General features: G+C 42.8%; 1 non-coding gene and 1 pseudogene across 1 annotated transcript; one reads left to right on the top strand and one right to left on the bottom strand.

Moving 5' to 3' along the window:
* Positions 1-30,944: 30,944 nt before the first annotated feature.
* LOC142439707 (keratin, type II cytoskeletal 8 pseudogene) lies at positions 30,945-93,158 on the top strand (annotated as a pseudogene).
* A 43,964-nt stretch (positions 93,159-137,122) lies between these two features.
* On the bottom strand, positions 137,123-137,266 carry LOC142441626 (small nucleolar RNA SNORA48). Its single transcript, XR_012782989.1, has one exon. It is a non-coding gene; the product is annotated as a small nucleolar RNA SNORA48 (small nucleolar RNA).
* Positions 137,267-144,179: the final 6,913 nt, after the last annotated feature.

The raw sequence follows: 144,179 nt of genomic DNA, 5'->3' as shown, positions 1-144,179 counted from the left end.
GGCGTATCAAGGAGAGGAAATCGCCTCTTCTGTTCAATGCTTCTTATGCCACGATTTCCATGAGCAGAGCATTGAATTTGGCAAGAGATGGTTGTGGTGGGCTCTTAGGGGCTCTGTGTAAAGCCATGCCACTGGATTAGTGGGAAAATGCCTGAAATGTATTAAAGAGATATAGGGAACACTCTGGTCATAACAAATTTTGTTGTTATCTGGAACAGTGGCATGGAAAAGTAGCTAGAGAGAAATATGGGTCAAGTGAAGGTTGTTATTGTGTGAATGGATTCTGATAGATGATATTTGTTCATGGATTGGAATAATCTCGTAGAAAATGAGCAAACAGTAAAATTAAAACAAAATATTTGCACTGGAGAGAGAGAGAGATTGGAACCTAGAGCAGAATAGAAGTAGCTAGCCTTGCCTGGAGGAGAAAATAGTGCCCTCTCTAAAGACAGGGAATGATGGATTCCGAATCTGATGGAGGTAAGCCAGGGAACGGTTAGAAGTAAGAAAATGAGGCCATGCTAGTCTAACCACTTTCATTGCCTCAATACATGAAGCACACACTCCCTCAGGGTTGTCATGGGATGCCCAAGTCAGGTAGTCGGGTACTTTACTAAAGGAACATAGTTATCTTTTGTGTCTGGTATTCCCATTGTCTCACTCATCCCAAATGGTCTGCTTACATTAGACAGACTGTGGGAAAGAAAGAAAGAAAGAAAGAAAGAAAGAAAGAAAGAAAGAAAGAAAGAAAGAAAGAAAGAAAGAAAGAAAAAGACTGCAGCCAAGGTGGCTTCTCAGAGCTCAGATGGCACAGACAACAGCCCAAATAGCCTGAAGATGGGCTGACCAACCATCCAGCCAAGGAGAGGGCAACACATGGTAATTAAAGTAATTTTAAAGCCCCCTGGCTACTCTGTGACTTCCGCTCCTTTTGATCATGCTTGTTCTGAGCTCCTCCAGCAACTGATAGAAGTAGATGGAGAGGCTCATGATCCACAGCATACAAACATCATGTAGTAAGCGCACACCCCAAGCTCCTCCCTGTAAGACTGAGACAGTTTATTCCCCTACTCACAGGTCAACACTAGCAGCAGGATCCCTCTCTGGAGATTTCAATGGGGGGATAGAACTACCAGGCTAAGGTTTTGCCTCTCTGTGGGGGGCAAACCAAATCCAATGCAGGTGCACAAAATTCCTGAGACGTTGCCTTGAATCAAGACGTCTCTAAAGCAAGATTTCTCCACTTCAGCATTATTGACTTTTGAAAACAAAAAGCTTCACACCTGGACCAACGGATATCATCATGATAAACAGAGAAAAGATTAAATTTATCAAGAATTTTGTCTTGCTTAGAGTCACAATCAATGCCCATGGAAACAGAAGTCAAGAGATCAATCGGTGCATTGCCTTGGGTAAATCTGCTACACCAAATCCCTTGAAAGTGTTGGAAAGCAAGGAGGTTACTCTGAGGAGGAACGTGTGCCTGACCCAACCCATGGGATTTTCAGTCCCCTGGATGCATGTCAAAGTCTGGACACTGCATAAGGAAAACAGAAGAATGGATGCGTTTGAATTATGGTGCTAGAGAAGAATATTGAAAATACCATGGACTGCCAAAAGAGCAAATAAATCTGTCTTTGAATATGTATGACAGTGTGCTTCTTAGAGGTGGATGGTAAGACTCAGTCTCATGTACTTGGATGTGTTATGAAGAAAGATCAGTCTCTGGAACCGGGCTTCTCTGTTTGGTAGAGAGGCAGCAAAAACAAACAAAAGCCAAACAAACAAACAAAGAGGAAGAACCCTGATAAGATGAATTGACACAATGACTTCCACTATGACCTCTAACATAAGGACAATTCTGAGGATGGCACAGGATTGGGTAGTATTTCATTCTGTTATATGAGTTTAAACCAGCCAGATGTCACCCAACAACAACAGCACGTTCACAACTGTGACAACCAAATACGCCTTCGGACATTGCAATTGTACCCTAGAAAGCACGATTGCTTGCTGAACTCTACAAGCTCCTTCTTGGAGTCGGAAGTCTCAGTTTCCCATTCTTCCTAGTTCTCTTTTGCCCTGTATTCCATCAGTCTCTTAGAGGTGTTTTTCCTGAGGCCACTCCCAAAGGGACTTACCAGAGGCAAACACCCAAAGGGACTTACCAGAGGCAAACATCCTTTCTTATTTTCTGTCTGGGAAATCGAACCTGAAAGTGGTTTTGCAAGGTGGTCTTTAAAAAGGTGACTTGATTTGCATTTCCTGGATGGTGAAGGATCGGGACCATTTCTCACGTGTGTATTAGGCATTCGGGTTTCCTCTTTTGTGAATCTTCAGTTCAAGTCTTTTGCCGACCTCCTCATTGGGCTATTAGTTTTTTTCTTGTTGTAACCTTGCAGGATTCTGTAGATTTTAGTAATAAACCCTTTGTCTGATATGTCATTACTAAATATCTTTCCCCAGTTTGTGGGCTCTCTTATTACTCTCTTGGTGAAGTCTTTCAATGTACACAAGCGTTTTGTCTTTAGCATGATCCATTTGACCATTTTATCTCTCTCTGCATATGTATCTTCCTCATTTCTGATAGCTCATGTATTCCCTGTGCTAAGGTTCTTAGCTTTGTCCCAATTTTTTCATTGATGATCCTGATAACTCGGGGGCTTACCTCAAGGTCTGTGATCCACCTTGAAGTTGCTCTTGTGTATGGAGTGAGGTAAGGGTCTTGCATCATTCTTCCGCAGGTTGATATCCAGTTTTTCCAGCACCATTTGTTAAAAGGGGCATCTATTTCCCATTTGATCTGTTTTGAGGCTCTTATCCAAGATAATTGTCTGTGTGCTGCTGTTTTTATTTCTGGATATTCTGTTCTTATCCATTGGTCTAAGCATCTATCACGATACCAGTACAGTGCTCTTTTGAGAACTGCGGCTGCATAATAAGTTGTAAAGTCAGGTAATGCAAGCCCACCCACTTTACTCTTCTTCTTGGGGAGTTCTTTTCCAATTCTGGGCTTCTTCCCTTTCTTTAGGAAGTTAATAATCAGTTCTTCCCATTTCTTTGAAAAGAGGTGGTGGTATTTGTATCACGATTGTATTGAACTTATATAGTGCCTTAGGTAGGATTGACATATTTCCAATACTGAGTCTTCCAATCCACGGGCATGGGATATGCTTCCATTTGTGAAAGTCCCTTTGGTTACTTGTTTTGTAGTTTTCCTCCTACAGGTGTTTTTGTTGTTGTTAAGTATATTTATTCTTGGTTACCACTAAGTGCACCACCTTCTTTATCTCTTTTTCTGTAATCCCATCAGTTGTATACAGCAATCCAATCAACTTCTGCTTGTTGCTCTTGTGTTCTGCCACTCTACCATATTCCTCTATTGCTTCCAGCACTCCTACTGTGGTGCTTTTGGAATTCTCGATATAAAAAACCATGTCCTCTTCAAATAATGATAATTTCACTTCTTCCCACAATATATAACTTTGATATTAGCTCGGACCTCCAGGATGATGTTGAATAGGAGTGGGGAGAAGGGACATCCTTGTCTTCTCCTTTATCAGTAGGGATGTTTTTGTCTTTTCTCCAATGATGGTAATGCTAGCTATTGTTTGTCATATATAGCTTTTATTATATTGATGTAATTTCCTTCCAGTCCTGTTCTCTGGAGTGCCTTAATTAGGAATGCGTGTTGAATGTTGTCAAATACTTTTTCTGCGTCAATTGATATGATCATGTGGTTCCCGTTCTTTTTCTTGTCAGTGTGGTGGATAATGTGGATGGATTTCCAGACCTTAAACCATCCCTGCATCCCTGGTATGAATCCCACTTGGTTATGATAGATTATTTTTTTAATACACGTTTGTATTCTATTGACCAAGATTTTGTTAAGAATTTTTGCATCCGTTTTCATTAGGGATATCGGCCTATAGTTCTCTATGCTATGGGATACTTGCCTGGTTTTGGTATCCCTGTCATCCTAGCTTCATAGAATGCATTTGGGAGTTTATCATCTGTTTCTATGTTCTGGAAGAGCTTGTATAGAATTGGTGCCAGCCCTTCCCTGAATGCTTGGTAGAATTGTCCTGGAAAGCCATCTAGGTCAGGCCTTTTTCTTAGTTGGCAGTTCCTTGATAACCTTATCAATTTCTTCTTCTGCTATGGGTCTGGTCAAGTTATTGATGTCTATATGAGATCATCTGGGGAGGGTTTGTTTTTAAAAGCCTTTGTTCATGTCTTCCAAATTGTTGTATTCCTTGGTAGTACTGTGTAATTAGTCTTTGAATTTCATTGGAGTCCATTGTAATGTCCCCTGTTTCACCCCTCATCCTGGATATTGATATCTGCTTCTTCTGAGCTTGCCGTAGGCTTGCCCACGGTCTCTTGATTCTCTTCATCCTTTCAAAGAATCAGCTCTTTACTGAGTTGAAGTTTTTCATTATTTTTCCCACTTATTTATCTTCACCTTGATTTTTAATTTCTTTCCTTTTGCTATTAGAAGGATTATTCTGTTGACTCTGTTCCAACTTCTGAACGTTTTATGACAGGCTATCGAACATACGTTTCTCTTCCTTTTTCAGATGCGCATTTATCACTGTCAGGCAACATGCTCTGATAACTGCCCTTGCTGTGTCCCACAGGTTTGGGTCTGTTGTATGAACAATGGGCTGGATGCTTGCCCTTCTCATTAGAAACTGGGCTCCTGGTAAATGGCAGCATGTGGTAGCGGAGTAATTGTCCAGTGGTGCATTGGCATATGGTACAGGTAGAAGGAAATTAACTGCCTGGTGCAATACCTCAGACATGGAGAAGGTGGGATAGATCAAATGGCTGTGATTAGATGCCTTTGATGCATTAGAGGAAGACAATGAAAAGCTGAGGGAGATAATTAATTTTAGACACAGTGAGAGAATCAGGAACCTCCTTGATAAAATGTATATATTCATCTCTTTTGGTTGGAAGGCAGAAGGGCTCATTTCTTGAAGATTTTAGTGGCTGATTCATTGAAACCCTCAAGATTGACTCTTGTCAATATTCTCAGTGATTTCAGTATGTAAGCAGATAACTCTCCAAACTCCTTCCCACTCATTACAAAATCTCCTTTAGCCAATGAGCATACTATCTACCCTACCTGAGCCACTCACTCACACCAACATCTAAATTCTAGCACAGAAACCCACTATCACTTCCACTCAAGCCCTCTTCCCCGGGACTGTATCCTTTCACCATACTTATTCAATCCATGTGAGGAGCAAAGAAATCGGGAATGTGGACTGCATGGGGGCAAGCATGGCACAGTTTGGAGGAAAACTCGCCAACACCCTGCAGTATGCAGATGACACAAACCGTGTGTTCAGAAAACGAGGGCTTGGAGAACGTATCGATGAACAAAGACCACAGCGTTCAGTGTGGGTTACAATTCAATCCAAAGAGAAGAAAACGCTCAAATGGACAGACAGACAACGTCGTGATAAGCAGGAAGGATTTCATCCCACACTCAGCGCTCATGGAAGCAGCAGTTTACACAGCATTGTTGTACGCTGAAAGCCTAGGGCTGTCGGAAAATGGATGCATTGTAATTATTGTGTTGGCAAAGAATATTGGAAGGACCATGGACTGCCTGAAGAATGAACATGTTAGTCTTCACACACACACACACACACACACAAATAAGAATACAGGCGGAATGCTCCATAAAAATGAGGATGGTGAGGCTTGGCTCACAGATTCTGGATTAGTATCAGGAGAGATCAGGCCCTGAATATGGGCATCGTGCTTGGTAAGGCAAGCGGGTCCATGTAAAAGAGCAAGGTCCTTGATGAGATACAGTGACCTGATGATGCAGCAATGGGCTCAGGTATCACAGGATAAGAATGGTGTAGGACTGGGAAGTGTTTTGTCACGTTGTACCGGAGGTTGCCATGGATTTGAACGGACTCCAGGGTACCACACAACAACATTTTCCTCTCCACGTTACCATAACTCAATTGTATTTTTCTCCATTATCACACCCCTACAATGGTGTCCCCGGAGAAGGAACTCGTGCTTGGGAAAGTGGAGGGGCAGCGAGAAAAGAGGAAGGCCCTCGACCAGATGGATGGACACAGTGGCTGCGACAATGGTCTCAAGCAGAGGAACAGTTGTGATGCTGGCGCAGGACCAGGCCCTGTTTCATTCTGTTGTGCGTGGGCTGCTTTGGGTTGGAACCCACCTGGTGGATCCTAACAACAACAATAACAATATGGTTTTTTATAATGTTCACCAGCTGGTACACACCACCCAGCAAAGGCACAACCCGACACTGCCTGTCATTGCTCTCTTCATCTTCCTTTCCTCTTTACAAAGATTCGTTCCCATTATCAGAGATCATTTTGAACGTCAGTGTCCCTCACTTGTGTCATTAACTTCAAATGGCAAAACACCAACCCAGAAAAGCAGCGCCCTACTTAAACAGTGCACCGACTTCAGCTGAATGTGTCTCCGTGTTGGGGAGGGGAGGGGGTGGAATCACTGCCTTTGGATGATCATGCCTGTAGGAATTTATTCCCAAGCTCTTGGACTAATTGTCCTGCCCAGTCCAGGGTGCATCCCTGGCACTGTCTTTATGGATGACTAAATCCCTTACTTAGCATAGATGTGATAATTTGCAAAGCCAATCACTGAACTTCCTAGTTCATTTACAGTTGTGCTTGGCCCATCTGCAGAAGCTCCTAAACGCTGGCAGTTTGCCTACATGGATTCTTTAGCTAAGTATTTTTGATGACACATACAAGGAGAGCTTGATTAAATATCTCTTAATACCTTCAAATGCTTGCGAGTTCTGAGGAGTGAGCACGGCCATTGTTCTTAAACGGCAAAAAAATCACATTTTCAAATCCATCCTGTTCCCACTCATCTGACCACCATCTGCTGCTATTTGCTAACAAGAGGGGCCTGCAAAAACTTCCTGGGAACAATCCATTATCTTTTCATTCCCCTTCCCATGTGCCTTTTGCAACCCCCCTCCCCACCCCCACCCCCTCTAGATGATGCACTTAACATTTTCTTTCTGGAAACAAATTCTTCAAGTTCTCATAAATGTTCAGTGTATCCTGGCTTTGCTGCAGCAGTGTGCAGCCAGACTGTAAACTAATGAAAGGGGAACTTTGATGAACTAACCAGATATGGAAAGCAGAAATGGGAAATGGGTGCTTTGGCCAATGGACCCTTCTTGATTTGCAAAGCATTATTTTCAATCTTCTAATGGTAGCTTTATTTTATATCCTGTTATTTTTTCTCTTGAGCCCATAATACAAAGAACACAAACAAGTTACTACAGAAGGATTTGGGGGGGAAAGGAAAAATAAGTACTATCAGGAAAGAATCAGTTCTATAGGTTCCAATTTCCTCTACTAATATGGTTAGACAGGAGCCCTGGTGAAGGAGTGGTTACATGTTGGGCTGCTAACTGCAGTCAGCAGTTTCCAACCACCAGCAGATTAGTAGGAGAAAGACTGGCTCCCTACTCCCATAAAGAGTTACAGTCTTGAAAACTCACAGGGGTAGTTCTACTCTGCCCTAGAGAGTCACTGTGAGTCAGCATCAGCTCGATGGCAGTGAGTTTGGATTTGGGTGGATATGGTTAGATTAGTAAGAAGCATAGATCTCAACCTATGAAGGACTTATTTCACCCCCTGGCCTCACACCTAGCTCTTAAAAGATCCCAATGCAAATTTGGTGAAGAAAGCTGAGGATGCCAGGTTATCAAAAGCTATGGCATCTGGGGTCTTAAAGGCTTGAAGATAAACAAGCAGCCATCTAGCTCAGACACAACAAAGTCCACATGGAAGAAACATTCCAGCCTATGTGACCACGAGGTGTCAAAAGAATCAGGTATTAGGCATCAAAGAACAAAAGTCATATCATTATAAATGAGGGTGAGTGCAGAGTGGAGACCCAAAACCCATCTGTAGGCAACTGGACACCCCCTTACAGAAGGGTCATGGGGAGGAGATGAGCCAGTCAGGTTGCAGGGTAGCAACGATGAAACATACAACTTTCCTGTAGTTCTTAAATGCTTACTCCTCACCCAACTATCATGATCCCAATTCTCCCTTATCAACCTGTCAAGACCAGAGGAAATATGCTGGTACAGATAGGAACTGGGAACACAGGGAATCCAGGACAGATGATCCCTCAGGACCAGTGGTGAGAGTGGCAATACCAGGAGTGTGATGGGAGGGTAGGGTAGAAAGGGGGAACCGAATACAAGGATCTACATATAACCGCCTCCCTTGGGGATGAACAACAGAAAAGTGGGTGAAGGGAGACGTCAGACAGTGTAAGATATGACAAAACAATAATAATGTATAAATTATCAAAAGTTCATGAGGTAGTGGGGATTGGGGAAGGAGGGGAAAATGAGCTGATATCAAGGGCTCAAGTAGAAAGCAAATGTTTTGAGAATGATGATGGCAACAAAAGTACAAATGTGCTTGACACAATGGATGGATGGATGTACTGTGATAGGAGTTGTACTAGCTCCCAATAAAATGATTCAATTTAAAAAATCCAAATGAGCATACCTTTCTTTATTGGAAGACTTTCTGCTTATCTTTTAAGAAACCACTATAACATTTTCTTCATGTGGAAGACAACTTGAGCCTCTCTATCCCCTTGGAACCCAACCACTAATTTCTCTGCTCATAGTAACAGCAGCCAAGAAATCAAAGGATGCAGAAGATTCTGGCAAGATGGCGAACTGGGCAAACTTGCTACCCAGACTCTTTGTAAGAAAGACATTAGAGATCAAATGAAACAAATAAAGATGATAATTCTGGAACCCTGGACTTCAGAGAAAAGGATGCAGAAGTCAGTTAAATGTGGACTAGGAAAAGGAGCTGAACAAAAGCAGGGAAAGGGGAGATGGATGGGTGAATTGCTGGCTCGCCTGAAGTGTCCTAGCCATTATCCGCCCTGCTTGTTCAGGCCAGCACAAGTGTTCCCATTGGTGACTGCCAACCAGAACACACCCTTCTGGTGAACAACGAGGGGCCAGCCACTGACCTTACCCACCTACCCAGTAGCCAACTACACTCCCCTACCCTCTCTTGATCTACTTGTGGTTGGAGCTGGGTTCTTGTGGACTGGGTTTCTGGGGTACCAGGCCCAAGTCTGGAGGTATATGGGCTCCACCTCATCAGCACAGCATCAAGTGCAGTATCTGGGGTACCAGCACAGCATCAAGTGCAGTATCAGGCCATGTTACTGGCCACAGGGTTGTGCAAGAATTCCTTCCATAACCATTTGCCTGACCCCAGCTTCCCTCTAGGCCTGAAAAGGTTCCTTTCCAGAAACAGGCAACCTGAGTCTATAGGAATGACTTCCAGATCAGATAGCCCGAATACTCTTCTGTCACACTTCTTCCTCAATTTCCTACCATATTTACTGCCAATCCCAGGAGCCATAAGCAGACTGTCTACCTTGGATCCATTCAGCTTTACACCTGCCAGCCTACAGCCTTCTTGCTTCCTGGTTTACTGACCTCTTGCCACTACAGTGGACTTACCCACCTCTGCAACTGTGTGAGACAGTTCTTCCTCTTCTTGTTTCTCCTTTGGTCTGTCTTATTTATTTTTCACTTTTCATATGTATATGGTGTGGTTTAAAACATATGAGTCAGGTGCATCTCAGTCCTCAAGGTGACATCTTTGACTTTTCACATTTTCTTTTCGCTTTCAAACTACATTTATTTATTTTTAATTTTTCTCTATTTTTTTAAATTTAAATTTTATTTTATTTGGGGGATTTTACAGCTCTTATCACAATCCATACATCCATCTATGTGTCAAGCGTATTTGTACATATGTTTCCATCATCGTTTCGAAGCATTTTCTTTCAACTTGAGCCCTGGATTCAACTCATTTTCTCCCTCCCAGACCTTGCCTCCCTCATAAACTCTTGATAATTCATAAATTATTATTTATTTTTTCATGTCTTACACTGACCAGTGTCTCCCTTCACCCACTTTTCTGTTGTCTGTCCTCTTTGGAGAGGGTGATATTGTAATCAGCTCATTGTGATCAGTCCCCCCTTACTGCCGCCCCTGCCCCCATCTTTCCCTTCTCCTGGTATTTCTACTCTCATTATTGGTCCTGAGAGGTTTTTCTGTCCTGGATTCCTTGTATTTCCAGCTCTTCTCTGTGCCGGTGTACATGCTCTGGGCTAGCCAGATTTGTAAGGTAGAGTTGTAGACATGATAGTGGGAGGTTGTGGGAGCATTAAAGAACTATAGGAAAGTTGTATGTTTCATTGGGACTACATTTCACCTTGACTGGCTCATCTCTTCCTTGTGACCCTTCTGTAAGGGAATGTCCAATTGTCTACAGATGGCCTTGGGTCTCTACTCCACCATGCCCCTCATTCACATAGATATGATTTTTTGTTCTGGGTCTTTGATGCCTGATAGTTGATCCCATCAATACCTCATGATCACACAGGCTGGTGTGCTTCTTCTATGTGGGCTTTGTTGCTCCTCAGATGGCTGCTTGTTTATCTTTAAGCCTTTAATACCCCAGATGCTATATCTTTTGATAATTGGGCACCATCAGCTTTATTCACCACCTTTTCTTATGCACCCATTTTGTCTTCAGCAATTGTGTCACGGAAGGTGAGCATCACAGAATGATGGGTTGATATAAATATCTTTCTATGGACATACATATATAAATGGCACTGGTTTTGCTTCTCTGGAACGCCCAGTGTAACATGCTTTTTGACACATAATTATCTTAGACCCCCAAATACTCAAGGATAAAGACCAGGTTTTAGTATTTTATATTCAATGAATTAATTTATGATTGTAGTTTTGTTGGTAATCACAATGAAATGAATATAATAGATAAGGGAGAAAACAGACATACAGGAGATATGCTAGCACAATTATTCCTGGGGAAGTTTAAGAAGGAGGGAAGATCGTATAAATTTGATCCTCCTAAGAGAGAATGTGAGTAGGGAGCATTGGTAGTGCAGTGGATCCAGCATTGCGTTGGTAACTGACAGGTCATTTCTTCAAGCCCACTCCCCATGCCTATAAAGAGCTGCAGTCTTGGAAGCCCTATGGAGCACGTCTCCTTTGCCCTCAAGGGTTGCTGTAAGTCAACACGGACTTGGTGTCAGCAGGTTCTGACATGAGTCAGGATCCCTGGTAGCACAATGATTAAATGTTGGATACAAACTGAAAAGTCAGTATCTCGAACTACCAACTGCTCTCTAGGAGAAAAGACTTGGTGATCTTCTGCCAGCAAGATTGCAACCTAGAAAATTCTTGGAGTTTGTTGTATTCTGCCCTGTGGTGTTGCTCTGAATTAAAATTGCACCTGGGAGTTGAAGAAGCTGTGTCTCTGGGACAAGAAAGAACCCCCATGGAATCATTTATCTTCTTCTTAATAAGTACCATCATGTGGGGAACCAGCAAAGACTCTGGGGACATGAGAAGGGGGAAAGAGCAGTGGTGAGCCAGAACTGAGGAACTCTTACAATGGTAGAAAAACTCTGCTTTCATCTTTAAGAAAGTGAGGCGACTAGAGTCCACAAAGGCAGAAAATGGGCAGAGAAGTGAAGGTCAAGATGGCATGCTGGCCCTGATCACATGCTCGGCATTGGTGATGAGCTTTGAGAATTGATGAAAAATGAAACCTGTCCTGCTGGAGGAACGAGAAGCCTATCAATTAAAGAACAGTTGGAAGATGTTCGACCTAGAACAAAGGATCTAGGATACACAAAGACGTTAAGCCTATTAGGATCAAGAGAAGAGGAGAGGTAACAGAATGAACAGAGCTGCCACTGTTGATTCTTCAGTAAAAGCAGGAAGGTCTTCCTTGCTTGAGCTGTCCCTCATCCCAACTCAATTAGCCCCGAGTTATCCTAGGTTCTCTCTGAAATGACTCTTTGGACTCCTCAGGGGAGGTACAGACCCTAGTCACTGGGGGGAAATGTTCCTTTCGGAACACACTGACTGGATCTAGCACACTAACCTTAACGCCACTGCTTGGTCCATATCTAGAACTTAGGCACATTCTTAGCTCAACAATTTTCACTCAAGGATTTCCCAAAGTCAGTACCTTGGGATGTTACTCGCAGAGTTTGAGTGGAGAAAGTAGTCTCCGTGGTGCAGTATTTTGGGGTGGATAGGAGGTGAACCAAGGGGCTCTCGTGGCATAGTGGTTATGTTTGAGCTGCTAACTGTAGGGTCAGCAGTTCCAAACCACAAGCCTGCCAATAGGGAGAAAGACACTTTCTACTCCCATGAAGAGTTCCAGACTTGGAAACTCACAGGGGCCCTTCTACCTTGTTCTTTAAGGTTGCTATGAGTCGGCATAGATTTCAGTGGCAGTGAGTTTGGTTTTATGAGGTTAACTAGATAAAGGAAACATCATTTTTGGTGAAGGAGAAGGGCATAGAAAAAAGGAAGACCCTTGATGAGATGGATTGACACAGTGGCTGCAACAATGGGCTTAAACAACAATTTTGTAGATGGCTCAGGCCCAGGCAGTGTCTCATTCTGTTGTGCACAGGGCCACTATGATTTGGTACTGACTTGATAGTACCTATCAACAACAAGGAAAAAAAGAACAACAATATGAAGATTCGGTTCTGTGCACTTTTCTGTGTCTTTAATATTTACTTCATAGATACTTTTTACTGTCCTTCTCCAAATGCAAACCTCATCCCCATCCACACCATTGCCCAACTTGTACTCATGGCCACCAAACAGTAGTTAATTTAAATGCTCACACAGACCTTTGAAATCTCACCTGTGAAGAAGAGGTCAAAACACATCACTTTCCCTCCATCCTACAGTCACTTGAAAACATCCCTCAAGTTGGAAACTCACCATCCACTAGCAAATTACAACCAAGCTCTGGGGTTAAATCTAGCTGTTACTGTTGGAGACACACAGTATGGAGAATGCAGTTTTAATATAGCTAAACCTTCAGGGAGAATGTTTTCAGGAATGCTGGTCAATTTTTCCCTTTTGTAGACCAGCAGCATGGTTTTCTCCCGGAGGCACTGCCATTCTTGCCACAAAACATGAGAGGGCTGCCAAATCTCAACGACTTTTAAAGCCAATATTCTTAGAAATCCAGTTGTTCTTGGATCCTTAAATCATATCCTATCTGTCATACGAAGAATCCAGAAGATGTGTTTGGCTTTTTCTGGTCAGGGAAGACCAGGAGCTCCTTCCTTAATTGTCATCATTTCCCAGTCCCAAGTATTCAGATCCTGCAGCACTTGAGATGTGAGGCCAGCTCTTACATCTGTTTTACTAACTTGCTCACAGGACATTGCCATTAGGGTAAACTTGGAAACGAACTTTTATGATTGGGAGTCACTTAAGAGCTTATCATTTCCATAATTTCCTTTCTGAAAGTAAGAAAAATAATTATGACTGAAGGTAGCTTTCTCCTGGACCCCTAGCTATAAACAATATTGAAAATCACTGAACTAGATGATGCAATTTGAAGGGACAAAGCATGCAACATTTAAACCAGGGTGAAAATTTTGATCAACTTTCATTTTATGATGTCATCTCTATACCAAACAGGAAATTAAATATTAATAACTAATTTAAAGAGTTCATAATAGCCCGTAACATAAAATAGGCGCTCTCTTATAAATAGCCTAACCTCAGTTTGAAGAGCACTTTTCTACTGAAGTGTGTTTTATTTTTAAAATAGTAATTTTAAATCGAGAATCAAGAGCATTCATGCCTGACCTCATAAAAGTGGCTGATATTAACATGAAAGGAACAGTTTCAGAATTTCCTGAACCTTAAATTCATAGTGTTTGCTTCCTAAATTCATAGGCTTACTTCCACCATGTGACTTTATTATTGGTAAGAACAATATCGTCCTGGCAAAGATGATTAAAAGTACCATGGAATGCTAACAACAAAGAAAACAAATATGTCTTGGAAGAAGTACAGCCGGCATGCTCCTTAGAAGCTAGAATGGCGAAACTTTGCCTACTCTACTTTGGACACTTTATCAGGAAGGCTCTTCCCTGGAGAAGGATGCCATGCTTGGTAAATGCGAAGGGCAGCAGAACAGGAGGAAGGCGCTCAAGGAGGTGATTGACAATGGCTGCAACAATGGGCTCAAATATAGCAATTGTGAGGATGTCATAGGATGAGGTGGTGCTTTCTTCCATTACATATTGGGTGGCTCTGAGTTGGAACCGACTCGGTGGAAAGAAACAACAACAAAGAGAGTTTGAGACCGGTTCTATTGTCTCCTAAATAACTTCCAAGATCTGAGGTTTCTCTCCATTGAGGTCATTCCTTTTGAGGCAGACAGAAAGGAAGGGATCCACTAGCCCCACAATCCACCTCCTTGCATCCACAACCAGTCTGTGTTCACCTTTTTCTAAATTCCTTTTCGCTGGCTTACCTCCCAGCAGCATGTTCTAATTATAGAACAACATCATTGATATCACATGCGAGGAAACGTTTGTTGAAGATCGTACAGCAGTACATTGACTGAGATTCACTTAAGACTCAGAAGGGGTCTTGGAACCAGGGATATAATTGATGACGTCAAATGGATCTTGGCTCAAAGGAGAGAATACCAGAAAGATACTTACTTGTGTTTTGTTGTCTATGCCAAGGCATTTGACTGTGTGGATCATAACAAACTATGGATAACCTTGAGAAGAATGAGTCTTCCAGAACACTTCATTGTGCTCATGAAGAACTTGAACATGGAACAATAGGCATTTGTTTAAAATAGAACAAGAGAATAATGCATGGTTTATATTGGGGAAAATGTGCATTAGAGTTGTATCTTCTCATTATACTAGGTCAATCTGTATGCTGAGAAAGTCATCAGCAGAGTTGGACCATATGAATAAGAAATTTAGTATCAGGGTTGGAGAAAGGCTGTGTAGCAACCTGCAGATGTGCAGATGACACCACCTTACTTGCTGAAAGTGAAGAGGAGTTGAAGCGCTTGTTGATGAAGATCAAGCCTTGCAAACTCCACTGTGGATTATAATTCAAGATAAAGAAAACTTCAATCCTCACAACCATACCGATATCATGAAGGAGGGAGAAAAGATTGAAGTTGTGCGGAATTTTGTCTTTCATGGAGTCACAATCGATGTTCATGAAAGTAATCAAGAGATCAAAAGGTATTGGGTAATTCTGCTGCTCAAGAGCTCCTGAAAGTGTTGAAGAACAAAGGTGTTTCTTTGAGGACTAGAGTAATCCTAACACAAACCATGGTATTTTCAATAGTCTCATATGCATGTGAAAGTTGAATATTAATTAAGGACGACCAATGAAAAATGGATGCATTTGAGCTATGGAGTTGGTAAAGAATCATGAAAGTACCATGGACTTCCAAAATAAGGAACAGATCCGTCTTGTAAGAAATCTGGCCAGATTTCTCCTAGGAAGCAAGGATGGCAAGACTTTGTATCATGCACTTTGAACAACTCAGGAGAGACCAGTCCCTGGAGAAGGACCTCACGCTTGCTAAACTGGAGAGGGAGGGAAAGAGGAAGGACCTTGACAAGATGGATGGACACAGTGGCCGCAGCACTGGATCTGGTGGTGGGTTGTTCTGTTCTACATCAGGCTCTGAGGAGTTGGAAACAACTCAAGGGCAGTGAACAATAACAACATAAGTTGGAATTGATGGGATGGCAATGAGTGATTGAATGTGTTTGTCTGGCTCATGAATGAATTTATGGAATGTGCAGATCACCCAAACATAAATAAACACCATCGAGACTACATCCCAACGATGCTGACGCATAGGTATGTTTCTGCTCTAGGCACCAGAACCTGGGGTGAAACGGTCCTTCCTTGGAGCCTCACCTAAATCTAGCATGGGAAACTACAAGCCCCAGAGGCTTTCTTCAACTCCAGCTTCCATACAAAACAAGGAGGGAAGGGCCATAACAAATAATTTCACATCACCACGCTCTTAATGAAGTCATCATCCCAGTGTATCCTGAACCTAATCCTTTTTGAGTTTTAAAAAATGACATACAGGAGTCGACAGGTGTTATGTGAAGATGGCCAACAAGCCAGGCAACATCAAGGAACCAACGAATGCTGACTTTACAGACAAGGAAAGAAAGAGCATGGCCGAACCCCAGATTTAGAAAGCAAGATTCTTTTCTTTCAAGTCACTTGTTTACGAACTGTGACCTTGACTTGTGCCCCAAAGAGCTATTTGTTAGAATCCAAACCTCTGTATCTGTGGATGTGAGTTAGTTAGTTTATTGTGCCAACCTGGCTGATAAACACATGTGGGGTTAATTGAAGGGCAGAGGGATAAATGGCTCCATGAACCTCACCTTTCTCATTCTTGGATCTTTTGCTTTCTGATGATGAGACCAGGGTGCAACTGCCCTAGCAGTTCCCTGCTTCAGCTTGCAAGGCTACCTTCCTGCAAAACGCCCCCAAGGAGAAGCCACATGGACCTACCCGATGCAGCCCTGGGTGCTGGAGCAGCCTTGCAGAGACCCCTGCCAGCACTGGGATGCTTATACATTCACTGACTCAGCTTTCCTCCTGCAGTCAGCATCATTGCCTATGTTTTGTGACATGGAGGAGGACTTGGTGGATTGGTGTTAGACATATGGGTTAATGATGGACTTGTGGGCTTGGGCAGCATTGGGTTGGAATGTTTTCTTGATGCACATCTAGTCTTTACATAAAACTCTCTCTTATACATGAGTTGCTGTGGGTTTGTTTCTCTAAAGTACCCAGACTAATACAGGATGTAATCTAATGTAATCACTTTCCATAAGGAAATCTAACACAATTCCTTCAATCGGTTGTGGTAGCACCAGTGTAGCATGGATCCTAAATCAAATCCCATCTGAAGTATATGAAGAACAGCATTAAGACACTGTGATGTCTAGGAATTACATCAACTAGGCGTTCCTGGGTATAGGTGAGGTGTGGAGTGAGCTCAACCTATCAATTGCATCACAGCCTGATGACACCTCCTTCGAGTCTAAGCCCTTTTGTTTAAGAGAAAAAAAGCCAACAGCAGTTGGATCTTCTTTGGCTAGTTGCCTTCTGCCAGAGCTGGATCTTGCATCCGTTTCCTCCATCTCCTGTTGCATCACTTGCCAATCCCAGGAGCCCTCAGTGAACTCCCAAGAGTGGATTCATTTGTCTGACTTTGGACCTCTGCATCCACCAGCCTGTAACACCTGATGTCTCTGCTTCATCTTCCTGATTCCTGTTTCTCAGCTTCTCTGAGTCAGGAGAAGCCTGGCTTGAACTGGACGTAACCTACTTATGGTATTTCTACAACCATGTAAGCCATTTCCAGACATAAATCTTTACCTATACACAACACACACAAGTGTCACTGGTTCTGCTTCTCTAGAGTACCCAACTTATCACAGGCACAAAAGGTAGAAGGACCTTGACAAGATGGATGGACACAGTGGCTGCAACACTGGACGCAAACATAAGGAACACGTGTGAGAACGGCACGGCACCTGGTGGTGTGTTGTTCCGTTGTACATCAGGTTATCAGGTTCCACGTAGACAGAGTAAGGATCATCAATAAGCCAAGGAAACAAAGAATACCTTAGGAATGAACTCAGTCAAGAGCCTGAACTGGACATTCAGCTTCCAAAACTGTGAGAAAATAAAAGTCTGTTCTTGAAGGTCCCCCACATGTGGTATTTGTGTTTCAGCAGCAGGCAGCAGTAGCTCACACAGGGCTTTGTATTTCAGTAGCCCATAGGAATTAAGACCAAATCTAACACAAGAGCTTGATTTGGCACTGTTTGGTTTACGGATTATTTTTATTCGAGATTGGTTTCGTGTTGAACCGTACTCACCTTATCCTCTTCCATCCTGGCTCCCATACCTTTTGCTGGAGTTGATTTCCTTTTCACTGGACGGGTCACTGCATGAGAGAAGCCTGTCATTTTGTTTGTTTGGAAATCTACCTTTGGGTCACCCTTTAACACCTACATCGCAGTTGCACCAAGCGTACCTTCCCTTTGACTCCAATCGTGTCACACAAGTCTCTTAATCATTGCACTGCTTTCATGGCATGTCCTTGTCGTCAGAATGTTCATCTTGCCAACTTTCAGCTTTGGTGAAAAAGCACGTAATCCCAGTGAGAGTGTTTGTATTTGTTGTCTTCATCATTAGTAAATCTGAGAAACATGTGTTTGATCAGGGATATCCTTCCCTACTGTGTCGTTCCTTTATTCTCTCTCTGTCTCTCTCTTTTAACACGAACAACTTCTTCTGAAATTCATGGTTGTCTCTCTGAAAGCCCTCAACAAGCCAGTGTTGATTTCAAAACAGACACTCCACAGTCCTTTGCTATGCTAGGAACCCCTCTTTGGCATTTGCGCTGATAATCAATATTTGTTTGTTACTAAATCCGTTCAAAATCCCTCTGATATATGTGATCTCATTGAGCAGAGGATACCACATGCAAATCAGGGTGCTGTAGTTACAGAAAGCAGCTGTCATGACACATTGATATTCCAGCGGCAGAGAAGAAATTAATCTCACAGTGGCTTCAATTCAAATTGGTAAAATATTCTGGTAATAAATTCCCTACCCAGATGGAATCGCTTTCTTTATCATAAATATTTTAAAATACTTGATCTGTATTAATGTTGTCTAGGACTGAAACTGATTTAGATATTTTAAATATTTTAAGTCCTATCCCAAGCAGGGAGGGTGGTGAAGCGCTTTTGGTTACACAGACCAAAAGTCTCACAGCCATTGAGTGAATCACGACTCCTAGGGACCCAATAGGACAGTGTAGAATTGCCCTTGTGGGTTTCTGAGACTGCAGCTCTTTAAAGGAGTAGAAAGCATGAGGAAGGGCTGGTGTTCCAAACTGCTAACCTGTGGCCAATGGGTAGCCCAATGGGTAGCCCACTCTGCCACTAGGGTTCTTTGGCTACATAGAATAGGCTTAAAAAATAGCCTCAACGTTTGCAGGCATTTCTCTTGTTGTGCAGGTTATTTAATTGAGACCAAAGCTCATCAGATGACTCTAGGATCATCAAGAGAAAGCACAAATCTGTCATTTTTATTAATCACAATTCTTTCATATCAGAAGCAACCCTGTAGGGTGAAGGTAAATCACTCACTGCTAGGCAAGGGATTTGTGGGTAGAACCTTCTCAGCAATTCCATGGGAGAAAAACCCAGTCATCTGGTCCAGTAAAGATTACCAAAGTAAAAAAAAAAAAAGCAGACAAACTGCCATCAAGTCCATTCGGATTCCTAGAGCTTTTAAAACTGTAAATCTTTACAAGAGCAGATAGATAACCTCACGTGTGGTTTTGAACTACCAGCCTTGGGATTTAGAGCCCACTGCTTCTCAGACAGTACCACCAGGGCTCCCCTATAAAGATAAGAACCTAGAAAATCCTACAGATGACTTCTACTCTGTCATGTGGGACATTGTGGATCAGGTTTGACTGGAAACCACACAAGCACGACATAGCCAGCGTGACATCACATTAGTTAAGTTAAAAAAGCACTAGTCACCGATTTATTAGGCGCCCCGGTCAGTTAGTGCTGACATATCGGGCTGCTAACTGCAAACCAGCAGTTTGAAATCACAGTCACTCTTCATGAAAAAGACAAGGCATTCTACTCCCAATGAGGAGTTAATCTCAGAAACCCATTGAGGCCGTTCGGCTCTGTCCTCCAGGGTTGCTACGAGTTGTCATCTACACCATGAGAGTAAAAGAGACCTTATAAAAACATTCTAAAGTAATTATTTTTGGAGTTTGTGCTTGTCTGGGTTGACTAGAGAAACAAGTCTAGGGGCGCTCATATGTATATAAGAGAGAACTTTATATCAAAGAGCAATTTTACATTTAGAAAACATCCAAGCCCTGTCCAAATCAAGTCCATAAGTTCGATATTAGCCCATATATCTGATACCAGTCTATAAAATCATCTTCAGACTCGTGCAACACATGCAGTGGCACCGAATGGAGGAAGATCACAGGCCAGTGGGTGGAAAGTCTTGTGGATCCAGTGGCGGTGGAAGCATCTCAATGCTGGCGTGGGTCTCCACGTGGATCCTCTGGCTGCATTAGCGTAACTCTATCTGCCTTGTCAACAGGAATGTCTTGCAGGGAGACTCTTTGGCTCCTGCCTCCAGTGAACTATTAGCGCCTCCAAATGAGGTCATCAAGCTGTGACCTTATTGTCAGCTAAACTCCACCCCTTCACTCTTAATAGTATACAGGTGACACCAGATTATGTAACTACCCCAGACCACCTCTTGTCAACTTGACACTACACACAACTCTTTATCCATATATAATTCCCAAACAAACAATAATAAAATCATATCTGGACCTAACAGGATAAAATTGAAATGCATACAAGTTAATGTGCTAAAGCCTCACTTAAACATAATATTCTCTAAGTGAACAACACAACAATATTCTATGCCTAACAATTGCAGTTAAGTAACACCTACACCTTAATCCTATGAATATATTTCCCTACCTGTGTAAGAGTTCTTTAAGGACTACTGTATATACTAGAGTATAAGTCGACCCTAATATCAGCCAAGGTACCTAATTTTACTACAAAAACTGCATTAAAATGCACTGAAAAACTTGGCTTGTACACGTTTATACAGTAATTAGAATTATATCGCAAATTGGTTTACCGATTTGCCTTTCAACCTATTTTTTTCACAATGTTTACAAAAAGTTTTTTTGTAGTAAGGAATCTCTGTTGTCACATGCAGCAAACATCTCATTTCCCCTTTAATGATCTCAGTATGCTCAGAATCATGACCTTAAAGAAAACAGACATTGGCTTCATCAGACCAACGGGCAGAAGCCAATTCCGGAGTTGAAGTTAATCAGCTAGGAATTGCCAGTTTGCAGGAGGTAACATTCAGGACCTGTTGGCTTACATCAACCATCAAGATGACGTGTAGAGAGGCAGGCTGTCTTCAAGATTGCCAAAATTCAAATCCTGTGTGCTTTTAGAGATTACCATTGGCCCTTAAATTGGATCTGGAAGTAAACTGGAAAGTAGCCTGGTGGATTCAGGGTAAGTATTACATAACCCACCCGGCAACTCAAATCAATGAGAGTTTTCAGGCACTAGCAGATGTTTTGAACAATCTGGAAAAATAATCAATCCCATGCATAAACCAAGAGAAGTGCTCTAGTAACACCAGAGCACAACTTAGCCCTTGTTCAACGGCATGTGGACCAACTCCTGGGAGATGGAGAGGGCACGGGAGGACTAGTCCCAGCCCCTGACGCCTGACTGGAGATGCCAGGTTTCCTCAGCCGGTGCTATGAGTTGTCTCCAGGGAACTGAAGCGTACGGTGGGTTCAACAAGATGACAGTGCTTACGAAGGTGTCACAGTTTGAAGTGGTGCAGGAACTGAGGACAACCAGACCTTGCTATGCTCACCCTGGAAATAAGTGAGACCCTAAAATCTTCTAGGAAGGGCACGGGCACAACAGCCAAGAAAACCCATCTGTCCTGCAAAACAGCTGTGCTCGGTTCCCCAGAAAGAAAGTCCCAAATAGCTGTAGGATGACAAAGGAGAGTGAAGGCTACGGTTATTCCAGGGCATAAAGAAACCTCTATTTCTGTTTTCATTGAGATTAATTCAAACCCTGAGCCTGGGACTCCCAGGATGCAGGATGATTTTTTATTTGGTAATGTCTTCTGAACTGACTAGTTGTTTATTTCTTGAAATTAGCCATTGGTTTGGGGGCTACCGACACATAGCTTAACTCCAAATGCAATAAGAGCATATGGGCAGGTGAGGGAGGCACAGTAAGGGATCAGTGTTTTCTTGCCCTGTGTTACGCCAGTCTATTGCTCCTCCGTGGAAAATATAGGACACCACTTTCGCTCTGGACAGACGGATGGCTGACCTATTAGAAAAGCTCTCCAGAAGCAGGTTGGGGAACACCAAAATCATTCTCAGTAAATCTCTGGAAACATACTTCACCAAGGGGCTGGTGTGCACATTGTCTTATCTTTTTCATTCAGATAACTGGTCATGTGCATAATAATCTTCCTGTGTCAGCCGGCAAATCACGTCTCTATTTCATCCTTTACTTAATTGCAAATTCCCCCCAGCAAGCTAATGATGATGGGAAGAAAATTATAAAGCTTTTTAACTTGGGGCCTGGAACTTCAGAAAATGTACATACCAAGGAGGACCACTAGCATTATGTACATTCTAGACCAGTGGCTCTCCACCTGTGGGTCACGACACCTATGGCGGTTGAACGGCCCTTTCACAGGGGTCACCCGATTCACAAGAGTAGCAAAATGACAGTGATGAAGTAGCAACAAAAATAATGTTATGGTTGAAGGGGATCACCACCACATGAGGAACTGTATGAAAGGGTCATGGCATGAGGAAGGTTGAGAACCACTGCTCTAGGGTCAACTCATTGCCTTCTAGCATTCCGATTCATGGTGACCCCGTGCTTGATAGAGCAGAATGGATCCATAGGGAGATCTTTCCAGAAACAGATCCCCTGGCCTTTTGGCCACACTCTAGCTGGGCGGGTTCAAATCACTACCTTTAGGTGAGTAGCTGAGCTCAAATGGATTGTGCCATCTGGGTGCCTGGGTCTGCAAAGCTGCTGGCTATCTGTCTGGTTGGGGCCACCTGATCACATGCCCAAAAGCTGACTACTGTGATTAGTAACTTCCACAGAAAGGAAGCCAACATTTGTAAGTTAGATGACACCATTTCCTGGACAGGAATGGGAGGTTTTGGAACAAGGAGGGAAAGGTAATGGGTGGAGAAAAATAGCGGAGGCCTGCTGTATTATTGTCCCATTTACAGTTGACCTAGGGCACTTCCTTGTTTTTGCTTTGTGTCGTTCAGTGATTGCGTGATAGACTGTGAGAGAAAGTAGAATAACTTTCAAACGATTGGCTCAACGCTCACTCATTCTGCTAGGACTCATGGCAGGCATACTTCTCTTAAGAGCTGTGCTCGGTGTTGAAAACACACTGATGATAAACACACCACCCTTGCTTGAGGGACTTACGATGTCCGCGTTCATGGCACAAGCAGACCATCAAACATGCACCACCAGCAGACTAGAAGCTCTGTGACAGAGAGCCTAAATATCATGTGTTCATGCTCATCCGTAGTCTTCAAGAGAGTACAAGGAAAACCCACAGAATGGGAAAAATTTTGTTGGAAATGACATATCTGACCAGGGTCTACGTTTTTAAAATCTGTAAAGCTCAACAAGAACAGCACAAACAATCCATTTGTGAACAGATCGACATTTCACCAAACAACACCATTAGGTGGTCAAGAAATGCATGAAGAGATGCTCAGGACCATTGATTATTTAAGAAATGTGAAGCCAGAGCACCATAAAATCCCTCCTCACATGGATAGTAATGGCACAGGTCAACAACAAACATGGAAACAAACAAAAAAACCAAACAGACAGAGAGCCACCAATGCTGGTGGGACATGCTGGTCGCCTGATTCACAAAGGTAGCCTGATTCATAATAGTAGCAAAATGACAGTTATGAAGTAGCAACATGAGGGGGTTGGTCACCACAACATGAGGAGCTGAATGAAAGGGTGGCGGCATTGGGAAGGCTTAGAACCACTGTTCTACATGAAAGAGAAGAAGCCAGGATGGCACTGTCAAGTAAGCATTGGACTGCGAATCCCAAGGTCGCCAGATCAAACCTGTCAGCTGTGTTATGAGATAAAAAAAAATGAGGTTCTGGGTGCCAATAGAGATCCACAGCTTTAGAAAGCTGTTATCGTGTCACCTTCAGGCGAAAGCAACTCAGTACCACTGGAAAGAGAGAGATAAATGATGCTGCTTAAAGATGAGAGCCTGCTGAGTCATTTAGAAAGGGTGCGGTCGTGGTTATGCTTTAGTGTCGAAGCTCAGGCTGATCCTTGTAGATTGTCCACGATGAACTTCTGGTTAATACTTTGTGCTGCCTTTGGGTGGGGTAGGTGTACTGGTGTTTCACACTAATCTTAGCCAATGCATTTAGTTGATATCAAAGAAATATGATAAAAATTAATGAAAAACCCACGCCAACCAGAGAATAGATGTAATCAGAACAGGAACATTCCACACAGTTTGGAAGGCATTTTGGGACGAAGAGAAGGGTCTTACTAAATATAAACACCCAAAGGAACTAATCTTAGAATACAGTAAAGAAACTGAGGCAGTAGCAACCAGTCTCTTAAGCAGAGTCCATTGTACTTCTCATTTGGGATGCATCCTTCCCGCTTCCCCTACCCCCTCCCCTACCAATTTTCAGCAGTTATATATATCTTCACACGCACACAAAGCTTCATATATATATGAAGTTCTGGTGGCATAGTGAGTTAGCCTTTGGCCTGCTAACTTGAAGATCAGGAGTTCAAACCCCTGGAGAAAGATGAAGCTTTCCACTCACTCTTGCAAAGATATCATGTCTCAGAAAACCCACAGGGGTATTTCGACCCTGTCCTATGGACTCTCTGAGTTGGGATCGACTCGATGACAGTGAGTTTGAATTTTGTTTTACATATATATATATATATATATATATATATATATATATATATACACACACACATATACATGCTGTTGTTTTGTTTTATTTATATATATGCTGAATTTTGTTTTGTTTTATTTATATATATGCTGAATTTTGTTTTATTTATATATATGCTGAATTTTGTTTTGTTTTATATATATATATATGCTGAATTTTGTTATATATATATAACAACAGCATATATATATATGCTGTTGTTAGGGGCCATTGAGTCGATTCCCGTGCATAGCGACCCTGTGTAAAACAGAAGGAAACACTGCCATGTCTACACCATTGTCACAACTGTTATTTTGTTTGAGCCCATTCTTGTGGCCACTGTGTCAGTTTATCTTGTTGAGAGCCTGTCTCTTTTTCATTGCCCCGCTATCTGACCAAATATCATATCCTTCTCCAGGGGCTGGTCTTTCCTGAAAACATGTCCAAAGTATGTGAGATGAAGTCTCACCATTCTTGTGTTTAAGAGCATTCTGGTTGTACTTTTTCCAAGACGGATGATTTGTTCTTTTGGCAGTCCAAAGGCTCCCTGATGACACAGGGATTACACATTGGGCTGCTAACCACAGGTTAGCAGTTCAAAACCACCAGTCACACCAAAGGAGAAAGATGGGCTTTCTATTCCAGTAAAGAGTTACCATCATGGAAATGCATAAGGGCAATTCTATAGGGCCATTATTTATCAAAATCAACTTGATGGCAGCTAATTTGGCTTTTTGACTGTGGTAGTTCTTGGAATTTTCTTATTCAATGTCCAGTTTTCATACGCATATGAGATAATTGCTAATACCGTGGCTTGAGTAAGGCCCATTTTAGTACTCAAAATAACCTCCTTACTTTTCAATATTCTGAAGAGGTCTTGTATAAAAATTTTACCCAATACAGTGGGTCTTTTGATCTCTTGACTGCTGTTTCTATGAGATTTTTTTGTGGGTCTAAAATACTTGGCCATTTCCATTTTTTTCTCTGTTCATAAATATATTACCTATTGGTCTAGTGGTGAGAATTTTGTTTTTCTTCACATGGGGTTGTACTCCGTACTGAAAGCTGCAATCTTTGATCCTCATTGGTAAGTACGGTAAGTCCTCCTCACTTTCAGCTGGCACAGCTGGGTCCTCTGCATAACACAGATTGTTAATAAGCCTTCCTCCAATCCTCATGCCGCATTATTCTTAATATGATCCAATTTCTCTGATGATTTGCTCAGCATATAGATTGAATAAGTATCGGGAGAGACTACAACCCTGTCACACACCTTTCCTGACTTTAAACCATGAAGTCTTCGCTTGTTCTGGGCCCACAATTGCTACTTGATCCATGTACAGGTTCTGCACAAGCACAAGGAAGGGTTCAGGAGTTCTCCTTCTTCTCAAGGTCATCCATAGTTGATGGTCCACACCATTGAATGTCTTTGCATAGTCAAGGAAACACAAGGAAGCATCTTTCTCGTATTCTCTGAGCCAAGATCCGTATGACCTTATCAATGATATCCTTTGTTCTGAATCTGGCCTGATCCTCTGACAACCCCCTGTACCGTCCGGCTGCAACTATCGTTGGAATCTCTTCAGCTAAATTTTACTTGCCTATGATATTAATGATATTCTATAATTTGAGCATTCGGTTGGGCTACCTTTCTTTGGAATACATTCAGTTATGTATCTCTTCCTGTCCATTGGCCAAGTGGTTGACTTCCAAAGCTCTTGGCATAGAGGAATGGGTCTCCCACTGCTTCGTCAGTGTTTTGAGACACTGTCCTTGGTATTGCATCAATTCCTGGAGCCTTGCTTTTGGATAATGATGTCCGTAAAGCTCAGACTTCTTCCTTCAGTACCATTGGTTCTTCCTCTTATACTACCTCTTGAAATTTTGAAGTGTTGACTAGTTCCATTTAGTACAGTAGCTCTGTGTATTCTTTCCATCTTTTTTAAAAGCTCCCTGCATTATTCAATATTTTGCTCATTTTTCCTTTTCCCCCTCAGTACCATGGAGTCAATGCTGGCTCATAGTGATCTTATAGGATAAGGTAGAACTTTCCATGTAAGTTTCTGCGATTGGAACTTTTAACCAGAATAGAAAGTTTCTACTTTCTCTTTGGTAATTGCTGGTGGTTTCAAACTGCTGACCTTGTGATTAGCAGCCCAACGTATGTCACAAAGAACTAGTGACAATCAATCAACTATTTTGGAGGAAGCATATGAATAAGAACCAATGGTGCAAAAAGATGAAATTCAAGCTGCCCCATAACAATTATCTAAAAGCAAGGGTCAGTCATTGAAGGAATTCGAGTTGAAATGAGAATTAAGATATGATTTTGCTCATCGAATCTTTCAATGTGCAACTCAAGGCTTGAATATTTTCTTAGTTCTATCAGGTTAGGGTATGCTGAATGTATTCTTCCTTTTTGATTTTTCAACTTTAGATGTTTGCATATTTCATTATATTATACATCTTCCCAAGACGTGTGTGTGTGTGTGTGTGTGTGTGATATGCCTTTTCTAACCTTCAATTATGTACTTCTCAGCTTTCTTTAGAGGTCTTCATGTGAAATATTTCTCTTTTTGTACTGCCTCTCTACTATACCAAACATGATGTCCTTCTCCTGGGACTGGTCTCTCCCAACAACATGTTCAAAATATGTAAGACAAAGTGTCACCAATTTTGCCTCTGAGGACCACTTTAACCATACTTCTTATTTTTAAGTTAAAAAAAAATTTTTAAATCATTTTATTGGGGGCTCATACAACTCTTATCGTAATCCATACATCCATCCATTGTGTCAAGCACATTTATACATTTGTTGCCCTCATCATTCTCAAAACATTTGCTTTCCGCTTGAGCCCTTGGTATCAGTTCCTCATTTTCACCCCTCCCTCCCTGCTCCCTCCTCCCTCATGAACCCTTCATAATTTAGAAATTATTGTTTTGTCATATCTTACACAGTCCAACATCTCCCTTCACCCATTTTTCTGTTTTCTGTCCCCCAGGGAGGAGGTTATATGTAGATCCTTGTAATTGGTTCCCCCTTTCTACCCTACCATCCCTTCACCCTCCCAGTATTGCCACCCTCACCACTGGTCCTGAAGGGATCATCTGTCCTGGATTCCCTGTGTTTCCAGTTCCTATCTGCACCAGTGTATATCCTCTGGTCTAGCCAGATTCGTAAGGTAGAATTGGTATCGTGATAGTGGGCCAGTGGGGGTGGGGTGGGGGGGAGAAAGCATTTAAGAGCTAGAGGAAAGTTGTGTGTTTCATCTCCTGCCCCCACTACCCCTCATCAAAGGAATGTCCAGTGCCTACAGATGGGTCATACTTCTTACAAGACAGATCAGGTTATACTTTTGACAGTCCGTGGCACTTTCTCTATTCTTCTACAGCATAACGATGCAAATGTATCTATTCCTGGCAGTCTTCTTTACTCAAGGGCCAACTTTCACATGCACATGAGATGACTGAAAATACCATGATAGGTAGATATTATTATTTTTAGGTGCAGATGAGGCTACTAAGACACAGAGAAATCAATCTGGTGTCATGAAGTGAAATCCCTAGTGAGGCAAGTATCACAAGCTGGTGTTTGAACTCCCAGACTGTTAGGACCACACAGTTATTCACTACACCGAGCAGAACCGAGTTGAGATGAGACAGTTACCTGGGAGACACTATTATTTTAAGAATCAACAAGGACTCTTGGTTGAAAGAACTTTATTTTGAGAGTTAAACAATTAGAGGAAAGTTCTTCCTGTTAAGTCTTTGTTGCCTTTGTGCCTGTAATGGAAAATTCGTCAGTATTTACATCTGTGTTTTGCTAGTACAATAATCTTGCCCTTTTACATTGATGCATTTCTATGAGGGTGCTGTGCTGATCATGAGTATTGAAAGTCACATGAACTGCCAGAAGGACAAACAAATCTGTCTTGAAAGAAGTACAGCCAGAAAGCTCCTTAGAAGCAAGCATGGCAAGACTTCGTCTTACTGCTTTGGACATGGCATCAGGACAGCCCAGTCTCTGGGAAAGAACATCATGCTTGGTAAAGGAGATGCGGCAAAAAAATAAGAAGGGCCTTGACAACATGGATTGACACAGTGGCTGCGACTGTGGCTCCAACACAACAATTGGGAGGATGGCGCAGGTCCGGAAGGTGTGTCCTTCTGGTGTCCATAAGGTTCATATGAGTAGGACTTTACTCAATGGTACCTAACAACAACACGTAAATGTTACACTTCTTACCACTTTACACAATGATGCGTTTAATGGCAAACCTTATCTCAGGTTGCAACTCCACAGTGAACAGCTGAAAACGCCACACAGCACTGTTTGAAAGCACGCCAAGTTTATGGGGGAAGAGCGGTCTACTCTGAAGGCTTAATAAAGGCAATTTGTCAACAATTTCACACATCATTTGCCCACAACCTCTGAATGGAAGGTTCCCAATTTACCTTTTCCCCAAGTGAACTTCTGATCACATGAGTGTCCGTGATTCATTAATCATCATCTCCTCCAGAAACTGAGATGCAGGGAAAACATAAGATCTGTGGAAAGATATCCCACGGGATAAGCTCTTTGTGTCTTGCTTTCTTATTTTGCACAGTGGCAGAATCCGGTGCATGGAAGGACACCAGTCTCCCAGATCAGAGACGGCTCTGAGACTTGCAATGAACCTGTCACGGAAAAGGTTGCAACAACGCCATGCACCGTGGAGTGGCTACATCTAGGACCTCTGGCCATTCTTCAGAGATAGAGGTGAGAGAAGAGACAAGGAAGAGTTAAGGGCAAGGGCCTTCGATTTAACACAGTGGAACCAGCTGACTCTCCCAGTGATTCGGACGCTTTACATAATTAACAAGAAACTCTTTGCAAAGAGTCCTACTTATCAAATAACCAACTTAAAAACTATTACAGTTGTCAGCATATTTTTTTAACCAAAATGCCTAAGGGATCAGTGGATGGAAAGTAATTAATAAGACCAAGACGGAGGTTTACTGCATGTAACTGAAGCTGTCGTAAATCTGGGAATCATAAAGTGTTGTATTGATGGAGGGAGAAGACACACATGTTTCTGCTATTTTAGTGAAGGGGGAAGAAAGTGAAACAACACGCCGACCAGAGAATCAAAAAAGAGAGGTAGAGGGAGGAGGTAAGGCATTTGGGGCTGCAATCCTTACCATGGAAACTACTTGCTGGCTCATTCTCGTTGGAAGGTTCAACTTCCCTATTACAGACTTGAGCAGCCTACTTATGGGACTCCAGTGTCGCATCTAGATGAAGGTCATTGTGTAAGAGAAGGTGAAACATGAAGCTGATCCAGGCAGCTAGATAACTGGGGGGGGGGGGGGGAGTTAAAGTGGGAGGACAAAAAAAGAAAGATGTAACTGAAAAAATGGCAAAAATTCATGGAAGACTTGGAAAAATTGTTGGACTGAATCATCTGGATGATTTTCACTCGAGTACATTCTCTCTGTAGAAAATGAATCATGTTTTGCTAAACGTTGGGGACCAAAGTCATTCATCATTCTGACTGGGGAATTTGGTGTGTGTCTCTGCATATGCATGTGTATCCTTTGAAGTACTTTTTTCATAACAAAATGTGTGGGCCACATATATTATACACTTGATTTTAATTAATAATATTAAGTATTTACTGAAACCAGAGAGGCACGTGATTTAGTGATTGTAAATCCTTACTACTCTTATTTTACGTAAGAAAAATGTGAAAAAATGCATTGGTGTGTAGCAAGAAGACCTCAGGACCGTGTCTTTGATCATGCCCTTGATAATCACTGATCATTGATGGTGGGAGGGAACTTGACTTACATCTAATGTATAGAATATGGCAGAAGCGATGTATGCCATTCCCATGATTATGTTATAATTCAAACACACACCTCCAGATAAATACATAAACATATACCTACGGATGCACATGTAAATATCTGTTGTTTATGCATGTCAATTGAGACATGTCAAAGAACTGCAGATGGCCTCGAAAACCTGCGGGCTACATGGACCTAAGGGTGGCCACCAGCCAAGAGCTACTCAAAATCCACCACTGTCAGTCCTACAACCCCAAGTAAAATAATGTACCTAGCTCCACCTAGAATAGGCTTCTTGGCTCCTTCTCAAACTTGTGTCTGGTTCCACCATTGCCTCCTATTAGCCTGCACCATATTGTCCAGCAGGGTAAACAAGAAGTCCTACACAGTGTCCTCTACTGGCTCCTGGTTTTCAGCAGCTGTTCCTGTGCCATCAGCCCATCTTCCTTCTCCCAGGGGGGCAGTAGCAGCAGAGTCCAGGTCAGCCTAGGCACTAGCATGTGTATGATCAGGGGCCTCGGCTGGGAAGATTTGGGGGACATCATGGTCACTATGGTGAACCAGACCCTGCTGAGCTCCATTAAGCTAGAGACAGACCCCAATATTCAGGCCGTGTGTACACAGGAGAAGGAGCAGATATAGACCCTCAACATGTTTGCCTCCTTCAAGGATAAGGTGTGACTCCTGGAGCAGCAGAACAAGCTGCTGAAGCCCAAGGGGAGCCTTCTGCCACAGCAGAAGATATCTCAGAGCAACAAGGACAACATGTTGGAGAGCTACATCAGCAGCCTTAGGCAGCAGCTAGAGTTGCTGGGCCAGGAGAGGCTGAAGTTGGAGGCAGAGCTGGGCCACATGCAGGGGCTGATGGAAGCCTTCAAGAAGTATAAATACGAGATCAACAAACAAACAGAGATGAAGAATGAATTCATCCTCATCCAGAAGGACGTGAACGAACGAAGCTTATTTGAACAAGTCCCCCTGGAGGGGCTGATGCAGGAAATGAACTTCATCAGCTAGGTGCATGAGGAGCAATGTGCGCTGCAGGCCCAGAGCTCAGACACATCTGTGGTGCCGTCCATGGGCAATAGCTGCTCCCTGGACACAGATGGCTTCATTGCTGCGGCCCAGGCCCAGAACAAGGAAGTCGCTGACCACAACTGGGCTGAGGGTGGGCGCCTATACCAGATCAAGTATGAGGAGCTGCAGGCACTGGCTGGAAAGCATGGAGATGGCCTTGGCCGCACCAAGACTGAAATCTCTCAGATGACCTGGAGCATCAGCAGGATCCAAGCGAAGATGGAGGGGCTCAAACGCCGGAGGGCTTCCCTGGAGGCTGCCATTGTTGACGATGAGCGGTGGGGAGAGCTGGTCATTAAGGACACCAACAACAAGCTGTCTGAGCTGGAGGCCACCCATGTGGGGCCAAACAGACAGGGTGCAGCAGCTGCTGGAGTACCGGGAACTGACGAATGTCAAAATGACCCAGGACATGAGATCTCCACCTACCACAAGCTGCTGGAGGATAAGGAGAACCGACTGGGACTGGAAGCAGAATATGAGCGTCCACACAAAGACCACCTGTGGCTACTCTGGGGGGGCTGACCTCAAGCCTCCCAAACCCTGGCCTCATCTACAGCCTGAACACCATGCAGCCCAGCTTCGGCTCAGGCGGGACCTCCTGCTGCACCAGTTCCACCAGGGCTGTGGTGGTGAGGAAGATCAAGTTCCACAATGGGAAGCTGGTGTCTGAGTCTTCTGATGGCCTGCCCAAGGGAACTGCCCCCCGTGACCCCTCCCAGCCTGGCCCTGCCCTTGCCTGCCCTGGAGCATCTGGAATAAAGGAGCTGTACAGGGGCTCAAAGGGAACAGGGGGCATGAGGATTGGCTCAGGGTTCAGCCCACCCTGCCGGAATCTACTGCTTGGGGAACCCTCTTTGCCCCTTTCTAAAATAAAGCCTGAGGCAGCTCCCTTTCCCCTGGAGAAACACACACACACACACACACACACACACACACACACTGCAGCAGCTAACAACTTGAGAAGGAGGTGTTGGTGGATTCATGGTACAATTTTACTCTCCGTGCTGGAGACTCTGGTTTCATCTCTGGCCAATTCACCACTAGACACTGAGTGGATTTCCCGGGAGCTTCCAGATTAAGAGGGATTTTGAAGAAAGGCATGGTATTTCTGAAAATCATCCGATAGAACTTCTACAGGTCATAGTGCTGGGATGCACAGTGATGCTGGGCATGGTGGAGGACCGAAGCAGTTTTCGCTCTATTGGTGCATGGAGTGGCCATGGGCCAGCCTATCCTTACAACAACAACGTGGGAGCGCTTCAAAGAAGATCCTTCCCCAGTCGAACCTTCAGATGAAAACACAGACTGGTTGACATCTTGATTGCCGTCTCCTGACCCTCTAGACAAAGCTGTCCCTGGACCCCTAACCCACAGACGGTATGAAATAAGAAATGGACATGTTGTTTTAAGCTGTTAAATTTATGGTCAATTATTATGCAGCAACAGAGAACTAATCTGAGTGTTATTAGTCACATCCTTTCATTTTTGGGGTTTGGTGATTCAAATATAAACAAAAATGCTTACACTGAAAATATGAGTTTTGCCATTTGAGGGGAAATTACCGTGGACTGCTAAAAGCACAAACCGATCTGTTGTAGAAGTAAGGCCAGAGTGCCCCATGGAGACAAGGATGGCGAGACTTTGTCTAACATAATTTGGACATATTATCAGGGGAAACCGGTCCCTGGAGAAGGACATCTGTTTGGTAAGGGGGAGGGGCAGCAACAACAAGGATGGCCCTCACGGAGAAGGACTGACACAGTAGCTCCAGCAATGGCCTCAAGCAAAGGAACGATTGGGAGGATGGTGCAGGCCTGCGGAGGGTTCCCTTCCCTTGTGCATGCAGTTGCTATGGGCCGAACCGACGGGGTGGGATCTAACAACAGATGTTGTAATAGGAAACTAGTCTGAGTACCTTTAGTCACACTCCTTTCACTTTTTACTATGAGGACTAAACTATGAACGCAAACGCTTCAAGTGAAACTGAGATTTGCCATTAGGGACATTCATGACATTATTCATGGGGCTTCTGAGTCCCTGCTGTAAGTTGTTTCCTCTCGCCTTCTAATGTCGTATCTAATGGATCTATAAGGCGTCTCCAAGGAACTATTATGATCTGCCTGATCTAATTATGACATGGTGCTATTCTCATGAAACCACTTTATCATTATCATGATTTTAGTTTGATCATATGTGCTTGGGTCACCAAACACTCTCTGCCTTGGTTAGCATGCCATTGACCTCTGTAAAATGTCTTATTATGTGCCATTTCATGGGATTTGCTTCTTGAAATCAATGTTATATTGTGTATCTGTGTGCATTCACACACACACACACTCATGCTTCGGAGCCCTGGTGGCACAGTGGGTTAGGAGTTGGGCTATGATTTGAAAGGTCAGCAGTTTGAAACCACCAGCCAATCCTTGGGATAAAGAAGGGTCTTTTTACACCCATGACTTTCAGCCTTAGAAATCACAGGGACAGTTCTACCCTGTCTTTTAGGGTTCCTATGAGTTGGAACTGGCGTGATGGCAATGAGTTGGTTTGATATGTGTGCATACTATGTCTCTATGTTATCATCTATTTTCTATCTATCTATTGATGGTCCTATCTATGTACATGGGGCACTATCCTGATAAAATTTTAGAACAAGATAGTGATCAGCACTAAAAGGCTGAGATGCGAAGAGAATGTGTAGTGCCTTTTTTAAAGGTCTTTGAGCAGCTCTATCAACTTGTGGGAAGCCTGTGTATTGGTCACTCAGAACTGGTAACCTGTGACAATAGCTCTCAGTAGTTCTGAGTGCTCAACGGCTAGCTGAAAGGCTAGTAGCTTGAACCCGTCCAAAAGCACCTCAGGGGAAAGACCCAGAAAGCTCCTTTTGAAAGGTCCCATCCAGTCCTGAAAACCCTGTGGGGTACCTCATCTCTGCACACACAGGGTCACCACGAGACAAGGTTGACGTGACAGCAACTCCTGGGAAGAATGTCTGCCGTTCTCACGGCCGTCAAACGTTGTCTGGGAAGCATGACCTCTTAGGGTCATGAAACACAGAGTCAGAGTGATAAAGTAAAGCAAAATCAAACAAAGATAAATAAGGCCAAGAAGTGGTTTTTACATGAACATCGCACCCTAGCATGGAGTGTCAAGACTTTTTGGCAGTTCCGAGGGTGTCTCAGAGAAGCTCCAGGGCACAGCGTGTCTCTTTCGAGCATGCAGCAGAGGGTCCGGCAATGCCTGCCTCTGGGGAAAGGGGACATACTTGATTGCAGAAGCTATGACTGCTGTTTTGAGCAAGTATTTTATGCTCAGGGCACATTTTGTCTTCATCAAGTGTACACAGTAGATTGTGATAAAATTATGTAGCTAGCTCATAGCGGCCCTGAACACTATTTCCTGAACTGTATGGTTTTATAGAAGCAGACAGCCTCATCTTTCTCCAAAGAGAGACTGATGGCTTTGAACCACCAACCTGGAGGTTAGTAATCCAACATTTACCCAACAGCACCACCTGGGCTCCTGAAGCTCTCTATTAGTATAATACCAAAGGCCAAGTTTGTTGCTATGGAATCAAGACTGACACATTGCGATCCCCTGTGGGTTTCTGAGACTGTTACTGTTTACAGGAGTAGAAAGCCATCTTTCTCCCAGGAGCTGCTAGTGGTTTCAAACTGCTGACCATGCAGACGGTTTCAAACTGCTGACCATGCAGACCGCAGCCAAATGCATAACCACTACCCTGCTAGGGGTCCTTATTAGTATAATACCTTTTCTTATTTCACCATGATCATCAAATTCACCCGGTCCCAAATTGTGTCATCAAAAACTTAATGAGCAGTACAAAATCCAAGAAATTCCCAAAGCTCCTGTTAAAACAGACACTGTACTTTTCGACACCAACAAAGCAACAAACCTGGAGGACCTTCAGCATGCCATTGGTGCTGTTTACAGATCTTGCCTCTGAACACAACAGTGCTGCAGGCTGTGCTTGTGCTAATCATACAGGTGCATCTTGCTGATGGAGCCTGGGAATGGTATCCTAGGCAGTCCTCACTTTACACAGTTCCCTGTTCCCCAAAAGATGCGCACATTGGAACTATGTCCACTTTGCGTGTCTACTAAGGCTTAGTCTGTATCAACCGTGAAGCTCACAGGACAGGAACCCAGCTAACATGTACACATACTTCACGCGGCATGTTCCGGTGAATCCGTTTTGACTCTTAGTGACCACCTAGGACAGAGTCATAGCTAACAGTTGACCCAGGGGGTTTCTAAATCCGTGATCCTTATGGACGCTGATTGCTAGACCTTTTTGTCCTAAAGAGTGTCATTCGGTTTAAACCATCCACCATCCAGTTAGCAGCCAGGACCGCCTTCCTGTAACTTAGCTCACAAGCGATCAGAATCACCCAAGAATCATCTGATTCAGTAGCTTCCGTGCCATTTGACTTCGACAGAGGAAGCCTGGGTTGTTGTTGGTAGGCCTTGTTGATTCCCTTCTCACTCATGGCAACCTTATGTACCCTACCCTACTGCCATGTCACAGTTGACGTTTGAGCCCATGGTTGTGCCAATCTATCTCAGGGAGGGTCTTCCACTACCTTGGTGAGCAGAAGTGAAGTGTACGACCAGGTTGACTGGCTAAGCTGCACTCTGTAACCAGTCTGTGATCCATCCCTGTAAGGCTAGCTTCCCCTAAAATTGCCAGGAAAGACAGAATGCCCAGCTGTCTGCAAAAGCACTTGAAGGGTTTGGACCAACTGTTATTTCCATCTTTTAAAAGGAAGGGCCTGTGCTCACTGCCAGGAGATCTTGGTTTAAAAGTAGCAACAAAAACAGGGAAAGGAAAAATCTGCCTTCCAAAACAGTCCAGCACAGGGGGACAGTAACGCTGGGCCAGGCCCATTCCAAATCACGCAGCACGTAGCTGCCCTGTTTTACTATGTATCATTCATTGGTATCTAATGACACTGGTGGGTTATACCTGTAGTTACTGATGGATGGGCATATTTCATGGCAGAAGGGTAAAAGGGCAACTTAGAAGGAGCCTCTAAGCCTCAAAAACATGTTTGAGAAAGTCTCAAATTAGAACGAAATGAACACTTGGTTGAAAGTGTGTTTATCAAAAGTTTAGCATTGAGTTTCAGTTTCTGCTCCTGTCCATTGTTTGCGGGCTTGCTAATTGCTATTTTTACTTGTCAGAACCATTCGCTCAGCGTTTGGAAATTTCCAGTTCCCCACATCGGATGTTTCAAAGCAAGACTCACTCTGTCGCAAGCAGAACCGCACACACAGCTTAGGAACTCGGAGGGTCTGGTTAGCATCAAAGCCAACTAATCCCATTTGCCAAGCCTCTATATGAGGAAGGGTTCACCTGAGATGGGAAGCGAGTTGGCTGGCATCTCCTAAGTGTCCGCGCAGAGTTCGGTCTCTCTTCTGAATCTTCCCTTTTGGAAGGGTGTATTCAAACTGCACTGCCAGCATATAGATCATTCCTGGGACGAAACATGGAAAAAGGCAAGGGGAAAAAGTTGCTTTCTTAGGCAGATTTTTGGTAATTTCTCCCATTTTTTTTAGTTCCTTTCTTGTTATTTCAATATGTTGTTACAATGAATAAAAATATGGGGTGAGGGGGTGGATTTACAAGAGAAACAAATTGCAAGCAATTAGATTTACCAGTTCACCACGAAAGATAACATATTCAGCATATATTGTTCCAGATGATGGTAGCCCGAAGGGAAAATTGTTGTCGAAATAACAGCAACAAGAAATGTGTGTTTTCTTCTGCTGCTTTTATCTCTCTCTCTGACTCAGACTTTGCTCACCAGATTCCAAAAGACTTGCCTACTTCTAATCTTACCAACTCATTTAGAAAGCCTTCACCTGGGACCGAGGGGTTTCACTTGAGCACGTCCCCTGTGTCCTCTTGCTTCCTGGACCAGCCTTCTCTCTCCTGCATCTGACTCTCCCTTCTTCTCCTCTGCTCCAGCAGCGCAGAGGTGGACCAAGACAACCCCTTGCCTTCTGTGAGGAGAGGCGTTGGGGTCAAAACCCATGTCAATGGTGCCACACATCCCGAGTGTGCAGCAAGTTACTTCCATCCCTACACACACACACAAACACACAGAATATATGTTCCAATCCTAACCCCCTAGTCCCTGTGACTGAGACCTGGGTTGGAATTCGTGTCTTTGCAGACGTCATTCTGTTCCTGAGAGGTCATCCAGATTTGGGATGACCCTAATCTGGTGACGTCATTCTGTTCCAGAGAGGTCATCCGGATTTGGGATGGCCTTAATCTGGTGACAGGTGTCTCTATAACAAGTGGGACATTCGGACATGAAGACACAGAGAGAGAGAGAGCGCCACGTGACAACAGAGGCAGAGGTTGGAGCGATGCATCATTAAGACCAGGAGCACCAAGGCTCCCTAGGAACCATGAGGAGCTGGAGAAGGCAAATTAGCACCCTCCCTCCGAGGCTTGTCTGGCCATGGCTGTCACCTGGATTTCAGACTCCCCGCCTTCAGGAACACATCTCTCTTGTTTTGAAACCATGTGGTTTGTGGGGCCTTCGTACAACCAGGAAAACATTGCCTGGGGTCTGGACTGTTCTTTCTCTGTGGAGGCTCTGGGTAGCAAGAGGAACCAGGAAACCCAGTTGCCCTGGGTTGCTTCTGAGTCATAGCGGCCCCATGCGTTTCAGGGTAAGGACTGGGCATAGGGTTTCGAAGGCTGTTTTTGTTTGTTTTGTTTTGTTTTCAGGAGTAGATCACTAACTCACTACGCTTTATGACTAGCCGAACTCCAACCCCTTTAATTCCAGGAGGGCTAAGTCCAGGCCTTGGTCCGGAAGACTTTTCTTCCTATGGGCTCAGGTGGAGCACTGTCTATGAGACATCACTGGAGGCAGGGTATGTTGTTCATCACTAATTTGGGGACCAACTGTTCCCATTCTGACTCAGAGTTGCCCTGTCTAGGGGTTCCAAGACTGTAAACCTTTTTTATTAGTTGGGACTTAATGCTTATAACCTATCGTTCCGTATTTCAATCATGTCGAATAGAATTGTATAGTTGCTGCCACCGTTTCATTCTTTTTCTATATGGACTCCTTGACATTGCTTCCTTTCCCCCATAACCACCACTGTACATCCCTGTTCCCAAACCCTTGCTTTCACTTGCTTTCCTCATAGGTTCACAAATCCTGGGTTTCACACACCGAGAAACAGAGAAGCATGTAACACAGCTTCAAGAGGGTGACCGTCATTGACGTAACATCTCTGAGATGCACTCTACTATGAATGATCAAAAACAACACAATACGAACCCCAAATCAGAAAGCTTTGGGAACCAGAGGGGTACAGCCTGCATCCTAGGGGAGCTCTGCTGACAAAGCTTCAGCCAGAGCAGGTAACCTCGTCTTTCTCCTGCACAGTGCCTTTGGAGTTTCAACAACTGATCCTGTGGTTACAGCCCAATGAGTAGTAGGTTAAAACAATACTATTTTAAAATTTAAACCATTTTATCAGAACATAACCCACATACAATACAACTGAATAGTTCAGTCACATCAAGAAGAGGTGTACAATCATCACCACAATCCATTGTAGAACATTTTTCCTTTCTTGTACTCATTGTCATTAGTTCTCCATTCTCCACCCCCACCCCATACTTCCAAGGAACCATGAATCCAGTTACTGTCTGATAGATTTACTTATCCTTGATTTCATATACAATAAATATACAAACAAGCAGCAGCAACAACTTAATAATAACAGAGTAAAACCGAGAAAAACCTTAACTTAAAAGAAAGTCAAAAAGATTAAAAACTAGAACAAGTTTAAAATGGGGCAAGAGGGCGATCAACTGATAAGGTGTTAAAGTTTAACCTAACGGAATTTACAACAATTCACCTTCCAGTGCACTCCTGATAGCAAGGCTCCCTCTGGTCTGTGGTGTATGATCTGAGGGCATTCACTGAAGGCTGAATCCACATGTATTTCTCCCTTCCCTTTGTTTTAATTAACAGAAACAACTTTTAAGTGTGTCAAAAGGGAGCACAATGATGAGACATTACATTTTGACCTAGCTATATCTTCCATAATCCCCTTTACAGTGTCTCTGTCTGCGAGAAAGGTTATTCACACCCCTTGACCATGGCCAGACCATGGTCCATGCAACAACACTGCCAATGCATTTAGGGCTTCCGCTATCATCCACAGCCTCTGCAAACAAGATGTGCACAATATTAATGTGGTTGGATTACATTTCTGTGGGTCCGGAATCCAAAACCAGGTCCATGGGACGAACCCAAAGTGTTGGCAGATCTGTGTCCCTTAGAGAGACTCTAGGGGGTAATGATCTCTTCCAGCTTCTAGAGCAGCGGTTCTCAACTTGTGAATTGTGACCCCTTTGGGGGCCGAATGACCCTTTCACAGGGACCACCCAATTTATACCTGTAGCAAAATGACAGTTATGAAGTACCAATGAAATAATTTTGTGGGTGGGGGGTCACCACCACATGAGGAACTGTATTAAAGGGACATGGCACGAGGTAGGTTGAGACACACCGTTCTAGAGGCTGCCTGCATTCTTTGGTTTATGACCTTTTCCCCTACCCTCAAAGTTAGCAGCTTAGCATCTCCTCCAACCACTGTACCCGTCTTCCCATCTTCTCTCTGCCTCTGACACTCCCACCCACCACTCTTGTGAGGACATTGGGCCGTAAGGAACACTCAAGATGATCTTCCCATCTTAAGACCCTTCACTTCTAACAAGACACCTTTGCTGTACATATTCACAAAATCAGGGGGGTAAGATGTGGACAGCTGGGTGGGAGGCTATGATTCAGCCCTGAAGAGGCCCCACGTTGGTATAGAAATAGGTCATTAAGGGCATAGCTTTGATTGGTTGGCCTTCAGGCTTCTCATCCCCCAAGTCTGCACCCATTGAAGTGAGGGCCATGTTCTCTCCCAGTTGGATTCATACCAGCACCTGGTCCTCAGACAATGTTATACAGGCATGAGGGTCAACTGCGTTCATGAGGCCCTGGCAGTTAAGGCATCAAGTATTTCTCGGTGCTTCACTCTGCTGATATCTGAAATATTCGCTCAACTTCATAACACCCCAATGTATAAACCCTCCACTGTTTACACAGAAATCTGAGAAGCCAAAGCCCCCCTCTCTCCTCTGAGACTGAAAAGTGCAGAGCAAGTTGCTGCACTTCATGACTGTCACCTTTGGGAAGGAGATCTCCAGGTCTTTCTTCCAAGGCACCTCATTGTTGCTGTTAAGTGCCCTCCTGTCGGTCTGACTCTTGGCAACAGAATGAGAAGCTGAGGGGCCCTGTGACATCCTGACAATCCAGGTGGTTTCCAATAACAACCTTTTGGCTGGTCACGGACAGAGTAACACTTTGTGCCTCTCAGGGACCCCCTTCTAACATGAACTAGTCATTTATGAATAGGTTATATATATTTTTTAATATTTGTCCAGGAAGGTTTATTCCCTTGAAAGCTCTCCTTCACCAAGAATGTCATTTCAGGCCAACCTCAAGAAGCCTACAAAAAATGCATGTGTCTGAAGGCACCGGCTAGGAACAGGTTAAATTATTTAGACAGGAGACTGCTGCCGTCATCACACAAAGGCAACTTTTTCTTAGCCTGGAAATATTCATCAATAAAGTTACCTGTTGATTTATGATTAATACATAGATATGCATATATATATGAACATATACATGCATGTATAAAGTCACACAAGTATCATCACACTAGTAACTTTAGGGGAAGAATACTGAAAGCAAACCTACAGGATACTGAAATACATTATTTATATTAACTATGCAATTTTCAAAAAATATATGTTTACTATTACATACACTCAGTATTTTTTCAACAGGACAACGCATTTATTCTATTAAAATTTTATTATTTTAAGATGAATAGAAAGCAGATTTGTCACAAGTAGTTCCAGATTAATGCTGATGCTACTAATAAATAATAGTAATAAGATCCTTACATAAGTAGTGTGCACGGCGCTCCAGTCTCTCAGTTCCATTGGCTCCTGCACAAACCCGGAATGTTGAGTGGAGGCATCACCTCCTCTGCATCTCCACTCCTGGTTCTCCAGGTTGTCTTAGACGGATGGTGTCCCAAAAACTAGAGACAAAATAATGCCCTAATCCCTGCTGCCCATGAGCACGACCTTGTTTGGAAATAGGGTTCCTGGTGATGTTATCCATTTGATTAGCATGGGGGCCTCCTAAAGTAGACTATGTCCTAATCCCATCTGAGTGGTATCCTCAAAAAGAGGGAAGTAGGACACAGAGAGAGACAGAGCAAGGAAGACCACGTGAAGATGAGGAGTTGTCTAGAAGAGGAAGAATCCTAGGCTACCAGAAGCTGGAAGAGGCAAGAAAGGACCTTTCCCTGGAGATTTTAGAGAAAGTAAGGTCTACCGAACACATCAACTTGGACTTTTAGCCTCTAGACTGGGAGACAATGCATTTCTACTCCAATGAATTCCTCCATGTGTGGTTCTTTGTTATGGGAGCCCTCACTAGATATATTACTATATATATAACCTATATATATCTTATATAACATAATAAAATAACATATTTTATATAGGAAATATATAATAAAATAATAACACTGCCATTGATTTGATAATGACCCTGCAGATCAAGATAGAATCACACCTATGACAGGTTTCTGAAGCTGTAACTGTTTAAGGGAGTAGAAAGCCTTGTCTTTTTCCCAAGGAGTGACTTGTGATTTTGAACTCTTGACCTTGTGGTTAGTAGACCAACTCGTAACCACTAAGCCACTAGGGCTCCTATGGTAGCCCTAGGAAACTAACATGTAGGCTAATGATGGAATGGCTGACTACATATTTCTTTCAACTTTTGATTTTAATGAACTAATTTAGTATTAGGTGTAGCAATGGCACACCCATTCCAAGCCTAGACTCCCAGTAGAAAGACATTTTTTGGTCCAATCTTTCCACCCTAATACACACACACACACACACACACACACACACACACGCAGAGTTACTGCAAGACCTAGGAGAACCTTGGTTTTGTGATAAAATTATCTGGGAAAGAGATTGGAGAACATAGTTTAGGAAAGACCTAAATCTCAGGGTAGAGAAACAGAGTGCTGGGCGCAAAGGTCTGAGGTTCAAACTAGGCGTCCAGCACATATCTCTGATTAACAACAAACTAGTACCGCCAGCAAGACGTTCTCTGCGAGATCAGAGGGACGTGAGCCACCCAGAAGAGAACGAAAGCTGTATGGGCCGTATCTTCCTTTCATGTTTCACGTGAGGAGACAAAGACCAGGATCAGAAACCTCAACACATTCCTTACGGCTGTTTATTAATAATGGATGCTCATTCTGGAAGGAAGGCCCAGTTATTTGTCAGACATGGACTATGAAAAGCTACATGTGAGGGCATCAAGAAGGACCAATATTGTTAGTTTTATGCATTCAACCCATTATCTCAGAGCCTCACTGACAACAGTTCAGCAAGATAGTCTGAGACATTCTGAGGACTCCCCACCTACGGACCATCGGTAGTATAAAAAAAATCTGGGTTGGAGAAAATACAGACAGAAGGGCTCTTAGATGCAAGGATGGTGAGACTTCATCTCACATACTTTGAACATGTTATCAGAAGCGAACAGGCCCTGGAAAGAACATGATGCGCGATAAAAATCGAGGGTCAAAAAAAGAGGAAGTTCCTCAATGAAATTGGTTGACACAGTAGCTGCAGCAATGGGCTCAAACATAGTAACAATTGTGAGGATGGCGCAGGACCAGTCAATTGTTTGCTCTGTGAGCTATAAGGTCATTGTGAGTTGGAACAGAGGCCAGAACATCTAACGACAATCAACAACCTATTCCTAAGGTCTCAAAGAGTCCCGAGAAGGTTTGTCCCTTGAAACCGACCCTGTTGGATAGCTGGTGGTACACTGATCTAACATATGGTCCTTTCTCTTCTTGTTTGAAACCAACTTGTATGTCACAGATGACTCCAAGTCTGTGTTGGGGTTCCTCCTTTGATAGCCCCTGAGACCAGTGTTGACATCTGAAGGGTAAGAAATCTCAAGGGCTTTGAGGAAGACTAGGACTCCTCTCTCTCTCATTGGAGTTTTAACTTTATTTATTCACATAGGGTCTCCTGAAAACAACTTTTGAAGACATCATCAATACCATTACCAGGATGTCTGAGGGTGAGGCAAAACTCGTGGACTGTTGAGATCTCTTTGAAGGATAATTTCTGCCAATCTTACAGGTTTGAGTCAGAGACAACGTGGAAGCCAAGGAATTTCACCCTCGCAAGTTCAAACATTCACAGTAGCTTTGGTCTGATTACCACTGAAGTCCTTTGGGATGAGTGCTTCAGCCCAAGTTAGTAGGTCAGATTGCTCTCATAAACTATGGTATCAAGTGAGAATCTTAAAAAAATATTGACCTTTAGAAGTCTTAAAACAGTCCTCGATCGAAATGCCTTCTTCAATTATTTGTCTTTTCTTCCCCTCGTGTTGAAATAGACAGTGGTTTTCCTGTTGAAAAAATCAAAACCAAACCCAAATCCATGGAGCATAGCGCTACTCTACAGTAGACCCACAGGGTTCTCATAAGGCAAAACCAACGGACTCGCACCTGGAGGCCATGGTTTAGGCGCAAGGTACTATTTCTTGCCTGGCCATGACTTCCTAGAGCTTCCCGTTGGATTGTGAAATCTGTGGGAAGTATTAATCATGGTTGTTGTGGTTCTGACATCATGACAGAATGACGCACTACCAGGTTTTACACCAGCCTCATGACCCTGGTTATGTTTGGACCCAAGGCTGTGGTCACTAAGTCACTCTGTCTCTTTGAAGGTCATTCCCTTTGTCTCCGACCCTCTATTTTACCAAGCACGAGCTCCTTTTCCATGGACTGGGCCCTCCTCATACTATGTCCAACGTTTGTGAGACCAAGTCTCCTGTCCTGGCTTCGAAGAAGCCTTCTGGTTGCACTCCTCCCAAGACAGATTTGTTTGCTTATGTTACTAATTAAACAAGTAAAACTATTAATAAACTCAACCATGTGACTTTGGGTCCTCTACTAGGACCTTGATTCTTGTGCCCAAATTAGGAAAGCCAAGGAAGTCGCTACTGGTGGAGCCCATGTCCTGGGAAGATTCACTTGTATTAATTCCACAGGACAGTGTGTGTGAGTTTGATGGAGCTCACTGCATTCAGTGGCTTGCCTCTAGCCTTACAGGACCCTTCCGAGGCGATGAGGGCTTTCCATGGTGAATGAAATGAGAAGCGTTTTCTGCCCACGCTGAAAGGTTGTGATCTAAGAAAATGGAACACGGCCGGAGGGGGAGCGGGAAGTCAGAAGAGGGGCCGAGCGCATGTTGATAAGCGTCTGCTCCATTTTCAGGATCTGTTCCATATGTAAATTCCTAGTGTGAGGTTTTTATTGGGGCGTGGGGATCACAGAAAATGAGTGACGCCTCGTGTGTCAGGAACTGCGGAGCAGAGAAAAAGTAGCAATGCTGCGAGGTGAGAACAAGAGTTTGGTTGCAGCCAGAAGGGACCAGGAGAACACGAGCCCCCCGGGATGTAACCGATTGAAGGGGAGCTTTGGACTTCCCGCAATTGGGGAATTAAAGCCAATTTGCTTTTTCTCTAATTCAGATGATGAGGGGGCTTCAGCAGACATTTGACTTACACGCATTTCAGAAGAAAGCTTTGCCTTTGAAGAAAGGATGCTCTGTAAGCTTTCTGAGGCAACAGGTGTGTCCTCCCTTGATAAACATCATTTTGTCATAAGTTCCAGGGTGGAAATACTAAAAAAAAGAGCATAAATAAAATAAAAAATCAAAAGTAGAAAAACCATTTGAGAAAATCAATAGGAGAAAGAGCCAGGGATTTGAAAGGATCATTAAGATCAAGAAACTCCCAGCAAGATGGGGAAAGAAAAAAATAGGAAAAAACACAACCTATTAATGTTGGGAATGAAACAGTGCCTTACAGATCCTGCAGGGAATAAAGGAGTGCCATGAACAACTTTATACACATAAATTTAACAACTTAGATGAAATAGACCAATTCTTCAAAAACACACAAAGCCAGGCAGTTCATCCAGGGTGAGAGCAATCATTTGAGTAGGTGTGTGGTGGGATTCATGGTTGCTATGAGTCAGAATCCACTTGATGGTAGTGAGTACAAATTGTGAAAACGACTTTGGTGCTGTGGAGTAAGCTCTGGGTGCTACCTGCAGGGTCGGTAGTTCAAACCCACCAGCTGCTCCGCAGGAGAATTACGATGCTGTTGCTCTGTGAAAATTCACACCCTCAGAAACTCTATGTAGAGCTGCTGTGAGCAGGACTGCTCTTTGATTTTAGAATTACTAAGGACATTGGATTTGCTACCTAAAACCTCCCCACAAAAAGAATCTCCAGGCTCCCATGACTTCACTGGAGAAGTCTGCCAATCATTTAACACCAGTTCTGCAAGCTATATGCCAGAAAGTTAAAAAAATATATCCACTGGCTTCAAGTCAATCCCAACTCATCATATACTTGTTGGGTTTGTCAATTAGACGCTCCTGGGTAAGGTTATGAATGGAGTTTAACTTCTCAATTGTTTCACAGCCTGATGACAGCTCCTTGGGGTTATAAGCTTTTTTTTTTTGCATAAGAGAGAGACTGAAGAGAGTCCAATCCCTTTTGGGTTTTTATCTTTGGCCAGAACCAGATCTTGCTTCTGGCTCCTTGATCTCCTTTGTATTGCCTTCCTATCCAGGACCCACCAATGACGACCAACAGTGGATTCATTCAACTAACTTCAGACCTCTGCCTCCTATGCCCTTCCTGTCTCTGCTCCATCATTCTGCTTCCACCAATCAAGAGAAATCTGGCTTGAACCAGACTGGATATACCTATTTCTACAACTGTGCAAGCCATTTCGTAACAGAACTCTCCTTCCACATACAACACATACAGGTGCCACTGCTTTTGCTTCTCTAGAGAACCCAACCTAACACACAGAGTGACCCTAAAGAGAGTGTCCAATGCTGACCCTCTTTCTCGGGGAGGCTTGTGGCTGTGAATCACTGACCTTGTGGTTAACAGCCCAACCCTTGGTCAACATTGTCTCCAAGAGGGGGAATGCTTCTCAATTCATTTTATATAGCTAGCATTCACCTGATACCAAAACCAGACAAAGAGATTACACACAAAAAAACTGCTGACGAATATCCTTTAAAACTATAGTCTGAAAATCCTTTACAAATATGAATAAATAGAACTTAGAAATATATGAAGAAAGAGACTATGTACCATAGAAAAGTACAATTTATTCCAGGGCTGAACGGCTGTTTCACTATGGAAATCTCTCATTGTACACCACCATAACAATAGGCTAAAGAAGAAAAAAAATCTCATGATCTCATCAATTGATGCAGAACCAGTGCTTAACAAAATTCAACCATTATTCGTGATATAAAGTCTCAGAGAAGGAGGACTAGAGGGCACTTCTTCCCTGTGATAAATTATCTGCCAAAAAACCTACAGCTAACATTTATACTTAATGGTACAAACACTAAATATTTCCCACCTCAAAGAATCTACACTTATCACTCTCTGTGAACAGAGTGCTGGAAGTTATAGTTCATCTAATAAAGCCAGAAAATAAAATAAAAGGCATACAGATCTCTAAGGAAGAAATAAAATTCCTTACATAGAGATAATAACCTTTCAACAAGTGGAGCTGGAGCAATTGAACATTCACATTAAAACAAAACAAAATAAAAAATCTGATCTAAACCCCACACTTCATACAAAATTTAGCTCAAGGTGGACCACAGACTTATGCAAACCACAAAAACTAGCAAACCTTAAGGAAAACAAAGTAGAAAATCTGTGGGGTTTAAAGTTAGACAAAAAAAACTCTTAAGCTTGTGCCATATAGGAAAGAAGTGATAAATTAGATTTTTAAGAACTAGAAGGGTTTGCTCGGTGGATGAATCAAAAGACTGGGAGAAAATATTTTCAAACTATATGTCGAACAAAGATCTAATCTCTTGAATATATAAAGAACTAAAAATGCTAGATAGTTGAAAATAATCTAAACAGTATTGAATAACCTATAGGGACAGCAAATAGAATAAGGGTTTGGTGGGGAGGGAAGCTCCAGTGGTGGTGGTGGTGGTGGTGGTGGTGGTGGTGGTGGTGGTGGTGGTGGTGGTGGTGGTGGTGGTGGTGGTTGTGTGTGTAGGGGATGGGGTAAAAGGGAGATGGTGTCAAGGAGTCCAGAAAGAAAAAATGTTTGGAGACTGATTGTGGTGGCATTCATACAGTTCTGCGGGACATGACTGAACTATGGACTGATAGGATATATGTATTCACTCCCAATTAATAATATTTTTTGAAAAATTATAGAAAAAACATGAGAAAAAAATCTAATTAGAAGACAGACTAAGGAAGGAAGAGAGTTCACTGAAGAGGATGTGCGAATGAAAAATAGACATGTGTCAAAATGCTCAACACCATTGGCCATTGCCTTTGTGATTGTTAGGTGGTTGCTTGGTTACTGTTAGGTTGTTTTGTTATTGTTAGGTTCTGAGGCATAGAGAGTGCATGCTCATAGCGTATTTAGCAGAACAAAGAGCACCATGTCATTTTTGCCCATTGTTGCAGCCACTGTGTCAATCCATACAGCGGAGGATCTTCCTCGTTTTTGCTGAGCCTCTACTTGACCAGCTGTGATGCCTTTCTCGAGCCATTGGTAATGCTCGTAATGCAAGATGAAGTCTCAGCATCTTTGACTCTAAAGAGGAGTCTGGCTATACTTTTTCCCCAGAATTCTTTCTTTTCTTATTAAATATGTTATGGGGAGATCTTACATTCTTATCACAATCCATACCTTCATCCAGTGTGTCAAGTACATTTGCACATATGCCGCCATCATCTTCAAAGCATTCTCTTCCCACTTGAGCTCCTGATATCAGCTCCCCATTTCTTCCCCCTCTGTCCCCCGCTCACCCTCCCTCATCAACCCTTGATAAGTTATAGATTATTATCTTCATATCTTACATCATCATCTGTTGCCCCTCACCTACTTTTCTGTTGTTTGACCCCCTGAGAGGGGGTTATAGGTTGATCCTTGTGATCGATTCCCCCTTTCTCCTCCCAACCCTCCCATAATCCTCCTGGTATCTCTACTCGCATATAACTTCTGGGGTCTTACAGACTTGACGATAAACAAGCAGCCATCTAGCTGAGAAGCAACAAAGCTAACATGGATGAAGCACACCAGTCTGTGTGATCATGAGGTGTTGATGGGATCAGGTATCAGGCATCTAAGACCCAGAGCAAAATCATACCCAATGTGAATGGGGGAGTGGGTGTCGAGTGGAGTCCCAAAGCCCATCTGTAGAAATGGGACATCCCCTCACAGAAGGGTAACAAGGAAGAGCTGAGCCAGTCAGGGCGTCGTGTAGCACAGACGAAACGCACAACTTTCCTCTAGCTCCTTAATGCTTCCTTCCCTTCACTATCATGACCTCAATTCTACCTTACAAATGAGATTAGACCAGAACATGCACACTGCTACAGATAAGTGCCCGAAGCACAGGGAATCCAGGAGAGATAAACCCCACAGGACCAACAGGGAGAGCAGGGATAACAGGAGGCTATACTTTTACCAAGAGAGATTTGTTCCTTTTTCTGGCAGTCTATGGTATCATCAGTGTTCGCCTTCAACACCCTGTCAGGCGCATCCATTCCTTTGGTTTCTTTTTCATTGTGCAGCTCTCTTGCCTGTGAGACCACAGAAAAGACCTTAGCTACCCAGGGGCTGGGTTTTCTCTCGAACCCTTTAAAGAGTTCTTTTGCAGTTGGGAAATTGAAATGAAAACCACAGTGAGTTATCAGAATGGCTAGAATAATAAAAAGGTTATAACATTGATTGGTGGGGAAGATGTATATATATCCATAATATTACAGCCACTCTGGAAAGCAGTTGGGAAGACTTTAAAAGAAATCTACAGCTATTATATGTACCAACAATTGTATGTTTGGACATTTTCCCCCAGAAAAAAAATGTTATATTTCTTTAAAAAGGTAAAGCTAAAACAAACAAAAAAACCTGTACATGAGTCTTTTTTGCAGCTGTATCCTTAATTTCCAAGAAATGGAAACAACACAGATGTCCCTCAGTGGATGAAGAGTTAAACAACCTGTGGTATATACATGTTATAGAATGCTATCCAACAATATAAAAGAAATAAACTAGATGAGTAGAAAATGTCCCCCAAAGTTACGTTTATACAAGAGAGCTTTAAAAAGTTTGTGGAAACATTGAAGTAAAAGACAATTATATTTTTTCCATAAAATTTTTGAAATTTATGTAGATAACATGCTTGAAGAACAAATGAAGAACACATGTTGTCCACATGAAGAACATATTATTGGTGTCATGAGTTAGGGAGAGATGAAAGGTAAGAGAGTTGTCCTAGAAGGCAGAGAAAACAGTTTGTGCTGGGCTGCTAACCTGAAGGTTGGTGGTTTGAATCCACCCAGCAGAGTGCCTGCCTACCTGTTCTAGAAAGATGACAGCCTAGAAAAGCCAGTCGGTTGTCTACCATATGCACAACAGAAGGAAACACTGCCTGGTCCCGTGCCATCCTCACAATTGTCCCTTAGTTTGAGCTCCTTGTTGCAGCCACTGTGTCCATCCATCTCCTTAAGGCCTTCCTCTTTTGTGCTGCCCCTTCCCTTTACCAAGCATGGTGTCCTTCTCCAGGGACTGGTCTCTTCTGATGGCATGTCCACAGTACACGAGATGAAATCCAGTCAATACCCTGACCATCCTTCTTCCAAGACACATTTGTTTGTTCTTTTCGCAATCCATGGTATTTTCAATATTTTTCACCAGCACCACAATTCAAAAGCATCAAATCTTCTTCAGTTTTCCTTATATCACGGCCAACTGTCACCAATTGAAATGCCACGACTTGGGCCAGGTACATCTTCATCCTCCAAGTAACATCCTTGCTTTTCAATACTCTAAAGAGGTTTTGTACAGCAGATTTATCAAATGCAAGTTGTCTTTTGAACTTTTTACAGCTGCTTCTATAAGAATTGATTGTGGATAAAAAGAATCTCCTCAATAACTTCACTCTTTTCCCCATTTATCGTGATATTACATACTGGTTCAATTGCAAGAATTTTAGTTTTACTCTGTAATGCATGGTGTCCTCATGAGTTGGAATTAGTTCACTGCTAGTTGATAGTTATGGGAGGAAAGTGGGAGTGACTATAAAAGAGCAATATGTGGGATCTTTCCACGAGGGAATGCTTTGTATCTTGATGGCATCAATGTCAAGGTTTCCAGAGGTCTGACAAGTACTATTGTTGGATAAAGGTGCATAGACCCTCCATAGTATTTCGCCCAACCTCATGTGAATAAACTGTCATCTGAAAAGAGAATTTATTAACTAAAAATAAATTTTTATATAAGTAAAATGAAATATCCATCTCATTTTTGAACTGAATTTTAGAATATTTTGTATATCATAATGTGAAAATTTCCATCCACAGGGGATTTTATATTTTTCCAGGTGACTTCATAACATGCTCAGGATATCTCAAGCTGAAAGAACTAAAGAAAAAAAATTCATGCTTTGAGTTGATAAAGTGAAATATTCTATGTGCAAAATATTGAACCATCCTTGCCTCTAAGGAGCATCTGGACATAAGTCTTCTAAGACAGATTGGTTGGTCCTTTTGGAGGGTCATGGTTCTTTCACTATCCTTCACCAACACAACAATTCAAATGAATCAATTCTTCAATGAAACCAGACATTCTAGAGGAAAGCTAACTTTGAATCGAATGGCATGATGACCAAGAGACTGAAACGTTCACATCTACTGAGATAGTTAAAGTTTATTTTGCCAACCTGGCCGATAAACACATGTGGGGTTCATTGAAGGAAGGAGAAATAAATGGCTTGGTGAGCCTCGCCTTTCTAGTTCTTGGGTCTCTTGCTTTGTGGTGGTCGCACCAGAGTGCAGCTGCCTTAGCCAGTTCCCTGCTTCAGCTGGCAAGGCTCACTTCCTGCAAGACATCCCTGAGGAGAAGCCACATGGACCTACCCCAAAGCAGCCCTGGGTGCTGGAGCAGCTGTGTGGTGACCCCTGCCAGCGCTGAGATGCTTTCCTCCTGCAGTCGGCATCATAATGTGTGTTTTGTGAAATGGAGGAGGACTTTGTGGCTTGATGTCGGACATATGGGCTAATGCTGAACTTATGGGCATGGGCAGTACTGGGTTGGGATATTTTCTTGATGTGCACTTAACCTTTCTATAAAACTCTCTCTTATACATATGAGTTTTTGTGGATTTTTTTTCTCTAAAGTACCCAGATTAACACAACTAGCCAGGGACTTTTTTCACCTCTCTGAGAGTAGCTTGGGAATCATAAGCTTGCCAATTTACAGAAGAGGATCACTGGTCTGTATATCCAATGAATAAAAAGGAAATCACTGGAGAATCGCATACCGGCAGAGCTGGTAGACACCACAGGCTTGTTCCAGATTACCACCATCAAGTGAATATTGTAATAGATCAAGTCACAAGAATGTTTTGGTACCCTTGTGCCTATAATAGTTATGTTTATGCTTTGTGGTAGTTAATAGATGACATCTCTTCTGCAATTGTGTTATGCAAATGATTGAAATATTATTGGAATGATCAGACTGTGACATGAAAATGGAAAACGAGTGCATGTTGTGGGGGGTAAAAAATTGTCTCTGATAAGCTTGCTCGACTCGGTTGCTAAAAACCTTCAATTCGCAAAGAAAAACACAAAAATCGAAACCTCTGGGAAGCACAGGAAAGCAAAGTATAGTAGAACAAGGTCTGCCTATATGACCCCATTCAGGTAAGACTGATCATACCAGTCTCTCCTCCTCTGAAAAGAGGCCAGATTCCAATGATGGTTGAAGAGACAGCTGGACCCAGAAGAAGCAGGGGTGGTAGGTCCAGTGGCCTCATCACGGGCAATGCAGGGTTAAAGCCCAGCTAGTTCTTCTAGCCTCCCCTCCCGATGAGGCTTTCCTGTGCACACCCTGTGAATACAGAACTTGCAGGAAAAAGAAAAAATCCTGTCTCCGTAGAATACGTTCAAATATAAATATGCGAGGAATGTATGGGGAAACGTCTTGATTCTCTGCTGGCTTTTCATTAGGAATGGATGCCTGCTATTCATTGTCCCAAGCAGAAAATCAAGGCCAGTTCTTCCGCACCAACTGTCTTTCCTTTATGGGCCTCGGCCAGGTTCACATAAAACATGATCGGACGCAGCCATCCTGGAGCTGGGCTCTGTGTTCTCTCACTGTGAGCCGTGCGCCCTGCGTTAGGAATCAAATGGCAAGTCCCACTGTTCAGCGGAGGTTTTATTTTGCATTCAAGAATTTGCACCAGAAAGAACTTCCCTGGGTAGTCGTTTAGTGAAAACACACAGTAAGCTAAATTTCCTGGAACAAGAGGCTCCTTGAATGCAGAGCGTGGTGTGTGTCTGTGACCGGCCACGGCCCAGCTCTCTGTTATTACTTCATTTCCTTCTTCGGGATGGACAGCACCAAGGCGCTTTGACAAAAGGCTTGTTAAACCTCAAAGGGAACTGAGTTACTCACACTGGTGAGAATCACTGTGAAAAAAAAATGCAGGCTTCGGTAGTTTGATGTCATTGCTTATATCTTGTGTATGTGCCACCAGAAGACTCTCAGTGTCGGCCTGAGTGTTTTGCCTGCTGGAAGCACCTACAAGTCATAGTCAACATTAAACTCATGGTCCACATGGGGCATGGCAGTGAACATAGTCTTTGTCTAGTGTCTGACTTAGCGAGTGTCGATATACTGGAAATGCCACAAGTGGATCCCTTTAACAGCAGATGTCTACTCTCTCACAGTGTAGTCCGAACTCAGGATGTCAGCCCTATGAGAAGACGTTCTCTCTCAGTTGGATCTAGAGCAGTGGCTCTCAACCTTCCTAATGGTGTGACCCTTTCATACAGTTCCTCATGTTGTGGTGACCCCCCAACCGTAATGTTATTTTCATTGCTACTTCATTACTGTAATTTAGCTACTGTGATGAATCAGGCAGCCCCTGTGAAAGGGTCGTTCGACCCCCCAGAGGGATCGCAACCCACAGGCTGAGAACCGCTGCTCTAGAGGAAGGTCCTTGCCTCCTTTCAGGATCTGTGGGCTTGGTGTTTATTGGAGAGCTACACGTATCCTGGTGTCAATCTTCCCATGGGTCTAGGAGATTCTTAGCACAGGAACCCTAAATCCAAACAACTTATCTGTTCCCAGTTCTTTTTTGAAGGCAGTCAGGATTCTCTTGGGTTGATTCTTTATCCATTTATATCTTGCAAAATAAAAGGTGATGTTGGCCATACTCAAGGAAACTCCCGTTATATCAGATCATGGCCATGGCTTGAGGGTGGTGACTTAAGGAAAGGGAAAGCATTCCATCCTAGCCTTGCCTCATTAACATAGCAAACATAACCTAATCCCCATGAACATAACCCAACCTTGTCCCTTCACATATAGAGGCCGGGACTTGCAACACATCATAAATGGAGAATAATCACGTCAGATCACACCATGGAGACAATGACATCATTATATAACTGCCAAATATACCACTGTGTAACTTCCAAACCACTGAGGATCATGGCCACCGCGTGTTGACATAGATTTCAGAAGGACACAGTTCATTCTATGAGAGCCAGGTCTGCTGCCAGGACTTTCAGACCTAATCACATCACATTAAATCCCTTAAATAGTGGAAATTGACTTTGCCTTGGCATTCACATGATCTGGACCTAGTAATTTTGCAGTTAACTCATAATAAAAAAGCAGCAGTCTAGTACCATAAACATGTGCCAGTTTGTCATATTGTGGTGGCTTGTACGCTTCTGTATTACTGGGCGTGATGGCATTGGTATTTAAAATACCAGCAGTGTCATCTCTCACGGACTGGTTTCAGCAGAGTTTCCAAACTAAGACAAACTAGGAGGAAATTCTTGGAGATCGCCTTCTGAAAACCAACCAATAAAAACCCCATGGCTCACCAAAGAATTTTGTTCAATATACTGCTGGAAAATTAGATCGATTCCAATAGATTGGAAGTCCCTCAAACACACAGTGGCCACAACAATGGACTTAAGCATCCCGATGATTGTGAAGATGGCACAGGATTGGGTACCATTTCATTCTCTAATGCCCATAGAAACCTCTTTGCCATAGAATGAGAATCTGTGTTGGAAGAAGTAAGGCCAGAATGATCCTTCGAGGCAAGGATAGTGAGATTTCATCTCACGTACTTTGGACATGTCGTCAGGAGAGTCCAGTCTCTGGAGAAGGACATCATGCTTGGTAGAGGGGTATTGAGAAAGAGGACAGCCTTCAAGGATATGGATAGACACAGTGACTGCAACAATAGGCTTAATTACAGGAACAAGTTTAAGGATGGCACAGGACCAGGCAGTGTTTTATTCTGCTGTACACAGGGTCTCTACAGATTGAAAGTGACTCAATGACACATAATAACAAATACTCCACTATGTCCTTCTGTTAACCATACTGATCATAACTTCAGAGACTACACAGGAGGTTCAATGAGTTCATGGATATTTTTCATTTTCTCTTTTTTTGGAATTTATTTTAAAAATCATTTTATTAGGGACTCATAGAACTCATCACAATCCCTACACACATCAATTGTGTAAAGCACATCTGTACATTCATTGCCCTCATCATTCTCAACACATTTGCTCTCCAATTATCCGCTGGCATCAGCTCCCCTTCCTTCCTTCTACGCCCTCCCTCATGAACCCGTGATAATTTATAAATTATTATTTTACCATATCTTACACTGTCCAACATCTCCCTTCACCCACTTTTCTGTTGTCCATCTCCCAGGGAGGAGGTTATATGTAGATCCTTGTAATTGATTCATCCTTTCCACCCCACCCTCCCTCCACCCTCCTGGTATTGCCACTCTCACAACTGGTCCTGAAGGGATCATCCGCCCTGGATTCCTGTGTTTCCAGTTCCTATCTGTACCAGTGTACATCCTCTGGTCTAGCCATATTTGTAAGGTAGAATTGGATCATGATAGTGGAGGTGTGGGAGGGAGGCAGGGAGGAAGCATTTAGGAACTAGAAGAAAGTTGTATGTTTCATCGTTGCTACACTGCACCCTGACTGGCTCATCTCTTCCCTGCAACCCATCTCTAAGGGGATGTCCAATTGCCTACAGATGGGCTTTGGGTCTCCACTCTGCACTCCCCCTCATTCACAATGTTATGATTTTTTGTTCTGATGATAGCTAATACCTGATCCCTTTGACACCTCATGATCACACAGGCTGTTGTGCTTCTTCCCTGTGGGCATTATTGCTTCTGAGCTAGATGGCTGCTTGTTTACCTTGAAGCCTTTAAGACCCCAGATGCTATATCTTTTGATAACCAGGCATCATCAGTTTTCTTTGCTACATTTGCTTATGCACCCGTTTTTCTTCAGCGATTATATCGGGGAGGTGAGCACATAATGATATGACTTTTTGTTCTTTGATGCCTGACAACTGATTCCCTTTGGCACTTCGTGATCACACAGGCTGGTGTTCTTCCATGTGGGCTTTGTTGCTTCTCAGCTAGATGTCCACTTGTTTTCCTTCAAGCCTTTAAGACCCCAGATGCTATATCTTTTGAGAGTTGGACACCATCAGCTTTCTTCACCACATTTGCTTATGCACCCACTTTGTCTTCAGCGATTGTGTCGGGAAAGTGAGCATCATGGAATGCCAATTTAATAGAACAAATTATTCTTTCATTGAGGGAGTACTTGAGTGGAGGCCCAATTTCCATCTGCTACCTTAATGCTAAACCTATGCATATATGCACATAGATCTATTTTCACATCCTCGTATATAAATATATTTACACATGTACATGCCTTTATTTAGACCTCTATATATGCCCTTTACCTCCTAGCTCTTTCCTCTATTTCCTTTTACTTTCCTCTTATCCCACTATCATGTTCAGCCTTCATTTGGGTTTCAGTAATTCCTCTCAGTTACAATACACTGGTCACACTTTACCAGGTCTCCTACAACCTCCTCACCACCAATTTGTATCACTTGTTGTTCCTTTGTCCCTGGGTTTGTTAACACCACTTCCTTTCCCCCCACCTCCCCCTCTCCCATGTCCCCCCAGAACTGTTGGTTCTGTTGTTTTCCCTTCCAGATTGTTCATCCAGACTATCTTATTTAGACAGACCTGCTGAGATAATTACATGCACAAAAGAAAGACGGAGCAAAACCAAGCAACAAAAGAAAACGAAACAACACCATTTTTCATTTTCTTTTAATTCAATTTTTCCATGAACTCCTTAAAAACCCCTCCGCTTCCCAAATAAGGTCCCATTCACAGTTACTGGGTTTAGCCCTGGAACATGTCTTCTTGAGAGGAAAACAATCATCATGAGTAAGAACCAGCTCAGCGACAACCCCCATCGGCCATAGCAATCATTTATTAACCTGCAGCTGTGAGCCAGGCACTACACTGGGTCTGGGGCATAGTCTATCTCACCGAGTGATCATGAGAACTGGGGCTGTGGGTCAGAGTAATACCATATTACAGACGAGGAAACTAAGCAGAGAGGACTCTGTCCTGAGACGGCAGGACTGGTAAGCAGCAGAGAGGGGGCACCGAGCACAACTCTGGTTCTCACAGCTCATGTTCTTTTTTTTCATACCAGTAACCTCTTCAAGCTCTAAATCTTTAAAGGATTCCAACATTTAATTGTGTTGGAATGGAATGCCAGAATATTGAATTCTAGTTCTTAAGTCCTACAGTGTTAAATGTCAAAGAGCTTCTCCATGTACACACTATGTATTGTTGTTGTTGTTGAGGGTCCTTGCTTCCGACTCAGAGAGACCTTATGCTCAGCAGAATGAAATACAACCTGGTCCTGTGCCATCACCATGATGGCTTTTATGTTTGAGCCCATTGTTGTAGCCACTGGGTCAAGCTATGAATAGCACGCCCCCAAAATTTATTATGCTTATTAAAGTTTGATGGAGCAAGTTTTTTCAACCTTATCTCCATTTGTTGGCATTGTGTTGGCTTCTTAAGACTACCATTGCTAAAATGTCACTAATCAGTGACTCAATAAAACAAATGCTTTTCTCTCAAGGTTCTGAGGTCTAAGATTTCAAAATAAGGCTTATTGATTACTTCTGAAACCCTGGGAGAGCACTATTTAATGTCTCTCTTCTAGGTTCTAGCATTTCCAGGCATTCTTTCGCTTGCAAATTTAGTACCACATGCCACTGTGGTGGATAGATGATTTTATGTTAGCTTGAATTTTTGTTAAAGTGTACAGGTGTCACGTCCAACATGCCAATCAGGTCCTAGCCTGATGATGCCTCCTGGAGGACATGGCCTTCTTATAAGAAGAAGCTAGAAACCTCTTCTCACTGCTCTGTTGCCTTCCTGCCTGCTGGGATTCTGCCTAAAGGCTCAGCCCTATGTGTGCCACCCACTCTGAAAGTTGTCAGGGCCCTGCCATGTTTTCCCTGATCTTGGATGTGTGTGAGTCTGCACCTACTGGCCTGTGATCTTCCCGCATTCCGTATCACCTTTGGGCATCATCATCCTGCAGCTATGTGCATCAGAAAAGGGCCCTCCGTGGAGGACGGAACCGGTGGAGAGGTCTGGGAGGCTGGCCCCAGCACCATATATTAAGTGGATTCCTGCCCCTCCCCGAAAAGAACTTGTTCCAAAGGACGACATTGACCCTGCAGCTATGGGAGATGGACATATTTGATCAGAGCACACGGGAGCAAATGAAGGGGCAGGAGGAGAGAGTGGAGCACAGCCTGGCCCACCAGGCCGTGATGATGATGTTCCTGAGTAGAGCAGCCAGTCCACAGAGAGAACAACATGGCTGGCCCTACTATGAGACATGATGCCCCTCAGTGACTAAGGGCGATACAGGGGACAGCACCGGAGACACAGTGTGGGAATTGCACCTGACCTGATCCCACCACACCGAGGCAAATCACTGGGGGAGTGCAGCGGAACAGCAAGGGAATGGAGTGGCAAGGTCTCCAGGGAATGCTGAAAGTGGACTTTGGGGCCAGGGCGTGGTGCCCCAACAGACTGGACTGGAAAACGCTCCTAAGGGCCAGCAAAGATCCCTGAACTAACTACAAGCTTTTCTCTTGTGAACTGTTTTGTTCTGTTCTTTTTCAGTGGTTTGTTTTGGCTGTTTTGTTGTCTGGTTGTATACTGTTGCTTTGTGTTCCTCTGTCTAGTTTTCGTGCATGTTAGTGACTCCACAGGTCTGTCTGAATAGGACAGGCTGGATGAACTATCTGGATGAAAAACAACGGGACCGACAGTTCCGGGGGGACTTGGGGTGGGGGGTAGGGGGGGTAAGGAAGTGGTGTTAACAAACCCAGGGACAAGGGAAAAACATGGGACCCCAAAGGGTAGAGAAGGGGGAGTGGCAGGCCTGATGGGAAATGATCAAGGGTAAGGTTGCTTAGAGAAGAGGTATACTCTAGCCCAGGTGGCGATGAAGCATGGTAGTAGGGCAGGAGGAAGGTCAAGGGAGATGGAGGAAAGAGCTAGGAGTCAAAGGGCATTCATGGAGGTCTAGACAAAGACATGTACATGCAAATATATATAGGAGGTTGGGGAAATAGATCTTTGTGTCTATATTTATAGGTCAAGTATTAAGGTGGCGGAAGGACCTTGGGCCTCTACTCAAACACTCCCTCTATGCATGAATACCTTCTTTTATTAAATTGGAACTCTATGATGCTCACTCTCCCGACACAACGGCTGGAGCCAAAGTGGGTGAACAAGTAAATGTGGTGAAGAAAGCTGATGGTGCCCGGCTATCAAAAGAGATAGTGACTGGGGTCTTAAAGGCTTGAAGATAAACAAGCGGCCATCTAGCTCAGAAGCAACAAAGTCCACATGGAAGAACACACCAGCCTGTGTGATCGAGTGGTCCCAAAGGGATCAGTTACCAGGCATCAAAGAACAAAAAATCATATCATTGACTGCACACCTCCATGATAGGATCGCTGAAGACAAATGGGTGCACAAGCAAATGTGGTGAAGAAAGCTGATGGTGCCCGGCTATCAAAAGAGATAGTGTCTGGGGTCTTAAAGGCTTGAAGGTGAACAAGCGGCCATCTCGCTCAGAAACAAATAAGCCCACATGGAAGAAGCACACCGGCCAATGCGATCACGAGGTGCCCAAGGGACCAGATATAAGGCATCATGCAAAAAAAAAAAAAAAAGATATGTGTATGTATGTATGTGTATATATGTGTATATGTATATATGTATGTGTATATATATTATATTAAATGAAGGGGGAAGTGCAGAGTGGAGACCCAAGGCCCAAGTGTCGGCCAATGGAGATCCCCTCATAGAGGGGCTTAGGAGAGGAGATGGGTTAATTAGGGTGTGAGGTAGTATCGATGAAGAACACAGCTTTCCCCCAGATCCTGGATGCTTCCTCCCCCCAACTACCATGATCCGAATTCTACCTTGCAGGGCTGGATAGGACAGAGGCTGTACACTGGTACATATGAGGGTTGGAGGTACAGGGAATCCAGGGTGGATGATACCTTCATGACCAAGGGCGTGAGGGACGATGCTGGGAGAGTGGAGGGTGAGTGGGTTGGAAAGGGGGAACTGATTACAAGGAGCCACATGTGACCTCTTCCCTGGGAGAGGGACAGCAGAGAAGGGGGGAAGGGAGACTCCGGATAGGGCAAGATATGACAAAATAACGATGTATAAATTACCAAGGGCATATGAGGGAGGGGGGAATGGGGAGGGAGAGGGAAAAAAAAAAAAGAGGACCTGATGCAAGGGGCTTAAGTGGAGAGCAAATGCCTTGAGAATGATTGGGGCAGGGAATGTATGGATGTGCTTTATACAATTGATGTATGTATATGTATGGATTGTGGTAAGAGTTGTTGGAGTCCCTAATAAAATGTAAAAGAAGAAAAGAGAAAAAAATGATTAGGGCAAAGACTGTACAGATGTGCTTTATACAATTGATGTATGTATATATGAACTGTGGAAAGAATTGTATCAGCCCCAATAAATTGTTTTAAAAAAAAAAAAAGAAGAAAAGGGCCCTCTTGCATGGACTCGTGGACTTGATTTGGACAGGAATGAGATGTCTTCTTTAGATATAAGATCGCATGTTGATGCCAACTTTCTTATACATATATGAGTGTCACTGGATTTGTTTCTCTAGACAACCCTGTGTAACAAACCAGCCTTCTTCTATGTCCCTGTCAGTGTGTTTCTTTTTCTCTTTTTGTAAGGATGCTCGTTGAAATCCTATTGCCATAGAACTATGACCGACTCTCCTTCAGTATGACCTCAGCTAACTTGCCTGTAACAGAGACTCTACGAGAGGGCTGCAGAAAGTTCACGAAAAAATCCCATCATCTGTTAATTCCATTTCTTTCATGAACTCTTTGAAGCCCTTGATGTTCCTCTTTGAAGCCAAATTTACAGATATACGAGTTAGGATTTTAACATGTCTATTTGAGGAAAACAAACCAATTCATAATATATAATTTGTCTTCCTTTTGCTAGGTAAGTAATGGACACTTAGCTGGTTAGTATCAGGTGCCTTGAGGAACTCAGTGTGTTATATTCCCAGAGACACCAAGCTCTATAAACAGAAGGCCTGGGCTCCAGTCTTGATTTGAGGTGATGCGTGGGACTGCTAACTGCAAGGTCAGAAGTTGGAAACCACCAGCCACTCTATGGGAGAAAGTCGGGGCTTTCTACTCCCATGCATTGGTACAGATAGCAACTGGAAACACAGGGAACCCAGGACAGATGACTCCTCCAGAACCAGTGATGAGAGGGGCGATGCCTGGAGGATGGAGAGAATGTGGGGTAGGAAGGGGGAATTAATTACAGGAATCTACACAGAGCCTCATCCCTGGGGGAGGCACAGCAGAGAAGAGGGTAGGGAGAGATGTCAGACAGTGTAATATATGACAAAATAATAATAATCTATGAATGATGAAGAGTTCACGAGGTGGGGGGAGTGGAGAGGGAGGGGGGAAATGAGCAGCAGATATTAAGAGCTCAAGTAGAAGACAAATGTTCTGAGAATGATGATGGCAACAAATGTACATGCTTTTGACACAATGGATGTATGTAAGGATTGTGATAAGAATTGTACTAGCCCCCAATAAAATGGTTAAAAAAAAAGAGTCACATTGTTGAAAACTCACAGGGGCAGTTCTACCCTGTCCTTCCAGGGTTGCTCTGAGTTGACATCAATTCAGTGACAGAGAAAGAGCTTTTGCAGTACTGACTGAAGTCTGGGGTACAGATTATACTTCAGAGAGCCAGAATTTCTTCAACATTTCATCAGTAAGGAATGTTTTCAGATGACAGTACCAGAACACATGAATAACAGTAGCAACAATCATAACTGTATTTACTCTTCGCTTCATAAAATGTTTGGCGATCTAAGGGTAGATGAGTACTCATCAATGGCATTGAGGCCTCCCACATTTTCTGTCATGCAACCTCACCTCCTGCCAGGCTCTCCTCCTTGTGCTTGCTGTCTGTGCTTTGCTGCGGTTCCAAGGCCCCATAGATACCCAGTGGTGGAGTGGACGAGGGAGGAACAGAGGCAGTCGCTCTTCTTCATGCCTGTTCTTTCATCGAGAAGCAAGCAGTATTTCTCAGCAATTCCATTGTACACTTACCCTTAGGGCTTCATTGTCTCAATCCAGTCAACTGACCACTCATCAAGAACTTGGTGATTATAGATCAGTGTTGAAGGGTTTGTTTAATCAGTTAAAGCTTTCTCCCTTTGTCCTTCTCCAGCCTGAATAATTTGTAACCAGGTTTTTAGACACTGTGTAGACGCGACTTTATTTTCCATGTGATGCCTCATATATGTCATGCACATTGCAGAGACCCTTTTTCCAACTTGACACATTAACAGAAATGGGAACTAAGACTTTCACATATCTTTTCTTTTTGGGGGGAAGGAAACAATTCAATCCAAAGCAGGTATCATAGCCCTTTTTGTAGGTTAAATACTGGACATCTAGTTTCCACAGGCATTCAAGAACAATTTCAGTGCAGAAAATGGCCCAACTTTATGTCATTTGAAATAGACCCTTAGGTTTGTGCTCTTTTCCCGTTTCAATGGACAGTTCACTAGACATGAGCTATGAATAAATAATGCCAGAACATCTGGATGAAAAGGGAAAAAAATCAATTATCTGGATGTTTTGTCTACATAACATCAAAACATCTAGCGTTGTGTAGACAAAACATCTAGATGATTGAATATTTTACTTTTCATGGAGACATTTTGTTGTTATGGAGACAAAAAACTGCCAAGTTAGGGACATATGAGAGAAGAAATAAGACAGGGTACAGCAAAAGTTGTCTGCTTTGCAGAATTCGAGAATTGCTGCTGAGCTTGATATGGGAAGGGAGGTCAATTAGTGAGACAATGTTCCAAATTAAGTTGTAAAATACTGGGCCATATTGGAACAACCCCCTACTCCAGGTTCATGGTGATGCTAATCCATGGTAGATCCATGACAAGCCACTTAACAGAAAATACATTCCCACTTTATATTCGACACTGTGTTTGTTTTGCAGATGAAGCAATGCAGCCACAGAGAACAGTGACCGTCCAAAGATCCTTTTAGCTCTAGGAGGAATGAATAATAGAAACAATCTTGCGATCTGATTAATCCAAATGCAGCATGAAGGCAATCAATATTTCTCTTTGGAGTGCTAGGCACTGTGGTAGTTAATCTTTCATCCCTGGACCTCATTTAATTCGGTGGATTATTCCCACTTTATCAGTGGGACACAGGATCATAAAGGTAAATAAAAATGTACCCAATCCCACAGCACGGTTATTTTTTACAAACAGCATGGTGTTTGAAACGCATACGTTTCATTTAGCTTATCTTCTTTTCTAGCGGTAGGACGAGGAAGGATGAGGCTGGATGAACCAAACTTCAGACGTCTGTTGTGTCATGCCTCCTAAAAGTTGAATATGGTAGCTAAATGCCCTTGGTCTTGTTAGTTTACTTCCTTTAGTTGGACCAATACGTTTCCATGTTCTGAATTTAATAGACCCATTTCGTTGATGATTAAACTTGACAAGGAAGGGTCTTGACACCCGAAGGCATCTTTATTCTATCCCCAAAGAACTTGATAGCTCCTTGGCCTTCCAGACTACCTATAGGGGCCTCCCCAAGATCATATAGTACAGTTGTGAGTCGCCATTGCTTCGCAAGCAGACAGTTCCAAATTCAATACACAGAGGTCACTAGGGGAACATTCTGTCTTCAATGTCTGCCTTGTGAAGGAATCAGCCTTGTGCTTTTCTGGCAGTGACCGGGTTAACTGGGGTGCTAAGCGGAAGCTAGGCAAGTGTTGCTCTGAGCCAAACACTGTGTGATCAGGACCCAGTGCTATGGATTTTCCAGGTCAATGTCGTCAAGTTCTATTCAGCAGGGGAATGGATCTGAGCAGGAAACAGACGGATTCACTGGGTCCCTGTGATGCATGGCTTACAACAGAGAGACTGGTCTTTGAAATAACCCTGAACCCTACAATCACTCCACTAAAGACTGAATTGGTCTGATTTAGGAGCTTCAAGGTGAATCCAGCTATGCAACTCGTCCATGCCTTTCCTTTCCGACTTTTGAAATTCCACACCCTCTGGTGAATATAAAGTGCTTTCCATCTGTCCTGAGTTCTGAAGTTAGATAGGGTGGAAGACCCACAAGGACCAGAAGATGCAAAACAACAATGACAACAAGCAAGAGCGAGTTTTATACATTAAGAGGGCAGATCTGATGGTACGTGCATTTTATCTCAGTTAAAACAAAACAAAACACCACTGGCTTGGACTAATTCACATGGCTTCTAAGACATCAAATAGATCTTACAAAGCAATATGTTGGTGATTTAAGTGTAAATGAACCAGAAACATATGGAGTAAATTTCTTCAAAATTGCACATGATTTCAAAAATTAAGGGGGAAACGTTCTTGGCAAAACCTCGCTGGGTTTTATCTAATCCAAAATATTTGAAAAATAAAATGAGACATTTCATAAACCAAAATACAGCTGGTTTCTCCATCCATTGCACATCTGTTATGTGCAGTTCTTCTCAATAGGAACATTTGGACTTCTATTGGAAGGTACGGCCCATCCAGGCACCCAGGTTGAGAACTATAAGACTTGGGGAATTATGAGCATAAGGCAAGATTGTTTTGTGGAACTTCTGCTGCAGTACACTAAGTACAATTTTCAAGGATATATTCCTTACTGAAGCAATTAGGGGAGAAAACTGATTATAACAGCGTCCGAATTAAGTTCAAAAGCAAATAAGTGAAACCTCTGAAATGAGTCTTTAAAATCCATTCCCCTTTTGCTGTATGTAAATAATCCTGAGAGATATAAATATAATGTTACCCTAAATGTAGTCCTATGGCTCTGTAAAACGCAATCATAGAAAGGATAGATATTTACATGCCTATCAAGTGTTTGAGTTTGCTCTGCTAAACCGTCAAGTAATTTTCCTTGTTGACAGCTGTCTATTTGTCCCTTTCAAGCCCTCTGTTGTGTTTTGTTGTGTGGATAGGTGCCATTGAGTCAACTCTGGCTCCTGGTGACTCCACGGGGCATTCAAGGCTGTGACCTTTCTGAAGCAGGTCACCAGGCTTGCTCCCGAGGTACCTTTTAGAATGTTCAAACTACCCAAGTTTGGGCTAGCAGTCGAAAGCTTAACTGTTGGCAAAGCCAGGCACTTCTCTCTGGTTACATTCTAAGTTATCATTTTCTGAGCACCCTTCCATTTTCCATACATTGGACTTGTTATCAGGAGAGACTCATCCCTGAAAAAGGACATCATGTTTGGAAAGTAGAGGAAGAGTGAAAAAGAGGAAGCTCCTCATTGAGGTGGATTGACACCGTGGCTTCCACATCCTTCAGATGGGCTCATCCTTCAGCAGTACAGGACCAGGTGGTATTTCATTCTGTGGAACCTAGGGCTGCTGTGAGGTAGAACTAACTCAACAGCAACTAACAACAATTGATCCCCCACCTCCACCCCCAATACCGGAACCATTCATAGCCCGCTTGGAGATATATTGAATAATTAGTTGCTCTTGATGGAATGTGCTATAAGCTCTCCATCTACTGAAGCATTATGTCCTCAGAAAGACCTTTCCTGAGTCCCTGTTTGAAAACAAAACAAAACAAAACCCACCCACTCTCACCTTCCCCTCTGACCTTTCTTTACCTAACTTCCCTATGTGATCAGGACCAGGCCTTACATCATCCATCTTGGCAGCCTGGCCATCAGACCCTCCTACTGAGCTGTAAGGTGGGTGAGGGCAGGCACTCCATTTTGTTCCCTGCTCTCAGTGGTCATTGGACACAATGGCAGGAAATACAGAGAGGCAGAGTCTGAATCGATTATGACATGAACACTGGCCTTGGGACCACAGGAAGAAACGTGCATGGGAAAATCTCTGTCTCACAAATCGCAATTTCAAGATTATTGGAAGTTGGGTTTATAAGAACCCCAACGACACAGTAGTTAAGTGCTCAGGTACTAACCAAAACAGGATGGTCATTCCAATCTATCTGCTGCTCTGGGGAAGAAAGGCGTGGCAGTCAGCATTCATGAGCACGACAGCTTGAAAACCCTAGAGGGCAATGCCACTCTGTCCCGCAGCATTGCTGTAAGTCAGATGGACTGACAGCTGTGGCTTGCTTCCATGAGTTGTCAAAAGGGCAGCCTCAGATAGCACTACTGGACCCAGTGTATTAGAGACAGATTTGTTCAACCGTTGACACAGTCAAGCAAGCAGTACTGGACTGCTAACTGTAAGGTTGGAGGTTCTAATTCATCAACTAGTCTAAGGAAGAAAGATGAGGCTATCAACTCCTGTAAAGATTTATAAAGACTCAGAAAATCTACATAAGGTCACTGTGAGTCAGGATCAACTCAACCATAATAAATTGGATTTGGTTTGTTGTTTTCTTATTTTCAAGAAACCTTGGTAGTGCACGAGTTAAGCTGTAACAGCAAGACTGGCCGTTTGAATGCACCGGGCTACTGAAAAGTCCATCTTTGGAACCCAACAAGTGCTCTGTGTATACGTAAGTGGCAATAGGCTTCCCTATGATGACAGTCTAGAAAACACTGTATGGCAGGTCTACACGGTCTTACAGGGTCACTAAGGTTCAGATCGACTAGTTTTCCTTTCTCCTGCCTCATTGAATTAGAAGATAAGGTATATCTATACTACAGTCTAGCTGGCTGAGTTAAGACCATCAATTATGGCATCCAGACCCTCTGGATGGGATTTAGGAATTAGATTTCCCATCTGCCTGGAAGTCAAAGGCATGACGGCCACGGCAATGGTAACCTTGGAGGTATGGCATTTCTATGACGATAGGTCATGTCAAACTTAGAAACGGTGTTAGGTTGGGTTCTCTAGAGAAATGAAACCAGTGAGACTTTTAATGTGTTGTACATAGAAAGAGATTTATATCAAGAAATGGCTTCGACAGCTGTAGAAATAGGTATGTCCAGTCTGGTTCAAGTCAGGCTTCTCCTGATTCATGGAAGCTGATGAACAAGAAGTAACAGGAGACCCACAGGCTGGTGGATGCAGAGGTCTGAAGTTGTCTGAATGAATCCACCTTTGGTAGTCTAGTAATAGCTCCTGGACTGGCAGGCAACACAAGAGGAGATCCAAGGACCAGGAGAAACATCTAGCTCCAGCAGGAGGCAAAAACCAAAGAGGATTTGACTCTCCTTGGTCTCTCCCGCTTATACAAAAGACTGTGATATCAGGGAGGCATCATCAGGCTATAACTTGCTCAACAAACTTGACTCTAGTAGTGTCTAGTTGACATAATCCCTAACCATCCCATAAACATATTGGAGTTAAGCAGAGATGCACTTATGACTGTCTGGTTTAGCAGCATGTAGTTTGCTGATGTCATCATTCTCAGGTGTTCACTTGCAGATGTTCAATGTTATGAGTCACTGTTCAAAGAACTCCTGTTTAAGCAGACAATAATGAAAATGAAGGGGGCTGAGGAAGTGTTCCGTGAGACCAGAACTGATGTACAGCAGACTCATTGGAATGGAACCGTGGCATACATTGGGACTTAAGCTTTACTAAGACTTTCATATGGGGGCTTGGTGGTGCTCCCCCGTGAACCAACAGTCCAGCTGTTTGAACCAATCACTAGTGGTTCCAAAAGGAAAAACAAAAATCTTGGCAATCTGCTCCCCTAAAATCGCAGCTCAGGAAACATGATAGGGAAGTTATGATCTATTACAAAAGGTTACTATGAGTCCAGGTGTGTTCATAATTACTGATAATTGAAATCCAAATGATGGAAACAAAGACTTGGCAGCTGGGAAATACAGCCTTGGAAATGCCAGGGGGGGAACCCATTATATATTTTGCAGACCAATGACTTATTCACTGGGAGCAACATGAACAGTGACTAGGCACATAGAACCTTATTGAATGGATTACTTGGGAATCAAGTTAACTACACCTGTGGAAGAGACGATGGAGAACATCTATGCCATCAAGCAAAACGTTGGCCGAGTTGACTGCAAACTGCATATTGATTGCTCATATGCAGGTTCAAGTTGAAAATGAAGGAAATTAAAATAAGCCTACTAGAGCCACAGTGGGAAATTGCGCAACTCTCACTTGAATGTAGAGCCCGTCTAAAGATTGGAGTTGCTGCATTGAAAATGAATGTCCATCATAAATCACAACTCTTCTTAATGGAGCATTTGGGGTGACTGTCGAACAACGTCACATGGGAGGAACTGATGGATCTTCTCCCTCTGTCCAAGTCATGAGAAACTGACTTTAGCTGAGGTGAGTCGTCTCTGTCAACGTAGTTTTTAGATGTAAAACTAAGGGGTGATGTGAACATTGGGCAAGTACACTCTTTAGTTGCTTAGGAGACTGTATTGGAATTGTGCATGACCTGAGAACAGAAGCCTGCATGCATAGCAAAGCGAATGATTACTGCAGATGTCGTTGGGTTAAAAAGTAATGCCTAATTGTTTGATCTTCCTTTTAGCCCACTTTATATTTGCTTCAGTTTTTAATATTTTCTGCTTTTTTTCAATTAAGAGTTTTCTCTGTTTTATTTTGTCATTGTTGTTGTTATAATTTTCTGTGTCTGAAACCCAAGACAAGTAATTCTAAGAGACAGTAACTGGATTAATAGTTCCCTGGGGCCTGGAAGTTGAAGTTGGGAGAAAAAGGGGGCTACCAACAATGAGTACAATAAAAAAAGAAAATACTTTAAAAGTGATTGTGGCAATGATTGCACAATTCTCCTTAATATGGTTGATCTATCAAATAGTATGATACATGAATTATATGCCAAGAAAACTGTTTTTAAAAAGGAAAGTCAATGTGTGACGGAAGACAAGAATATTTGCAGGATGGCATTAAGAACATCACACACACACACAGAGTAACAAGTTATTGTAACGACAAGAAGGGGATAGGATCAACAAGGATGCCAGAAAAGACCTGGAAACTTGCTCTCAAGCCTAAAGTAGGTGAAGCGGACTGAAAAAAATGATGAAATAAAAGAGCTGAACTGAAGGTTTTGAAGATTGACTCCAGAAGACCAAGTAAAGCAATACAATGAAATGTGCAAATGCCCAAAGAAACCAAAAGGAAGAACATACTTGGCATTTCTCCAACTGAAAGAAGGGGAGAAAAAATTCAGCCCCCAAGGTGCAATATTGAAGGATTCTCTGGACAAATAATGTGCAAACACAAGAAGCATCAAAGGAAGGTGAACACGTCGAGCCAGGGCACCGCAGGAATGGGGTGACCTTCAAGCAGCTCAAGAAATGCCATGTGACCCAGAATTAATGGCCCTGAAGGAAGGCAGCCACACGCTCGTGTAGGCATTGGTGAAAAACAAGTTTTCAGGAATTAATGGAATTCCAATTGAGATGTTTCCACAAATTGATGCTACTCAAGAAATCTCCACTTGTCTATACGTTTGTCACATTACAGTGGCTTCCAGGATTCTGTGAGGCTGGGAGCTATGTCACCAGTATTTCAAATACCAGCAGGGCCAGCCGTGATGAACAGGTTTCGTGGGATTTCCCAACTAAACAGACTATAAAGAATGATAAGGCAATCTACTTTTAAGGGATTGGCAACTGTATACCTGATGAATAGCAGCAAAACATTGCCAATATAGTAACAAGAGATGGGCTCCTCAAATTGGACTACAAAACCCAAAATTCATTGCCACTGAGTCAATGGTGATTCATAGCGACCCTACAGTGCAGGGTAGAACTACTTGTGTGAGGTGCTGAGACTGTACCTATTTATGGGAGTTGAAAGCACCATCTCTCTCCCCAAAAGTGGTTGGTGCTTTTGAACTACAGACCTTGAGGATAGGAGCTCAGCCTGAAGGCACTCAATACATGAATGGGGAAAAGCTGCCCCCCTTACGAGTTGACCATACTGATGTTGATGGAAAATCTCTTAGGAACTTTGTTGGCTGGTGGGGCACAACTCAAAATGAGAATCGATGGTTACAAATATTAAACAGTTCAATAACAACAAAAATAAACAGCCCAATATTCTTTGCCATTACACTATTAATGGTAATATGGAGAACATGGAATGTACAAAGTACAAATGTAGAGAAATTGGAAGTCATAAAAATAGAATGACTAAAGATTGATATAGGCATTGTGGTTGGGAGGTCTCATTGGGTCAGTTCCAACTCACGGTGACTGTGGGTACAATAGAAGGAGAGGCTGCCAATTCTGTGCCATCCTCAAAATTTTTATATTTGAGTCCATTGATACAGTCACTGTGCACCTCTTTTTGGTGACTCAGTATTTCACCAAGCATAATGCCCCTTGTCCAGGGATTATGCTCTCTTTATACCACGCTGAAAATATGTGAAACTAAATGATTCTCACTTCCAAGGAGCATTCTAGATATACTTCCTTGAAGAGAGATATGTTTGCTCTTATGGAAATCCATTGCATATTTCAATATTCTTGCCAACATCCTAATTCAATTCAAAGGCCTCAATTCTTCTGCCGCTGACTATTTTGAACCAGGTCATCATATGGTTACTATGCTGGTGATGACAAATTCAAGAGGAATGGCATTGCATTCATTATCAAAAGGGACATCTAAAACTCAAACTTGAAGTATAATACTGTCTGTGCTAGGATGATATCTATACATATACAACAAAGAACAGTCAATATAACGATTATTTGAATTTACATACCAACCATTAAAACCAGTGATGCAGAAAATGACGAATTCTACCAAGGTCTTAGTTGTAGATTGATCGAACATGCCATCAAGAAGCATTGACAATTACTGGGGGTTGGAATGCTACAGCTGGAAACAAAGAGGAAGGATCAGTAGTTGGGAAATATGGTCTCGGTGATAGATATAAAGCTGGAGATTACACGGTGCTATTTTTCAAAATTAGTGGCTTCTTGACTGCAAATACTTTTTTCAGCAGCTTAAATAGTGATTATACATGTGAAAATTGACAGATGAAATACATCTGTGGAAAGAGAAGCTGGAGAAGGTCAAAAATATTAAGCAAAACAAGACAAGTACTGACTATGGAATACATCATCAATTTATCATATGCAAGTTCAGACTGAAGATGGAAAACCTAAACCGAGTCACACGAGCTTAAAATAAGACATTGAGTATGCCCCACCTGAATTTATAGATCATCTCTACGTCATATTTGATGCACTGAACAATAATGATTGAGGCCCAGATGAGCTGGTGGATGACAACAAATGCATCATCCTTGAAAATAAAACAAGAGGTCATTCAAAAGACAGGAAAGAAAAAAAGATCAAAGTGGGTGTCAGATGAGATTCTGAACATTGCTCTTGAACAGAGTAGCTAAAGTAAATGGAAGAAATGATGACAAAAAAGAGCTGAATAGAAGATTTCAAAAGGTAGCCGCAGAAGACAAAGTAAAGCAACACAATAAAATATGCGAAGACCTGGAGTTAGAAAGCTATAAAGAAAGAACATGCTCAGCATAATTTGTGCCCATTCCAAGGGAAGGTGACCCAACAGAATTACAAAAATTACTAAATGATGTCATTAATACCAAACGCAAGTAAAATATTGCTGAAGCTCATTGAAAATGTTTTCATCAGTACATTGACAGGGAGCTGCCAGAAATTCAAGCCAGATTCAGAAGATGATATGGAACGAGAGATATCTCTGTGACATTAGGTGGATTTTGGCTGAAAGCTGAAAAGACCAGAAATATGTTGATTATGTCAAGGCATTTTATTATGTGGGTCACTGGATACCATTGAAAAGAAGAGGAGTACACTGCTTGGTTTAAAAACAGAAAATAAAAAAGTTTTAAAAAACAGAAAATATGTGTATCAGGTTTGTATTCCTTCACCATACTTATTCACTCTGTATGCTGAACAAGCAATCTGAGAAGCCGGACTACAGGAAGAACTCAGGATTAGGCTCAGAGGAAGCTCATGAACACCCTCCCATAGGCAGAAGACACAACTTTGTTTTCTGAAAGCAAAGAGGATCTGAAGCATTTACTGGTGAGGAAGAAGAACAAAGATTGCAACTCAATGTGAAAAAACAACAACAAAATAAACAAAAAATCAAGCCTGTTAACTAGACCAATAAACAGCATCATGATAAATAGAGAAAAGGTTGAAGTTGTCAAGGTTTTCATCTTGCTTGGGTCCACAATCAATGCTCACGGAAGTATCAGGCAAACAATACACTTGGCGAATCTGCTGTACAAGAACTCTTTAAAATGTCGAAGAACAAAAATGGCACTTTGAGGCATAAGGTGTGTCTGAACCAAGTCATGGAATCTTCAGTGCCCCGTACACATGTGAAAACTGGACAACGAATAAGCAAAACTGAAGCAGGATTGATGTTTTTGAACTATGATGTTGAAAAAGAATCTTGAAAGTACCAGGGATTACCACAGAATAGTCCATATTGGGGGGAGTACAGCCAGAATGCTCCTCTGAATTGACTTCAGTGAGACTTGGTCACACATATTTTGGGTATGGTATTAGAAGAGACCCGTCCCTGAGGATGCACACATTGCTTGGCAAAGTGAATGGTCAGTGTAAATGAGAAGTCTCTCCAAGACTGACAGTAGCTTAAATAAAAGACTCAAGCCTAACAATTGTGAGGATGTCACAGGATTGGGCAATGTTTCATTCTGCTGTACATTGGGTCATTGCGAGCTGGAGAAGACGTGGCAATACCTACCAACAGCAATAAGAATTCTGGAAATGTGTACCCATGTATGCCAGGCATTTTGGAAGGCAAACACCTGGCTAGTCCCCTGAAAGAAGCAAGCAAAATTTTACTGAAGTTAATTAAAAACAATTCCCGCAGTAATTTCACAAGAAACTGTCAGAAATCCAGTTGGAAAGAGGCTGGCATGAAACAAGGAGTATCATTTTATATTTTTCATTTTTAGGAATATCATTGTTGATGTCAGATGGACAGATGGATTCTGATAGAACGTAGAAAAGACCAGAATAATGCTTGCTTGTGCTGTATTGACTACTTAAAACAACTTGGCTGTAATAAATAAATAAATAAAAATTAAAGTAAAAAATTAAAAAACAACTTGACTTTGGGGATCATGAGGAATTATGGACATTATAAAGAATGAAAATTTCAGAATGTTTAATTATGGTCCCACAGAACCTGCACCTAGACCACGAGGTAGCTGTTCAAAGAGATTAAAGTGATGCTACTGCATGGTTTAAAACCTGAAAAGGTGTGCATTCCTTGTTCATACTTTTTCAATCTGACTATTGATTAAAAAAGCTGAGAAACAAAACTATATGAAAAATGAAACATCAGAATTGGAGTAAGACTCATTTAAGAACTTGAGATATGAAGTTAACACAAACTTGCTTCTAGAAAGTAAAGCTGTCTTAATGCACTTATTGATGAATATCAAGGACTACAGCCTTCAGTAAGGATCACAGCTTAACAATTTTTAATTTATATTTTCTTTTAAAAATAATTTTGTTGGGGGCTCGTACAACTCTTCTCACAATACATATACATACATACATTGTGTCAAGTACATTTGTATATTTGTTGCCATCATTCTCAAAACATTTTTTTCTACTTGAAACCTTGGTATCAGCTCTTTTCCTCCTCCCCTACCCTCCCTCATTCATGAACCCTCGATAAATTATAAATTATTATTATTTACACTGACATCAGACGTTTAAGATATGAAAACATAATAATAATTTATAAATTATCAAGGACTCCTTATTCTTTAATTAAAATCTCAGTGTTGAATTCAAATTGCTAATCTGTATTTATTTTTTTATTTACACTGACATCAGACAGTTTAAGATATGAAAAAATAATAATAATTTATAAATTATCAAGGACTCCTTATTCTTTAAGATCTCAGTGCTGAATTCAAATTGCTAATATGTATTTATTTATTTATTTTTAAAAATCTTTTTTGGGGGGTTCGTACCACTCTCATCACAATCCATCCATCCATTGTATCAAGCACATTTGTACATATGCTACCATCATCATTCTCAAAACATTTGCTTTCTACTTGAGCCCTTGGTATCAGCTCCTCATATTCCCCCTCCCTCGCTGCTCCCCTGTCCCTCATGAATCCTGCCAGACTAGGCTATTCCCATCATTGTGAATGGAAGACATTTTGGAGTTGTCCAAGGTTGTATTTTACGTGAATTCCCAAGAATCATCCGTAGAAGCAGCGGTCAGGAATTTAAACAACACATTTCATTCAGAAAATCTGTTGCAAATGACTCTTTGAAAGGTGTTTAAAAAAAAGCATTGATATCACACAGAGGACAACGTGAATCAGATCCAAGTCACGGTACCTTCAATCACCTCATAGCTATGTTTAAAGTGCACAATGAAGAAGAATGAGGGAAGAAGCACTGAGACATTCAGACTGTGGTGTTGGTGAAAAATGCTGACTATGACCAGGGCTGCCAGAACTTGTAAGAAGTACAGCCATAATGCTCCTTCGAAGGGAAGAGCAAAGACAGGTACATGCTACCAGGAGGGGCCCATTCCTGGGGACATCTTACTTGGAATTCAGTTCCTCAGCAACATGGATCGACACGAAGGCCGCAGCAATCAGCGCCAACCCAAAATGCTTTTCAGGTCAGTGCAGACGCGGGCACTGTTTTACTCGTTTGTTGATAGGGCCACGAGTTAGAGTAGATCTGGGAGTGCCTAACAACAGCAACGTAGCAGGTGAAAGGAGCCATAAAGCATGCAGGAATTCTCGGTACTATCGCTTCATTTTTCCCTGTAATTCTAAAACTGTTCTAAAATAATAAAAAGTCTCCTGTTTATTAAAACCGAAAAGGAATTTTGCATCACCACTCCAATAATGATAGCTATAGTGATCCCACAAAAGTAGCTATATTACTACTAAGATTGCTTTAAGTTCTGCTGAAAACTCTGCACCATGGGTGACCCTGGTAAGTATTTGAAATGCTGGAGGCACAGCTGCCAGCATCCCAGATCAGCTAGCTAGGACTGTATGACAAGCAGATACTGTTGCCATAATCCACAGCCTAGCTACGTACCAAAATAGACTCTAGCATACACAGGGAGACAGTTTTCTCAATAAAAATCCCAACACGTTTACATGTAAAACATTGGAACGGTAAGGAATCGTGGGTTATTTGGCCACTTGGACTTCTGTGGCCATATGTTCCCCTTATGTTTTTTAGCTTTTGTATTCAAGAAAATCAGTTATTTTTCATATTAAGCTATGACCAGAAACATTTCAAGTCCTTGAAGTTCTTGTTGAGGTGTCTCTGTGTGGTTGCCATTGGGTGCCCTTAAGTCACCTCCGACTATGTACACAAGGACATCTGCCTCGGCCTGTGTCAGCCTCACAGTTGTTGCTACATTTGAGCCCATTGGTGGAGCAAAGACATCATTTCATCTCTTTGAGGCTTCCCCTCTTTTTCACAGACCTGTTGTTTCACCCAGCATGATTTTCGAGGGACTGATCTTTCTGATAATATGTCCAAATTATTTGAGATGAAAACTTGCCAATCTTGTTTCTAAGGAGCATTCTGGCTGTACTTCTTTGAGGACAAAAGTATTGGTTTTTCTGGAAGTTCCTGGTACTTTATTCTTTGCCGACAGCACGATTCAAGTGCTTCAGTTCTTTTGTGACCTTCATTTTTCATTGCCCAACTTTCACATGCATATGAGAAGATTGAAAATAGCATGACCCGAGTCAGATGCCCATCAGTCCTTCAAAGTGACATTCCAACTCTTCAATACTTCAACACCTGAATTTTTAATTTCAGGAAAAAAATTGTTTTTTTTTCTTTACTTTCATAATTATCAATATATATTAAGATATGCATCTTAATTAAATGTTACAGAAATGTCACGCTCGGCATTACAGGGTCGTTAAAGAGGTCTTGTGCAGCAGGTTTGTTCATTGTGATGTGTCATTTGATGTCTTGACTGCTGGTTCTATGAGCTTCAATTGGAGTTCCAAGCAAGATGAAATCATTGATAACTTCAATCGTGTCTTTATTTATAATGATATTGTCAGGGGTCCATTTGTGAGGATTTTCATTTTCTTTTCATTGCGTTGCAATCTATATAATGGTCTACAGTCTTGGACATTCATCGGCTAATGCTTTACGCTCTGCTCCCTTTTAGCAAGCATGGCTGTGTCATCTGCACATCGCAGGTTGTTAATAAGCCTTCTCTCAATCCTGATACTGGATTCTTCCTCATATGATCCAACTTCTCAAATTAGTTTCTCAGTATACAGATTGAATAAGTCTCATTTAACTCTACAAGCCTGACACATTTCTTTATTTTAAGCCATGCAGAATTGTCTTGTTCTTAGAGTGACGGCCTCATGGCCCCAGTACAAGTTTTCATGAGCACAATGAAGTGCTCTGGAATTCCAAGTCTTCTCAATGTGATCCACAGTTTATTATGATCCACACAGTTGAATTCCTTTGCATAATCAATCTCTCTGGTATACCTAAAATCTTGGTCATACAAAATGCAAATGCCTTTCTTCTTTTTCTTGTTCTCCAACACGTCACAGAATGTTTGGCTCTTTCCTCTGGATCTCTGGTCTACTTCCACATCACCTTCAATCTTCACAGAGCTTTATATAACACAAGGCTTTGTCAAGTTGGAAACAAGTATGTGTGCCAACAATATATTATCATAAAGACATAAATACATCTACAGTTAATAATTGATGCAAACAATTCATGTTGAAGGAACTCTGAAGTAACATTTTGATCTCCTTGAGGTCTCACTCTTGACATAGGTTGTGCAAAAGTAGTTATAAGCAGCTATGGTCACCTTTGCTTCCACTCAAGAAACAAGGCCTAACATTCTTAATTAATTTGAACACTTCAAAGAAACTAACTTTAAAGAGCTTGTGTTAGTTTGGGGTCCCTAGAACAGCAAATACACAGACACACACACGCACACACACGTACACACACACAAACAAGGGGAACCCCTCCAAAACTGGAAAAAACCCCACTGGGCGGAGCATTCCTAGTTGGCATTTCTTCTGCTAGGTGAGCATCAAGCAACGCCCTCTGATTTAGTGAACTCAGTGGGGTCTCCTGGGAAGGTACTCTCTGGTCACAGTGAATTTTTCCATAAAAGTAGTTTTCCTTGAACTGTGTTTTTTTGTTGGGTGTGTGATGGCTGATTTAAGAAAACAGCGTGAAGCTGTGAAATTTTGTTTCCTGCTCAGAAAAATGCCACCGAAATTGTTGAGACACAGCTTACAAGGACAGCACTATGGGGAAAACTCAAATGTATAAATAGAGTGATTTTCTCTTTTCTAAAAAGGTGAATTGTTGATTGATGACAATTTTGATCTGAATTTTCATCAACTTTCTGAACAGATGAAAATGTTGAAAAATCCATGCACTTGTGCTCAAAGACTGACGATGGACCATTGAAGAGACAGGGAAGCTATTTGGACCACCTCGGAGGTCAGTTCAGCAAATTGTAACGGAAGATTTGGGAATGAGAACGGTCACTGAGAAACAGAGAGCGTCCACTGGAAACATGCCATGCTTTGCAAGAACAGCTTCGAAGCAACCCAGAATTCTTTTACAAGATTATTACTGGTAATGAGACTTAGTGCTATTCTTATGAACCCCAAAAGCAAACATCAATCAAGTCATCCATTGTCACCCCGAAAACTCCTCAAGTGAAGTCAAAGACCAAGATGATGTTCATTTGATTTTTTTTAATGTGGGATAGTGCATTTGGACTTCATTCCCCCAGATCAGACTGTTAAATAAGCTTTCTATTTAGAGATTCTGGCAAGATTGCCTATGAGTATGTGACCAAAAAAAAGGCCTGATCTATAGCAGATGGGAGACTGATTTTGCCACCACAACAATGCACCTGGTCGTGCAGCTATCTCAGTGCACCAGTTTGGGGCAAAAAGTAGTATGCCTCTCTTGCCCCACACACCTTACTCATCTGAATTTGCTTCATGTGACTTCTTTTTATTTCCACAAATGAAGAGGGACATGAAAGCACAGCAATTTGATGACATAGAAGAGGTGAGGGAAAGAATGAGGAAGATGCTGTCAGCCATCCAAACAGATGAGTTTGAAAATGTTTCCAAGAATGGAATCACAGATTTGACAAATGCATTAAGTGTAATAGAGAGCACTTTGAAGGGGATAAGGTTGGTTTTAAATTTTTTTTTAAATATATACCTTTGAAAGAAAAACACGCTTATATTTTGGCTACCGCCGTGTGTGTATGTATGTTTGTGTATCTACAAATGCATATATACATATCTATATGAAGAGATTTACATCAATTAATTGCTTACATAGTTGTAGAAGTACATAAATGGATAAATATACTTTAAATGCAACAGATAAAAAAGTAGATAATACAATGTGGTTCAAGTTCATAGGTCAGATGTAAGCTGAGGCCTTCTCGTACTCCTGTAGCTGTGAAAGCTGAGAAACAGGAAATAGGATGGAGAAACCGAAGGGACACAGATCAGTATATATGGAAGTAAATGTATCCAAGGTCAGCTGAGTATAACCAAAATTGGCAGTCTGCTGACGGTTCCTGAGATTGGCAGGCAACAAAACAGGAGATGGACACATCAGATGCAGGCTATAGATCCAGCAGAAAGTGAGGAGGTCAAAGAGAGCTGAGCTCTGCCCAGGGTCTCTCACATTCAAAAGGCTCCACCCTCAAGAGGTGTCATCAAGCTGTGACCTGATAGTTAGGTTGGTCTCCCTACCCACCCACCCCACCCCCGCCCCTGACCTTCACCCAAGGATGGCTAGCTGACATATACTCTCTAACCATTGCAGAGCTGGTAAATAGTAGGTCTAACTCTAAGGTGTAATTTCAGTATATCAACCTTTTTCACAGCAAACTTGAGTTGCGTGTTTTTATAACCAACACACTGTAACATTTTTGTCTCCAAGAAGACTACTTCTGATGGGTGTATAAAAATTTGGGAGTGAAATTGTACAACTATGCCTGATCTAATGGAACCATGGATTCTAATAATACCTGCAAGAGCTCCTAATGACATGTTTTTAAAAATTTTGCACAAAAAGAAAAAGTCACCTACCTGTAGGTGAAAATCTGATACTGATACTGTATTTCATAAATTATTATAAGAAACACACTGACTGATAGGATTTTTATGAAATATTGACCAACTCTTGTTTTTTTTCCCCTTGAACTGAACACAGTAGAGAGTGAAAATTATTTATTCAGGGCAGTGTCAGCTCTCGGAGTGATTTGTCCAGCAGTGTTTAGTTAATTTGATTTTGTGGGGCATTTTTATAATTTGGTGTAGTTCCCCAGAGAACTTTTGGCCCTCTCCACATATTAAAGTCAGCCAGCACAACAAATAACTAACTAACTATCCAGACTAGGATTGGGAAGACTCAATTGCCTCCAGATGAGGACCAAATCAACTTCATATTTCCAAAGCAAATCATATTAATTGGGTCAAAAATGAGTCCTTTGGAGGTTTCTGGAATGCACACTTATTCCCACTGTAATTATTGAGGCATTCCAGTGACCCTCATCTGCATTATCTGCTCATTCCCCCACTTCCCTTCTTTTCCTCCTTTTGCTCTCCGCTCTCCTTATTTCTGAGTCATGCAGTTTTTCTGAACCCACACATAAAATGGAGAATTAAGGCATGTGTATAGAGTAAAATAATATGATAATGTTTTCCAAATTTATGGCTCAATGTGATCATTTTCCAACTAATGACGTCTTTGACTGCAGAAGCCACATCCCTCTTATGCAGGATTCCTCAACAGAAAATCCTACTGAAGTCTTTTTTTTTTCCATCTCCCAGGTTAAGTGGGCAGCTTTGAATGAGAGTGTTGGGCTCCACCTGTAGATATCTACATCCAGGTGTGTCAAGATAGTCTTCCCATCTCTTTAGCCACTTTTATTTACTACGGTGTAAATAATGGTTTCACTCCAAGATGTAAGCTGAGCTGCCTTCTACAACAACAAAAATCCTTAATAAATATATTGTGCCTTTAAAAACCTGTTAAGCATAAATCGGCTAGTTTATAAAATGGTGGCCATAAGAGGGGTTTAGAAGAGGAGATGGGTCAGTCAGGGTGCGAGGTAGTACTGATGAAGAACACAGCTTGCCCCCAGATCCTGGATGCTTCCTCCCCCCAACTACCATGATCCGAATTCTACCTTGCAGGGCTTGATAGGGCAGAGGTTGTACACTGGTACATATGAGGGCTGGAGGCACAGGGAATCCAGGGTGGATGATACCTTCAGGACCAAGGGTGTGAGGGGCGATGCTGGGAGAGTGTAGGGTGAGTGGGTTGGAAAGGGGGAACTGATTACAAGGATCCACATGTGACCTCCTCCCTAGGAGAGGGACAGCAGAGAAGGGGGGGAAGGGAGACTCCGGATAGGGCAAGATATGACAAAATAATGATGTATAAATTACCAAGGGCACAAGAGGGAGGGGGGAGCGGGGAGGGAGGGAAAAAAAAAAGAGAACCTGATGCAAAGGGCTTAAGTGGAAAGCAAATGCTTTGAGAATGATTGGGGCAGGGAATGTATGGATGTACTTTATACAATTGATGTATGTATATGTATGGATTGTGATAAGAGTTGTATGAGCCCCTAATAAAACATTTAAAAAAATGATGGCCATAAAAGTTGAAATTAAAATAGATATGATTTGTCTCTATTTACCTTCCAAAGAAGAGAGAAAATTATTTCTACATCATGCCAAATAGCTAAAATAGAAAATAATTTACCTGAACATGAAATAACAATTATAAAGCATGTTTATGATGCTTCACACACCACACATCTACTGTTAAGTTAAAATGATCAATTGTCATCCAAATGTCATATGTTCCATTAAGCATCATGTAACACACCTTCTCTCTCCTTTGAGAATTTCAGATACGAATCAGAAACCTGATGCAACTATTAAATGTTTATTTAACTCTATGGAAGACACTGGGTTGATTTATGTGAACACCCTTTTAATAAACATTATTTTGTTGACTTTGGTTTTTGTTGAAAATGTACACAGCAAAACAAACGAGAAATTCAATAATGTCAACATGCGTGAAGCATCGGCTCCATGCTTCCAGTTGTGCTGCCACTGCAGTCGCCTGCCTCTCTGAATGGCTCATTTTAATGTGAGCTCGCTGCCCACTGGGTCCCATCTGCACTTCTCAGTTGCTGCTGTCAACTGGATTGCAGACACATCATTTTTTGAAAGAGCTCAAGCAGACATTCTTCACTAATTGAGTTAAAGTATTATTTGCATTAAAGAAGACATGGGGGCAGATTTTGTTTGAGTATTTAAAGTTTAGAGATGATTTGTGAGAACATTCTGCCAAGAATTGGACTGCATAGTTTTTAGGGTGTCTTCCCAATTTAAGATCTTATGGTTAAGAATGTTCCTGGAAAAAGTCTATCAAGATGGGTTAAAGCTCTATTTTAAAATAAACATATGTTGAGTGTTTTCTTAGTACTTGTTTGATTCCCAAAATGATTGGCACATGACTTCGTCAGAGTTGATGATGCTGGTACAGGACCTAGATTTGCCCATCACACCAGCACACTCAGTATCCTTTCTGTTAGAAACACTGTGGTTTCCTCATCTAGAAAATGCCTTTGTCCAGAAACGGCTGCCGCATTGCAGGGAGCGCAACATCCAGTAGATAGACAAAGACCTGCTCCATTTGTCTCAATCTGGAAGAAGTCTGAAGGGCAATGCTTACCACCGCTGTTATGAATGACCGAAACGATGGTGGAATCAAACAACACATCAGTCTCTTTCAGTGGTGGAGAGCAGAAGTCTCAGACCAAGGTGTGGCAGAGCCCCCCTGACTCCAAAGGCTCTGGGGAGAATCTTTCTGTGCCAATGATTATATTGGCTTCTCTAGAGAAGCGTTTGTATATAGAGATTTATTCAAGGATCTATATGGCTGTAGTAATTGTAGAAGTAGGCACACTCAATCCAGTTCAAATCAGGCTTCTCCTGACCTGTGGAAGCTGATCAACAGGAAGCAGGATGATGAAGCAGAAGTGGCAGTGTGCTCAGGCCGGCAGATGCAGAGGTGAATAAATCCGAAGTCTGCCAAATGAGTGCACTGTGGATCGTCCACTGGCAGCTCCTGGCATCCACAGGTGAAGCAACAGGAGATTGAGGAACCTGACCAAAATCTCCAGCAGATGGCAAAGGGCTGAGAGGTTTTACTATGCTCATCAATTTTTTACAAAAGGTCACACCCCCAAGAGTTAGTTGTCTTCAGGCCATGACCTGGGTGATAGTTTGAGCTGCCCCCCTATGCTCGTCCAAGAGTGGCTCGGTGACATAATCCCTAACCATCACGTCACTGAGTGCTGCTGTGTAACACAAATATAAAGTGAGCAGCTCTCAACATCAGGATTGGTTGTCTTACAGTTTTGAAGGGTAAGCCTCTGTCCTCCAGACATCAGCAGAACTTTACTCTGTTTACTTAAGGAAGAGACCATTCCTTGTCTCTCAGCTTCTGTCAGAGTCAGGCATTTATTGATATCCCTTGCCTTGTTAAAAGTGTGTGTGTGTGTGTGTGTGCGCACATCTGTTTTTCATTTCTATCCCATTCAAAAGGGATTATGTTTAGGCTGTGTGAATTCACTAATACAACAACAACAACAACAAAATACCCTACTTCCAAGTGAGGTCGCATTCATACAGGCACAGGTCAGGACAGTGTGGTAGTTCAATGTTATGTCAGCTTGACAGTGTATGGAATGTAGAGGAAGCATCCCCCCTCCCCCATCAGTGAGATAACACTGAGGATGCCTTCTTACAGGTGTGGACTTCTTAGAATGAAGAAACTGGAAACCTCCCTCTTTCTCTGCCCCTTTGCCTGCCTGCTTTCTGGGACTCTACCTGCTACCAGGAGCGGCCCCAACTGGGCTGCCTGACCCTGAGAGCTGCCGGTGCCCTGCCACATTTCCACTGACGTTGGATCTACTTGACTTTGCACCCACTGGCCGTCATCTTCCTGCTTCCTGCTTGGCCTTTCTGTGTCATCCGTCTGAAGCTACACACCTCTGAAGAGGGCTCGGGTTTGCATGCGACTTAAGGACTTGAGCCAGCCTAGTCTGGGATGCCTTTTTAATATGATTGTTTCTTGATATATAGCTCCTTCTTATACATACACGAATGCTGATAACCTCATCTAACAGACTGGAAGCCACACCTCAATCCCTAACACATCCCTTGCTCTTTAAGCTCTGGTGGCTCCAGGCATTGCTTGCTTGTTGTTGTCATCACATGACCATCTCTTCTTCTGTCCCTTTTTATAACAGTTGACATTTGACTCAAAATCCACTCGAGTCATTTAGAATGATCTCATGTCAAAATATTCGTTAAGTACATCCAAAAAGTTTTTGCTCCCAAATGTCACATCCATAGGCTCTGATGGTTAGGCTTTGTGGTAACTCGTTGTGGGGGCACCACACCATCAACTATGAAAACCAGCCCTGCTCTTGCAGCTCACCCTGTAAGATCCGTCAGAATCTGTTTCATGTCCCAATCCAGAGTCTCCGTCTGCCCTGTGCTACGACGTCCCTTACTCCCTCACAAATCTTGTGACACTTGACGTGCCCCCTGCATATTATAAATTTCTCTCTCAACATCTGTTTGCAGAAACCTTGGTCTAAGATCTTCAGTGAATAAATATGAAGGATAACCTTAAAGAGGTTATACTTGAAACACATGACTGTTAGCCCGAAGGTGGGCAGTTCAAACGCTCCAGCTGCTCTACCTGATATAGGTGTGGTTGTCTGATTCCATCAAAATTTACAAACTCAGGAACTCTATGTAGTGGCTACCTTCCTCTCTATTGTGATGAGTTAGAATCCGCTTCATGGCAACAAATTTAGGTGTTTTGTTTTGGGTTTAATATTTGGTGTCTATGTCAAGTATCATGTACTTTGGACATGTTATCAGGAAAGAGTGGTCCCTGGAGAAAGACATCATACTTAGTAGAGGGTCCGTGAAAAAGAGGAAGACTCTCAGTAAGATGGACTGACAGGGCAGCAACAATGGGCTTAAACATAGGAACATTTTGTGAGGATGGTGCAAGACTGGGTAGTATTTCATTCTGTTGTGCACAAGGTTGCTATGAGTCAGAACTCACTCACTTGCCCCCAACTACAGCATGTCAAGTCAAACTCTAAAATTATTGGCACCAGCTAATAAAGCTAACAGCAAAGCAGGGGAAAGCTTTTGAAGGAGAGTTTGCTAAAGCTCACTGGGCAGCAAACTTACTCATCAGCAGCATCGTGCCATTGGTGTTTTAGGGCTTTAGAGTCAGTTCCAACTCATAGCGGCTATGCACATATGGACAGCAGAATGGAACCTGGCCTCGTTATGCATCATCCTCAAATCGAGCTGTTTGGGAACATTGTTACAGCCACTATCAATCCATTCTCTTGAGGGACTTCTTTTACACGGACCCTCCACTTTATCAAGCATGATGTCATTCTCCAGAGACTAGTCTTTCCCGATGACACGTCCAAAGTATGTGACACAAAATCTCTCCGCCCTCTCTTCAAAGGAACATTCTGGCCGTACTTTTCCCAACATTATTCTGTTCGTTCTTCAGCCAGTCCATGGCATAGCCAATATTCTTTGCTAACACCATAACTCACAGCCAACAACTCTTCTCTTCTGTATGCATTGTCCAGCTTTCACATGTATAAGAGGTGATTGAAAATGCCACGGTTTGGGTCAGGCACATCTTAGTCCTCCAAGTAACATCCTAAGAGTCTGTAAGCTGTGTTCTCTACCTAAATGAACACCCGTTTAGCTCCAACCCAACTTGAAAGAGACTCTTGGGTGTGTGTAGAGAGATTGAGCTCCCCGGTCACTACAAGAGCAGGCTGTAGAAGTCCAAGTGGAGAGGACCTCAGATTGCAGAAGCTGAACCCCCTGGGCCCACCCAAGGAAAGAGCAACTGGAAGGTATCTCCTGATAGAGAGTAAGCGTTGGTAGGTATTTTGCCGAAACAAAGTCCCCCAGTATGACAGCAACTATCGAGAAAATGCTGAGTAAGTGTGCAAGTAGAGACCGGGGAGAAACACAATTAGACATGGAAAGATCTCTCCAGAGTGCCATGAGCATGAACAGGGACAGACGGGGCATCTGCGGAACTTGTTGGAATGTAGAATTTTATTGGAAAATAATGTAAGGAAACCAGATACCTTTCTAAAAGGGAGTCAGAGCAAATGGTCTCCCTTGGGAATCTTAATGAACAGTTTCTTTGTTTCTTAGAAAGGAAGTATTAATTACTATCATACCTAACCCAACTTTACATATAAGTTTGCTAAACTAGAGATTATCTTCATTTATAAGAGGTTTTGGGTCATATTCTGTTTTATCTCTAGTTGCCTAAAAGTTCCATGACAAATAATTTTTCTAGACATTGTTGCAGAGAGGTTTGTAACAATATTGTTATGGACTGAATTGTCCTCTTCCCCAATCTGGGTTGGAATCCTAACCTCTCTATCCATGGATAATAATCCCCTTTGGGAATAAAAGTTTCTTTGTTATGCTAATTAGGACATATCAGAACAGGGTGTGTCCTATACTTAGTCACTTCTTATTCATAATGAGCAGATTAAATTCAGAGACAAGAAGGCCCAAATAAGGGGAGATAAATGCAAGGACTCATTGCATTGGGCAAAGACCCTGCAAATAATACTACCATTAAGCAAGGTTACCTTTTCCTTGGCTCTCCATCTATTGCATTTTCAGAGCTCTCTGCCTTCTTCTTCGTTGGACTATCATCTCCTCTGGGTTGCTAGGAGTTGAAATTGACTCAGTGGCTGTGTTTGGGTTTATTTGTGGGGTACAGTATACATGAGAGAAAGATGAGGTTTTCCACTCTCATTAAGAGTTACAGTCTTGGAATCCCACAGGGGCAGTTCTATTTTTCCAAAAGGGTCACTGTGAGTCAGAATTGATTCTATTGGCAATGAGTTTAGTTGGCTTTTTTTAAGACTGTGTATACCTCAGGCCCTGAGAGACAGCACTCAACTCTGCTTTTGGTGTTCCCACTGAATTGTCCTATTAAGGCATTCTGACTTTAAGCTGAAGTTATTTCCTGGGGCTATCTTATAAAAGGACAACAAAGTGACACAAAAGATCAGAAAGTAGTGTCTCACAGTCCTGGAGGCTAACGTATAAATCAACAGTCAGCTGGACCATACTCCAAAGGCACTAAGAAAATCCTTTCTTGTCACTCCCAGTATGTGGTAGCTTCAGGGGTTCCTTGGCTGGTAGGTGCATCTTCACATAGCCTACAGCTATCTGTCTCTCTGTACTATCTTCTCTTCTTGTCTAAGAATTCCATTTACATTAGCTTAGGTCCCAGGAGGGCCTTAACTTAAATGATAACATATTCAAAGACTTTCTAAACAAGGCCATGTTCACAAGCACCAAAGGTTAGGATTTCAGCATATCTTGGAGAGGGATGCACAATTCAATCCACAAAAATCTGTATAGTGCCATCTCAGTCAGTGCTGCCTAATGATGTGGTAATGAAAACGGTTTGTATTCTGTGGTGTCTAGTATAGACACTGCATACCACAGACTTGAGCCCTTGGAATGTGTTTTATTTGGATGAGAAATTCAATAATGAATCTGATTAAATTTTAATGAACTTATACATACAAGCAAATGTATGGCTACTGTTTTGGAGAACTCAGAAATAGATGGATACTAAGGCGCAAACATTTTATAGTGTTATTAGTCCCAGAAGTTTAAGAATTCTGCTATTGGTACAAACAACTTTGAAAATGTGTCTTTAACAATTAGGGCTCCTTACAGCCTAAAACAGAGATCAGCATATCTAGCCCAATGACTGTTTTTAGAAGATGCTGACGACAACAACAGCAGTTGTACTGGAATCTCAGCACCATTTATTTGTGAAGTGCCTATGATTGTTTCACTACTATAATGCTACAACAGTGCTTTCCATAAAGACTGTGTGGCAACTGAAAATGCTGACTGTCTGTTGTTGTTGCTGTTTTACACATCCCTTTTATTACAATAAGACCTCTACTAATATGGTGGCTATGGGTTGGGCTGCGATCACCAAGGTCAAAGTTTGAAACCACCATCCTTTGGAGAAAGACAGGACTTTCTGTTCCTATCAAGAGTTACAGGCCTGTGTTAACAAACCCAGGGACAAGAGCACAACAAGTGATACAAATCAGTGGTGAGTAGGGTGTAGCAGGCCTGGTAGGGTACGACCAAGGGTAATGCAACCGAAAGGCATTACTGAAACCCAATGAAGGCTGAACAGGATAGTGGGACAAGAGGAAAGTAAAAGGAAATAGAGGAAAGAGCTAAGAGGCAAAGGGCATATATAGAGGTCTAAATAAAGTCATGTACATATGTAAATATATGAGGATGTAGAAATAGATCTATGTGTATATATATATATATATATATATATATATTTAGTATTAAGTTGCTGATGGACATTGGGCCTCCACTCAAGTACTCCCTCAATGCAAGAATACTTTGTTCTATTAAACTGGCATTCCATGATGTTCACCTTCCCAACACAATCGCTGAAGACCAAGTGGGTGCATAAGCAAATGTGGTGAAGGAAGCTAATGGTGCCCAGCTATTAAAAGATATAGCATCAGAGGTCTTACAGGCTTGAAGGTAAACAAGCGGCCATTTAGCTCACGAGCAACAAACCCACATGGAAGAAGCACACCAGCCTGCGTGATAATGAGGTGTCTAAGGGATCAGGTATTAGGCATCATCAGAACAAAAAATCATATTGTAAATGAGACGGAGTGGGGAATGGACACCCAAAGCTCATCTGTAGGCAATTTGACATCCACTTACAGAAGGGTCGCGGGGAAGAGATGAGCCAGTCAGAGTACAGTGTAGCAACGATGAAACATACAACTTTCTTCTAGTTCCTAATGCTTCCTACCCCCACCCCCACTATCATGATCCCAATTCTACCTTACAAATCTGGCTAGATCAGAGGATGTACACTGGTACAGATAGGAACTGGAAACACAGGGAATCCAGGGCAGATGATCCCTTCAGGACCAGTGCTGAGAGTGGTGATACTAGGTGGTTGTAGGGAGGGTGGGGTGGAAAGGAGGAACCAATTATAATGATCTACATATAACCTCCTCCCTGTGGGATGAAAAACAGAAAAGTGGGTGAAGGTAGGCATTGGACAGTATAAGATATGACAAAATATAATTTATAAATTATCGAGGGTTCATGAGGGAGGGGGGAGTGTGGAGAGAGGGGGAAAATGAGCTGATGCTAGAGGTTTACGTGGAGAGCAAATGTTTTGAGAATGATGTGAGAAATGAATGCACAAATGTGCTTTACACAATTGATATATATATGGATTGTGATAAGAGTTGTATGAGCCCCTAATAAAATGATTTTTAAAAGATATCTAAAGTATATATGAATATATAAGAGTTACAGGCTTGGAAACCCACAAGGGGCTGTTCTACTCCATCCTGAAGCATCACTAAGAGTTGGCATCTGCTCAATGGCAGTGAGTGAGTTGTTTCATTGCAATAATTAAATGTTTATAATATCCATAAATTTTCACCACTTTATAGAGGTGCACTTCAATACTGGATTTTAAGAAATCCACTTTCTTAGTCTTTTATGCCAACAGAATGCCTTTCCTCATGTCATTTGGAGTGCTCAACATCGAGTGATCTACCTTTGGCAATGGCTTTTGCTCACCTCTTAGTGATTTTAAAATTCTTCCACAGGTCTTTAGAACTCTTCCAGACGAGTTTTGATTTGTAACAATATGTCAAATTCAATACTTTATTGTGTTACCAAGTTACTGATTTTCCAAATTCTTTGGAATGGATTTCTTCACAGAACAAACAGCATAAACTCTTATTCCAAGTGCAAATGTGTCCTCAAGTTCTCATCCAGGTTTCATCTGCACAAGAACTCTGAATGTATCTATTCACACACCCAAGAATCATCATGCCGCTCAACCCAAAGTCTACATTGAGGAGGGTATCAGTGATTACTTATAGATCAATCATTGAGTTAATAAATGACATTTAGACCATTTTAGTTCTCACTTAGGGGGCTACAATGCTGATTTGTTTTCCAAACTCGGTAGTCAGTCTGTGAAACAAATAACTCATTAAATGTGAGTGAGTTTTCAAATACACTGCCCAAACAGAGCATGATTTTAACGGAGATGTTACCCTGTAATACAATCAAGACAGAACCATGCAAGAGAGGCTAGTAACTGGCAACACACATGGGCCTCTACCTAATTCAGGATAAGTGCTATTCAATTATCTTTAGTGGGAAAGTATTTGGTCACATTGCTCTCTCCTACTTTATTTTAACAGTGCAGGATTTTCATTTAAAATCATATGTCTGAGGTAAGGCACCTCTCAGAACAATATAATACAACATTCTGGCCGTGGCTCTCCCAAGGACCCAATACTTTAAGGATAAGTTGATTCTTCAATGTCAAAAACAGGAGCTAAGACAAATGTCTTATTAAAATTATAAACATAGTAAGTAGGCATGTCGTTCTGATTATATCTTCAATGATGCAGACATCTGTCAAAAAGACAGCCTTGTACAATGGCTTACCCAAACCCAAACCAAAGCCATTGAGTCGATTTTGACTTGTAGCAAACCCAGAGAGATTTCCAGAGCTGTAGATCTTTCATTTATTAGTGTGAATTCGGTAGGGGTTTACATTTTTAAATCATCAATTTTGTATTTAGTATTTGAAACTACTTACCTAATACCCCATTAGCTTACCCTACCCCATCTCCTTTGACTTCTCATCTCCTTCTTGGGATTGCTCTCTTCCCTGCCTCTCAAGTTAATAGCTGTAAGCCTTCCAGTCTATTGGTTCATCTTCCTTCCTTTCCCCTCCTGACCTTGGTGACCTCTAAAGACCATTGTCTTTGGTTTGAAAGTGTTTGCTTCCGTATTTTAGTTTTCTTTAAAATGATCTCATCAATTCTGTCCTTTTGTCATTGACTAGTGTCACTCAGCATAAAGTTCTCCAGGTTGGTCATGCTGTGAGGCACTTCCTAGTTTCATCTTTGTGTTTAGTGTGCATAGTATTCTGTTGGGTGTAGATACTGGAGTTTCTTTATCCATTCTTCTACTGATGGGCATTTAGGTTGGTTCCAGCATCCTGTTTCTATTGCCTTGTTATTTGGAACAGTGCTTCACTGAACGTGGATATATTTTCTGCTTATGCTGTGACTCTTCTTTCCTGGCTTGTATGGAATTTCTATTCCCTGCTCTTTGAGGTAGTGCCACATCACTTCCCACACTGGTTGCGCATTTCCCCAGTCCCGCCAACAGTGTAGTGTATAGCGGTTCCAATCTTACCACAGTACCGCTAGCAATTGTTATTTTCTGCTTCTCTCTTTAAAAAAAAATGGCTTTCATTATTAGTATACATTTGTATCTCATCATGTTTTGATTTGTATCCTCTGGATATCTAGTGATCATGAGCATTGCTCCATGCATTTTTTGGTCATTTAGATGTAGTTTTTGGGTGAGTTGCCTGGTCATCTTCTTTGCTCATTTTAAAATTGGGTTATTTGCCCATTTCTTATTGAGGTGCTGCAGTTTTCTATAGATTTTATGGATTGATGCTTCCATTGTTTCTACAGTTAGAGATGATTATTTTTGTAAACTTAGATCCATTTTGTCATTGCCAACCTCCCCACCCCCTTTTTGGGGGTTCTCTTTTTACTCTTTTGACGAAATCTTTTGATGCACATAAGTGACATCTTTTCAGTAGGTCCCATTCATCTATTTTTACCTTCTAGTCTGTATGTTTCCTGTGTTATATTTGATAGTGTGCCCATACCCTGCCACCACTTGTCTGTCGGTTTATCAGACTGTGGTAGCTTGTGTGTTGTTGTGATGTTGAAAGCTGTGTCAAAAAAACCACAAAAAAAACCCAAACCAAACCCACTGCCCTCAAGTCAAGACCAACTCATAGTGACCCTAAGGACAAGGTAGAACTGCCCTGTGAGTGTCTGAAACTGGATCTCTTTATCAGAGTAGAAAGCGTCGTCTTTCTCCTGAGAAGCAGTTGGTGGTTTCCAACTGCTGACCTTTCAATTCACAGCCCAAGTCATAGCCACGGCACCACTATGTCACGGCTATTCAAATACCAGCAAGGTCATAGTAAGCAGGTTTCAGCAGAGCTTCCAAACGACGAACATACTATGAAGAAGGAATAGGCTGTCCACTTCTGAGGAACCAGCTCAGAACATTGGCAGAAAATATCATTTCCGATGTTAGATGGCTATTGGCTGAAAGCAGAGATTACCAGAAAGATGCTTACTTATGCTTTTTTTTTAACGATGCAAAAGCATTAGACTGTTTGCAGCATAATGATCTTTGGATAACTTTGAGAACAATGGAAATTCCGGAATACTTCACTGTGATCGTGTAGAACCTGCACATGGAACAAGAGGCAGTCTTTGGAGAGAACAAAAGAATGCTGAGTGATTTAAAATCAGGAAAGGTGGGTATCAGGGTTACACCCTTAATCATTCTGATTCAATTTATGTGCTAAGCAAATAACCAAAGAATCTCGATGGTAAACATGAAGAATGAGGCACCAGGATGGGAGATGGCTTATTAACACCCTCTGGTATGAAGGTGACACAATTCTGTTTGCTGAAAGTGAAGAGTACTTGAAGCACTCTCCATTGAAGAACAAGGATTTTATCCTTCAATGTGGATTCAACTCAGTGTAATTTAAAACTACAACAACAACAACAAACCAACCCAAATCCTCAGACCTGTGCTCAGAGGTAACATCATGATTAATGGGGAAACGTTTGAAGTTGTCAAGATTTCAATGTTCTTGGACCCCATGGAAGCAGCACCCAGAAAATTGAAAGACATATTTCTCTGGGTAAATCTGCTGCTCTAAACCTCTTTAAAGTGTTGAAGAGCAAGGATGTCATTTTGAGGACTACGCTGCACCTGACCCAAGTCCTGGTATTTTCAGTCACTTCATATGCAATGTAAAAATTAGACATTGACTAAGGAAGAGCGAAAAAGAATCACTGCATTTTAATTATGGTATTGGTGAACAATACTGAAAGTACCGACTTCTGGGAAGATGGTGGACCAGGGGACCCGCATATTCTGAGAGCACTTTCGAACAAGGTGGGTTTGGTGTCCAAATAGACGAGTGGTAGGAGTCTGGTGAGTGAAATATTCCCCGGGGACAGCACGCCACCACCACGTCAAGCATTTGTCCTGAGTCGGGGCCTCTGTGATCCAGGACCTGATTCGTGGGACATCTTGGTCACTAGGCTGCTGCCATCGCAGTCAAGACTAGTTATAGCCCCAATCCTTCCCAGACCGGGACCCCGAGCCCACAGTCGTTTGCCTGCTCTGCTGAGACACACGCAGAAGTGGTGGGACCCCTACAGCAGCTGCCCACTGGCGGGACCCTAGAGGAGAGAAGCTTCCCTTTCCAACGGTTCTCCTCTCCCCACGTGGCAGTGATCTGCCATTGGGCCAGCGTGCCTGACTCCATTCATCCAAGGCCCAGGTAACTGACCTGTAGGCCACCGGGGGCTGCCTGGGCAACTCCCAAGGGGGACCATCTTTCCACATCGCTGCCTAGGACTTCTCCACTGCACCCCTCTTGCCCGGCCGCTCGCCCATCAGCTTAGCTCCTGCTCCACTCCCAGCCCGGGAACCTGCGCTGTACACTTCCTGCTGGTGCAGCCTGCAGCCGGAGGCCATCCCATTTCTATCCCAGACACTGTGCTTCCGCCGGAGTCACTTCAGGCTGGCCTGTGCCACCAAGGAGCTCTGTGCCTGCGGCCGGGAGCACTAAACCTGCCTGCCGTGGGGCGCCCCTTCCAGTGCTGATAGCGACAGGTATAACAGTGGGTATTCTGGCCTGTGCCTCCCTCGGCACCCCTTGCAGCCCCAGCTTTTTTTGGCCAGTACAGGAGGCTCGCCCTTGTGGTGCTGCTCCTCCCTGTGTAGCCTCTCCCCACAGACTTAACTCTACAGGCCTGCAGGGACCTGGGGGTGCTTGCTGATCTGAAGAGCATTTTCCCCTTACATAGCCCAGCTCCGGAGCCCAGAAGCACCATGTCTGATTGCAGCGAGGCCTCGCCCACCTCCGCCTTCTATTAGGCATCCCTAGAACTTGGAGGGAAAGAAGGGGGAGAAATTTAAATATATATACCTTTAATCTTGTACTGGTGTTTCTCTTTTTTTCTTTTACTCTCTGTGTTTTCTTTTCTCTCTTCTTTCATCCTCCTTTTTCATTATCACTATTACTCTCTTCTGCCCCTTTCCTACAGGTTTTCCTTCTATCTCTTTTTTCTCCTTCCACTTTCGCTATTATCACTTCTTTTCTCTCCTCTTTTATAGCTTCTTCTTTCTCTCTCTCTATTTTTCTTCCGCTCTTCCCAAAAATTTTCTTAAATTATTTTTTAATTTTTACCTTTAAATTTTTTTCTCTTTTATTACTAAATTTAAAAAGGCTAAGGGTACCCTGACAGACCAGGTCAAATCAGCCTGGGAGGCACTCACTGATGCTCCAGCCTCCACTCCAGACGCTGACACATTTCACAACTGCGGGTCACAAAGTCTTCGGGGAACTCTGCCTACACAGCAGTCTGACCCATTCTAATAGTAGGTCATAGGCAGTCGCCTGAAAGAATCCTTAACAGTAACACAGATAAGGTTCCCCTGGCCTCCCAGGAACATGGGGCCTATGAAAAGATCGAGGAAAAATCAACAGACCACATCACTCCCAACAAAAAAAAAGCCAGAGAGATGAAACATAGTAGCAGAGCTAATGTCTCTCATAGAAGAAACAGATACAGATCTGCCACAGAAGGAAATCTTCAGAAGTCTGCTTGCAGTAATACAGGAGCTGAGGGAAGCAACCCAGAATAAGGATGTAATAACTGAGGAGATGAACTGCAAAATCGAGGGGATGAAGTCCACCCACCAAAGGGAAGTGCAGGAGCTAACAGTGGAGGAAGCAGAAGCCACACACAAGGTCACAGAATTATGATTTGGCTTGAGGAGGCAGAGAACCGTATCAGTGATCTCGAGGACACTCAAACAGACCTAAGAAAGCAAGAATAGCAAAATTAAAGAAACAGAAGTTAGTCTGCGATAAATGACAGATGCTATGAAGAGGAATAATATTTGAATAATCAGTCTACCGGAGCACAACACAACACACAAGTCAACAGCCAAGATAGCAAAGGAATTTCTGGCAGAAAACGTTCCACCCTAATGAGGGAGAACCAGGCACTCACACAGGAAGCAGATAAAATGCCAGCAAGAGTACACCCCAAGAAGAACACGCCAAGACATATAATAGTATCCAACTTCGGGGAAAAAGAGAAAATTTTACAAGCAGCAAGAGAAAGGAAGACTGTCACATACAAAGGAGCACAGGAAAGAATATGCTCAGACCTGTCAGCAGATAACATGAAGTGGAGGAGAGAATGGAGCAACATCTTCCAAAACCTGAAGGAAAAAAACTCCTCCCCCAGAATACTGTACCATGCCAAGTTATCCATTAAGATATATGGCGAGATAAGAGTCTTCCAGGACAAGGAAAGACTCAAATAATATGCTGCAAGACACTCAACCATGCGGAAGATACTGGCTGACTATGGCCAGAGGATCAACCTCCAACAAGAACAAACAGGAGACCACCATATAGCCCATTTCCATCTAAAAGCCAACATGCCAGCAACAATTACCAGGACAACAGGGTCTCAGATGGAAAAGAAGACAAGATAGAAACTCTCCACTCAAACACAGCACACTGGTATGAATTGAGATAGGTAAAGACCCAAACACAAAACAGGGTATGGCAACTATGAATCCACAGATAGTGATAATAACTCTGAATTCCAATGGACTCAATTTGTACATTAAAAGAAGGCTTGAGGACTGGCTCAGAAAACATAATCCATCAATTTGTTGTCCGCAAGAGACAAATCTTAAGTGCCCAGACAAGAATATGCTAAGAATAAAGGGTTGGTAGAAAGTTTACCAGTCAAATTGGAACTCAAAAAAGGACTGGGTTGCTATCTTAATCCTCGAGAAAATGGACCTCAAGATCCAAACCATAAAAAGAGACAAAGAGGGACACTACATAATGCTCAAAAGTTCAGTAAACAGGGCAGAGTTAAAGCAGTGGGAAGACCAGAGAACAATGCAAAAGATAAATGCAGCTAAAAGCTGGTTCTACAAAAGAATTAATAAAATTGACAGTCCTCTGGAAAAGCTTACCAAAGATAGAAAGGAGCAAACATCAATAGCCAGGATGAGGGATGAAACAGGGGGAATAACAATAGAACCCAATGAGATTAAAAGGATAATCACAAAGTACTATGAAGGTCTGTATCCCAATGAATTCAGAAACATGGAAGACCTGGATATATATTTGGAAAAAACAGGCTCTCCCTAGATTATCTCAAACAGAGATCAAGAACCTCAAAAAACCCATAGCAAAAGAAGAAATAGAGAGGGTCATCAAAACCCTACCAACCCTACCCAAAAAAGCCCTAGGGCCAGATTACTTCACAGCAGAATTCTACCAAGCTTTCAGGGAAGAGGTGACACTGATCCTCTACAAAGTATTCCATAACATAGAAGAGGATGGCAAACTCCAAAGCTCATTTTACAAAATCAGCATTACTTTGATACCCAAACAGGGAAAAGACCCTACAGGTATAGAGAATTACAGATCAATATCTCTAATGAACATAGATGCAAAAATCCTTAACAAAATATTGGTCAATAGAATACAAAAGTATATAAAATATATTATCCACCATGACCAGGTAGAATTCATATCAGGGATGCAGGGATGGTTTAACATCTGAAAATCCATTAATATTATACACCACATCAAGAAGCAAAGGATAAAACCATGTGATAATATCCATAGATGCAGAAAAATCATTTGACAACACCCAACACCCATTCCTAATCAAGACACTCATGAAAATAGGATTGGAAGGTAAGTTTCTCAAGCTGATACAAGCTATCTATGAAAGGCCAACATCCAACATCATAGTCAATGGAAAAAAGACAAAAACCATCCCACTGAAAAAGGTACAAAACAAGGATGCCCCCTGTCCCTACTTCTATTCAATATTGTTTTGGAGGTTCTGGCTAACAACATAAGACAGTGGAAGGACAGCAAAGGGATCCAAATGGGAGAGGAGGAGGTGAAACTATTGCTATTTGCAGCCGACATGATCCTGTATATTAAAAACCCCAAGAACTCCACAGCTGGAGTATTTACAGTGATAGAGGAATATGGAAGAGTAGCAGGATACAAGATTAATAAACAGAAGTCGGTAGGTTTTCTATGCACATCGGACAGGACCATGGAAGAGGGGATTAAGAAAGAAGTACCCTTCACAGTAACCAAGAACAAACTGAAATACTTAGGAATATATTGAAAAAAAATACTAAAGACCTACACAAGGAAAACTATAAGCCCTACTACAGGAACCCAAAAGTGACCCCCACAAATGGAAGAACATCCCCAGCTTGTGGATTGGAAAGCTTAACATAGTAAAGGTGACAATCCTACCTAAAGCACTTTACAAGTTCAATGCTATACCAATACAAATACCATCAACCTTCTTCAAAGAACCGGATAAACTGACCACAAATTCCATATGGAGAGGAAAGAAACCCAGAGAACTCCTCAAGAAGAAGGACACAGTTGGAGGACTTGCCTTACCCAATTTTAATGCCTATTACACAGCTACAGTGGTCAAAACAGTGTGGTACTGGCACAACGAAAGACACTCAGACAAGTGAGAAAGAATAGAAAGACCAAGAATAAAACCATCAGCATATAGACAATTGATCTTTGACAAGGGTCCCAAAACCTTTAAGTGGGAAGTGAATGTCCTTTTTAACAAGTGGTGCTGGGAACAATGGATATCCACATGTAGAAAGATGAAACAAGACGTTTACCTCACCCCATTCACAAGAAGAAACTCAAGGTGGATCACACACCTAGAAGTTAAACCCCAAGCCATCAGGACCATCAAGGAGGGAATTGGGACTAACCTCTGAGCAATGGCCTAGGGAACTCATAGGCTCACTGCAATAGGGAAGGTATACACACAGGTGAACTGGAAATCGACAAATGGGATTTAATAAGAATAAAGCACCTGTGCACTTCAAAATACTTCACCAAGAGGGTGACAATGCAACCCACAGACTGGGAGAGAATTTTTAGTAATGACACATTGGACAAAGGCCTCATTACTAAAATCTACAACACCATCATGACCTGCAAAAAGAGGAAAACAGTTAACCCCCTAAGGAAGTGGATAAAAGAACTGAAAAGAACTTTCGCTAGGCAGGAGGTCCATATGGCCAATAAGCATATGATAAAGTGCTCCAGATCATTAGCCATAAGAGAAATGCAAATCAAAACAACCATGAGATATGACCTAACCCCCCCGAGGCTAGCCCAAATCAGCAAATCAGAGAGCAACAATTGTTGGAGGGGCTGTGGTGAAGCAGGAACCCTCCTCCACTGCTGGTGGTCGTGTAGATTTGTACAGCCACTGTGGAAAGCAATCTTGCGATACTTAAAGAAAATGGAAATTGATCTACCTTATGATCCAGTCATCCCTTTACTGGGCATAGACCTGGTGGAACCAACAAATAAAACACAACCAGTCATCTGCGCTCCAATGTTTATTGTGGCACAATTCACAAGTGCAAAGACTTGGAAACAGCCTAAGTTTCCATCGATAGATGAGTGGATTAGTAAACTCTGCACATACACACACTGGAGTACTATACAGCACTGAAAAGCACGGACGATCCCATGAAACACATCATTTCATGGGGAGAGCTGGAAGGAATCATGTTAAGCGAGGTAAGCCAAACTTAAAAGGACAGGTATAACATGAGTCCCCTGAGGTAAGTACAATCAGCACACCAGGAATAGAAGAATAAACACCTATCTCGCAATAAATGGGTAGAAGCATAGATAGTTGGAGGGAGGGCAGGCTGCACCTAAGGAGGTACATGAGAGTCCATCATAAAGAAGGGGGAGGGGGCACAGGGAGGGAGAAGCAGAGTGGGGAGAAACTGAGTTGATGGCACGGGGGGAACAGGGCACTAACCCACCCAGGGGGAGAGTATTGGTTGTATCCCCACAGAACTGGAATGTGCATATAGACCCCACCATGACACACCAAACCAGGAGGACAACGTAATGTGTGGAGAAATCTACAAAGAGACTGGACCATACTATGGGCCTAACCAGAATTAGCCTGACCCCCACCATCGAATAGAGTACCACAGAAAATGAAAATAGATCGTTTGGTGTGAGAAGGAAGCTGAAGCAAAGGAAGGAGGAATAATGGAGCGGAGCACACCTGGGCCCACCAAACTCAGAGGACGATAGCCCTGCTCAAAGGGCCCAATGTACAGATAGGACCATATACCCACGGTGAGATGAGACATCCTGCACTGGCCCATGGCCCTTCACGGGACAGCACCGGAGACACGGTGTGGGATGTGCGACTGAGCTGACCCCACCATACTGAGGCAAAACACTGGGGGTGTGCAATGGGGTGGTGGAGGAAGCAGAGCAAGGAGGTCCCGAGGGAGTATAAAGGATGGACTTTGGTGCCAGGATGTGCCACCCCATCAGACTCATCCGGAAAACACTTCTAAAGGTCAACAAACAGACCGTAAACTACTAACAGGCTTTTTTCCCCTGTCTTTTGTTGCTCTTTTTTCTTTCTTTTTTTCTCTTAAATTTTGTATGTCAGTGGCTATTTTGTTTGTTAGCTTGTCAGTGTTGCTGCTGTTGTTGCCATGTTCTTATGTGCCACTTTGGTGCTGTCAAAGGCATCCCCAATTTTACGCACATATGAATATATCTGCAGGTCCACCTAGATAAGATAGGCTGGACAAACAATATGAGAAGAAAATAACGGGACCAACTGTCCTGGAGGGACATGAGAGCATGAGAGGTAGGAGAAGGGAGGAGGTGTTGGCCAACCTAGGGACAAGGGAACAATGAGTGGTTCAAAACCAGTGCCAGGGAGGGGGTGGGAGGACTGGTAGGGAGTGACCAAGGGCCAGGTAACTGAGAGGAATTACTGAAACCAGAATGAAGTTTGAACATGGTAGTGAGACAGGAGGAAAGCGTAAGGAAATAGAGGAAAGGAGTAGGAGGCAAAGGGCATGCACAGAAGCCTAAATACAGGCCTGTACATATGTAAATATATTTATGGTTAGGGGAGAAATAGACCTATGTGCATATATTTATAGGTTTACTAGTAGGGTAGCAGGTGGACATTGGGATTTCTCACACGCATTGCCTTAATACAAGAACACCTTGCTCAGCTAAACGGTCATTTCATGATACCCACCTCCCAACATGATCGCTGAAGACAGACATGTGCATAAGTAAACATGGTGAAGAAAGCTGATGGTGCCCAGCTATCAAAAGACATAGCGTCTGGGTCTTAAAGGCTTGAAGGCAAACAAGCGGCCATCTAGCTCAGAAGTAACAAAGCCCACAGAGAAGAAGCACACACGCCTAAGTGAACACGAGGTGTTGAAGAGATCAGGTAGCAGACACCAAAGAACAAAAACCATCATTGTGTGATCACCTTCCCTACTGAAGCAACAAAGCCCACATGGAAGCAGCACATCAACATGTGTGAACATGAAGGGCTGAGGGGACCAGGTTTCAAGCACCAAAGGCGGGTGGGGGGGGACATCATATCATCGTGAATAAGGGGAGCGCATGATGGGGACCCCATGCTCATCTGTAGACAACTGGGCATACCTTGCAGAAGGGTAATGGGGAGGAGATGAGTCACTCAGAGTTCCGTGTAGCAATAATGAAACTCACAACCTTCCTCTAGTTCTTAAATGCATCCTCCTTCCAACTATCATGATCCCAATTCTACTTTGCAGACCTGGTTAGACCAGAGGATGTACAGTGTTGCAGAAGGGATCTGTAAACACAGGGGAGCTAGGAAAGATGAACCCCTCATGACCAGCGGTGAGAGTGGCGACACTGGTAGGGAAGGAGAGGTAGAAAGGGGGAACTGATCTTGGGGATCTACATATAACCTCCTCTCTGAGGGATGGGCAACAGGAAAGTGGGTGAGGGGAGATGCCAGGCAGTGTAAGATAAGATAAAACAATAATTTTTAGATTTTTAAGGGTTCATGAGGGAGGGAGAGGGGGAGGGGGAGGGAAAAAAGGAAAATGAGGAGCTGATTCCAGGAACCCAAGCAGAAAGCAAATTTTGAGAATGATTAGGGCAACGAATATATAAGTGTGCTTTACACATTTGATGTATGTATTGATTGTGATAAGAGTTGTATGAGCCCCAATAGCATGATTTTTTTTTTACAAAGAAAGTACCATGGACTGCCAGAAGAACAAACATCTGAAATACAATCAGAGTGTTTTTTTTTTGAGGTGAAGATGATGAAATTTTATCTCACATACTTTGGACATGACCTGGGTGAGACCAGACATTGGAGAAGAACATCATGATAGGTAAAATGGAGGGGCAGGAAAAAAGAAGGCCCCCGATCAGATGGACTGGCACAGTGCATTGCCACAATTAGCTCCAATGTAACGACATTGTGAGGATGGCGCTGGACTGGGCAGCATTTCCTTTTGTTGTGCATGAGGGTCACTGACTCAGAACCTACTGGAGAGTAAATAACAACATTATCTGGATTAAGGAGTCCTGGTCACGGAGGGAGTTCAGGGTTGACTGCTAACCTCCAGGTGCATGGTCCAAACCCATCAACTCTTGTATGGAAGAAAATGGAGGCTGTCTGCTTTCCAAGAAGTAGTTCTACTTTGCCCTACAGGGTCACCGTGAGGGGTAATTGCCTACTGGATGTGGATTTTATATGATGAGTAGACAATGTTGCTTTGATCAGTAAATGTACCTTGTACCACAGTGGCTGCACACAAACAAAAAAATCCTCAATAGTTTTTTTTCATTATTTGAATAAGTCCTGTCTAAGAGAAAGCCCTACTATTAATTCATCCTTTTACGTTCATGTTAGGAGGCATGATGGCCGCAACTAACATAGAACTGGAAAGTTGATGTTCAAAAAGTAACCAGAAAAGTCATCTGCTTCATCAGTTCTGCCTCCTTGCAACTACACCAACTCACGCCCATGATGCTCTGCGCACTCCAGCAAATCTGAACATAGGGTGAAAGGTGCCTGGTGGGAATTGCCCACATTTCCAGAGGAAAAATGAAAGCTCTGTCTAAACGCTCTTCATCTGACCGCCACATAGACTGTTCCTTTTACGGTGCTTCAAGATCAATGACCGTCCAATTTCTAAAGGGCTCCTAAAACCGGGTGTTGGCAGTAGTAGTGTTAATTCAAAGCTACCCAGGAAATGCCTTATTATACATGAAAACAATTCACGAGACTGTGTCTGATCAAATATTTCTGAAGAAGTTAAGGAGAAATTAGAGAGACATTGTACAAGTCCTGTTTAACATGGCTCTTCCATCTGTAGTCCTTATTATTCCCACCAAAGACCTTTGGATTCCTGGTGAGTCGGGGTAAAGGTAAGAAGGAAGGGTTTGGGGCAGGTGATCTGGATTGGATCTTCTCACAGAACTGTGACTGCTAACAGGACTAATTGTGAGTGTTCTCAGACTGGGTATAAACGAATCATATCAAAATCCAGAAGTAGGGTTCTCTCACTAGCAGCAAAAGAGAAGAACCAGGAGGAGAGTTTGTCACTTAAACCCTGCATGACAAAGGAACAGCAACCACAGAGCCAGGAGCGGTAGCTTCACTGCTGTCCTCTGAAGTGAATTCTTCTTGAGGGGAGGGTGGTGCTAGATGACCAAAGGGCGGGCCTCACCACAGGACACAGCATTCCTCACAGACCCATAGCACCATTGGGGACAACACTAGAGACACATGGCAGGAATTGTGCCTGCCATGAGCTCACCATGCTGAAGCCAGGCTCTGGGGGCATGCAGCAGAGCAGTGGGGAAGCACAGCAATGAATTCCCCAGGGATAGAGGCGGTACCAGGGCATGGCACCCCATCAGATTCAACTGGAAAGAACCGGTGAAGGACAGTAAACCGACCCTGATCTATTTATATAGGTTGTGTGTGTGTGTTGTTGTTGTAGCTATTGTTTTATTTTCTGTTGTTGCTTCATTGTACTCAGTCTTGTGATGGTACATAGCATGTCTACCTGGAAGGGATAGGTGGAATAAACAAGCCGAAAGAGAGAACAATGGGATGACAGTTCTGGGGGGGGGGGGATATGGGAGGAGGGGAGGCAAGGGAAAGGAGGTGGATGTTAAGAAGCCCAGGGACAAGGGAACAACAAGTAATCCAAAATCAGTGTCAAGGAGGGTGTAGGAGGTCTGACAGGGCTGGATTAAGGGCATTGTAACTGATAGGAATTCCTAAAACCCAAATGAAGGCAGAACATGATAGTGGAACAAGAGGAAAGTACAAAGAAATAGAGGAAAGAACTAGGAGGCAAAGGATAGTCATAGAGATTTAAATATAAGCAAATAAAGATGTAAATATATTTATACACAACGAGGGGGGAATAGATCTATGTACATATATTTATAGGTTGAGTATTGGGAAAGCAGATGGACAGTGGGTCCTTGCACAAGTACTCACTCAACACAAGAACACTTTGTTTTAACCATTCGGCAGTCTGAGATGCTCACCTTCCTGGCACAATTGCTGAAGATAATGGGTGTACAAGCAAATGTGGTGAAGAAAGCTGATGGTGCCCACTTACCAAAAGATATAGCACCTGAAGTCTTAAAGACCTGAAGATAAACAAGCAGCCATCTAGCTGAGAGACAACAAAACCCACATAGAAGAAGCACACCAACCTGTTGTGACTCGATCGCTGAGGACAAAGTGGGTGCATAAGCAAATATGGTGAAGAAAGCAGATGGTGCTCCGCTATCAAATGAAATAGCATCTGGAGTCTTAAAGGCTTGAAGATACACAGGCGGCCATCTAGCTAAGAAACAGCAAAACCTACATGGAGGAAGCACACCAGCCTACCCCTACACGAACGCTGAAGACAAAGCGGGTGCATAGGCAAATGCGGTTAAGAAAGCTGATGGTGCCCTGCTGTCAAAATATATAGAATCTGGGGTCCTATAGGCTGGAAGATAAGCAAGGGGCCATCTAACTGAGAAACAACAAAGCTCACATGGAAGAAGCATACCAGCCTGTGAGATCACAAGGTGTTGAAGGGATCAGGTATCAAGCATCAAAGACCAAAACCAAAAAATCATAGCATTGTGAAGGAGGCAGAGTGTGGAGTAGGCTGGATGCATTCAGGTTGAGCTCGTAGTGCTTCATGTTGAAGCTTGTAGTGCCTCATGATAATAGGGAAGTCAGAGGAGGTCAGATATGCCCCCCTCCGTTGCATTTTATTGAACCTTTGTATACCAGGAAGCTAAAATACAAATAGAAAAGATAATGGTTTGGGCGTTTATGAGTGTTGAGGTTGGAGTACTCCCTGAAACTCTAGAGAAACGGGGATTGTAAATATAGATCTAGGAGTCATCAGCACAGGGTGAGTTGGAGCTCTGAAATAAGCAAAGCGCATTATCAAATAAGGTAATTGAGGTGGAGACCCTGAATTACTTCTATTGGATTTTTTTTTTAACTGAGCAACAAAAAAGTGATCGGCGTAGAAAGAATGAAGAAAATGTAATTAGGAAGGATGCATTATTTACGCCGATCCAATCTGACAATAAAGGAGTTCTAGTATGTTGTCTTTTCCTTATTGGATTGTAGAACCCTTTGTATACTTTGCACACTTGTGAATTTCAGTACAAACTTCCACACTGTGACTTGCTTGAATCTTCACTCCTTCATGGTCACTGCATACTAAGCTTTAAAGAAAACATCCACACATTTCAAAGAAATGGAATCCTTTAGAATATGCCTTCTGAGGGGTGGGAGTAAGCAGGAAGCGCACAGCAACTACAAAGGAAGCTATAAAGTTCCAAACTACGTGGAAATTAAGCAACACATGTCTACATCTGTGGCTCCATGAAGAATCACCCAAGAAACCGTGCTTTGAATGGAATGAGAGAGAGGCAACATTTCAAGAAGGAAATGGATAAAGCACTGTTCAGAGAGAAACTCACGGCCTTAAAATATCTTTCTGTTGGAAATGAAGCAAAGTGAAAAATAAATCTCCTATCCTTCTATATCAAAAATCTCAGCACAACCCAGGCAGATTGAATCTTTAAAAAAAAGGATACTGGCAAGTATAATGCAATCACATGTCAATGCTATCATAACATAAGTAAGTAAATAAATAACAAATATTAGAAAAAAATCAAAGCCCCCAATCCAAACTTGTTCTTAAGGAACAATGGGTAACACTAGCAAACCCTAATAGTATTAGAGCTTCTAGGGAAAGTTTGCTCAAGAAAAAAGAGGGGGGCTACAATTAGCAATATTCATAGAGAAAAGATGACATCAGTACAGATCTCATAGCTATTAAAAATACAAGTAAGAGAGTAATAGAATCAACTTTTTTGACATTAAATAGATTTAATAAAGGTTTTCATACTTGGGAAAGCTAGGGAAGGGGCCAGACAGATGATTACATGGGTGAAGATAATATTCTATAAAAGGGAGGAAAAGAAGAAACGGTGGTTGGTGGAGTGATGGACAGGGCAAGTTATTGGGAGGAATGATAAGTTGGTTAAATCGTTGAATACAAAATGATGATCTGAAATGTAAACTCCCACCTAATTCACAATAAAATTTTTTTTATAAAAAAGCAAAGCAAAATAATATTTATAACTTTATTAAATAGGTTTTTCTAAATAGGATTTTTTAAAAAAAATACTTTTATTGGGGATGACTTTCAGGCAGTTCCATTGGGGAGCTGTGAGTTAAGAGTTGTTTTGATAACGGTGTGTTTGGTTTTTGAGTTTGGTGTGGCACTAGTGGTTAAGTCCTGGGCTAAAAGTAAGGTGGTTGGGTTTTGGATCCATCCAGAAAGGTGGGTGCTACAGTCTTGAAGTGCCATAATCAGGAACTCCAGCGGAGCAGACCCAGTTCTACTCGGACCCACGCGGGGTCATCTTGTGTCAGAATTGATTTCATGACAACCGGTCTACTCTTTTTAGATAACCTCTTTTTAAAGATATCTTTCCTTTTTCAAATCTTAATTTTTTATTGTTATTAGTCAGGATTGAATACATATAACACATCCTTCCAAATTTCAATCATGTCCAGTACAATATATAATTGCCACCACAATCAGTTTCCAACCATTCTTTGTCTACATGGGCTCCTTGACACTGTCTCTCTTTAACCCCCACTTCCACCCCTATACCCAACTCCCCCAGAACCCCTTATTCTACTTTTTGTCCTCCTAGGTTCATTGATCCTAGGTTTCATAGACAGACAAATGGAAAAGCATCTATCACAGCTTCAAGAGGGGGACTTCTATGGACAGAACACCTCTGAGATACACTCTATAACGAACAAACAAAAACCAAAGAAAACAAGACAAACCAAAATACAGAAAATTTAGGAAACCGGATCAGGTCCAGCCCAAATCACAGGGAGGATTTACTGACAACATTTTAACTGTTGAGGTCAAATTGATGCCTTTGCTCTTCCAGACTCCCTTTCCCCAACTCTCTGTTTAGTGACCGCTTTCCTCCCTTCCCTCGATTTTAGACAGGAGGAGGTCCCCAGAGGCTTATTTCCACAAGGGAATCTTGTCATCCATCACCTTGTCCACACTGGATTCTGACACGATCCCGTCTTCACCTCAGGTTATGTGGATTCCAATCCTTCAGTGACTGATAATGGTGTGCTTCTTCCAGGTGGACTTTTTTGACATCCCACTTAGATGGCTCCTTGTTTGGAAACAAACCTTTAAAACCCCAGACCCTATCTTATCTGATAGCCGGGCACCATCTAAATTCTTTGCTACATTCTGCTACAGCACCCATGGATGACTTGTTTGCATCAATAAATCTTACAACTTGGATGAAACAACAACAACAAAATCCTCTAAAACACACCTTATCAAAATTGATAATAGAGATGATCCAAATAGTCCAGTATTTCTTAAGGTAATTGAAGCTGTCGTTGAAAAACTCCCTTACCAGAGATTGCTTCTTTGGTAAATTCCCCAAACCTTAAAAAAAACAAAAAAACAAAATTAGACTCTTCCAGAGAATAGAAAAAAGGACATTTCACAATGAATTTTATGAAAGCAGTGCAATGTTGTTTCTATCACCTGTCTTTACATTACAAAATCTCTCCCCAATGTAGATGCCACAATGGCATTGTGACAGTGAAAAACAACATATTAAATCAAATTGGCAAGTTCATCTTGCTATTACTAGGTGCCACTAAACCAACGTCAAATCATAGTAACCCTTTGTGACAGAATAGAGTTGCATAATAGGGTTTTTTTGGTAATTGTTTTTTCAGATTGAGAATAAAATTTTTTTAATTTAACAAACTTGGAGGTTTACATTTCAAACCATTATTTTTTTAGTACAGAATCTAAACTACTAATTTTTTTCAGAACAGATTTCTATGTCTTTTTTCTCATAGTCACTGAGTGGGCTTGAACTATCAACCTTTCAGTTAACAGTCAAGTCCTTACCCATTGCGCCAACAGGACTCCATACCAAAGATAAACCATAATTACTGTCATGTTGTGGTTTCAGGAAGGTAAATGCTTTATCATTAAAAAAATCAGTGAATGTTGTTCAGCCCATTAACATGAGAAATAATGACCATCTTGATAGATGTAAAAAAATATTTGATTAAAAGCTAGTGATTCTTCATGACAAGAGCTCTTCTCAAACAAGGAATTGAGGAATACTCTTTGATCTCTTAAAGAGCATTTATGAAAAGTATACAACATTATTCTTGATGATAATGACTTTGGGAATGAGGCATGAACTCTCCAAAACACAATCTCTCTGCAGTATTTTGCAAGATGCACCAGCCTTTGCAATGAGGCACTGTTTAAAGACAATATGAATGTCTATGTAGAGAATCCACAGTGAACTACTATCAACAAGTAAATCTAGAAAAGTAGCTGAACTGATGCTCACTGTGGAAAATAAATTTAAAAGAAAAGAAACGAACTGGTAGAAAAACAAGAAAAAATCTAACAGGGTGCGAGACCCATTTACTCAAAATCACAACACGTTTTAAAAGAAATAGTGTAATATATTGTTATTGCTGGTGGGTGCCATCAAGTCAATTCTAACCCATTGGGGATCCGATGCACAAGAGAAGGAAGCACTGCACAGTGAGTCCTGCATCGTCCTTGTGATAATTCCTATACCTGAGCCCATTGTTCCAGCCATGGTGGCCAATCAATGACAGGGCAGAAAACCAGTATATTAGACAGGGTTCTCAGAGAAACAGAACCAGAATGCTAATGGGTAAGGACTTGACTGTTAACTGAAAGGTTGATAGTTCAAGCCCACTCAGTGACTATGAGAAAAAAGACATAGAAATCTGTTCTGAAAAAAATAATATATATATATATATAGCATAAGAAATAAACAGTTAATTAAATTGTAAAGCAGTACAACTGGCTCAGTGCAACTCACTCCCGTGAGACAGTTGTGAGACATTGGCAGTCATTCAAGTCTCGAGGGCTGCTGGGAAGTCCTCCGTAGAGCAATTCAAGCTATCTAGGCACAGGCAGCAAACAGCAAGGCAGGTCACCAACAGTTGGCCAGATGACAGGGTCCAACAGGCCCCAGCTCAAGAGATGTAAATTCCAATGGTGTGGCGAAGCAAATCTTGAAGGAACCTCAAATTACAGTGACACAGTCCACGGGTTAGGTGTCCCACAGGTAGTGTAGCAAATTGAGGCACAGAACAAGCAAGGCAGCCGCATACTGGTCCGATGATCAAAGAACAAGAGACAAAAAAAGGCGAGGCTCGCTGAGTCATTTATCTCTCCGTCTTTCAATTAATCCCACATGCGTTTATCGGCCAGGTTGGCACAATAAACTAACGACCTCAACAAGGCAAGGGCCACGTATGGCCTCTTCTGGCTCCCAAGGCTAATTACTACAAAGCAGAGGTCAGACCGCCCCCTCCCAGTCTCACCCCACCACATCCTCCAACCTTCCTTACCAATTCTGATACCAATTGTAACCCCCTCTCTACTCTCTACATTGCAGCTGTCTCAAAACATCATTGTAATGGCCACACAGAACTCACAGGATCTACTCATGAATATGAGGCTTATTCAAGACATTAACAGGTTACAATTCAGGTGAGAAAAGCTTAGAATATCCTGGTAGTTGTTCAGTCAGGACAGTTTCTTCTCTGCCAAGCTAACAAGTATGCCTTCTCTGGTCCTCAGCCATTTGGCTAATCTCTGGCTGGTTCTGATAATGTTACACAGACTTTTTAGAGCTGCCAATAAATGCCCAAGGGGCACCACATTCCTTCATAAGCCTTGGCCCAAGGGCGCTCAGCTCTAGCTTTGTGGGCCAGAAAACCCAGCTCCCTCAATTAAGTTCCCAGAAACACCCTGCTCTATAAGCCAGACTCCTGCACCAGAGTACAATTTTCTTGCTGTGTCACTGAGAAACAAGTGGCCAGGGGGTAGAGAAGCCCACCGCTCTGTGTCATGGTCTGGCTCCCGGGTCGGCGCTTGCTGTTCCTCTGTTACTGATCTGGTGCCAAAGCTGTATCCCAGATTAACGAAGTGCAATGCAGAGGGCCAATTAACAAAGTGCAATGCAGAGAGGTCTCTGGAACCATGGGAATCCCCTTCCTGCATCCGAAATGGCTCATTTTATACCCAGTTAGATGACAACCACAACGAACTGTGCAAGCTGTCACTCAGAGGTGAATCATGGAGCCAGAAGCTTGCCAAGGCCAAAATGTTTGCTTAAAATTGAAAATACCAAACCGTGTGAGATCCTAACTTCTGTCAACATTGCATGGGTGGTGATTCTGAGGTCTTCGTCCACCAGTTTCAGCCACAATTTCTCTATTCATTAAGGTAATAGTCTTCCTTCTGTGGACTCCTCTTGGAGGTTATCCAAGATTTCCTTTACAAAGTTTGTCCCATGGAAAAACTGTTGTTTTCTTTGGGATAGCGTTTCTGTAAATTGCTGCAAAAATTCAATGGTTTGAGTAGATGTCTACTTGGGTTTTATAAAAAAAATCAAAGAACACAAAACCCTTATATTAGACCTGAGCTCAAAATCATTTTTGTACGGTACAAAATGTACCCCTTTTGGAAGTCACCCTAACAAGACTAAGACAAGTGTATTGCTGACACAACATGTCTGTGGCCATCTACTGGTTGTGGAGACAGGTCTCAGTATGCTTTGCTTGGAATAAATCCATGCACATAGAAACTAGAACAGTAGTAGAAATATTTTTGAATGATATGCTTCAAAAATCATTAGATTACTTCATGTGAATTATATCTCAATACATTTTTACTTTAAAATACTTCTTAAAGAAATTTTCTTTCAATTGGGAGTTAATACATATATCATATCTTTCCATAGTTCAATCACATCAAGCAGTATTACACAAATGCTATGACAATCAGTTTCCAAACATTCTTTTCCTACCTGGAATCTTTGACATTGGCTCCCTTTGACACCACCCCCACCCCACACACACATTGATACCCGCCCCAGCTCCCGAAACACTTATTCTACTTGCTATCCCTATAGGCTCATCAATCCTGGATTTCATATGCTGAAAAACAGACATTTATGAAGAGCAGCAGAAACATTGGCAAATTTGCACAAAAAGATATTAACAACTGTCTCTGATATGCAGAGCAGCACATTTCTACTTGGATCACAAAACGAAAGATGGGTGCACTTCTTGCTTCCGGAGAAGTGCTCACCTTCTCACATTTCCCCTGAAATGTTATCCTGTAGCATGTCCCTGAAACAAGATTGGACATTTACTGAACTTGTGAAAACTGGTGAGCATGGTGGGTTGGAAATAATGATTTAAAAAATAGGAAAACATTAAAAACCAGAGAATGACAAATGGAGAATAGATTATCTCGAAGTTCAGCCTTGACCTAGAAAAGCCGTTGCTTGATGAAAAATGAGAAACGAGAGAGATTGACTTAAATGAGTCAAATATTTTTCTCTGTTGTGAGTCAGTGGCATGGCCTGGTGAAGAAAACTGTGATACAATGTTGCTGTTTGATGCTGTCAGATTAATTCCAACCCACAGTGACCCAATGCACGAAAGAAGGAAACACAGGCCAGGCCTGCGCCATCCTCTCAATTGTTCTTATGCTTGAGCCCATTGATGTAGCCCCTGTGTCCATCCATCTTGTCGGGGGAACTTCCTCTTTTTTGCTGCCCCTCTCCTTTAGCAAGCATGATGTCCTTCTCTGGGAACTGGTCTCTCCTGAGAACATGCCCAGAGCACGTGAGATGAAGTCTCCCCATCCTCTTTTCTAAGGAGCACTCTGACTGCACTTCTTCTAAGACCGATTTGTTCATTGTTCTGTATTTTCAATATTCTTTTCCAGCACCATAGTTCACATTGCGTCCTGGAACACAAGAGCAACAACAACAACAACAATAAATGTTTATCCTATTGAATAAATATAAATAAACAATAGCATGGGCCTGTGTTTCTACGCTTTTTTCCCATCAAAGTTAATCACAATAATGATTTAATTCAAAGAATAAATGTAAATGATTTTCATCTTATTTTGTTGGCGAAAAAGATCCCCCCCAAAACCCTAAATTGGTTGAAAACCGACTGCTTGCAAGGTCCTTTTGAAGAGGCTTTGGCTACATCAGTAACAGAATAGATGAGGTGCGTATCTGTCAAACTTCTACCCTTCTAGTTTACGGGCAACTGTCACACTGGCTAACTAAGTAGCCTGTGTCGAGGTTAAAAACATTATCGTCCTCATTTGGGAAAGAACACAACGTTGAATACAAGTCAAGTGGTTAGATGATTTCTGTTTTGTTTTTTCAAATGAATGCACTCTAAGGGTAAATGTTTCCACAGTGGTTAGTAAGAATTATTTTTATTTCAAACAAAAAGGAGAGAAGAGCTAATATTTCCCATGTGCTTCCAAGAGAGCAGAGTTCAGTGATGAGAATTTCTTCAACATCAAATGCGGTCATCCTCCTTCCGTTTCATCTGCTCTGACTTGGCCGTGGCCTCCTTCTATCATGAGGTTGGAGCTTGTAGGTTGGGAAAAGAATGGAAAACCCTTTTCCAGATGCACAGTTCAAAAGTCAGGATTGTAATATCACGGCCTCAAGAATTCCCAACACCAGGGAATCTCCCACAGAACAAAAAAGCCCATGTTTCTTTACAAATCCTACTGTGCTGCTCAGGCAACACCCCTGCTGGGTCTTGGACTGCCAATGGAAACACTAAAGTGAGAAATTATCCGCCCCTCCTCAAAAAAGTAATAATAAAAGACCCATCTTTATCGTGACTATCTTATCAATTCATATCAAGCTCAGCTAAAACTTTCAGTTTATAAACACTTTAAAAAGACATCCTTCACTGATAGTGCATGTGCCTGCTTGGAATTTGATGGTCCCACCAAGAAAAACAGCACTTCAAAAAAAAAAAAAAAAAGAAATAGCATCCTTGAATAATAAAATATGGAAACACTCAAAAGTGTATGTGTGTGTGTGTTTTCAATTCTGGTAGAAAATATTTCATCTCCTCATGCAATGTTGCTTCTAAAGGAGTTGGCTTAGAATTGGCCGGAAGGCAGTGCAGAATTGACACAATCCTTGTATTTAGAGAAACGTTGGAAATGTGCTCTTCTCTTATAGTCTTTCCCGCAAGAAAGAAGGCTAATCCTTCTCTTATTTTTGAATGGATTTATTATAGATAAAATAGCATGACCTTCCATTGCTTTCTGGCTAGCCCAACCAAAAATCTCCCCACCCAAGAAACACTTGAATTGTATTTCTCACTTGGTCCAAACCACTAACAAGCCCCATAGCGTATCAGATAATACGTGACAACAGATGCGTCCATCTTTAAACTAGGAAACAGCAACGACTCTAGTCCTGAAGGGAATGTCTCATGGGTTAGAAGTGTTCCGTATGCGGTTCTAAGGGGATTTCACTCCCAACTTCCTTTTACATCCCCATCATCCAGACTTTTCTTTGAAAAATAGTTCTACAACTATGCTTACAGATTATTGCTTAAATATTTAGAACAAAGTCTAAACTAACATTGAGAATGCTGTGCTGCTTTAGGATGTAAATGACACAAGGTTACTTACATGCTTGTGTATCTGTGTGCTCACATATACATGACAAGGTGCGTACGTGTGTGTGTGTGTGTGCGTGTGTGTGTGCGCATCAGCACCTGGAGAAGCACGGCAGTGGAAAACAGGAAGACCTTCGGCAAGATGGAATGACACAGTGGCTGCATCGATGTGTTCAGAGACCCCCGTCTCTCTCACCATCCACAGCGTCTGCACCACGGTTCTCCCGTTCCTTGGTTCTTCATATGTCTTTCCATAGCATCGGTTTTCCTCCCCCCTTACTCCTCCTTGTCTGTGCTCCCTGGATTCTGCATCCCTGATGCTCCTTGCATCTCTGAAGTCATTAGATTATGGACACCCTCTCCCCTGAGAGGACCTCATGATCATAACCAAGAAAACCTTATTTCCAGAGATGATTACTGCACACATACAGGGGTTTTGAAAGACACACTGTGTCAGTCTGGGTAGACTAGAGAAACAATTCCATAGACACACATATGTGTATAAGAAAGAGATTTATATGCAAGAGCAATTGAACATTGAGAAAACATCCCAGCCCGTTACAGATCAAGTCCATACGTCCTATATTAACCCATATTTCCAATATCAATCTATAAATTCCTCTTCAGACTCACGAAACACATGCAGTGACGCCGAATGCAGAAGATCACAGGCCAGTGGGTAGAAAGTCTTTGGGTCCAGTGGTGTTGTAAACATCTCAGTGCTGACAGGGGTCTCTCTGTGGCTTCTTTGCTTCCAAGGTCTGGCTGCGTCCATGTGGCTTGTCTTCTGCAATGTCTCCCAGGGAGTAGCAGAGAGAGAGAGAAAAAGAAAGAGAGAGAGAGAGAGAGAGAGAGAGATTCCCGCCTCCAAGGAGGAAGTGCCAGGTTTCCAGAATTCTCAGGAGAAGACCATGGCTACCTCCAGGTTGACAGCCTAGACTCCACCCCTACACTCTTCATCCTTAAATTGACATCAGATAGGTGACTCCCCCACCACTCCTCTGGACAAAAGGTGAATGCGTGCTCTCCTGGCAGTTTGGTTGCTCAGGCGAGGCCATTCAGAGCCCCAGTTGGGAGAGCTTTGTACGCGTGACGCATAGAAGAGCAAGACAGACATGGAGGCTTCGGGTCTCATGTGTGCGAGCTTTGACAAATCATTCCATTCCCTTTTCTTTCTGTGAGCGGCTGGCGGGTCTCACGATGGATGGAAGTGTGCTTCCAGTGCCGGTAACTGCAGAGAAGGGGAAAGGGTAATTGCGAGTGAATCTGAAGAGCAAACCCGCCAGAAGGCAGAGTTTGCAGCAAATGCAAGAAGGCCAACGGATATTTGGATTGTCACTTTTTATGAAGTGCTAACAAGGAAAAGGGTAAAACTGCAAAAAATTTAAAAACATAAAAAACACCCCAACTCTTTAAATGTCGTACTGCTTGAATTTTTCTGACATGAGGTTATGGAATATGAATGCTCTTGAACAAATCTTTTAATAACTAGAGCCTACATATTGCCTTTAAAAAAATATTGACTTGCCTCCTGGAAGGGAACCCCCAAACCATAATTGTCTGGCTTTATTTAAGTTGGGCTAAAAGGCAAATCCTATACGTATGGATATGCCAAATTGCCCTCCAAAACAACTCTCTAGCCAAACCAGTTTCTGGCTGCCAGAAATTTAAAAAAATATATATGAGTGTAAAGCTAGTATAATGGCCCAACATTCAAAAGACATAAAACAAAGAAATTTGTCAAAAATCATGTTGAGTTTTCTTACTGAAGGCCATCTCTGTAGAAGGTCTGAGAAGCCTAGGCAACTTGAATTCCATTTCTCATCACAAGCCAACCCTTACCCACCAGAGACGGGTTCAAAAAACGAATGAGGCCGAATTCAGCTTCATCTTCTGTACTTGAGACAAATGAAGTGCCTTTAATCTATTTTACTTTGTTCTATTTATTTTAGTTGGTTTTCTTATTCAATGAAGCTGAGAGAGTTTAAAGGGAGGTGAAACATTTTCTCTCCCTTTGGCTCAAGAGATCAATAAAAAGGCCCTAAAATGAGTCATAGTGGTTCCCAGTGGGCCATGATCCCAAAGGCCAGCAGTTCAAAACCTCCAGGCACTCCTCAGGAGAAAAAAAAGAGGCTTTCTACTCTAATAACAGTTAGAGTCTTGGAAACTCACAGGGGCAGCTCTGCTCTGTCCTATATGTTGCTGTGGGTTGGCATTGGCTCAATGATGGTGAAAGAGTTAAAGCGAGGATATGCATATCCCAGCAGACTAACTTTAGTTACTTTCTCTTTAATCGACCTGGTTGCATCCTGCTTGTCAGAATCAGAGGCACCCGGAATGCAGATACAGATAGTCAATAGACAGGCAGATGGCTAGTCTTCGTATCAACTCTGCCTCATGAAGACCCATGTATAACAGTAGGAAAGTTGCCTGGTTCCACGTTGTCCTCACCATCGCCAGCATGTTGGAGTTTACTGGGACAACTATTGCACAGTCCATCCCACTAAGGGTCTCCCTGGTCCTCACTGCTTCTCTATTTGCCCCCCCCCCCCAGATATGGATCTCTCCAAAGCAAGCAAGCTAGGCAATGCTGTGCTCTGATCTTTAAGAGTTCCACCGGCTATTTGGCAGCTCTGTCTCTTTTAGTCTGGAAGCTGCTGAAACTTGTACGCCACGCTGGGCCCTGCTGGGATGTGAAATACTGGTGGCAGCACTTCTGGCATTGTCTGAAGAACTTGACGTCAGGATTGGAGGAAGGCGTGAGAACAACCCGCGATATGCAGGTGACACAACCTTACCTGCTGGAAGCGAGGAGGGTTTGGCGCCCTTGCTTATGAAGATCAAGGATTGCAGCCTTCCACATGGATTACGACTGCTGTGAAGAAAACCAAAAAATGTCACCCCTGGACCACAGTTACTCCACGAGAAACAGAGAAAGATTGAAGTTGTCAAGGATTTTATCTGGCGTGGGCATACAGTCAGTGCTCAGGGAAGCAGCAAAGAGATCAAAGGACCCTTTGAAGCGAGTAAGTTTGCTGTACAACATCTATTTAAAGTGTTGAAGTTCAAGGATGTCACTATGAGGACTAGAATATGCCTGGCCCAAGCCTTGGTCTTTTTAATCACCTCATACACCTATCAAAGTGGGACACTGAATAAGGGAGACCCATGAAGTATTGCTGCATTTGAATTAGGTTGCTGGTGAAGAATCTTGAAATTACCATGGAGCGCAATAGAACAAACAGATCTGTCTTGGAAGAAGTACAGCCAGAGTGCTCCTTAGAATCCAGGATGATGCGACTTAGTCTCACGTCGTTTGTTCATGTCATCAGGAGAGACCAGTCTCTTGGAAAGTACGTCATGCTTGGTAAAGGGGAAGGGTGTGAAAAAAAGAAGACTTTGATAAGACAGATGGACACAGAGGCTGCAGCAATGGGCTCAAACATAAGAACAATTGTGAGGATGGCCAGGGGCAGGCATTCTGTTCTGTTGAATGTAGGGTCTCTGTGCGTCAGAACCAACTAGACGGTACCTAACAACAGCATCCGCTTCTAGCATTGCAGCAATAGCCACGCCACTGCAATACGACACAATGACAGGTGGTGGGAAGTAGTGAATGCCATCCTTGTAAAGGATCCATTATACATATTTTGGAAACGGAATTCTACAAAGGCGAACACTAACAAAACACTAAAAACTATTTTATCATGAAAACAAGGGGGAAATGAGGAGCTGATACCAAGGGCTCAAGTAGAAAGCAAATGTCTTGAGAATGATGATGGCAACAAGTGTACAGATGTGCTTGACACAATGGATGGATGGATGGATGGATTGTGATAAGAGTTGTACGAGCCCCCAATAAAATGATCTATTTATTTGTTTATGTATGTATGTATGTAATCATTTTATTGAGAGCTTTTATAACACTTATTACAATCCATAGCATCAACTGTGTCATGCATATTTGTTCATAAGTTGCTATCATTATTTTCTAGACAGTTACTTTCTATGGAGTCCTTGGCATTGGCTCCTCTTTTCTCCCCCTCTCCCCCAACCTCATGACCCCTTGATAGATTATAAATTATTATTTCTGTGTCTCACACCGACCACTGTCTCCCTTCCCCCATGGTTTCCATTGTTCTTTCCCCTGGAGGGGTGTGTGTTAATCAGTCCCCCCCCCACCACCACCTTCATCCTTCCCATCTGATATCTCTCTTCGCATTCCTGCTCCTGCGTTGCGTGGTGTCCTAAGCTTTTCTCTTATCCACAGCTGTATCCTAAGCTTTTCTCTTATCCACAGCTTATCCATGCTCTGGTCTAGTCCAAAGTGAGAGGCAGCGCTGGGGTTATGATAGTGGGGGATGAGGAAGCCTCAAGAACCCAAAGGAATACTGTGTGTTTCATTGGTGCTTTATTGCACCCTGGTTGACTCATCCCTTCCCTGTGACCCCTCTGTGGGGGATGGATGTTCCATTGTCTATAGATAGGCTTTGGTCTCTGCTCTGATCCTCCTCGTTTTTAACCATATGATTTTGTTTGTTTGATTGTTAAAGGTCTTCTGATACCTGTTACCAGGTCCCGAGGACACCTTGTGCTCACAGAGGCTGGTATGCTTCTTCCATGTGGGCTTGTTGTTTCTCTGCTGCATGGCTGCTTGTTTCACTTCAAGCCTTAAAAAAAAAAAGGTGATAATAGACTTTTATCTATACCTAGTCTCAAAAGGAGCCCTGCATTTATTTTGCCATGAAGTATATGTAAAGGTATGCTGAAAGTGAGGAGGACCTGAAACACTTCGTGATGAAGATCAAGGATCGCAGCCTTTGGAATGAATCACAACTCAATGTCAAGGAAGCCCAAATCTTCACAACTGAACCACTAGGCGACATCATGATAAGTGGAAAATGTGAAGGATTTCATCTTGCTTGGATTCACAATCAATGCTCATGGAAGCAGCAGTCCAGGGATCAAAGCATGAGGTGCACTGGGCAAATCTGCAGCTCAAAACCTCTTTAACGTGTGGAAAAGCAGTGATGTCACTCAGAATATTAATAGTGGGAACCAACTCAATGGCATCTAACAACAATCCTATGCCAGGAGCAATTATAAACTGCTCTGTACAAAAGATATGCACACATATATATGTGTATATCCACACATGTGTATATATAAATATATACAGATATGTGCAGACAAAAGATATAGATCCACACATACTCGATATATGTGTGTATGTGTATGTATGTACACATATATATTCAACTGAATCTATGTATAATATATGTGCTCCATATGTACACTCTCTATAGAACACAATACATAGGAAATAAGATAATAGATTATCTATTACAGATTATCGATTACAGTACAAGAAGTTTAGGTATCACCTAAAAACTTTCATCTTTTCTATGGTTTGTGTGGATTCCATCTCTTCTTTCACGAACATAAATCCACATGACGAGGCTCTCACATGGTCATCTTAAGCCATTAGACTATCATAGACCATTTGAAATGTAAATACAGATGAGAGCTAGTTAGGCAAACCACACATTGCGTCGTTGTTTCAGTCGGCAAAGTGAGCATCTCCTCTAGCTTCTGTTTCTTCTGCATGTTAAAAAAAATAGCTTTTCAGGTGGGATTCTTAGTCCAGTAACTCAGAGATTGAAAATGGAATTTGTGTCGAAGGTGGGTTTCTAAGAGGACCAAATTTGAGGCCGCCCGGAGAGCAGGCTAGCTGCTCTGCCTGCTCCCTCTGACGCGCCGAGCCCATGTGACGGATGTCCTCCTCTATGCGCGCCAGATGCTCGCCAGATGTGTGTGCGCCGTAGCGCACTGGCCTGCTGGGGAATGCAGTCAGACATCGCGGGCCAGTCAGCCTCTGCCTCAGCATCATTAAAAGGCAATTAGCTGAGAACTGAAATTAACAAACGTGATTAGCAGCACTGGAAAATGGCCCTGTCGTCGCATGCCCTTGCTTCTTCCTGGTCTCTGTGGTACTTTAATATTGTCTAAGTGAGACAACGATCTCAGATGGCCGCTGGAGAACCAGCTTCCAAGTGGGAGCCCCGGAGCCTGGCCCCTGCCCCTGGGCGGACACAGTCATGCCTCTGTTGGATTTCCACCCTTGCCTTCAATGCTGCTTCCTTGTTCCTGTAAAGCACCCTCACCGCCCTTTGGTCTTCTTGCTGGCGATTCTCTGCCTCTGGCCGTTCATACTCCCATCCCACCCCCACTATTTCGGTTGTCCAGTTCGCCTGACACTTCACTGGAAGAACACAGCTCCACACAAGGCGCCTTCCTCCTGGATTCCAAACACAAGCCCCGTGGACCCTACCCATGCACATGCCTTCTAGCATCTAGTTCGGGGCTAGCGGAGAGAGGCCTGTGGGTCAGACTGCTCTTCTATCTGTTTTTGTATGGCCCACCAGTTTAGAAAGGGTTTTCTCTCTCTAAGAGCAAGGCTATTTGATGATGTGGACATCACATGAAATTCTAATTGCGGAGTGTTCAAATACAGTCTTGTTGGCACTTACCAGCTGCTGTGGCGTCAACTCTGATTCGTGAGCACTCTGCGTGTGCCACAGGGGGACTGTGTCCCTTAGGACTTTTGAGGACTATGTCTTTTTAAAAGCTGATTGCCAGACCTTTCTTCCGTGGTGTATCAGGTAGACTCAAACCTCCCACCTCTCCACTAACATGCACATTAACCCAGGGACTCCCTATTGGGACGCAGCCATTCTACTTCCTTCACTCACGTCAGGGAGCCCTGGTGTCGTAGCAGCTAAGCACTCAGCTGCTGATGGAAAAGCTGATAGCTGGAACCCACCAACCACTGGAAGGAAGGAAGATGGCGATAACAATCTGCTTCTGCAAAGATTGCAGCCTTGGAAACCACGTGGGGGAGTTCTATGCGGTCTCCTTGAGTTCAAATCTACTCTGTGCCATGGGTTTAACTTATTGTCTAGAGATGCATTTGAACGACACGGAGAGTGTTGAATAAAGTTTAGTAGAGATGGTATAGTCAAGAAAAGGCAAAAGATTGACCATTTGAATTTTATCCGAAAGTTCACTGACCCTTGCTCCAGATTCACGTCCTCTTCCATCCGTGAAGCCAAAGGGAGCCTCCAGCCTGTTCAAAGGCCACCTTTCCTAGTGCTGGTTCTGCTCCTGCCTTCACAGCGGCCTTCCTTAACGTGTCCTTTGACACCTTGCTGCCCATCCCAGCTAGAGTTCTGTTAGTACGACACTCCAAATATTCCTCCTACTCTCGCACACACGGGGCTGCCAGGAGTCGGCATTGACTGAATAACACCAGGGATGTTGTGAGACCATGTTATTTATATGCATCGAGATTTGAATTCCGTATCATTTGTTCATGTCACCCAATCGCCTACTTTAAAGTTATTTAGTCATACCTCTGCCCTACCGTGTTCAGTCACACTGTCCTTTTCTTTACCATCAGAGGCTGCAGTTTTCAGGAACCTGTTGAGGTGCTGCCTTCTACCCTCTCTTACTAGATCAGTTTTTCAGAAAATACGGTCTCTTCAGAGATATCCCTGGCATCAGTCAACCATGAACCTTTAACCTCAGGCACCTACCGTTTCCTAGGACTGGTCTAGAAAAAATCAAAACCAACTCAATGATACTTAACAGAAATCACATTGTAGACATGGATTCTCCTGGGAATCACTCACCCCAGCTTTGCATCATGATTCCCACCCGGCCACCCCGTGCATCACTTACCCCCAATTTTCATCGTCTCAGGATTTGCTGTGCACCGGCCACCCCAGATCTACTCATCATCAAGGGGGTTGCTGCACATGACCTAGAAACCAGGTTAACATTGTCATCATGAGGCTCTTCTGCTTTGCAAGTGCATGATCCTTTTTGTCAGGGGCTGGTTCTTCCTGGTAACATGCCCAAAGTCCCTGAGACATAGTCTTGTATCATTGCTTCTCAGGAGCATTCTGGCTGTCCTTCCTCTAAGACAGGTTTGCTTGTTCTTCTAGCAATCCATGGTATAGTCAATAGTCATCAGCAACACCGTAATTCGAAGGCATCAATTCTTCTTTGGTCTTCCTTATTCAATGTCCAGCTTTGAAGAGCACATGAGGCGATTGAAAATACTATGTCTCGGAGCAGATGCACCTTAGTGCTCAAAATGACCTCTTTACTTTGAACACTGAAAGGGATCATTAAAGAGATCTCTTTCAGCAGATTTGTCCAATGCAATAGTCATTTGATTTCTTTATTACTGCTTCCACGATTGTGAATCCAAATAAAATGAGATTCTTGATAAATCCCATCATCGATTAATTTATAATGTTGCTTATTGGTCCAGTTGTGAGGGTTTATGTCTCCTTTATGGTGGGATGCAACTTAGACTGAAGGTTGTACATTTTGTGCTTCAAGACTTCTTCACTTTCATCAAGCAAGGTTGAGTCAAATGCTTAAGGCAGGTTAATGAATCTTCCTTTAATCCAAATGATGTGTTATTCTTCACATAGTACTGTCTCTCAGATTATTTGGTAAACACACAGTATGATGAAAGACAACAACAATTAGACACGCCATTCCTGATTTCAAACCATACAATTTCTCTTGTGTTCTGTTAAAATAACTGATTCTTAGCCTGTATACAAGCTAAGAGTTCACATGGGCACAATTAAGGATTGTGAAATTCCCATTCTTTTCAATGATGCACATGATTTGTTATGATCTACGCAGTCAAATGAAAAATATAGGTATAACATTTTCTGGTATCCTCTGCTTTCAATCAAGAGCCATCTGATGTCAGCAATGGTATCCTTAATTACATATCCTCTTCTGGATACAGATAAACTTCCTGGCAGTTCCCTGTCGATGTGTTACCACCATCACTTAGAATTATCTTTAGAACAATTTTACTTGCATGTGGTATTGCATCCAGATGTATACTTTGCACATTAAATTAGATCACTTTACTTTGAAATGGGTACTAAATGGATCTTTTCTGTCCACTTGACCGGGTAGCGGTCTTCCAACTTCCCTGCATGGGGGAGTGAGCACTTTCAATAATCCCTCTGTTTATTGAACCATCACAATTGGTGTTCTGTCCATTTCTGCAGCCTGTGTTTTGGCCAATGCCTGCAATGCCGCTTGGATTTGTTTTTTGGCACCATTGACTCTTGATCACACGATAGCTCCTGAAATAGCTGAACACTAATCAGCTCTCTCTGGTACAGGGACTCCCATTTTCCTTCCCTCTTCTTTTGACGCTTCCTGCTTAATTCAATATGTTGCCTATAGAATCCTCCAATATTGCAACTCAAGGCTTGACATTTTCTTCAGTTCTTTCAGCTTGAGATGTGACAAATGTGTTCTTTCCCTCGTCTTTTCGAGTTGAGGTCTGTGTACATTTCATCATCTTACTTGACTTTGTCTTCTCAAGACACCCTTGGACGTTTTCCATTTGGCTCTGCTGCTTCGTTACTTTTTTGCCCGTTAGCTTTAGGTACGCTAAGCTGTAGAACACATTTCAGAAACTAGTGTTATAAGCTGAATATTGCGCACTGTAAGCAAGGTGACATAGAAAAGACACTGCTTTAAAACAACCCTGGTATCTTTTTTCTCTAGGTTTCTCAGCTCATCACTCTTCACCGCAAAAGGAGCTTCCCCCCAAAGGAGAAAGTATTCCAGATGCTCTTGTGCTATTGCTCAACAGAACATCGCTTTCATCTGGTCTGTGTTATTTGCTCTCCATGTTTAAATGCGAATAAGCATCTTATTTGTTCCTTTGGTGACTATTGAGCACTGGGCCGCTGCCGGCATTGTTGTACATGCAGAAATCCTTACAACACCCTTGCTCAAAAGAGCCCAGAATTTCAGACCCCAGCGCAGGACATGGAAAAATCCAGACCAGCCTATTGGGGAAAGCATGAAATATCCAACCCAAGCACGCTGCCATGTATGATACAGCCTAAATCCTCTAATCCTTGTGAGCCCATCCTGTTGTGAATTAAAAACAAAACACATTAATGATATTGTGGACTCAAATCCATTGTCTGCCAATCATATGTTGACTAATTCCCAAAACATGGCTCTGCAAATAGTGGAGTTAAATGATTGCCCTTCCTGCTTGGCAACCAGCTGGACACGCAGAGACGGCAAGAGACTGACACACTTCTTCGGTTCTGTTTGGCTCCTAGGAACAAGCATCCCATTACAGAAGACATTTGGAAACTATGTTCAGTCAATGGTACAGCCTTTTTCCCATTTCTCAGTGACTCCATTTTGTGGGAGTGGGGAGGGGAAAGAGTTAAGGAAATTTTTTAAAGTAGGAAAATTGTAATGAGTTACAGATGCAGGTATTTTTAATGGTGGTGTATTCAAATTCATGTGAACTTCAGCTTAATCAACTACTTTAAAGCAATGAAGAGCGGTATTGAGAGTCAAACAGTTGCTTTTATTACAGGGTTGACACATGGCTGTCACAATGGCCTTGGACATAACAATTGCGAGGCTCGTGTAGGAGCTCACACTGGATCCTTCTGTTGTGCACAGGCCACTGTAAGTGGGAACCAATTCCATGACACCTAGTGACAACTTCCTTTGGCTTCCAGACTAAAACAGACAGAGATGCCAAATAGCTGGCGGAAATCTTAAGGAGTAGAGCACAGCATTGCCTAGCTCACTTGCTTTGGAGAGATCCATATTTGGGGTGGGGGGTTGGCAAATAGAGAAGCAGTGAGGACCGGGGAGACCCTTAGTGGGATGGACTGTCCAATAGTTGTCCCAGTAAACTCCAACATGCTGGCGATGGTGAGGACAACGTGGAACCAGGCAACTTTCCTTCTGTTGTACATAGGTCGTCATGAGATAGAGTTGATACGAAGACTAGCCATCTGCCTGTTTATTGACTATCTGTATCTGTGTTCTAGGTGCCTTTGATTCTGACAAGCAGGATGCAACCAGGTCGATTAAAGAGAAATAAGTAATTGGTAACTAAAGTTAATCTGATGGGATATGCACATCCTCAGTTTAACAGAACCAGGCAGACAGTGGGAGTTTCTAGATTGCTGGCATTGCAGTTGAAGTTTTTGAATGGAAACAGCAGCCGTGAGCCCTGATTCCAGGTACTCATGGTAGAGCAGTTGGTACTTTCAGAACCAGAGCACAGACACCCTTTGTAGAAGCCAGAACATTACAGAAGAGGCCAGACCTGCACATTTCATGGAGGATATCTATGTGTTTATTACTATTTTTTTATTTCTTGGTGAAAACCTCTATTTTTTGTTGCATCAATTAATTGTCCACTGGGAATGAAAAGGTAGGCTAGAGAGACAGACAGAGATGGGCAGAGACAGATCAATCAACAAAGACACCCTGAGAAACTGCCTAACAAATAATCACTGGGGTCACACAATGTGGGGACACTCCTGTTTGCTAATACTTGCCTATGGAGATGAGTCTGGTCCTAACTCTGAAGCATCTGAAACTATGTGTGGAACAAATCAGGTTGTTTCCTGAATCTCCTATTGAATGCTGTCTTTAAAAGGACCATGTAGCAAATCCCCAAACTCACTTAATCCCAATTGGATTTATGAGCGAGCTTCAGCTTTCTCCTGAGAAGCAGCCATTGGGTTCCAACTGTTGGCCTTTTGTCCAATGTATAACCTGCTATACCGCCAGGACTCCTGTTAGAACAGATCATCGCAATGGAAAATGAGACACCTTGGATCACTGACAGAACCCTATCGCTCTCTGTGTCCACAGATGTCTTGCAGAAGTCTTTTTTGAAAGGCGATACAAATGGTTTCCACTTAGCTAATGTGGCTTAGTGGGTTATTCCTGGGGCTGTTAGCCACAAGGTCAGCAGTCAAAACCACTTTGAGGTTTCACTGACCACTTTGAGGTAGTTTAGAAAGAGGCTTTTGAATCCCATAAAGGGTTACGGTCTCAGAAAAGCACAGGTCGGGTTTTACCCTGTCCTATAGGGTTGCTCTGTGTGGGAATCGACTCAATGGCAGTGAGTAACCTTAAAGTTGGTGATTCAAAACCATTCAATAAAGCCGCAGAAGAAAGGCCTGGCAATCTGCATCTGTGAGATTATTTGTTTGCTGCTGTCAGTAAATTCTGACTCACAGTCACCCTCCAGGACAGAGTAGATGTGCCTCCTTGGCTTTCCCAGGTTGTGAAGCTATATGGGAGCAGAAGGGCTCATCTTTCTTCCAGGAGCAGCTGGTGATTTTGAATGGCGGGTCTTGCAGATAGTAGGCAATGTGTAAACCACTAGGCCACCATCAGAATCCTTCTGTCCTGATTACAGTTAGGAAATCCTATGGGGAAGTTCTGATTGACCCGGCGTCAGTACTGATTTGATTGGAATGGGTTTGGTGTTTGGGCTTTAGACCTCTTAGACTGAGACATTCTCCATTGTTTTTTTTTTCTTTTCTTTTAAAGAACCACTGATGTTTAATTCTATAAATGTGCGGAGTCATAGAATGTCAGAACTGGAAAATAATTCAATATCATCATTAAGGAGCTTCCTCTGCATAGGATGGATATTCAGGCCTGCTGAGGGGCTTATTGCCTTCTCTATCTTGGGGTCCATTAATAGTTCATCTAAAAAGAATCACATGGTGCCCAGCACCCGGGACAGTACCCAACAAATACAGATAGCAGGCTCTCCGTAAATGTCCCCCTACATGAAAATGATAGTGTATACTTCTATATCTTCTTGGTATTCTTACACATAATTCTCACGTTCATCTCCTGTTACGTGGGGGCATTGCCTTTTTCTTTTCTAAATCAAGGCCTCTAATACAAGCTCGAAGTATTTGGGAATTTGGAAGAGTGCAAACTTACTTTCCCGGAAAAACAAAGGTTTTTCCAATTCTCAAGGTACCCTGCTTTTCTTATGTTATGGCTTTGAATGGCCTCTGCTTCACACCACTATCAAATGTGTGTATGTCTGGGCTCATAAATTCCTTGAGGACAAAGATGATATCTCATATTCAAAAACATGAGCTTCTTCCTCTAGGCCAACAGTCACCGAAGTAGCTTCCGAATAGTAGAGGCAGAAAGACCTTTGCAGAGTAAATGTCCACAGATTGTCTTGGTCTTCTCATCCAGATATAGGCTGATGGGCCAACCTGTGAACCCCCTACAAAACCATGAGCCATCCTAGAGGAAATATATGACTTTCTACTCCTGGGTTAGTCTGAGTACTTTAGAAAAACAAATCCACAGAAACCCATGTATAAGAGAGAGTTTTATATGAAGGGCAAGTGCACATCAAGAAAATATCCCAACCCAGTGCTGGCCAAGCCCACAAGTCCAACATTAACCCATATGTCCAACACCAATCCATAAAGTCCTCCTCCATCTCACAAAACACACACTACGACGCCGACTTCAGGAGAAAAGCCCAATCAGTGAACGTGTAAGCATCTCAGCGCTGGCAGGGGTCTCCACACGGCTGCTCCAGCACCCAGGCTGCATTGGGGTAGGTCCATGCAGCTTCTTCTTGGGGATGTCTTGCAGGAAGTGAGCCTTGTCAGCTAAAGCAGGGAACTGGCTAAGGCCGCTGCATGATCAGAAAGCAAGAGACCCGACAACTTGAAAGGCGAGGCTCACTGAGCCATTTATCTCTCCACCCTTGAATTAACCCCATATGTGTTTATTGGCCAGGTTGGCACAGTAAACTTTAACTATCTCAACTCCCATCAATATTTCCAATCTCAGAAACTCTACTCTGTCCTATAGGGTCCATAGGAGTCACAAAGGACTTGATGCTAGTGAGTTTGGTACCTGGAAAGCTGCCTCTGATAGAAAATAAAGACTTTCTTTTGCTATGTTAATAAGGTCATGATCAATCAGAGTAGGAAGATCTTAAACCTGATCACTTCCGAGAGAGAAAAAGAAAGAATTGTGCAGATACACACACACACATACACACAGAGAAAGCAAGACAGAGACCAGATGAGCATCCTCTACTAGCCAAGGTAGCAAGAAATTCACCTTCATCAACAATAATAACTAGCTGGCATTGAGTTGATTCTGACATAGGGATCTCATGTGTGTCAGCTTAGAACTAAGTCAATAAGATTTTCAAAGGCTGATTATTTTGAGAAGTAGATCTCTATACAATTCTTTCTGGGCTTGCCTGGGTAGATGCCAAACTCCAATCTCTAGGTTAGTAACCTGCCAGTAATATCATTCAGGGACTCGTACTTTCCGTGCGACCCTGCCCCAACAATTTTATGGAGATATAATTCATATAACATACACTTTCCTAGTTGAGTCATGTTTAAAAAGAGTTGTATATGCATCAGCACTTTCAGTTCTAGTGCATCGTCCCCCATCTTGTTCTCATTATTTGTCCGTGACTCCCTTCAACATGCCCTCCCATCCCTGATAAATTATCCATGCATTTTTTTGATAAACCTGAAACAACTCTGAAAGATCAATCCTATTAAGCACAAGAATAGCAACACAATTGAGCTCTGCCTCTGGCAGGAATGGGTGCCGTTCAGCTATAGTTTGTTTTGAAGAAAGAGTTTGAGCAACCTTTTCACGTAAGTTCATTTTCAATGTGCTCTCTGAACTCCTGAATTCTGAAGATGGTTCATCAACTCCTGAGTAAGATTTCTAATTTCTTTTGGTTTGGTTGCTGGAGGACGACATTGTATCCCCTTGTAGCTCAGCATCTTTCAGATAATACCGCTGTATTTCCTGCAGGGTTACTTTGTCAACATCTGTCATGGAAACAAAGGCGTGTGGTGATAATAAACATTTTGAAGTTTGTTGTGAGGAGGCTGGTCTTTGGGTGTGTGAATAACTGGTGCATGGTTGTTGCTGTTAGCTTCCATTGAGTTGCTTCTGACTCAAAGCTACCCTATATACAGCAGAATGAAACACTACCTGGTCCCGAGACAATTGTCAATCCATCCCCTAAAGGGTCTTCCTCTTTTCGGTTAATATGTGGCAATTTTCTTCTCTCACACATTTTGAGGGTGGTAGGATTATATAGCAACGGGTCCCTCCTATTGACTATACCCTTGCTAAGACTCACATGTACTTCGGGCATGTTGTCAGGAGAGACCAGTCCCTGGAGAAAGACATCAGTAAAGGAGAGGGGCAGCACAAAAGGGGAAGGCCCTCAAGAAGATAGACTGGCGATGACTGCAACAATGGGCGCAAGCATAGGAACCACTTCGAGGGTGGCACAGGACCCGGCGGTGGTTGGTTCTGCTGTGCACAGGGCCGCTATGGGGTCGAGCGTACTTGACGGCGCCTAACAAGAACATAAAATCTATCTACACATATTGAAAAACAGAAAATAGATACTTTAACTTAATTAAGCAAATGAAGACTTGAGTATTTAAATGTTCCTTTATATTTTCTAATATGTTTCTATTGTGTTTTCTTGATTTTTAGAGGAGCCAGTATATATGCACTTAAATCATGTATAAGAAAAAGTTAAGAAACACACTTTTTCTTGCATGGTTGGGGTTGAAGTTGACAGAATACATCAGTTTACCATTTGACAACTGGGCACTTTGAGTCTCGTGACATTGATTGCTTTTGTAGATGACCATCTGCAGTTTAAATGGTTGTTCCATATAAAAATCTTGCTATAACCACCCTGTTATGACCAAGACTAAGAACTTTATTGTTGCTCCAGAGTGAAACCTAAACCCCAAATCCCTAAATGAATAATGTAGATATTACTAAAAATTTCATGAGAGTTGGAGCCCTGGCAGTGTACTGGTTGCCCTGCTAATCTGCAGGGTCAGCAGTTCAAAACCACCAGCTACACTGAGAGAGAAAGAGAAAGCTGTCTGCTTCCATCAAGAATTACAGTCTCAGAAACCCATAAGGGTAGGTTTACCCTGTCCTTAGGGTCATCGTGAGTCATAATCAACTCGATGCCTCATTGAGTGAGTAGGCATCATGGAGAAAATATTACACAGATTTCTCCCTGGCTCTCTCCTACAGAGTCAGTGCCACAGAGCTTGCAGTTGAATTGTGGTGCTGGAGAAGAATACTGAAAGTCCCATGGACTGCTAAAAGGGAAAACCAATCTGTATTGGAAGAAGTAAGGCCAGAGTGCTCCTTGGAGGCAAGAATGGATGGCAAGATTTTGTCTTACATACTTGGGCATAATGTCAGGAGAGACCAGTCCCTGGAGAAGGACATCATGCTTGGTAAAGTGGAGGGGCGGTGACAAAGTGGAGGACCCTTGATGAGAGGGATTGACACGGTGGCTACATCAGTGGGCTCAGGCGTAGGAACAATTGTGAGTTTGGTGCTGGACCCTGCAGTGTTTTGTTCGGTTGTGGCTAGGGTCACGATGAATTGGAGCTTACTCAATGGCACCTGTCAATGACATAGCAGGGCCTGCTTGGAGAAGCCCCCTGTCCCCATGCCCAGTGATAGGCCCAAGTAACAGCAACCAGAAATGAGCCTGCCTGGTTCTTCTTTAGAGGCCCTGACTCTTGCTGTGAGTCTCACCTTGAACTCACTTTCAGATGCCCCTGTAAAAGGCAACTGGTGTGGACATGACTCCCAAGCTCTGATTACGCGGTTGCCATCTCGGTCTCTTCCACCCTGTATTAGTTTCTTACTGCTGCCCTCACAGCCACCTCGTATTTATTGGCCTAAAACAAGATTGGTGTTAACTGGCTACGGACTCAGTGGTTTGCACCCACCCAACACTTCATGAGAGAAAGCGGAAGTTATCGGCTCCCATAAAGATTCCAATCCCTGGAATCCAAAGGGACAGTTCTCTGTCCTATAGGGTTGCTATGAGTTGGAACCAACTTCTTGGCAGTGGGGTGTGTTTTTGTTTTTGTCTTTGTTTACGTCATGCGATGAGGTTCCCTCAACATGACTGAGCTTCATCAGTTGTAAAACCATTCTACCTCCACCAAAATCTGGCTCATTTCGTGAAGTTTACAGAATCAGTTTCTCTTTTCTCTTCTCAGTAGTGACAACTCCTGTACACAGGCCACAAGACAAGAGACGTCTTCCTCAGACTATAGCCGCACAATGGACATTTTTGTTTCCCTAAATATGTACACATACTTTCAGAAGTGTTTCCATTCCACAGCAGGGCCGAGGGCTAGCTAATTTGTAAAAAAAAATTTAAGTCCGTGGTGGAGTAAGGCTCGGTGTGACTAAGTCACGGTCAAGTTGGCTGGGAAGGTGTCGAGAATGGTCAAAGTGATTCTCTCCACTCTGGAAAGCTGAAGAGCTAGTCCTGCTGCCTATGACCGACTCCCAACCACCTTTCCTCCAGGGTAGCCCTCGTGACTCTGAGCCATTTCGGTGAGGGCAGCACTTTGCAAGTCTTTCTGGGGCCAAGTCTTTGACAGGCTGCAGCCGTCTTCCCTTATTCGCTGAGAATTCATAAAATATTTAGCATATTCTGTGGCTGGAGCTCTGAAGGCATATTGCCTGCCTGGAGAAATTTGGTGACCTCCAGTGGGAACCTTTAAAGCATTCTGCTGGCCCCTATCATTTCTCATTCTACTCCCCAACCCTCTCACAGAATTTCAGCTACGCTGGGTCAGCCAAGGTTCAAATGTCTTTCATTCTGGGTTAGGTATTTTATTATTGAGAGCACCTTCATTTTCTGATGCATCATTATGTCATATATAAGTAGAGCCTTTCCTATCTCTTGGGCGGTGGTTTAAAGCAAGAGGATTAGAAATATTTCTCATGCATTCTCCCCCATCATCTCCTGGAAAGGGTTCCTAGTCACAGAGAAACTCATTTTCAACAACTGAAATGAGCAATTTGTGCCTCTCTTCCAACCACCTTTTATCTTCAGACGTATTTCAGTCTCTCGTGCTCCCTGTTATCCAATGGTATTCAAAGCCTGTGTCTGTTCCTGAACACTGGCACTCAGGGTTGGAAAGCAAACTGACCCCGACTCCAGGGAATTTACTGAGTCTGTGATAGAGGTTCGTATTGCCTGGGGATTCTGAAATCTGCGTCTTGGACTCTCCCTTGGGACTTCTGGGAACGACCCTCCAAACTCAGGCTGCTCGTTGATCTTCTCTCTCTGTTTTCCAACATGAGCACACTCACTTGCTAGGTTCTCTAGAACTGGCTCCAACTCATAGCAACCCCACGTACAAACACAATGAAACAGTACCCGGCCATGTTCCAGCCTCACAATTGTTATGCTTGAGTCCATTGTTGCCGCCATGACGCCATCTATTTGAGAACCTTTCTCTTGTTGCTGAACCTCTACGTTACCAGGCCTGATATCCCTTATCAGAGACCGATCTCTCCTGATAACATGTTCAAAGTAGATGGGATGAAGTCTCGCCGTCCTTGCTTCTAGGGAGCATTCTTAGAAGCTGTGTTTCTTCAGGACACACTTGTTTGTTCTTTCAGTGTTCTCCATGCACACTGTAATTTAAATGCATCAGTCCTGCGTTGGTCTCCCTTCTTATTCACGGTCCCACGTTCACATGCTGATGAGCCGTTTGAAAATAGCATGGCTTGTGTCAGGTGGACCTTCCTGCATGTGCCTTTTGAGGGACCTCACATAAACACTCATGAAGTTCCCTAGAGGATAGCTGGATAACAGTTCAGTCTAGTCTCCAGAACCAGGTAAGAAGAGAACGAGGAACCTATCTCACCAAGTTCGTTATGGGTCAAGGTCTTTTTCATTCCACCACCCCCACAAACAAACGAACGAACGAATGAACGAACAACTGAGATCAAATCAATTCTGATTCAGAGTGAATCTACAGCAGAGAGTATAACTCCTCCTTGGGGTTTCCTAGGCTACAACGCTCTATAGGAGACAGCCTCTTCTTTCTTCCACCATGTGGCTGGTGGATTTGAACTGGTAAACTTGTAGTTAGCAGGCCAACTCATGACCTACTATGAAAAGTCACCAGGATTTTCATTCCCTCAGTAGGCACAAATGGTATATACCTCCCCACTGCCAATTTGCACAGTTAAGCCGAGAGAATTCAGAGGTAACACATAATCATCATTACCCATCTTTTTTTTTACATGCCCCCCCCCCCCCGCCAAAGCAACTTTTTTAAGATATGGAGACAAAATACTTATTTATACATTTTAAAATGTGTATACAAGGAAACAAATATCAGGCAAGATAGATCAACAGATTGCTAAGGGCAACAATGGCAAAGAATAGCTTCATAGAACGAAAGGACATTTTGGGGTGCTCTAAAGGACTAGGATAAGCAAGAAGTGGGGGGTGTGGAGGAAAGGGCGATTGAAGAAAGACAAAGCCCGTACAAAGCGAGCAGGTGGGAATTCACAGGCTCGTCTGTTTTGTTTGATTTTGTTCCACAGAAGTCAAATGACAGGTGGAAACGGCATCTTTTGCTATCGCATTAATTTGTTGAGCAAAAATTTGCAGGAAAGATTTCAGCAATGTATTTTGTTCTATGAATACTGATGAATACGTATGAAGATTTTTGTGTGTTTTTTTCTTTCCAAATTTGCTTGAAAGCATATTTATTGTCCGAACAGCAGCTGCCTGGTTCAGTCATCAGTGCACTGTGTTCTGACGGGCCTTATTTTTAGTTATAGTCTCCAGCATTATCAAGAAAATACACAAAATTTATTCTATAAGCACCAATTCCTTGAAATAAAAAATCATTACAGAGAATTCCAAAGAATATATCATCTCTGAATGGACAGTTTGATAGGCAAATCGAGGGAACATCAGCTATCAGTTAAAGAGGCTTAAACAGAATGCAACAACGTTGAAATACTGAGATGGATATGCCGAAAAGGCAAAGACGGAGCCAACCCTTAAAAACAGAGACTCTCATGTTTCTGTGCCATATATATTCCTGCCTTCAAGGGGATCAGACGAGGCCTGATCGCACCTCCACCAGCAAGTGCCTTTCATTTGTGAATTGCGGGCTCTTTTGCTTTCAGCTTCCGAAATGTTTCCACCTTGGCAACGTCTCCTCTCTCCTTTCCAGACCTCCTGATAACTGACCCAATGCTCATAGCCCCTGGTTTTTATACTCTCCTCCCCTCCTCTCCCCTGCCCACTGCCCAGGCACCCCTCCTAGTCCCCTTTGTTTCCCTGGCCACCCTCTGACTGCCTGCCAAGTCCCATGCTTGGAATGGCTTCCCAATTATGTCCAGCCATTGTCCCCGCCCCCAGCTCCCTTTAGAGAGTGTGTTGGCGAGAGAAAGCTGGGCAAAGCTGGTCCAGTCCCACAGGCCTGCCTCGCAGCCCATCTTTTGTGTTGGCTCCTGCAGTTGGGTTGAAATGATGAGGCAGGCATGCATAATGCTTTTTCTCGGGTGCCCCACGAACACTTGAGGTGCCCTGTAATTCACGCAAAATGACCATGGGAGAATTCTCTCTGCTGAACGCTTTGTCCCACCACCCTGGGGGCACGTCAGCCCGGAGAATAGCCCTGGGCCTCTCACAATCGCACCATCCCTTCTCCCTGGGGACATACCTGCTCTGTTGAATTTGGGAAAACCAGCAGTCCCTTATGAGGGTGTCTCTCAAGCACAAGGCCCTTGCACAAAGGTTAATGGCCGGAGCTTTAGACGTGACTGTTGTCAGGCTTGGTCCTAAGATGTGTACCCAGGCAAAGCCCCCATTGACATTAATGAGATGCCTGTGCGGCTGGGTCTTTACTAAAAGATTTAAACATTTTGTGAGGTCGGGCCTGCTGAGCTTGGGTTTTTTTCTTTAATGGTCCCCTCACACCGAATTGAATCTGCACTGTGCTGGCAAGGACAACTGCATCTTTTAGCCTTGTCAGAAAGGTTGAGAGGAGAACACAATAGGTGGAAGGAATCATTCATGTCTTAATTAGAACTGTAGGACCATTCATGTCTTTCTTATTCAGAACCAGAGACTTGAAAGCTCAAAGTGCTCGCTCTGTTCCCCGGGGGCAGTATGTTTGAGTTTGTTGTTGTTGTTAGTTGCCATTGAGTTGATGTTGTAGGCTGGCCACACCATGAGTGTGTGTGTGGGGGGGGGGGAGGGAGTAGCTGTTGCTGCTCCCTAGAAGCTTTCCAGGCTGGTCTCTTTCAGAAGCAGATTGCTAGACCTGCTTTCCTAAGAGCCTCTGGGTGGGTTTGAACCATCAACATTTGGGCTAGGAGCCAAGCACTTAATTTTTTTTTTTTGTCACCCAGGAAATGATGTTTTTAGTTTTAGTTAGCCCAAGACATATTTTGATCTTGTAATTTTTTTCTTTCTTCTGCAGGACTGCAAATGTTTTATAAATAACTGCTCCATGGAAGCTCCAGACACTGAGCTACCATCACCCCCCACACCGTCCGCTCTGAACCTGCTGGATAATTCTACTTGTTCAGGGAGTACCTTAGGACCTGATTCACTGTGTCCCTCTCCACTGCTTTTCTACACCTGAATGGCAATGCCATGTAACAAATGCATCCAGAACACTAGACATGCCTTCTTAGTTCCGATGACCTTCAGCCCTACGCTCTCCGACTCATCACTCCCAGTGGCATACCTTCGGTCTCCTTATCACCAGATAGAATGCTCCTGCCAATCTAGAAACACTCCAAGTTCTACTCATTTTAAAACAAGATCTATGCCTTTGATTCTCCAGTGACCACTCAGATACCACTCTGTACACAACTTCTCTAAGTGGTGCTCCACACCGGACGTGATCCCTTACTTCATCCATCCATCACTAGCCCTCCTGTGATAGAGATTCCATCTCTACTAGCTTGCTAAAGGTGTTCTCATTGAAGTCCTTGGTGCCCGATACACAATCCCAATGGAGCGTTCTTGTCCCACGAGGCAGGACTTTATGTAGCAGAGCCTCTAAGGCCCCTCTTGTGTGTCCATGGCAGCATGTCTGTTTCTCCAGATTTCTCTCTCAACTGACTTTCCTCCCCTCCTTTGTGCACATTTCTTAAATGTGGTGTGTGTTTTCCCCTTGTGATCTGATCTTATATTTTCCTTCAATTATATTCTTCTTTGCTTTCTCTGCATACTCTAGCCTCTGCCAACCCTGTATGTATGTGTGGGATGTCGTCCCTTCCACCTTCCCAGCCTGCTCAGTTTGTGTAGCTATTGTTCTTCCTCTTGTAGGTTATTAGAGTTACTGTTATTACAGGATTGGGTAAATGAGAATATTTTCCTTTGTTGCCTCATACTTTCATTTCTCCCGGTGACTTCCTTCGCGTTGATGGTTTTGTGCTGGCCTCCGGCTTCTGGCACATGGCCTTTCCTTCTCCCAAGTTAACCTGTGTCCTCCCTGTGGTTGGAGAGTCCCCCTCCCCTTACCCTCCTGGTAAACGTCAAAGATTGTTTCTTCTTGTGTCTAAACCCTTCCTTGACTTTGCAGCAGCCATCTACTATAAATTGATTACTTTGTGATCAACTAATCTTCCTCAGCATAATGCCCCTCAGGGTCCTCCACATTATGTGATGTTTCAGTTTCTTCGTTATTGTTTAACACTGTGCAGTGTTCCATGGCGTGTATGGTAGGAGGCAGACGGCTACTGTAAAAATCGAGAAAAGGTAGCCTTTCATGATCAAACAGAGAGCATTTTAAGATCCACCTGGAAGTACAATGCTGTTGGTGACAGGATAATAGCTCTATGGCTAAACGGAAGACCAGTGAATGCAGTCACTATTCAATTGTACACACCAACCACTAGAGCCAGTGATGAGAAAAATGGAAGAATTTTATTAACTTTCTCAGTCTGAAATTGATCAAACAAATGCCCCAATCAAATGCATAATAATTACTGGTAATTGGAATTCAAAAACTAGAAACAAAGAAACAGGATTGTGTTTTACATTGGTGATAGAAAATATTACATTGGTGATAGACGTGAGCCTGAAGATCACATAATAAGATTTTGATAGACCAGTGACTTCTTCTTCACAAATACATTATTTCAATAATGTAAAGAACAACTATATCTATGGACCTGGTCAATAGAATACACAAAAATCAAGATGACTACATCTGTGGGAGGAGATGCTGGAGAATCTTAATATTAGCAGCCCTAAGGAGGACAATGGCCGACTGTGGAACAGATCATCAATTGCACGTATGTAGTTCAGGCAGTTCAGGTTGAAGCTGAGGAAAATTAAAACAAGCTCAAGAAAGCCAAACCAGGACCTTGAGTATATAGGAACTCCCACTTGGCTTAGATCAAATGATATCAAGAACATCTTAAACAAAGGGAAAAAAAACCTTTAGCAGAGGCACACACTCATTGACAATCTGCCTTGCTTGCTTCCTGAAAGTAAGAAAACTTGAAACAGTTAGGAAGTTAAAATACCACAGCCTTTAGAATGTATTCAAACTCAATGTAAAGAAAACAAACATCCTCACACCTGGACCAGTAGACATCATCATGATACACAGAGAACATTGATGGTATCAAAGATTTCATTTTACTGGTATTCACCATCAAGGCTCATGGAAGCAGGAGTTAGGAAACTGAAGCATGTATTGCACTGGGCAAAGCTTCAGCACAAGATCTCTTGGGAAACCGAAAGAGCAAATACGGCTCTTTGAGGACTAAGACTAAGTGCACTTGACCTTAGCTATGGTATTTCCAACCATCTCATGTGCATGTGCACTAAGATAATCAAAGAACTGATGCATTTGGTATTATGGTATTGAATACTGACAAAGAATGTTGACATCACCAAGGACTTCCAGGGAACAAGTACGGTAAATGTCTTGGAAGAAGTGCAGCCAGAATGCTCCCTGGAATCAAGGCTGGGGAGCTCTGGTCTCAGAGGCTTGGGACATGTTATCAGAAAACCCCAACTCCAGGATAAGGACATCATGCATGGTAGCTTAGAGAGTCAGCAAAAGACCCTGAGAGATGTGGATCGATACAGTGGCTGCAACAGTGAGCTCAAACGTAACAAGCACGGTGAGGCTGGAGCAGGACTGGCGTCTTTCATTCTGCTCTGGGATCACTGTGAGTGGAAGCAGACTCGATCACACCTTTATGACACAGTAACATCCATAGCTGTTGATCAGGAGCCAGCAGAATTTATTTTTTGGTGATATTTCTATTCATGTCCTCTAAACTCTTTTTAATGTGTTTTTTGCTTCTGTGTCGAAGCTTTGTAGAAAATTTAGAGATGTGTCCATTGTTCAATTTGTCATTGATCACAGTATTTCAGTTCAGATTGTGTTAGTTTGGATAGACAGTGTGCTCACAGAAACTGCCCATTTTCCCCTAGGTCTTAAAATTAATGGAGTGCATTTTCCCCCAGCATTCTGTTATCCTTTTTCTCTCAGTTGGTTCTGTTGTGACACCAGCGCCCCATAACTTATTCATGCTCTTGGAATCTTAGTTTTCCTTTCCTTTGTTGGCTTTTCAATTACACTTCTTTCAAAGAATCAACCCGAAAGACTTTCAATGGATTAAATATCTTGATTCTTTCAATTGTTTTCTATTGTTTTCCTGTTTCATTTATTTCTGCTAGAATCTTTATTAGATCTTTTCTCCTGGTGGTTTTGTTGTTCTTTCTCTCTCTTTTTTTTATGTTCTAGGCATGAAACAGCTCTGGCCACGATCTAGGCATCAAGCTAGGATGAACAAAGGGCTGCCAGTCTGCTCTGCCCCTGACTGATATAAGAGCACCACCACCAATCAGGTGTCTCTTTGCCCACAGCCAGGGGTAAATTCTTTTTCCGTCTTTTGGAGATGTTGCTTTCCACAGAATTTTCAGGAAAGGGTGGTAGAGATCACAATACCGATGATGCTGTCAGGGGAGTGTCAGACTGCTAGCAATCAAGCCGGTCCTTCTAAACCCACTGGCCACTCCACAGGAGAAAGATGGGGCTCACTGCTCCCATAAAAATGTACAGCCTCAGAAATTCTCTGTAAGGTCACTATAAATCAGAATCGACTCGGTGGTAGTATTTTTTTTTAAGAAAAAACAGGCATAGTTTGATTTCTTGACTGCTGCTTCCATAGACTAAGAAACCTTAAAGTGTACGTAACTAAATTCCCTCCAGGATATAAGCGAAAAGGCAGAGAGAGGCCCAGAGAAGTAGCGAGAGTTGTGAAGGTAAGGATGGTTTTCTTTAGTGGGTAATCCCTCCTATCTTGACTTCGCATGCTGAAAGAATTCACACAGAAACACGCTGTGTGATCCAAGTGGGTTCTTATGAAGGACAGGACAAGTTTCAGGTTTTACAGTCTCAAAGGGGTTCCCAACTGGATCCAAACAACCATGTGAAAACAGTACTCACACGTGCAGAACTAGGGGTAGAGGGTGGGGATCTGAGGGACCAAGTGGTTGAGGGAGCAAGGGCCAAGAGAATGAGGCGGCAGGTGAGGCTGCGGGCCCCAAGTAGGCTCGGAGTGGGCGATTGGGGGCCTCAAGCATGCCCTGATCGGGGGCCCTGAGGGGGCATGCCCTGATGTCATGTGTGTGCCCCCACCCTCCGACCTGCCACTGACCAGGAGCAGGGTAAAAGAGAGGTAGGCTTTCCCACAACCAGGGTGTTTCAAACCTCGGGCTGGGAGGCAGAGTTGACGATAGTGGTGCACCCCATTGGCTGAGTTAGGCCCACTTGGGTGATGTCAAGAACCTGGGTCTAGTTTGGCCCACCCAGGTGTACCTCTCACCTAGCTCAGGGGCTTGGGTATGAGCATGCTCAGTTTGGGGTCTTCATAGATGTCTAATGGTTGCCTGATTTCTTTCCAACCTCAATGGGGGCCTTTGCAGGCAGGGGAGGGGTCCCCATACTTAAACTAGCTCCCTAACAGTCTCCCAGCAGACTGTCAAGGGCAGGTTAGTTTCCTTAGACCTAGTCCAAGGATTTTTCCACTTAGAGAAGGATCATTGCTCCAAGTTGCCTGAAACGGAGAAAGTTCTCAACATGCGAGACTTCCATTTGTAAAATCAAGACGGGTCCACGGCAAAGCCAGATGAGTTTGCTACTTTATTCCCCAGATAGTATTCAATGTTATGACTAGAAAAAAGAAGAGTCTCCTTAAATAGCAGCAAACTCTCAAAGGCACTTGAGTTGGGACATGGGGATGCCGTCGCGAGAAATAGAGTTCTTTATAGAACATCCTTACGCAGAGACTGAAAAATTCCAAACTCCCAAACAAGTTTTCCTCCGTGCATGGGGCTAATTAGGAGCCTTGAATTTCTCTTGGCATACAGACAAGTCATATTTAAATATGAACATGAACTGCTTTGCATAATGTATGCACAGTGGGCTCTGCCCATGTGTTAAAATGACATCAGCCATTCCCACCCTGGAATGCAAAGGTTCGGACTCACACTGCCTGCCATGGAGATGAAGAGAGTGCAGAGAAAGCAGAGGAGGAACTCAGCGCATCCCCTCCCTGAATTGACCTCACATTGAGTGGTTTCTTAAAGAGCCTCTTCTTTTAGCACTGCTGTTTCCTTATGCACTATGTCAATAACCAGGAAGTGCTGGGAAATACAAAAGGGTTTCTAAAAGCTTGCGGGGGGAGGGGATCCATTATCTTTTTTAACAAGGTTTTTATTTATGAATTATTACTGTCAATTGGGGGAAGGCTTACAGAACAGATCCATTTTCCATTCAATGATTTATACACTTTTTATTGCATCTCATTCATGTCTGTCTTTGATCTCAAATGGCCAATCTTTCTAAGCAGCGTGTCCCTAGAGTTATCTCCCTAATATTGCTGCTGTTCTTATCGATCTGTCCATTGTTTGGCTCAAAACTGAGCCCTGGGAGTGGGTTTATTTCCTGAGGAATGATGGAGGGCCATCTCTAGTTGACTTGTAAGCCTGATTTAAAAAATCATTTTCAGTTTTTGTTTCAAGAATTTCTCACCTTATCCAAGACTTCGGAATGTGAACTTTTGCAGAACTGTCTGTAATGGAAACTGGGCACTATTTAGTTCTTTGGGTCTCAGAGCTGTTGGAAGCTACGATTCACGTGGTCCCTTTGACTAATTGTTTCCATAAGTCTTTTATTTTCTTCACTCTTCTTTTTTCTGGTCAGAAAGACACCACTCTTTGTAATAGTTAGACACAGTGATAAAGAGGAAGACCATTGACACGGTGGATTGACACCGTGACTGCAACCATGACCTCTTGTAGGATGATGCAGGACTCAACAGTGTCTTCCTGTTGTACATCAGGTTTTTATGAGTTAGAACGGACTAGATGGAAACTAGAAGCAACAACGTTTCTGAATCTTAGTATTAATTATCTGGATTTCTTTGAGATGTTGTGATATGGTTACTAATCTTTCATTTACTTTGTCACTTTCTTCTAGTAGTGTTTCCTGCCATCTTCTAAAGGTTTGTCTGTATTTACCTTGTGTTTTTACTTTTCTCGATCTTTCTCTCCACACACTGAAGATAACAAATTACTTTCTTTTGCATCCATATTAGGTAATCCCAGGCTATTTTGTCTTCAGAAATAGTTCCTGCTCTATATCTTGATCACTTCTTGGAACCACTTTATCTTCTTCATTGTGTTATCTGAGGTCGTGTGTTATCTGAGTACAAAATTAGTATTTCTATTTTGGTGGTAATTGCAGGTGGGTGTATTTGACGGAGCAGGGTGGTTGGTTGCTTTGCTTGGGTATCTCTGAGTTATCAGGTGTTGCAGGGGTTATGCATTAACCTGCTAGAAGGAAGGTGAGCAGTTGGAAACCACCCCAAGGGAGAAAGATGAGGCCGTCTACTCCCACAAAGAGTAACAGTCTGGAAAACCCACGGGGGAAGTTCTTCTGTCCCATAGGGTGGCCATGAGTCGGAATGAACTTGATGACAGTGATTTTTTTGGTAGTTAGCAGGGTGTCTGTGCTATTTTCCTTGATAGCTAGGCAGGACTTAGGCACTCTCCATCGGCCTCCTCATAGGTGTGATATGGGATAGGAGTGTGTTCTCAGTTTGCTGTGCATGTAGCACAGGTGGGAGAGCATTGGTCATCATTGATCATTGATCAGATAGTGCAGGAAGTCGATGATGGTGGCCAAAAACTAGTGGGTGGGGTTGCAGGAAGTTCAGGTGTCCATGGGGAATATAAGCATGGTCACTGTTTCCCACTGGGCGGGACATACACACAGACACACAATCCAGTAGAAAACAAAAACAAACTACAATAATAGCAATATAAGAACAGAAAAAATAATAGGGAAGCAATAAGTATAACCAGAAAAAGAAAATAATAAGTTGAAATTTAACCAAAAGAAAACAGAAAAGCAAGTGGTGAGAGAGAAAAGAATATAACTTTTTCACTAAAACTCACCACCTTGATTCAAGTCCAACTCACAGAATGGACAGACAGAGAATGGAACTGCCCTTGTGGGGTTTCAGAGACTACAAATCTTTACAGGAGTAGAAAGCCTCATCTTTCTCTCACAGAGCACATTGTGGATTCAAACTGCTGACATTGAATTTAGCAACGTGATGTATAACCCTGGTGCCACTATGGCAGAGGGCTTCAAAATAAATGCTGTTGCTGCTGTTAGCTGCCATCAGTTCGGTTCTGATCCATAGCAATTCTAGGCACCACAGAAGGAAACACTGGCTGGTTCTGTGCCATGCTCACAATTGCTCCTGTGCCTGAGCCATTTGATACAGCCCCTCCTGTGTCAGCTGTCTCCTTGAGAGCCTCCCTCCTTTTCTCCGCCCTTCTACTGTGGCAAGCATGATGTCCTTCTCCAGGGACCGGTCTCCCCTAACAACATGTCCAAAGTACAATGAAGTCTTGCCATCCCTGCTTTGAATGCTTTCTGACAGTACTTCTTCCAGTGCAGATTTGTTTGTCCTTTTGGAAGTCCATAATCCTTTGAAAAAATAGTGACAACCGGGAAGGGAAGGGATGAGTCAACCAGGATGCAAGAAAGCACCGATGAAACATGCAATACTCCTCTGGTTCCTTGAAGCTTCCTCGCCCCTCTCTACCATGACCTCAGTGCTGCCTCTCACTTCGGACTGGGCCGGCACATGCACACAGGAGCAGATAAGAGAGTCCAGGAACAGGACTGGGACTAACTATACTAGAAGGACCAGTATGGAGAAGGTGGGGGGAGAAGGGGAGGCAGGGGAAATGATTGCAGTGGTCAGCACATAGCCACGCACACCCCTCCAGGGGACTGATAACAGAAGCCATGGGGGAAGGGAGACAGCAGTCAGTGTAAGATATGAAAATAATAACAATTTATAATTGGTCAAGGAGTCATGAGGGTGGGGGGGGAGGGAGGGGAAAAAGAGGAGCTGAAACCAAGGGCTCAATAGAAAGTAAATGTCTAGAAAAGAATGATGGCAACATATGTATAAATATGCTTGGTACAATTGATGTGTAGATTGTTACGAGTTGTAAGAGGCCACAATAAAATGGTCTTTTAATGAAAAAAATTAGTAAAGAAAAAGAGTAGAAGGGAAAAGAGAAGTTGAAGAAAATAAGTTTTTTTTTTAAAAAAGGCAAAGTAGAAAAAATAAGTTTAAAAAAAAGCAAAGTAGAAGGCGGGTGGGGAAGGAAAACCATTTCGGGAAAGTCAAGAATGGAGGAAAACCGAAAGAAAGAAAGGCTAATCCTGGGGGTGGAGTTGCAGAGAACCCCAGGCAGTGCTCCCGGCCAGCCAAGGAGGCACAGGGCTGGCTATTCCTAGTTGGCAGCTTCTCTCAGCCAACAAGGTCATGGGCAGATGGGGTGTCTTCCTGGATGGAGTTCTTGCCAGCCTGCAAGGTGACTTGAGGAAGGGCCCCAGGGTAGTGAGGAGTTCCTGCCAGCTCAGAGGCTGTCTGAGTCAGAGTTCCTCATCCCAGAACAAGTTCCTGCCAACTCAGAGGGCTGCTGGGGGCAGGGCACCCGTCCAACACTGTATTTTATTGCTTTAAGGAGATGGAGAACAGTTGCTTCCAAACTCAGGGCAGGGTGCAGCTGGGTGCCTAAGCCACCAGGGTGAGCTTGCAACCTCAGGCAGGGTAGGGGCTGCTGTGAGGGTGTGGAGGGGTGTCACAGGCTGTCCTCTGGTGAGAGGGGGGCCGGCCTCACTGCTTGGTCACCAGGATGATAAGGGAACAAAGGGACTATGGAGCCTTTCTGGTGGCCACCACTGTTGCGGGTGCTTTTTGGGTCCTAGGTTGATAGAGCTTGTGGTAAGTAGATATGTAATCATTTGTCAATTTAAGGATTAAGAATATAGGGGTGGAGTCTAGCTTATCAATCAAATCATAGCCAATGAAGCCTCTGTGTGCGCTTGGCCTTCTCCTGAGAATTCTGGGAAATCCGGTACTTCCTCCTTCGAGGCGGGGCAACACTTCTCTCTCTGCTCACACCCTGGGAGACAGAGCAGCTGACAAGACACATGGACCCACCCTGATGCAGAGACCCCTGCCAGCGCTGAGATGTTTCCAATGACACTGGATCCAACGACTTTCTACCCATTGGACTGTGATCTTCTACATTTGGCATCATTGCATGTGTTTCCTGAGTCTGAAGAGGTCTTTGTAGATTGGTATTGGACATATGGGCTAATATCAGACTTATGGACTTGATCTGGACTGGGCTGGGATGTTTTCTCAAAGTTCAATTGCTCCTGTATATAAACCTCTTTCTTGTACACATATGTGCGTCCATGGATTTGTTTCTCTGGTCTACCCAGACCAACCCAGAGCTCAGTATCAGGATGCTTCCCTGTTTTATATAGAGAGGGTCACTGTGAGTTGGGAACCAATCGATGGTACCTAATCACCGCAGCAACCCCTGAGAGGACCACGACTTCAAACGTTCAACGTGGCTGTGCTGTTAGGTCAGCTGAACATTCCCTGTTCCTTTGCTTCTCTCTTGGCCATTTTTATCCAGCTGCCTCTCCTAGGCAGTACGTGGTTGACTTCCCAGTCCTTTCCCCTGAAGCTCTGGTCCCCAGGATGATTATCTGTAACTGGTTCATTTGTCCTTGTGTCTTTGTTGTAAGAGTCTGATTGGCCTTTCTCCCTAGTCTGCCATCTTGCCAGGAGTAGTCTTTTTTTTCCAATCATTTTATTGGGAGCTCACACAAAGCATCACAATCCGTACATACACCCATTGGGTTGAGCTTCTTTGTACATTTGTTGCCACTATCATTTTCAAAACATTTTTTCTACTTGAGCCCTTGAAAACAGCTCCTCATTTACCCCTCCCTGACCCATCCTCCATCCCTCATGAACCCTTGATAATTTATAAATTATTTTGTTTTCATGTCTTACACTGACTGATGTTTCCATTCACCCACTTTTCTGTTGTCTGTCTCCCAGGGATGGGGTATGTAGATCATTGTGATCGGATCCCCTTTTCTCCCCCACCTTCCCCTTTCCCTCCTGGTGTGGCTATTCTCAATATTGGTCCTGAGGGGTTTATCTTTCCCGGATTCCCTGTGTTTCCAGCTCACATCTGTACCTGTGTACATGCTCTGGTCTAGCCAGATTTGTAAGGTAGAATTGGGGTCATGACAGTGGAGGGGGAAGGACGCTTGAAAGAACTAGAAGAGAGTTGTATGTTTCATCATTGCTACACTGCACCCTGACTCTTGCCAGGAATCTTAAAAAGTTATTAAATATTAATTCTTACCTACTCCCCACCTGATTCC

The sequence above is a fragment of the Tenrec ecaudatus genome, chromosome 2 (assembly GCF_050624435.1).
Source record: "Tenrec ecaudatus isolate mTenEca1 chromosome 2, mTenEca1.hap1, whole genome shotgun sequence".
NCBI classification, from domain to species: Eukaryota; Metazoa; Chordata; class Mammalia; order Afrosoricida; family Tenrecidae; genus Tenrec; species Tenrec ecaudatus.
This window is presented reverse-complemented; position numbering and strand designations above follow the sequence as displayed.